At 41.4% G+C, this 144179-nt stretch overlaps 1 protein-coding gene and 2 long non-coding RNA genes across 6 annotated transcripts; 1 reads left to right on the forward strand and 2 right to left on the reverse strand.

The window, feature by feature from the left end:
• The first annotated feature begins 18367 nt into the window (after positions 1–18367).
• Positions 18368–60203, forward strand: usp25 (ubiquitin specific peptidase 25). 4 transcript variants are annotated; one of them, XM_035433948.1, is made up of 26 exons: positions 18368–18608; positions 22415–22492; positions 22934–23078; positions 25696–25819; positions 26089–26251; positions 29398–29484; positions 30614–30751; positions 31214–31287; positions 31620–31693; positions 32168–32316; positions 32953–33080; positions 33473–33568; positions 34914–35078; positions 35280–35488; positions 46960–47030; positions 47258–47486; positions 48122–48343; positions 48623–48765; positions 50141–50338; positions 50915–51010; positions 52459–52637; positions 53969–54047; positions 55313–55392; positions 56648–56771; positions 57746–57941; positions 59992–60164. In XM_035433948.1, exons 1-26 carry the CDS (start codon positions 18567–18569, stop codon positions 60162–60164), a joined length of 3462 nt encoding a protein of 1153 aa, XP_035289839.1. In that variant the 5' UTR covers positions 18368–18566. The 4 variants fall into 4 exon arrangements, with proteins under 4 accessions (XP_035289839.1, XP_035289838.1, XP_035289840.1 ...); XM_035433947.1 differs by having other exon boundaries at positions 18369–18608; positions 31211–31287; positions 59992–60203; XM_035433949.1 differs by lacking the exon at positions 50915–51010 and having other exon boundaries at positions 18369–18608; positions 31211–31287; positions 59992–60203.
• Positions 60204–98873: 38670 nt separating this feature from the next.
• LOC118235879 lies at positions 98874–100868 on the reverse strand. The gene is made up of 2 exons (XR_004766932.1): positions 100057–100868; positions 98874–99130 (listed from the first exon to the last, which is right to left on the reverse strand). It is a non-coding gene; the product is annotated as an uncharacterized LOC118235879 (long non-coding RNA).
• A 32629-nt stretch (positions 100869–133497) lies between these two features.
• On the reverse strand, positions 133498–136230 carry LOC118235880. Its single transcript, XR_004766933.1, has 3 exons — positions 135890–136230; positions 134055–134160; positions 133498–133614 (listed from the first exon to the last, which is right to left on the reverse strand). It is a non-coding gene; the product is annotated as an uncharacterized LOC118235880 (long non-coding RNA).
• Positions 136231–144179: the final 7949 nt, after the last annotated feature.

The raw sequence follows: 144179 nt of genomic DNA on the forward strand, positions 1-144179 counted from the left end.
ATGATACTTGAAACTTAAACGGTGCTAATTCGATACAGTACCTAACGATACTGTAATTACCTTAATAGATCAGAAACGTAATGTCCACAAGGGTTGACCTCATTTTCTAATTCATGGTTTATTAACAACCTTTAAGTTGAAGCCTCTTCAACATATTAATATGCATAGGCCTATAGTGTTACAACACTGAACAATAGAAAAACATGTTAAATATATTTCAAAAATTAAACAGTTGTAAACTAAATAATCTTTAAAACAGGTCTTTCACCTTTAAATAGATTTAAAAACAGCATATTTTAATAACAATACAGCATCTATCTATAATAAAATATTTCCAAATTGGAACACCTATTGCTACTGAAGTGAACTGAGTCAAAGCTTGCGCTGAATCAAAGAGCTGAGTGCACAAGCACAAGTCACCTCACTTGGCAACCTTAGTTGCTACTGCCATCTAGCGAAGATTCTGACAAATTACACTTTTCATCCTCTCAATCAGTAATGCGGGAGACAATTTTCTGTGGCTTTTACATTTAACTCAAAACTACCGAACGTCGGAATATTCTAATACCGAACCGTTTATTTTTAATTTTTTTGAAATGTTTTTAAGTACCGAGAAAGTGCTGAAGTTTTGGTATACCGTGCAATACTACGTCAGACACATATTCCAATCCATTGCTCAGCTTAGCAGAGAATGCACATTTCAGAGCGCCACAGAGACAGATAGAATAATAACACATGAATGCACATTTCAAATAATAAATACGACATTGAGAAAAAACGGAAGAAAGACTGAATATAAACTCGCGAATTGCGTGCTGCGGGCAAAGAAGCCTACCGTTTTATTTATGTAGACATTGGCAGATGAGAAAATTTTCGGTTACGCTGACCTATAAAACGCTATTTCAAAAGCTAAATCAGACATGTTATACATCGTTAGAAAGCTTATAATCTCACCTACTGAATAAATGAATTGTCAATCAAGCCAAAGCAACAGGTGTGGTATTACGCACAGCTATTTTTGAAGGTAGCCTACCCAGTGATCAAAAATGCGCGTATATTTCGCCAACGGATTGTTCAAGACAATATATGACCTCTCATTCGCAAAAAGGACATCTCTACGCGTAAAACCGATGGTAAGATTGTATATTTATTAAATGTTTAGTCCCATATATTGACTTTAGAATGACATAGTATAAGGGAAAAAAACAAAATTGTCTCGTTTATTTCGTTATTCAGTGAGCAGCGTTTTCACTGCTGTATTGGCATATTTTAGGGCTAATGTCGGGTTTATCTTGTTGCTACGGAATATTGCATTACATTACATTACAGGCATTTGGCAGACGCTCTTATCCAGAGCGACGTACAACAAAGTGTATAACCATAACCAGGAATAAGTGTGCCGAAAACCCTAGAGAGAAATACCGCTCCAAGTGCAGGGAACAACCGCATAGTTCAACTTGGACCCAGTAGGTAAAACTGATTAACGCTAACACAAACAAGAACAGCAACAACGCAGTCTATGAAAACATTCAGGCAATAGTTAAGACGAGTTAAGACTAAGTCACCTACGGAACAACTACCTAGTTACAACCCTAAGTTTACAGTCAATGTAGAGATTAAATTGAGAATACGATTTCTCTCAGCACAATGACGGATTTAAAGACTAAACGAACTCACCCGATATTGTCTTCAAATGGACCGTATTATTTATTTAGACACTGGCAGACTACAGCATAAATTGCGTCTTTTGTTTACATTCAATATTAGTAATTGCAGCGAGAAACTGCAGCTGTAGGTCGTTATGTTATGGTAGCAACGGAACGAAGCGGACTATATATGTATTACCGTCATTGTTTTATTATACCACAACCCTAAGCTTACAGTCGATTTAGAGATTAAATTGAGGATACGATTTACAGCATGAATTGCGTCTTTTGTTTATATTCAATATTAGTAAATGCAGCGAGAAACTGCAGCTGTATGTCGTTATGTTAGCAACGGAACGAAGCGGACTATATATGTATTACCGTCATTGTTTTATTATACCACAACCCTAAGCTTACAGTCGATTTAGAGATTAAATTGAGGATACGATTTACAGCATGAATTGCGTCTTTTGTTTATATTCAATATTAGTAAATGCAGCGAGAAACTGCAGCTGTGGGTCGTTATGTTATGGTAGCAACGGAACGAAGCGGACTATGAGGCTACCGTCATTGTTGCATTATACCAGCGTGTTTTCGCGCGTTTGCACAGAAACTCAGAACCTATCAATAAAATGGTTTAGCTATTTCTCAGCATAATGACAGATTTAAAAATTAAACGAACTCTCCCGACCCTGTCTTCCAATGCTTCCCGACGGTCAGACCGTCACCTCACTGATAAAAACTAGACCCTACGGCAATATTTAAGACAAGTTAAGTCATCTACGAAACAACTACGTAGTTACAACCCTAAGCTTACAGTCGATTTAGAGATTAAATTGAGAGCACGATTTACAGCATAAATTGCGTCTTTTGTTTATATTCAATATTAGTAAATCCAGCGAGAAACTGCAGCTGTAGGTCATTATGTTATGGTAGCAACGGAACGAAGCGGACAAAATATGTATTAGGCTACCGTCATTGTTTCATTAGACCAGCGTGTTTTCGCGCGTTTGCACAGAAACTCAGAACCTATAAATAAAATGGTTTAGCTGTTTCTCAGCATAATGACAGACTCAAAGACTTAACGAACTCACCCGATACTGTCTTCAAATGGATCCATGCCAAAGAAAAGTAATTATTCATCCTCTCAGAAAGCTTTTACTTTTGGTAGCCTATCCTAGCATGCACGCTAGGTGGCAGTGTAAGACCGCCCTTTCACTGATAAAAACTAGACCCTACGGTGTCGGATTACTTGCGTCGCCATGGTTGTCGCTTGCCATAAAGAAGTTTACTCGACGTCGTAATCGTTTGGATTTGGAGCTCCAGCTTTTCCGCACCCCACCTAATGAAAAAGTCCAAATGGTGTGCAAACCATATGGCGGACATAGGTGCTCCCAATAGGAAAGTTGTAGAGCACATTCAGATGCATCAGTCGATGAAATTTTGTGTTGATTTGACTTACGGTGTGAGAGTTATGGCCTTGTAAAGTATGACCTTCGTGTTATAGCGCCACCATCTGGCCAACATAGGTGAATTTTAGTGCCTGAGTAGTGGGGGGCCATAGGAACCCACCTGCCAAACTTGGTTGGTCTACAACTTATGGTTGCTGAGCCTCAGACATTTTAGCGGAGAAAACTGCCACGCCCCAACTAAAAAGTCTAAATGGCGGGCAAACAATATGGCGGACATAGGTGGGGCCAATGGCAAAGTTGTAGAGCACGTTCAGATACATATGTCGATGAAGTTTTGTGTTGATCTAACTTATGGTGTGGGAGTTATGGCCTTGTACGCGTTACCCTTTGTTATAGCGCCACCATCTGGCTGACATACGTGATTTTTAGTGCCTGAGTAGTGGGGGGCCATAGGAACCCACCTGCCAAATTTGGTTGCTCCAGGACTTATGGTTGCTGAGCCTCAGACACTTTTAGCGGAAAAAAATAAGAATAATTAAAGCCGCAAGCGGCGTTGGAAGGGGTCCAAGCAGTGGCAGCATCGCGCCCCCTATGGAGCGATATTAAAAAGGCTTTGTCCTCACGATCATATGCATTACATTACATTACATTACATTACAGGCATTTAGCAGACGCTCTTATCCAGAGCGACTTACACAACTTTTTACATAGCACTTTACATTGTATCCATTTATACAGCTGGATATATACTGAAGCAATGCAGGTTAAGTACCTTGCTCAAGGGTACAACGGCAGTGTCCTTACCCGGGAATCGAACCTGCGACCTTTCGGTTACAAGCGCAGTTCCTTACCCACTGTGCCACACTCCGTCCTCATTCAGTAGATATGTTGCCTTCACCCAACATATCTACTGAATATCATGATGATCGTATGATATATTGATGAGTTATGGCCAATTTTGAGCTAAGAGACGCTGTCGGATGACTTAGTTACGTCGCCATGGATGTGTCCTGGCCGCTTCCCGTCAAGGCCTTTACTATGTCGTAACACTTAGATGGCATGTCATAACACTTAGATGGTCCGGTGTGCATGCACAGCTGCAGTGTTTCTGCGCCGCAACTAAAAAAGGCGTCACACTAGTGTTGTCACGATACCGAAATTTTGACTTTGATACTGGTACCAGGTTTAGTATTACGATACTCAATACTGAAATGATACTTGAAACTTAAACGGTGCTAATTCGATACTCGGTACCTAACGATACTGAAATAACCTTAATAGATCAGAAACGTAATGTCCACAAGGGTTGACCTCATTTTCTAATTCATGGTTTATTAACAACCTTTAAGTTGTAGCCTCTTCAACATATTAATATGCATAGGCCTATAGTGTTACAACACTGAACAATAGAAAAACATGTTAAATATATTTCAAAAATTAAACAGTTGTAAACTAAATAATCTTTAAAAACAGGTCTTTCACCTTTAAATAGATTTAAAAACAGCATATTTTAATAACAATACAGCATCTATCTATAATAAAATATTTCCAAATTGGAACACCTATTGCTACTGAAGTGAACTGAGTCAAAGCTTGCGCTGAATCAAAGAGCTGAGTGCACAAGCACAAGTCACCTCACTTGGCAACCTTAGTTGCTACTGCCTTCTAGCGAAGATTCTGACAAATTACACTTTTCATCCTCTCAATCAGTAATGCGGGAGACAATTATCCGTGGCTTTTACATTTAACTCAAAACTACCGAACGTCGGAATATTCTAATACCGAACCGTTTATTTTTAATTTTTTTAAAAAAATTTTAAGTACCGAGAAAGTGCTGAAGTTTTGGTATACCGTGCAACACTACGTCAGACACATATTCCAATCCATTGCTCAGCTTAGCAGAGAATGCACATTTCAGAGCGCCACAGAGACAGATGGAATAATAACACATGAATGCACATTTCAAATAATAAATACGACATTGAGAAAAAACGGAAGAAAGACATAATATCAACTCGCGAATTGCGTGATGCGGGCAAAGAAGCCTACCGTTTTATTTATGTAGACATTGGCAGATGAGAAAGTTTTCGGTTACGCTGACCTATAAAACGCTATTTCAAAAGCTAAATCAGACATGTTATACATCGTTAGAAAGCTTATAATCTCACCTACTGAATAAATGAATTGTCAATGAAGCCAAAGCAACAGGTGTGGTATTACGCACAGCTATTTTTGAAGGTAGCCTACCCAGTGATCAAAAATGCGCGTATATTTCGCCAACGGATTGTTCAAGACAATATATGACCTCTCATTCGCAAAAAGGACATCTCTACGCGTAAAACCGATGGTAGGATTGTATATTTATTAAATGTTTAGTCCCATATATTGACTTTAGAATGACATAGTATAAGGAAAAAAACAAAATTGTCTCGTTTATTTCGTTATTCAGTGAGCAGCGTTTTCACTGCTGTATTGGCATATTTTAGGGCTAATGTCGGGTTTATCTTGTTGCAACGGAATATTGCATTACATTACAGGCATTTGGCAGACGCTCTTATCCAGAGCGACGTACAACAAAGTGTATAACCATAACCAGGAATAAGTGTGCCGAAAACCCTAGAGAGAAATACCGCTCCAAGTGCAGGGAACAACCGCATAGTTCAACTTGGACCCAGTAGGTAAAACTGATTAACGCTAACACAAACAAGAACAGCAACAACGCAGTCTATGAAAACATTCAAGCAATAGTTAAGACGAGTTAAGACTAAGTCACATACGGAACAACTACCTAGTTACAACCCTAAGCTTACAGTCAATGTAGAGATTAAATTGAGAATACGATTTCTCTCAGCACAATGACGGATTTAAAGACTAAACGAACTCACCCGATATTGTCTTCAAATGGACCGTATTATTTATTTAGACACTGGCAGACTACAGCATAAATTGCGTCTTCTGTTTATATTCAATATTAGTAATTGCAGCGAGAAACTGCAGCTGTAGGTCGTTATGTTATGGTAGCAACGGAACGAAGCGGACTATATGTATTGGACTACCGTCATTGTTTCATTATACCAGCGTGTTTTCGCGCGTTTACACAGAAACTCAGAACCTATCAATAAAATGGTTGAGCTATTTCTCAGCATAATGACTGATTTAAAAATTAAACGAACTCACCCGATACTGTCTTCAAATGGATCCATGCCAAAGAAAAGTAATTATTCATCCTCTCAGAAAGCTTTTACTGAAAAACTTTTGGTCGCCTATCCTAGCATGCACGCTAGGTGGCAGTGTCAGACCGTGCTTTCATTGATAAAAACTAGCGTCGCCATGGTTGTCGCTTGCCGTAAAGAAGTTTACTCGATGTCGTAATCGTTTGGATTTGGAGCTCCAGCTTTTCCGCACCCCACCTAATGAAAAAGTCCAAATGGTGTGCAAACCATATGGCGGACATAGATGCTCCCAATAGGAACATTGTAGAGCACATTCAGATGCATCAGTCGATTAAGTTTTGTGTTGATCTCACTTACGGTGTGGGAGTTATGACCTTTTAAAGTATGATCCTTTGTTATAGCGCCACCATCTGGCCGACATAGGTGATTTTTAGTGCCTGAGTAGCGGGGGGCCACAGGAACGCACCTACCAAATTTGCTTGGTCTACAACTTATGGTTGCTGAGCCTCAGACATTTTAGCGGAGAAAACTGCCACGCCCCAACTAAAAAGTCAAAATGGCTGGCAAACAATATGGCGGACACAAGTGGTCCCAATGGCAAAGTTATAGAGCACGTTCACATGCATATGTTGATGAAGTTTTGTGTTGATCGGACTTATGGTGTGGGAGTTATGGCCTTTTACGCAAAACCCTTTGTTATAGCGCCACCATCTGGCCGACGTACGTGATTTTTAGTGCCTGAGTAGTGGGGGCACATAGAAACCCACCTGCCAAATTTGGTCGCTCCAGGACTTATGGTTGCTGAGCCTCAGACACTTTTACCGGAGAAAAATAATAAGAATAATAATAATAATTAAAGCCGCAAGCGGCGTTGGGAGGGGTCCAAGCATTGGCAGCATCGCGCCCCCTATGGAGCGATTTTAAAATGGCTGTGTCCTCATGGTCATACGCCTTCACCCAACATATGTACTGAATATTGTGATGATCGTATAAAAAATTGATGACTTGTGGCCAATTTTGTGCTGAGACGCTGGCTGATGACTTAGTTGCGTCGCCATGGATGTGTCCTGACAGCTTCACGTCAAGGCCTTGACTATGTCGTAACATTTAGATGGCATGGCGTAACACTTAGATGGCCGAGCGTGTATGTACAGCTGCAGCGCTTCCCTGCCGCAACTAAAAAAAGCGCCACACTAGTGTTGTCATGATAGAATAGAATAATAATTAGAAAAACAAATTCATGGTTTATGAACAACCTGGTTCATGAACAACCTTTAAGTTGAAGCCTCTGCAACATATGAATATGCAGAGGCCTATAGTGTTACAACACTGAACAATGGAGAAATATGTTAAATATATTTCTGAAATTGAACAGTTGTAAAGTAAATAATCTTTAAAACAGGTCTTTCACCTTTAAATAGATTTAAAAACAGCATATTGTAATAACAATACAGCATCTATCTATAATAAAATATTTCCAAATTGGAACACCTATTGCTACTGAAGTGAACTGAGTCAAAGCTTGCGCTGAATCAAAGAGCTGAGTGCACAAGCACAAGTCACCTCACTTGCCAACCTTAGTTGCTACTGCCTTCTAGCGAAGATTCTGACAAACTACACTTTTCATCCTCTAAATCAGTAATGCGGGAGACAATTTTCCCTGGCTTTTATATTTGACTCAAAACTACCGAACGTCGGAATATTCTAATACCGAACCGTTAATTTTTTTTCTTTTCTTTTTTTTTAAGTGCCGAGAAAGTGCTGAAGTTTTGGTATACTGTGCAACACTACGTCAGACACATATTCCAATCCATTGCTCAGTTTAGCAGAGAATGCACATTTCAGAGCGCCACAGAGACAGATAGAATAATAACACATGAATGCACATTTCAAATAATAACTACGACATTGAGAAAAAACGGAAAAAAGACCTTATATCAACTCGCGAATTGCGTGGTCCGCGCGAAGTAGACTACCGTTTTATTTATTTAGACATTGGCAAATAAGAAACGTTTTAGTTGCGTTGACCTATAAAACGCTATTCCAAAAGCAAAGTCAGACATGTTATACATCGTTAGAAAGCTTATAATCTCACCTACTGAATACATGAATTGTCAATCAAGCCAAATTGGACTAAGAAGAACGACAACGCCGTACGCAACAGGTGTGGTATTACGCACAGCTATTTTTGAAAAAATCCGACATTTCACAAACGGATTATCCAAGACAATATATGGCCACTCATTCGCAAAAGGGACATCTCTACGCGTAAAACCAATGGTATGATTGTATATTTATTCAATGTGTAGTCCCAGATATTGACTGTAGAATGACGTGGTAATTTTTTAAAAAAAAGTTAGTCTCGCTTATTTCGTCATTCAGTTAGCAGCGTTTTCACTGCTGTATTGGCATATTTTAGGGCTAATGTCGGGTTCATCTTGTTGCTACGGAATATTGCATTACATTACAGGCATTTGGCAGACGCTCTTATCCAGAGCGATGTACAACAAAATGTATAACCATAACCAGGAACAAGTGTGTCGAAAACCCTAGAGGGCAGTAGCCTACCGTTCTAAGTGCAGGGAACAACCGCATTGTTCAATTTAAACCCTGTAGGTTACACTGATTAACACTAACACAGACAAGAACAGCAACAACGCAGTCTATGAAAAAATTCAAGCAATAGTTAAGACGAGTTAAAACTAAGTCACCTACGAAACAACTACCTAGTTACAACCCTAAGCTTACAGTCAATTTAGAGATTAAATTGAGAATACGATTTCTCTCAGCATAATGACGGATTTAAAGACTAAACGAACTCACTCGATATTGTCTTCAAATTGACCGTATTATTTATTTTGACATTGGCAGACTACAGCATAAATTGCGTCTTTTGTTTATATTCAATATTAGTAATTGCAGCGAGAAACTGCAACTCTAGGTCGTTATGTGATGGTAGCAACGGAACGAAGCGGACTATATATGTATTAGGCTACCGTTATTATTTCATTATACCAGCGTGTTTTCGCGCGTTTGCACAGAAACTCAGAACCCATAAATAAAATGGTTTAGCTGTTTCTCAGCATAATGACGGATTTAAAGAGTAAACGAACTCACCTGTTATTGTCTTCAAATGGATCCATGTCAAAGAAAAGTAATGATTCATTCTCTCAAAGCTTTACCGTAGCGTATTATTTATGTAGACATTGGCAGAGTACAGTATAAACTGCGTCAGTTGTGAATATTCAATGTTAGAAATTGCAGCGAGAAACTGCAGCTGTAGACACAAGATAGTCTGTTATGTTATGGTAGCAACGGAACGAAGCGGACTATGTATGTATTACCGTCATTGTTTTATTATACCAGCGTGTTTTCGCGCGTGTGCACAGAAACTCAGAACCTATCAATAAAATGGTTTAACTATTTCTCAGCATAATGACAGATTCAAAGACTAAACGAACTCACCCGATACTGTCTTCAAATGGATCCATGCCAAAGAAAAGTAATTATTCATCCTCTCAGAAAGCTTTTACTGAAAAACTTTTGGTCGCCTATCCTAGCATGCACGCTAGGTGGCAGTGTCAGACCGTGCTTTCACTGATAAAAACTAGCGTCGCCATGGTTGTCGCTTGCCGTAAAGAAGTTTACTCGATGTCGTAATCGTTTGGATTTGGAGCTCCAGCTTTTCCGCACCCCACCTACTGAAAAAGTCCAAATGGTGTGCAAACCATATGGCGGACATAGGTGCTCCCAATAGGAAAGTTGTAGAGCACATTCAGATGCATCAGTCGATGAAGTTTTGTGTTGATCTGACTTACGGTGTGGGAGTTATGACCTTTTAAACTATGATCCTTTGTCATAGCGCCACCATCTGGCCGACATAGGTGATTTTTAGTGCCTGAGTAGTGGGGGGCCATAGGAACCCACCTACCAAAGTTGGTTGGTCTACAACTTATGGCTGCTGAGCCTCAGACATTTTAGCTGAGAAAACTGCCACGCCCCAACTAAAAAGTCTAAATGGCGGGCAAACAATATGGCGGACATAGGTGGGGCCAATGGCAAAGTTGTAGAGCACGTTCAGATGCATAGGTCGATGAAGTTTTGTGTTGATCTGACTTATGGTGTGGGAGTTATGGCCTTTTACGCAAAACCCTTTGTTATAGCGCCACCATCTGGCCGACGTACGTGGTTTTTAGTGCCTGAGTAGTGGGGGGCCATAGGAACCCACCTGCCAAATTTGGTTGCTCCAGGACTTATGGTTGCTGAGCCTCAGACACTTTTAGCGGAGAAAAATAAGAATAATAATCCTAACAGATACAATAGGGTTCCACCAGCTTCGCTGCTTGGACCCCTAATAATTAAAGCCGCAAGCGGCGTTGGAAGGGGTCCAAGCATTGGCAGCATCGCGCCCCCTATGGAGCGATTTTAAAATGGCTTTGTCCTCATGATCATACGCCTTCACCAAACATATCTACTGAATATCATGATGATTGTATAAAATATTGATGACTTGCGGCCAATAGTGTGCTAAGAGATGCTGTCGGATCACTTAGTTACGTCGCCATGGATGTGTCCGGGCCGCTTCCCGTCAAGGCCTTTACTATGTCGTAACACTTAGATGGCATGTCGTAACACTTTGATGGTCCGGCGTGTATGCACAGCTGCAGCGTTTCTGCGTCGCAACTAAAAAAGGTGTCACACTAGTGTTGTCACGATACCAAAATTTTGACTTTGATAGTGATACCAGGTTTAGTATTACGATACTCAATACTGAAATGATATTTGAAACTTAAACGATGCTAATTAGATACTCGGTACCGAACGATACTGAAATTACCTTAATAGATCAGAAACATAATGTCCACAAGGGTTGACCTCATTTTCGAATTCATGGTTTATGAACAACCTGGTTCATTAACAACCTTTAAGTTGAAGCCTCTTCAACATATTAATATGCATAGGCCTATAGTGTTACAACACTGAACAATAGAAAAATGTTAAAAATATTTCAAAAATTAAACAGTTGTAAAGTAAATAATTTTTAAAACAGGTCTTTCACCTTTAAATAGATTGAAAAACAGCATATTTTAATAACAATACAGCATCTATCTATAATAAAATATTTCCAAATTGGAACACCTATTGCTACTGAAGTGAACTGAGTCAAAGCTTGCGCTGTATCAGGGAAGTGAATGCACAAGCGCAGGTCACCTCACTTGACAACCTTAGTTGCTACTGCCATCTAGCGATTCTGACAAACTACACTTTTCATCCTCTAAATCAGTAATGCGGGAGACACATTTCCCTGGCTTTTACATTTGACACAGAACTACCGAACATCGGGAAATTCAAATACGAAACCGTTTTTTTTTTTCTGTTTTTTTTTTTTTTAAGTACCCAGAAAGTGCTGAAGTTTTGGCATACCGTGCAACACTACGTCAGACACATATTCCAATCCATTGCTCAGTTTAGCAGAGAATGCACATTTCAGAGCGCCACAGAGACAGATAGAATAATGACACTAAATGCACATTTCAAATAATAAAGACGACATTGAGAAAAAACTAAAAAAAAAGGACTTAATATCAACTCGCGACCCGCGTGCTGACCGCAGAGCAGCCTACCGGTTTATTTATGTAGACATTGGCAGATCAGAAAATTTTCGGTTAAGCTGACCTATAAAACGCTATTCCAAAAGCCAAATCAGACATGTTATACATCGTTAGAAAGCTTATACTCTCACCTACTGAATAAATGAATTGTCAATCAAGCCAAATTGGACTAAGAAGAACGACAACGCCGTAAGCAACAGGTGTGGTATTACGCACAGCTATTTTTGAAAATATCCGACATTTCACAAACGGATTATCCAAGACAATATATAACCACTCATTCGCAAAAGGGACATCTCTACGCGTAAAACCGATGGTAAGATTGTATATTTATTAAATGTTTAGTCACAGATATTGACTGTAGAATGACATGGTATAATTTTTTTTTTAATTGTCTCGTTTATTTCGTTATTCAGTGAGCAGCGTTTTAACTGCTGTATTGGCATATTTTAGGGCTAATGTCGGGTTTATCTTGTTGCTACGGAATATTGCATTACATTACATTACATTACATTACAGGCATTTGGCAGACGCTCTTATCCAGAGCGACGTACAACAAAATGTATAACCATAACCAGGAATTAGTGTGCCGAAAACCCTAGAGAGAAATACCGTTCCAAGTGCAGGAAACATCCGCATAGTTCAACTTAGACCCAGTAAGTTAAACTGATTAACGCTAACACAAACAAGAACAGCAACAACGCAGTCTATGAGAACATTCAAGCAATAGTTAAGACGAGTTAAGACTAAGTCACCTACGGAACAACTACCTAGTTACAACCCTAAGCTTACAGTCAATTTAGAAATTAAATTGAGAATACGATTTCTCAGCACAATGACGGATTTAAAGACTAAACGAACTCACCCGATGTTGTCTTCAAATGGACCGTATTATTTTAGGCATTGGCAGACTACAGCGTAAAATGCGTCTTTTGTTTATATTCAATATTAGTCATTGCAGCGAGAAACTGCAGCTGTAGGTCGTTATGTTATGGTAGCAACGGAACGAAGCGTACCATATATGTATTAGGCTACCGTCATTGTTTCATTATACCAGCGTGTTTTCGCGCGTTTGCACAGAAACTCGGAACCTATCAATGAAATGGTTTAGCTATTTCTCAGCATAATGACAGATTTAAAGACTTAACGAACTCACCCGATACTGTCTTCAAATGGAGCCATGCCAAAGAAAAGTAATTATTCATCCTGTCAAAGCTTTACCGGAGCGTATTATTTATTTAGACATTGGCAAAGTACAGCATAAATTGCGTCTTTTGTGAATATTCAATGTTTGAAATTGCAGTGAGAAACTGCAGCTGTAGACACAAGATAGTCTGTTATGTTATGGTAGCAACGGAACGAAGCGGACTATATATGTATTAGGCTACCGTCATTGTTTCATTATACCAGCGTGTTTTCGCGCGTGTGCACAGAAACTCAAAACCTATCAATACAATGGTTTAGCTATTTCTCACGATAATGACAGATTTAAATACTGAACGAACTCATCCGATATTGTCTTCAAATGGATCCATGCCAAAGAAAAATAATGATTCATCCTCTCAAAGCTTTACCGTAGCGTATTATTTATTTAGACATTGGCAAAGTACAGCATAAATTGCGTCTTTTGTGAATATTCAATGTTTGAAATTGCAGCGAGAACTGCAGCTGTAGACATAAGATAGTCTGTTATGTTATGGTAGCAACGGAACGAAGCGGACTATATATGTATTACCGTCATTGTTTTATTATACCAGCGTGTTTTCGCGCGTGTGCACAGAAACTCAGAACCTATCAATAAAATGGTTTAACTATTTCTCAGCATAATGACAGATTCAAAGACTAAACGAACTCACCCGATACTGTCTTCAAATGGATCCATGCCAAAGAAAAGTAATTATTCATCCTCTCAGAAAGCTTTTACTGAAAAACTTTTGGTCGCCTATCCTAGCATGCACGCTAGGTGGCAGTGTCAGACCGTGCTTTCACTGAGAAAAACTAGCGTCGCCATGGTTGTCGCTTGCCGTAAAGAAGTTTACTCGATGTCGTAATCGTTTGGATTTGGAGCTCCAGTTTTTCCGCACCCCACCTAATGAAAAAGTCCAAATGGTGTGCAAACCATATGGCGGACGTAGGTTCTCCCAATAGGAAAGTTGTAGAGCACATTCAGATGCATCAGTTGATGAAGTTTTGTGTCGATCAGACTTACGGTGTGGGAGTTATGGCCTTTTAAACTATGATCCTTTGTTATAGCGCCACCATCTGGCCGACATAGGTGATTTTTAGTGCCTGAGTACTGTGGGGCCATAGGAACCCACCTACCAAATTTGGTTGGTCTACAACTTATGGTTGCTGAGCCTCAGACATTTTAGCCGAGAAAACTGCCACGCCCCAACTAAAAAGTCTAAATGGCGGGCAAACAATATGGCGGACATAGGTGGGGCCAATGGCAAAGTTGTAGAGCACGTTCAGATGCATAGGTCGATGAAGTTTTGTGTTGATCTGACTTATGGTGTGACAGTTATGGCCTTTTATGCAAAACGCTTTGTTATAGCGCCACCATCTGGTCCACGTACGTGGTTTTTAGTGCCTGAGTAGTGGGGGCCCATAGGAACCCACGTGCCAAATTTGGTTGCTCCAGGACTTATGGTTGCTGAGCCTCAGACACTTTTACCGGAGAAAAATAAGAATAATAATAATAATAATAATAATAATAATCCTAACAGATACAATAGGGTTCCACCAGCTTCGCTGCTTGGACCCCTAATAATAATAATCCTAACAGATACAATAGGGTTCCACCAGCTTCGCTGCTTGGACCCCTAATAATCCTAACAGATACAATAGGGTTCCACCAGCTTCGCTGCTTGGACCCCTAATAATGGATACATTTACATAGCAGAGCCACCGATAATTTCAGAGACTTTTCTCCATGCTGCGTTCCTCTTATCGGTGTCTCTGTAGGAGATCGTATAAAGTTTGGAAACCCAATAAAGGCAATTACGAGTGAGTCTTCCATTGTGGAACTATAGAATGTGCAACTCAAATTTGAAAAAAATTGGGACAATTTACTTGACGGATCATTAGATCAAATCTGATTGGTTACCGCAATGCAGCGTTGTCTTGTCTGGGGGGTCAAAGTTGAACCCCACCGCCTTGCCCAGCGCCACCTGCAATCCCAACATGCCTTGCGGGGGTGTGCCACCACCTCTCATTCAAAATTAATGGAGGCGGTGTAGCCGCCAGGCGGAGCCGACGTACAGTGTGGCTTCACCGTTAATTTCCCATCACTCGCCCTCCCATAACTGTGTAAGTCATTATTAGAGACTGAAATCGTTCACATCTGACAGTCTATTCCCTGTGTTTGGACAGGTGGTATAAAACATGTCTCTGGCACATACTGTTTCTTCAAGTTGCCAAATAATCTGGAGCAGACAGTTGCAGTGGTGATTTATAAGTGAATTATTTCTGATCACCCTGATTGGCTGGAGTTTAATGTGCCACATTCATTTAGAGTGTATAACAAGTGATCTGACAGACCAGTTTTAAGGGTAATCAGTCAGTTGTTTTCAGGCACCCTTAGCAATAAAGGATGGATGCCATGCATAATGCAATACAGAAGAGTGGTCAGATTGCGCATCACTGCTATAGCAAAACCTTTTCTTAACATTCTGTGGATTCTGCTCCAAACAGTTATTTTAATGAGTCTTTTCAATCTTTGGCCAGTTCATGTGAAGCTGTGGTTGACCAGTGCTGTCCTCAGTTAAGTCCTTATGACTACATAGTTAAACTATTCTGTCTCCTGCAGAAATATGTAGTAGTCGCAGTTGATGCAGAGATGGCTGCTGTGCTCTGGTATCTCTGACTCTCTGCTTACTTTTTTATTCAGAGCTCAGATACCCCTGCTTCTAGACAGAAATGTACCTCACAGGTTAAAAGACACAGAATAGAAGCCCACTGGGTGGTCTGACTGAGTGGTTCAGTGCATATCATAGGTTCCAATATCCTTTAGCACGAGCCATGTTATGGCTCAAAGTTTTTAACGCATTTTCATATTTACATATCTTCATGTCATCATTGCACATATGTGCATATTCACACACACACACACACACACACACACACACACACACGCACAGCATCCTTAAAGCACCTCTGAAATCCCACTAATGGGAATGACTGTTATAGCAGCTACTTTATTGCAAAATCTTGATAACACACTGCACAACCCTCCATCTAATATATTTCTCTGTATCCCTCAGTCCACAGTACAACTATTCCACACATGACCTCCCTCCTACACACAAGGTTGCACCACCACTGTAAGCTGCTAGTTATTACACCACTCATTCCTGCCCACGCTATAACCCTACTCTGTGTGCCTCCACATTCCCGAAGCTCGCCTTCTGGGGAATAAAAAACATGGCTGATGCTAAACTGCACTCATCTTCTATGAGAACCACCTCTGTTATCATCTGTTCTCCCTTCTACCTTTCAGTATGGCCGGCTCAACCCTTTCCTGCTCACTGATAAACTTGGCTCCTCTGAAAAACAGTGCTCCAGGACTGGGAGCAAAGGGTAGTCTGACTAAATCTTTTTTCTGTCTTGTCTTTTTTATAGGATTTTTTTTCTACAAACCTTTAGTATATTGTGCCTGTTGAATATCAAAACAGTACAAAGCTAATGTGGCAGTGTCCACAAGGCACACACACACAAACTTGTGCTGTACCACATTCAAACAAATGTACGTATGCATTCACAGACTCGTTTTCTTAAAACTATGTAACACTTTTAAAACGTCTTCCAGTACGTATCGTATTTTTAACACCAAAAATGTTATATAATTTCTGACCCTGGATATTAAAATGAAAACAGTTGCTCATAGGAAGCACTGGAGTGAGATACCTAAAAAAATTTTGGTAATGGTTAAGTCCTATCATATTGGCTGTAAGTTGTAATTGGCAGCACTCATGAGTCTTAGAAGTCGAAATTTCACATACGCCAATCTACAGGGTGAGACCCCCCTCCCAATAATAATAATAAAAATATAGGTTATGTATAGATCATACTTTTTTACCAGTTGACAAAATTTTAAAAAATAACCACTTCAGTATGTGTCTAGAGTGAGCCAATGCATAGAATGCAAACCTATCTTTCATCTGGCTGGATGGACAGAATTTGTAGAACTTTGTTTGTGAACAATGTTTTATTTCTGCACCTCGCTGTACTCAGGTTTTAAATATCATTCAACATACACACAATTCATACAACCAGAGAGATATAGACTCACCTGTTCTACAAACCCCCAGGACCCAACGGTGCCATAGCAAGGAGTGAAGACTTACCAGTAACTTTAGCTGCAATCACACCAGCTAACCAGATCCGCTTCTGATGCTGACAGAAATCAAGGTCTGAATTCAATATCAACACCCTACAAGAGAGAGGAACATTCCTCTTTAACTTTAGAGTCTGGGAAACCCATTTCCAGAACATCAAAACCTTAGAACACTCCCAGATCATATGCAAAAAACTGCCTATATTGTCGCCCTGGCAGGGAGTACACACCAGATTAGGGGAAATCTTCATATTGTAGCACCTACGAGGAGTAAGATACACCCTTTGAAAAAAATTTAGACAAATTTAGGATTTTTGGATATTATGCCAAATCTCAATCCATGGAATGTCATCATCTTTTGTATTTAAGCCTCTATTCCAAATAGATATTGTTAAACGTTTGTAAGAGGTCTGTAGAATAAAAATGTTAATTAAAGATGCTAATCCTTTTGATTTATGCTTAACAAAAAACAAATTATCCATTGGATGCAAGGGTAAACTCTTTCCCTAGGGGACACCGCAGGCCCGCAGAGCTAAGTCTCAAGTATAAAAAGAAAGAGGAGCCTGGAAGATTGTGCTGTAATTGCAGGTCCTGGAACGTAATAAACATCTGATAAAACGTGAATGCCCTTGCCTGTTCCATTGTAAGGAGGTAAACGGGCGATTATCAGTAAGAAACCTATGGTTATGAAAAATAGGCGAGTGTGCATGCCATGTTAATTAGGATTTTGTACATCTTTCTACTAATCGCCAAACTGAAATTCATTGACTTATTATGGGGCCAAAGTGTAATTTGCAATATCTAAGAAGAATACCCGTGTAAATCAGGTCATTAAACCTATAAGATGAAAACATGCTGTCTTCTAATTTCTGCTAAGATACAGGAGCGTTAGATTCAGCCAGAGAATCTGTAGAACTTTTTAATTTCATCAGGATGCACAAACGATCAGTTCTGGCCACCGACTGCACCAAGAAGAGAACTGTATATTCCGAAGAATATATTCAAAAGAATATATTCAATGGAATGCGTAAAACCATTAATGATTTTGTCGCTGCAGGATGAGTGAAACCTTCAGACGTTTACTTTGAGGTTCCTGAACGACGCTTGAGATTTCGGGATGCCACATATAGTTTGTTAGGTCACGTCATGTTTGAGGGTTAGACCCATGACGTAAATGCAGTCTACCCAGGCTCGACTAATGGAATACAGAAAAACAATCGTGTTGATAGATACATGCATTTTTCCTTCCTTGCCTGCATTTCCCATGGCGCCTGTTATTGCGCTGATTAAAAGGGGGACATCTTAACTGATTTTTAAATTCTCTTGGTTTTAGCAACGTATTTTACTCTTGTTTGTATTTTTAAATTTTATTTCCTTCTCAACCGGCCATGACCGTGGAGCAGAATGTCCTCCAGCAACATTCTCAGAAGGTAAGCTTGTATTTGGAGGTGCTGCTAGCGTAATGCAGGCTAGAGACTCAGTAGTAATGGCTAAAGGAGGGATAAGATCCTCGGTACCTCTTACAATTGAGTGCGAGGATCCACGTTTTTTCAGGAACATCACTAAGAAGCTAGCTAGTAATGAAAATGTGCGATAGTTAGCTAAGTACTGTATTTGACATTGCCGGATTACGCTTACTAAGATCATGTTTTGATAGGTTGCTAGCTAGCCTGCTATCCAAGTTAGCAGAACGAAATTGTATTAGCCAGGAGTTAGCGGCTACGTTATGTAGTTGTCCCTTATTCTTTTCAGTTGATTGACTGACTATTTGTCGTAACGAAACCTACTACGATCGTCGGGACATATTCCCCAATTATGACTATGTAGCTATCTAACTTCTTAGTAATAGTGTTCGGTCGCGAAACAATGTTTTGTGAGCTTGTTTATATAGCTAGCATGCTAGCTGGCTAACTTGGTTTAAAGGCGTGACAGTAGCTAGCATCATTCCCGAGCTAGCTAGGCTCTAGCACGCGATTAAGTGGAACACCTTGCTTAACTCACATTAGCTAGCTGGCATATGATTATTCGCTAGTTATACTATTTGCAAGTGAACATGTTGACAAACATAGTCGGCTAGCTATGTGGTTAACGTCTTGTGATATTGATACATTTGATAACGTTATGTTGTAATCGATGGTTTGCGAACATTTTAGCCGAACAGACACCCTAGAACTTGGGTGAAGATAGCTAATGCGAGCTAGCTTGCACTTCAGTGCAGAAACCAACTGCGCGCCGTGTGCTTGGATAAGTTAGCTACGCCAGCAATCTAGCTAGCTGCTTAAATTACACTTATGAAATATTTGTTTACATACAGGGTTGCCAGCGTAAGTTAAAGCCTGACCCTAGTATTTTGGACGTGGTCCACGGTCTGAATCATAGTGGTGTCAGTGTGGACATATTTCTTAAGGTGCTGCAAACAAGTTGGGTTATAGCTTGCTAACTAATATTACTGTATGCGCAATCATCTTGACGTTTTGTTAGGACATGGATGATACAGTGTAAATCAGTTATTTTGTTACGCTTTGTGTTACATACCAATACTGAAATGTAAGTGCGCAATCACTGCATGTTGAGCATTTGCCTTTGCAGCCGGTTGGATACGGTTACTTCCATACTGCTAGCTACATATAGTTTTTTTACTGTGCGTTATCAGCCAAATTCTCATTTTGCATAAATACATGTGGAAGGAACGCTACGAAATACCTTAACCTATCCATCTAAAGGTCCCTAGAGCCTTGAACCTACCCACATTTCTGTCTTTGGCTTGTAAATCACATAATTGGTTACATAACTGGACTGATACTGTTTAATAGCGTTTACAGTGCTGCCTTTATGTCTAAAGGCACAATTTTATGGTAAAGCACGGGACATGTTTTTATTTATGTTTTTGTACGAATGGATGCAAACACAATCTTACAAAACGAACTGTGAAGGAAATAAAATGTATGTTTAGTGTAACACACTGCCAAACTGCAGTTCAAAGAAATGGAAATACACTGGCAGTGTGAATTTTTTTTCACATAATCAATGCATAATCGAGTGAATAGATGCATGCCAATATTTGAAACCACAAATATTGCAAGTGTTTTCAATCCCATATGTATATACGTTTTCAAATTGGGAATTTTTTTAAATCCCCAAGCCAGCTACTTTTTCAGAAACATCTAATGATGATATTGAAATGAGGGATAAATATCCACTGAGGGCATCATATTCACTAGTAGTTTTGAAAGAAAAGTATTATTTAGTAGTGTGCACAAAGTTTTGAACTGAGTCCTGGGGTCACTTAAAATAATTTTATTTAATTTTACTGATGGTAAGGGAGATTGAATCTGTTATAGGAGCACAGTTTCTTGCGTGATGTGTTTGGTTGTGCACACTAGAACTGTGATGGACAGTGCTGTAACTAGTGACTGGCTGATGCCCACACTGTGTTCTTGGCTCTGTATCAGCTTGTTAGTGTGGTAGTGTTAATTCACTTGTACAGGTCACCTGGTAAATAGAGACAGCCTGGGCAGCAGTCAGCCACTGGGGATGCAGTGTGCATCGGGGGTTTGTGTCAGCCTTGTGAGGCAAGTCACCCGGTCCGTGCACAGGCAATAATGCCTGAGATATTACTCATCTGTGTTCTTGACTTGCATTTCATACCAGACTGGGATATAGGTATGTGTGTACGAGCTCTGTCCGCAGCATTCAGCAATTTCCCTGTGTTTTTCTGTTCATTTGAAGGCCAGTGGTCAGATAGACTCAGGGTTCTACTGAGGCATGGTGTCTTTACAGCACAGGATGTCACTCCTGTAATTATAGAACAACAGCTACATATTGCTCTGTCTGAACAAGGTGAACAGAAAGTGGTGGTGCATTATTTATAGCACTTAGATTTGATGCGTGTGTTGTTCCCCACTCAACTTTTTTGAGAAGCAAAAGGTGGCCCTTCTTGCTGAAGTGGCCACAAAGAGGTCCTGACACTAAGTGGAAATGGCCTGTGCTCTGCAGTTGAACTTGCAGTGCCTGTTGCCTTGGATACCACCACAGCTGTATTTGACAACAATGTGGAGGGGAAAATGCAGCCTGCGTCGTACTAGTGCTTACATTATTTTAAGTTTGTCGCCATGCCTAAATGTGTGTGGTTTAGACAAGTATAAGCAGGCCCAAATGATGTCAAGGCTTTAGGTCTGTTGCCTGAAAGACATGCAGCCAAGTTTGCTGTGTGTGAATCTTGGTGCATTTATTTGCACAAAAGTATTGCCCTGATCACTTTTGGGCTGAAAGTAATTCTCTTTGTCCAGTTTAAATTTAAATTATATAAAGCGCTAATTTTAATTAGGCTATTTAATCAAATGTGAGTTTACTGCACCTCTGTACTGATTATCTGTTAATGGCTCTCACTACAGTAATGTCCTTGGTCATACCAGCATTTGATCATAAATTTTGTTGCAACTATCTTCTTGTAGAAGTAAAAAGTGGGTCCATAAATCTGTTGTGGTAAATCCCATTGGTTTAAATTGTGATAAAGCAGTAGAAAAACATTTTTGAACCGAATAAAGAAAATTAAAAACAACATTTTCCTCAACACCAATCTAATTATTGGAAAATTAAGACTGGATTTGATTAAAATGGAATATGAAAAAGGAGTAAAGACGATAAAAACCATCACCAGATAACTAAACTGTGTTTTAGACGATACACTGGCTAATAGTCACTTCGTTAAATACATTGACAATAATTATTTGATCAATTTTAGTAGATGATGAATTTGCTGTTTTCTTGACTGTGTACCTAGCCATACTTGATCTTCACAGATGCAGTCTTGGTTATGCAAATGATCATGATCCAATACATCTATGTTAAGAAAATAAACCACGTGTTTCTTGTTTGGTAGTGTATATTGAATTCTTGCATTTGCTGAATGTGGTACAAACCTGCTGGATTTCACTGATCCTCCACATGCCAGCCCCACCCCCCACCCCCCCCCCCCCCCCCAAAAAAAAAAAAATCACCATTTCAATGCAAAGAAAATTGAAAGTGCACCACGTAGCACTCACCTATTTATTTCTAATATTAGGAAGACCGTGATCCTTAATTTCAGAATGAGGCCTATTAACACCAACGACAATGGGCAGTTTACATAGCGGTGAGTCCTGTACTGTCATTTTCCCCAGTGTGTCTGGGTGCATTGTAAGTGTGTTAACGGTATGTTGAACAGCCTTGTCTGTCTGTGCATTTATCCTGGCAGCACCAACAGACACTACTGAACCAGCTGAGAGAAGTCACTGGAACCACAGATGTCCAGCTCCTGCAACAGGCCCTGCAGGTACGGCAGTGTCGTGTACACCAAAGATGTGCATTGCTGTAATATGTTGACGCCTTCCTCGTTCCCTGTCTTGATGTTTCCTAAATTTGTAGCATACGTGTGAAATTAATTTATAATATCCAAATATTAAAGAATGGCTTTTGTGGAAAATGTGAATGAATTTCAATAAAATAATCCAGTCTTGACCTCACATAAACTATTAAAGTATCACAATTTTTTTTCCTTTATTCATGCAAAGAAAACCATACGGACAACCACAAGGGGCAATACATATTTAAAAAAAAAAAGAAAGCGTGTGACTCTTAAAATAACAGCTGCTGCATCAAAAACAGCTTCAAGATGTGTGTGATAATGTGGTTCGGTATGTTCGAACTCTGGACGATGATAGCGGGCGATGTTTATCTTCACTCTTCGCTCTGTTTTTGTTGCGTCTCGTTAAAGGTCAGCAACGGTGACCTCGCGGAGGCTGTGGCCTTTCTGACCGAGAAGAACGCTAAGGTCCCCCAGCAGGATGAAACCACATACTACCAGACAGCCCAGGTCGGGAATGACCGATACATCAGTGTGGGCAGCCAGGCTGATACAAGTAGGTGTTGCTTCATCGTCGACCAAGTAGCCTGCTCTGTTGCGATGCGAGATTTCTAAGTATTTGTAAAAAAAAAAAAAAAAAAAATTGTCATCAAAGTCCCAGAGTGTAATTAGATCTCCTCCAGTCAAAAACGTAATCATAAATCACAGTCCCTTAATAATCTAGCCAAAAATGATCAAATTGGCTCCAGATAAAGCAATCTCAAACCTCCTTTTTTTAATAACCACTTTTTCTATTTTTTGGTATGTGCACCACCAGTTAATCAATAGTGACACAAAGCGCCGTGCGCCTGGTTGTTTTATTGCCCCTCTCATATTTCTGAACGTATCCTTAAATCATAGAGAGTGCGTCATATTCGAGTAAGACTTTGATCTTTTGTCAGCGGCTGAAATGGGAAAATAACGTAGCTTCTATCTGATTTAGGTAGTCGAGAGGTGGGATAATTTTTCTTACTTTGTGCATCTGTGTGCAAATCCAGTGCATAAACTCATTAGCAGACTATGGCCACAAGTCTGCAGCTGCTGGACACAGCTGACTTCATCCTGCCAAGGTTATGAGTCCATTAGGTTGACTGTGCCTACTTAAGGGCGTGCATTAAACCCAACAGGCTAGCGGCGTCCTCAGGGCAGTACTCCGCTTCCCTGCTGAGCACCAGCTCTCTTGTTGCACTTTGAGGACCTACAGTATGGAGAATTGCCTCGTGGATAAGTTGATTGGAGGAATACCCCAGCTTCAATGAAAGAGCTTCTTGTATGGGTGCTGGTGTCACGGTGGTGGCATGATTCATGATTTTCGGTTGCAGTCGGAGATAAAATGACGGGAAAATAAAAGCAAGATTTTTTTTCCTTTCAGGTTGTAAAAGGAATTCAGAATGATCCAATAATTCTAATGGGGTATTGGCAAGATAGAACAAGTTTTCTTCTGTAAAGCACGAGATATGTGCAGCGTGCTTGGGCTTGTAGGATTTCAAAAGAAGAAATTGCAAAAGAACTGAAGACAAATTGAAGCGTATCCAGTATTTTCTAAAAAGGATCATTCAAAGTCTGGTCTGCAAGCAGTACAATATGCCTGCCTTGCAGTGACTGGCTCTGTAACAAACAGCCTGATACTCAGGCCTAGTTACAAATAAGTCCAGAGAGCCACTGTGTCTAAAACCATGGGGGGTGAGGGCACTGCTTAATAAATCACCAACGCAGTATATAGATACCCGTGAAAACGTATTTTTTTAAAATTGTGCACTCACTATATACAACACCAAACACCATACCCTACCATATAATGCATATACATATACCCAGTTGGAACATGAAAAGTCCTTTACAAAGTCCCATATCCACAAAAGTGTTTCCACTAGATGATACGGTAAGTCTCAAGGAAAAAACAGAAAAAATATTCCAACAAAAAAGGAAAAATCGACAACAAAATGCAAAAATGCCTTAATCCAGCGGTAATGGGAAGGAGCCAATACTTTTGTATTAGTATGTGCTTGGCGTCGTTTCCTTTCAACAGTGGTAACTCTACATATCACCACACCTCTAGTTCCAGACAGGCCATTGAGAATGCATGTAGATTCATTTTACCCCAGTTTTTTTCCACAAACTTTACACTATGACAAACGCATTCAAAAAACCATAGGCCTGTCCTCCTCCTTCTGTCCTACCTTTATTACTTTACTTCATACATCCCACTTCCTAGTTGGGAGCCATTTTGGGAGGGTAACCCCCCTCCTTAAAGGGACCAATGCCTATTTAAAATTTGCCTTGTGTAGCGGTAAAATGGATCCCGTGGACACATCAGTATTGGATGCAGCCATAGCTTTCCGTGGTTCACAAGGACTCATTTACCCGTACAAAGATTATTTTTTCCAAGGGCAAAATCCACTCTAATAAAACATAAAATATTTAGATGATAACTGCGGCAGTGTCACAGCTGAATGAATGTTGAATTACAAAATGGTTTTTAGGAAGGTGTAGACTGCCTGTCTTTTTCAATTTTAACATTAGAAGTATTTCAATCTTGAGTCTAACTTCAGTCAGAAGTGTGTCAGAAGTCTATTGTTAAGCGTTGTCAGGTGTGACCTTCTGGACATGCCAAGCATTGTGTAGTTATTCAGTTCAATTTTATTTGTATAGCGCTTTTTACAGAGAACTGTCACAAAGACACTTTACAGAGTAGCAAGGCAAGAAAAGGTGCAAAAAGATCAAATGGATCAGACCTGAACCCCCAAATAGCAAGTACACACAGTAAAGAAATCACAGTGGGGAGAACCCGCAAACGGTGGCATGAAAAAACTCCCCATTGGGAAGAAATCTTGTGAGGAACCCGGCTATAGAGGGGGGACCCCATTCTCCACTGGCCAGCCTGGTGTAAAGTAGCAGTAGAATGGAATGTGGCAGAAATGCCACAAGGGATTTATCACAGCAAATAAAAATGGGTTATTATGATTTATGCATCCTTGAGTTCTGAATATAACATTTTACACAGAACGACCACTTCACAATTAGATGGCTTATATGCAGTTGAGGTAAAAAAAATAAATAAGTCTTCTGTAGCTATTAACGGTACTCATGGCTGTCTGTTGGATTTGTGAGAACATGTACCGGTTTTCTTTCAGATGTCATTGATCTGACTGGAGATGACAAGGACGACCTTCAAAGGGCCATTGCTCTCAGTCTGGAGGAGTCCAACCGGGCCTTCAGGGAGACTGGGATCACGGACGAAGAGCAAGCCATCAGCAGGTGCGAGACCAGTGGGAGTGTCTCTTGCGTTCCGGTTTGGCCGTGTTGTGAAGTATTCTGTTTGCCGTAATTGTTCCGTTGGTTTGTTTGTGACTAAAAAAAGCTGTGCTGAACGGAACGCTGATCCATTTTGAAATTGCACCAGGCCCTCAAATATAGAGCATCAGCCCACCGTAGCTGATAGATTTTGTTTAGAAATCGGTCTACAGGAAAAACTTACAGTATATTTCTTCACTATGTGTAGTAAAATTCTTGTCTGGGATTTGCAGAGTTCTGGAGGCTAGCATAGCGGAGAACAAGGCCAGCTTGAAGCGGACCCACACAGAGGTGTGGAGTGACTCGCCCAACCCCCACGAGAGAAAGCGGCTGGAGAACTGTCCCGTGGGCCTGAAAAATGTGGGGAACACGTGCTGGTTCAGCGCTGTCATCCAGGTGAGAGAACTAGGCCCTGGTGTAACTGCTCCCTAAGTTTACTTCCATTTGAGTTAATGCGACTGCGTATTCTCTTGTGTTTATCATTGAAACGCACACAGGGCACAACATTTACCTTACTCTAAAAATCCGGTGAAATACCTCAGAAAACTCATGTAGTTACTGTCCAGAGGTAACTGGGCCAAGGCTTCTGCTGTACCAACCCCTAGGCAATGACTCCACAATGATGCCAAATGGACTAAATTTAAGTCTGGCACAAAATTAGGTAAGATTCCATTGACCTCCAGATGCAGTCAATGGCTGTATTTTTCATAACACTGTGAGTGCACATGGTTTATAATGAAGTGTGTGCATAAGCATGGATGATAAAGGAGGTTGAAATGATCCTAAATAGCCTGACAGCAGGTTTGCTTCATTGTGTTCAAAATGGAAATGCGTCACATAAGATAAGATAAGATAGACTTTATTAATCCCCAGGTGGGTAAATTTGGGTGTTACAGCAGCAGATAAAACAACATATACACATATACATATAAGGGAAAGCATTCATAAAGTGCTTGTAGTAATTCGTGCTTTAAAAATAAAGAAGTGCTTTTTTTTTTTAGTGCAGCAGCAAAGTCCTTTAAAAGGCATGGCCGTATTTTTTTATTTTATTTTTAGACACTGTCATTATGCAGTCTGATGGCGGTTGGCACAAAGGAACGCCTCAGGCGCTCTGTCTTGCACCTGGGGTGGATGAGCCTATGGCTGAAGGAGCTCCCCGTCCGCCACAGCTCCTCATGTAGGAGGTGGGGGGGGTTGCTCAGGATGGCACTGATCTTCCCCTTCATCTTCCTCTCTCCTGCTACCTCCAAACCGTCCATTTCAGTGCCCACGACATACAGAAGATACAGGGCTGAACGCCGATCGGGGAGAATTGCGTGTAATTGTCGCTGCAGCTTTAACTGAGAGAGATGTTGTATGATGTAATGCATACCTAAAAGCCCTGTTTGAAAACAGTCTGCCTTGTTGAGATATGTCCAGGGAACACAAACCCAAGATATGCAGTCACATGCTGTTTGCCTAGCGGGTGTAATTCAATTCTTTAAGGGGGCAGTGCATATTTACCAGGCTGCCCGACGGCAGCTTCCTTTAACACACACGGATTTTATTTTAAGTATATTTTTGTTCGTCGACAAGAAGTTTAGAAATGTGATTTTTAACTAAGATACATCTTACATTTTTCTTGTTTTGATTGATTAAAAAAAAGAAACTAAACGTAAACTGATTGTTATGGCATGAAACATTTATGTTGCTTCTATTAAAGTGAACTTTTAGATGTTGTTTGTAGTATAGCGATATCTCCCTTTATTGACCTACATTTAGAATGTAAAGTCTTCAAAGGGACCACCATTATGCATTGAGCTGTTGGCTTAAATGAAATGCATGACAAGATAAAAATTGAAATGATTAAAATATTTATTGAAGGGTTACCAGAATTTTGGGGGGGGGGGGGGGGGGGGGGGGTAAATATAGCCTACAGCTACAGTGACACATTGTAAGGGGGTCATTCTAGAGGATTAGTAGTATTTGGAATTGCAGTGTCTTTAAATGAATTTAATGTTTGTCACTCAAAACTTAAAAAAAGGCTACAATATTAATCAACCTTTAAACTTGATGAATCCATGCACATGCTTGCACAATCCTTTTCTTGACTGCTGTTACTTGTAGGCTCTCTTAAACAACATTACTGGCTTTTCAGAGTCATATTTCTGTTCAGTCTGCACATATAGTTAAAACGGTGTAGGTTAATATTACTGCAGAATCCACTTGATTTCATAATGGATTATCGCATAATTTGGGTATTTGCACTGAATTTCCAAATCCTGAACCATTTCCCATTCATTCCATTGTAAAGAGATTGCATATTTGCATAAACCATTAAATTTTGGATATGAATTATGTGCAATTACATCCAATAATGATGGCATGTGCAGGATAAATAAACGGACAATTGCCCTATAAAATTTTCGAAGGTAGATGGTTTCTGTTGAAAATCACGTTGATTGCGGATGCCTGAGTGAGACTCTATTGTCTCATTCTTTCATGCAGTTAAGTGGATTTTATTGTTATTTAGTGTTTCTAAGGTTGCACGTAAACTTGAAAGCAGTCAAAACTTACTAACTTATAGTTTGTGACCAAATTGTGCCAAAAAAAACCTGTAAAACAATTAGAAATGGTCCCTGCATTTAGCAGGGACCATTTCTAATTGTTTTACAGGTTTTTTTTTTTTTTTTTTTTTTTTTTTTTTTTTTTGCACGATTTCACCTATAGGTGGCTCGAATAAACACCTAGTCGCCCTGCTTAAGACATTTCAATGCAGTTACAAACCCTGCAATCACGATAACACGAAAAGTCGTAAAGGGGTCAGATTGCGTTACAGTGTGGCGTATTTGTGGACGCCGTGAGAAAGGGGAGCCGGCGCTCCATAATGCCAGAGGCAGCCGAGCCGAGCCAGCCCTGTTAAAGCCCGGGTCTTGGGCGGGGCTGGCGCCTTGGTACGTGCTCACCTGCTAATGACAGGGGGAGCAGAATGAAGCTGCGGTGCTGTTTGACTCACAGTGTCAGGGGTCCCAGTGCTGGAGCTCCTTTATGTCTGGGCTCATTAGGCAGCTCTTCCCCCCCCCCCCCCCCCAGCCCGGGGCTGCCATGAGCCAGAATGGACCCTCAGAGAGCTCTGTCAACACTGACCTCTGTGATGAAGGAGCATGTATGCTTGCACATATGTACACAGTGTCTCACTCACACACACACACTCTCTCACACACACACACACTCACACACCCACACACACACACACACACACACACACACACGTGGGCACGCACATTTCTCCCCAGCACTGAGAAATGTATTGCAGCTGTTATTTTATCCCCTTATTTAGATTGGTGTTGGTACCATCAATCTGTTCAGATACATCCTGCTATCCTGAAATTTGCATGACATAGTCATCAATATCTCGTGTTTGCTTTATTTTTCACAGTTTACACCATCTAGTAATGGTGCAAATCTAGTCTTGGATGGGGAGCCTTGTGCTGTTCAGTCTAGTTTTCCCTTGTGCTGGGGTGCTTAAGGTCAGCATGTGATTTCTACCCATCTCTTTGCAGTCCCTCTTTAACCTGCTGGAGTTCCAGAGGCTGGTGCTGCACTACTCTCCCCCAGCACGTGTCCAGGACCTGCCACGAAACCAGAAGGTAAGCCTCCGCCTATCCATCCTCCTTATTGGCTGCAGAACAGCGGGAGCGCCGCCCTCTCGCGCTGAGCCTTAACGACTTCAGCGCTGCGTGACGGCCTAGAGGTCTACGGGTTCACGTTCTTCCGAAAGCTTGGGACCCTGGGAAAAGGGGATTTGTGTGGAGCTGCAGCTTCAGGGTTGAGCTGCGCAGCTGTCCTCTTGAAGTCCCTCTGAAATAATTTCACGGTGTGGAGTCCGGCTAGTTCCATGGCCTCCTCCCTACAGCCGTGCGGTAATGAGTGAGGTGCGCGTAATCTGCTGTGAGCAGAATCGGTGTGGCCGCCCAGACTGCCCCGGAACGCACAGGTTTCTGCCCGGGGCCGTCTCGTGTCACCGACGTTCCGCGCTGGGGCGGAATTAACAGGTCTGTCGCGAGCAAAGGTGGGTTCACCTTTCCGCAGGATCCGTGGCTCTGAGCCACCTGGCTCATTTCTCAGCCCGGGGTAGCAGTCTTGGCGGCACGGCCATTTCGCTGCTTCTTAACGCACCAGAGGATGCTCAGCGCTCTCCCGCGGATCTGAGCTTAGCTGCTTCCATGGGCACAGAACCCAGTATCTGGTACACACACTGAAGGTGTGAGGTCATGGCCTTCAGGGAAACATCTCGCTCTTTCCCAGAAAGTCGCTAGGCAAGCCTATAGGTTTCAGCTCCAAAACTATTACCAAGAACCCAAAACATCGAGCAATGCATGTATTCTGTCAGTTGTTACACACCAAGAGCCAGGCAGCTTTAACCTCGACTGCACAGAATACCAATTAGCTTCACAATCTGCATGGCGACGTGTAATCATCTTTGGTCACAATATGTGGTAGCGCTGCATGAACTGATTTTAAATTAAGCTCTCAAACTGATACACGGAGTTTGCCGCTTAGAAGGGGAGGAGTGGGGCAATAATTGCTCAGCTCCTTTACTCAAAGCCAGTCATTTAATATTTGATTTGAATTTACGACTTGTTAAGAACAAATTTTTGATTTGAATACAGGGCAATGATACAGATGGAACAGTCAGTGAATATACAGTTGAATCTAGGTTGTGGTTTGTTGAAGAGGTATTAACATGTTTGGTTGCCTGTTTTTTTGCACCTGCAGGAACACAGGAACCTGCCCTTCATGCAGGAGCTAAGGCACCTTTTCTCCCTGATGGTGGGGTCCAAGCGGAAGTATGTGGACCCCTCCAGGGCAGTGGAGATCCTCAAAGACGCCTTTAAGTCCAGCGAGTCTCAGCAGGTAGGCCGCTTGCCCCTCACCGTTGTCTGTTTCCAGGGCCCCAGCCTCTCCCCCGGGGTGGCATTGCTGAAGTGACAGGACAGCTCTGACCTTGTGAGCCGAAGTTCAGCCATGTTCCCCCCCCGGCCCTTTCCGTCTCAAACCGCTCCTGTCTGTGATATTGTGTGACAGCGTTGGGCGGTGGCACCATGGTTAAAATTACTGATGAAATTAAATGCGACTGAGAACTTAAATTGTGTATTCTGTAATAATTTATGTTTTGATAATTTGCATGGAATATTTTCTTCCTTAAAAAAACAGTAAGGCTAAAAGTCAAGGCTTTGGTCACACTGGGATAGAAAAAGCGTGTTCTTGTCTATATATACCTGTTCGTGTGCCTTTGCCTTGTGCTGAGAATGTGGTTTTGTAGCAAGTGAACGGACTCTATTATACTCACCGGCTCCTCTCTGTGTTCCACAGCAGGACGTGAGTGAGTTCACGCACAAACTGCTGGACTGGCTGGAGGACGCTTTTCAGATGAAGGCCGAAGAGGACAGGCGAGTGAACAACCATCATTTGCTGAAACAGGGTTTTAAATAATTGTCTTAAAATGTCATTTGAGCAAATGGTAGTTTTATGGTTTCGCCGGTTATTGCAGTATTGGGTTCCATTTGACAGTGACTCCACCCTTTTAGCTAATCTTGCCATTTTCCACTGGTTACCATTTGTTTATGCTGCACAAATTCTTTTTCAACTGAACATGCCTTTACAAGAGTAACTGTTTTCTGTGCAGGTAAAAAGCTGCATTTTAAATGCACATTCTGAACATAGTCACACAGGGCCAACAGAAAAGGCATTTCTCTCAACTGTATTATATATTTTTCTGCAGGGAGGGAGAGAAGCCAAAGAATCCAATGGTGGAGCTGTTCTATGGTCGTTTCCTGGCTGTGGGTGTCCTTGAAGGTGAGGAAGGGATGGAGGGATTGCACTTAACTATTCTTTCCATGTAACTGCTGGAATATCTTTGCCCCAGGTAATGAAAGTGACCTTGGATTAATGAGATGGTGCAACTCTAAAGGACTGGGCTTCTTTGTTGATCTATGAGAACCTTGATGTCTGATTGGCACTACTTATAATGCCACACAATGCTGTCTCAGAGCCATGACAGTCGGCGAATCCGTAAGACTGCAGCCAGGCATTCATTTTATGGAACCTCTGTGTCACTGATGGACAACTGTAATATTTTGCTCTGGTGGGAACATGTTCATCCAGCTAGAATGGTGGTTCCAGTTAGGAAGTCTCCAGCCAACTCATTTTTTCTTCCCTCTGACCCTTGCTCCTTCTGAGTATATTTGTGTTTAGCCTGCCAGCTGTATCTAGAAATAAAGGTTCAAGAGTAAAGGAAGTGTTTGTGTGTGTGTCTGTGTGTCTTTTCAGGAAAAAAGTTTGAGAACTCGGAAATGTTTGGTCAGTACCCCCTCCAAGTAAATGGCTTTAAGGATCTCCACGAGTGCCTGGAGGCGGCCATGATCGAGGGCGAGATCGAGTCCCTACACTCGGAGAACTCTGCAAAGTCTGGACAAGAGGTCAGCGTCCAGTCCAGAGGGAATGCACGCGCACACACACCCCCACACCATGTGCCCGTGCTGATATTATACCCTACGTGAATGAGTGTAAAGCAGTTTCACATATGAGTAGCTGTATTTTAAAAGGAATTTGTACAGTATGTAGGCAATTTGAGAACACATATGGGTATCCAATATGGTTCCATGCTCTATTACGTTAGTGGCAATAACAACTTCCTATTTCAGGGGCTAGTGGTCAGGGAGTCGGTCCTGGCCTCTGCAGGCTGCAGATAGTCCGGCCTGGGCTGTGAGCCACCAGCGGTTTCCTGCTAATAGCTGCGCTACTGTACACATGGAAGCAAGGGCTCCGGGCGGTAGGCCCCGCCCCTGCAGCCAGGGGCAGCGTGATGATGTAATGATGTAGTGATGTCACAGAACTGTGCATTCTGTGCAGATGGGGCTGAAGCAGGCTCCCTTTATACAGATAAATGCTCGTCGGCTAAGGTGCTGCTTTCAGACATGGCCGGGCCTTGAAGGAGAGGACGGGAGCAGAGATTGTAAAACTGGTGCCGGTGCTCTGTTATGGTTTAGATCTGAAACGTGTTACACGCAAGTATGCTGTCCCGTTTGTCACATTTTGTCCGTTTTTCCTTTCAGCACTGGTTCACCGAGCTTCCGCCCGTTCTGACCTTTGAGCTGTCCAGATTTGAATTCAATCAGGCGTTGGGCCGACCGGAGAAGATCCACAACAAGCTGGAGTTTCCCTCCATGCTCTACATGGACAGGTCAGTCTGCACAGCCCAGGACCGGCGAGAGACCCCTCTGTGAGAAAACAAACGCTGAAGAAGCTTTGTTTGTGTGGACGTCCTAAGCTTCGGTTTTTCCTTTCTTATAAAGGCCACTGGCCTGGTGTGCCTTCAAGTGCGTTCAGGGGTTTGTCCACAGGGGGTTAATTTTTCGGTTGACTCATTGTCTTGTCACAGAAAATTTGGAACAAATTTCCCATTTAGAGTTAAACGTCATACGATGATTGAAGGGTGAGCTACAGACATTCCAGAAGGGCCGCGTGAACACGTACACGCTGTGGGTTCTCTGTGTGCGATGAGTCGTGCTGGTATGTGAAACGTGGAATAACGCGAAGTGCGTTTCCTGTGCTGGCCCCCATTATGGTTTTCAGGTACATGGACAGGAACAGGGACATCACCCGCATTAAACGTGAGGAGATCCGGAGGCTGAAGGAACACCTGACACTGCTCCAGCAGCGTCTGGAGAGGTCAGTCCGCTCGCACCGCCATCGCACTTCACATTACATTTATTTGGCAGACGCTTTTATGGTAAATGGTAAATGGACTGCATTTATATAGCGCTTTTATCCAAAGCGCTTTACAATTGATGCCTCTCATTCGCCAGAGCAGTTAGGGGTTAGGGGTTAGGTGTCTTGCTCAAGGACACTTCGACACGCCCAGGGCGGGGTTTGAACCGGCAACCCTCCGACTGCCAGACAATCGGTCTTACCTCCTGAGCTATGTCGCCCCTGCAACATTTTATCCAAAGCGACGTACAAAAAGTGGATTTCATGGTCATAGACATAGGCACTGAAATTAAATCTCCAGCTGGAGATGGAAAAATGTTGTACACCCTGTAGTTACATTAGCCGCTTTTGCCACCTGACCACATAATGGGTGGACCCTTATGTGAGGATGAGAAGCAGAAAATGGGTCATCGTTCGAAGTGTTTTTAAACGGTCAAACTGAGAGTCTGTAGTTATGTCCAGCAGGGTAGTAGAGGAAGAGTTAGGGCGCGGTCACACGTGTGCGAATGCAGGCGAATGACCATCGCCTGCCGAGGCAAAATTTGTATCTTGTCGTGCTGAATGTGGGCAGTGCAGGATGTGACGCACACGGGAATCAGTTTGCTGGTTTGTAGTCCGTTTGCGTGGTTGTGGTTGTTGATCACACATGAGCGGTTCACTAAGAAAACTACAGCCAAGTGGGGTCAACCACACACACTTCTTTGCTATTGGTTGAGGATGCGAATTCACCGGTCAGAGTTCACCAAAGTTGAACTCCACGCGAAGCGAAGATGCGAATTTGCTTCGCCACATCAAGCGAATGTTTTATTCACCCCATCGCTCGCATAGAATTGAAGTGAACGGGAGCCGAATATTTGCCAATGTTAATTTTGTATGTGTGTGACCGCGCCCTTAGGCTTTTTTTTGATTCCTCACAATGGGTGGAACTTTTTTTCTGCAGTCAGCCACTGATAATGCGAACCACAGTGCAAATGCAAACGCTACGTAGAAAAACGAAACAAAAAAGAAATCCGCTTCATCTGCCGCCTTCCATTTCTGCTCTTAAATCAGTTCGAGCTGCTAAATGCATAGTGATCCAGATTTGACTGCACTTCTCTGCTGCAAGGCTGAACAAAGTGGATTGTTATGAATTTGTTTAACACTACCACAGCTGACATAAGATCAGCCCCTTATAACTGGCTTACTACGTGAGATTCATATTCAGTTAATTTATGTCCTCTGGATTTCCTTTATTTTAGTCTCTGAAAAATGACATTTCCTGAGCAAACTGTCTGCTGAGTCTCACTTTCTCCCGTTCCCTCCCCAGATATCTGAGTTATGGGTCGGGCCCCAAGAGGTTCCCCCTGGCAGACGTGCTGCAGTATGCCATGGAGTTTGCCTCCAGTAAGCCTGTGTGCACCTCACCTGTGGAGGACATCGATACTGCAGCACCACCCGGTGGCACTACAGCGCAACTGCAGCCGGCACCAAGGCATGCTCCTTTACTTTTCCACCACACGTGCTCCTTTTTTTTCTCCTTTTAGATCAAGCATCTAGAGGCCTGATGCACAGAGCTAATTAAAGTGCAATGAATAATTCATATTTCTTTCCTTTGCCTTGGCTTGTCTGAAAACATGTCACTGTTTTCATGGGGTATGTTTTTCTAAAATTTGGTTGACTCTTGGCCCCACAGCACAGCAGACCAAGGCCCGTCGAGTTTGCCCGAGACCCCTGCCAGCGGGCCCCAGCTGCGGGTGTCCATCCACAAGCCCTTCACGCAGTCACGGCTCCCGCCCGACCTGCCCATGCACCCGGCGCCCCGCCACATCACGGAAGAGGAGCTGCGGGTGCTGGAGGGCTGCCTCCACCGCTGGAGGAGTGAGGTGGAGACCGACACGCGGGGTACGAGTCCCGCCTTGCGCCACTTCCCTCTGTGGGATCATTCTCCTCCCACACACAGTCTCTCCTGTGAGCTCATTCTCCTCCCACACACAGTCTCTCCTGTGAGCTCATTCTCCTCCCACACACAGTCTCTCCTGTGTGCTCATTCTCCTCCTCCCACATACAGTCTCTCCTGTGAGCTCATTCTCCTCCCACACACAGTCTCTCCTGTGTGCTCATTCTCCTCCTCCTACACACAGTCTCTCCTGTGAGCTCATTCTCCTCCCACACACAGTCTCTCCTGTGAGCTCATTCTCCTCCTCCCACACACAGTCTCTCCTGTGAGCTCATTCTCCTCCCACACACAGTCTCTCCTGTGGGCTCATTCTCCTCCTCCCACACACAGTCTCTCCTGTGTGCTCATTCTCCTCCTCCCACACACAGTCTCTCCTGTGAGCTCATTCTCCTCCTCCCACACACAGTCTCTCCTGTGAGCTCATTCTCCTCCTCCCACACACAGTCTCTCCTGTGTGCTCATTCTCCTCCTCCCACATACAGTCTCTCCTGTGTGCTCATTCTCCTCCTCCCACACACAGTCTCTCCTGTGAGTGTGAGCTCATTCTCCTCCTCCCACACACAGTCTCTCCTGTGTGTTCATTCTTCTCCCACACACAGTCTCTCCTGTGAGTGTGAGCTCATTCTCTTCCTCCCACACACAGTGTCTCCTGTGTGCTCATTCTCCTCCTCCCACACACAGTCTCTACTGTGAGCTCTTTCTCTTCTTCCCACACACAGTCTCTCCTGTGTGCTCATTCTTCTCCCACACAGTCTCTCCTGTGAGCTCATTCTCCTCCTCCCACACACAGTCTCTCCTGTGAGCTCATTCTCCTCCCACACAGTCTCTCCTGTGAGCTCATTCTCCTCCTCCCACACACAGTCTCTCCTGTGAGCTCATTCTCCTCCTCCCACACACAGTCTCTCCTGTGAGCTCATTCTCCTCCTCCCACATACAGTCTCTCCTGTGAGCTCATTCTCCTCCTCCCACATACAGTCTCTCCTGTGAGCTCATTCTCTTCCTCCCACACACAGTCTCTCCTGTGTGTTCATTCTTCTCCCACACACAGTCTCTCCTGTGAGTGTGAGCTCATTCTCCTCCTCCCACACACAGTCTCTCCTGTGTGTTCATTCTTCTCCCACACACAGTCTCTCCTGTGAGTGTGAGCTCATTCTCTTCCTCCCACACACAGTCTCTCCTGTGAGCTCATTCTCCTCCTCCCACACACAGTCTCTACTGTGAGCTCATTCTCTTTTTCCCACACACAGTCTCTACTGTGAGCTCATTCTCCTCCTCCCACACACAGTCTCTCCTGTGAGCTCATTCTCCTCCTCCCACACACAGTCTCTACTGTGAGCTCATTCTCTTTTTCCCACACACAGTCTCTCCTGTGTGCTCATTCTTCTCCCACACAGTCTCTCCTGTGTGCTCATTCTCCTCCTCCCACACACAGTCTCTCCTGTGTGCTCATTCTCCTCCTCCCACACACAGTCTCTCCTGTGAGCTCATTCTCCTCCCACACACAGTCTCTCCTGTGTGCTCATTATCCTCCTCCCACACACAGTCTCTCCTGTGAGCTCATTCTCCTCCTCCCACATACAGTCTCTCCTGTGAGCTAATTCTCTTCCTCCCACACACAGTCTCTCCTGTGAGCTCATTCTCCTCCTCCCACACACAGTCTCTCCTGTGAGCTCGTTCTCCTCCCACACAGTCTCTCCTGTGTGCTCATTCTCCTCCTCCCACACACAGTCTCTCCTGTGAGCTCATTCTCCTCCCACACACAGTCTCTCCTGTGAGCTCATTCTCCTCCTCCCACACACAGTCTCTCCTGTGAGCTCATTCTCCTCCTCCCACATACAGTCTCTCCTGTGAGCTCATTCTCCTCCTCCCACACACAGTCTCTCCTGTGAGTGTGAGCTCATTCTCCTCCTCCCACACACAGTCTCTCCTGTGAGTGTGAGCTCATTCTCCTCCTCCCACACACAGTCTCTCCTGTGAGCTCATTCTCCTCCCACACAGTCTCTCCTGTGAGCTCATTCTTTTCCTCCCACACACAGTCTCTCCTATGAGCTCATTCTCCTCCTCCCACATACAGTCTCTCCTGTGAGCTCATTCTCCTCCTCCCACATACAGTCTCTCCTGTGAGCTCATTCTCCTCCTCCCACATACAGTCTCTCCTGTGAGCTCATTCTCCTCCTCCCACACACAGTCTCTCCTGTGAGTGTGAGCTCATTCTCCTCCTCCCACACACAGTCTCTCCTGTGTGTTCATTCTTCTCCTCCCACACACAGTCTCTCCTGTGAGTGTGAGCTCATTCTCTTCCTCCCACACACAGTGTCCCCTGTGTGCTCATTCTCCTCCTCCCACACACAGTCTCTCCTGTGAGCTCATTCTCCTCCTACCACACACAGTCTCTCCTGTGTGCTAATTCTCCTCCTCCCACACACAGTCTCTCCTGTGAGCTCATTCTCCTCCTCCCACACTGTTACGTCCCCGTTGTGGTCTAGGGGTACAGGGGAGTAACAAAATGACTGATTATTAAAGATTAAAGTTTATTTACACAATTATCTATACAGTGAACAAACGGGAGGGGAAACACTGGGCGGTACCAAACAGAAATATAAGCTATTAACAATTCTAGAAATAAAAGAAACTAACTAACTGAAACCCGAAAATCTTCCGAACCTAACTAACTACTCTAACTATTCTAAACTGAACAAAAACATACAAGGGTGGTACACGCCCGTATCTATATATATACACAAGTGAAACTAACAGTGACAGTGAAGAAAACAAACACCTACTTAAATCCCACTCCCAATATATATATACAAAACCAGCAACCAAACCAAAGTCTTTTCAGAAATTCGATCGTTTACAAAAGTCAAAAAATAGCACTAAGTCACACGAGTATACAGAAGTGAACGAACATTCAAATCCAAGACACACTGAGGTGTAACTGACAGTGTTAGGTTTTTATAGGTGTGGGTCTGTTCCTCATTGGCCGCCAGGCAGGTCCGCAGAAGAGGATTGGGGGGAAACGGCGCACTCTTCCTTCTTCTTCTCCAATGGCGGAGTGACCCGTAACAGACCTCACGGGATAATGAGTCCGACAGAAAAAACACAAACCTGGCACGTAACACACACACAGTCTCTACTGTGAGCTCATTCTTTTCTTCCCACACATATTCTCTCCTGTGTGCTCATTCTTCTCCCACACAGTCTCTCCTGTGAGCTCATTCTCCTCCTCCCACACACAGTCTTTCCTGTGTGCTCATTCTCCTCCTCCCACACACAGTCTCTCCTGTGAGTGTGAGCTCATTCTCTTCCTCCCACACACAGTCTCTCCTGTGAGCTCATTCTCCTCCTCCCACACACAGTCTGTCCTGTGTGCTCATTCTCCTCCTCCCACACACAGTCTTTCCTGTGTGCTCATTCTCCTCCTCCCACACACAGTCTCTCCTGTGAGTGTGAGCTCATTCTCTTCTTCCCACACATAGTCTCTCCTGTGAGCTCATTCTCCTCCTCCCACACACAGTCTCTCCTGTGTGCTCATTCTCCTCCTCCCACACACAGTCTCTCCTGTGAGCTCATTCTCCTCCTCCCACACACAGTCTCTCCTGTGAGCTCATTCTCCTCCTCCCACACACAGTCTCTCCTGTGAGCTCATTCTCCTCCTCCCACACAGTCTCTCCTGTGAGCTCATTCTCCTCCCACACACAGTCTCTCCTGTGTGCTCATTCTCCTCCCACTCAGTCTCTCCTGTGAGCTCATTCTCCTCCTCCCACACACAGTCTCTCCTGTGAGCTCATTCTCCTCCTCCCACACACAGTCTCTCCTGTGAGCTCATTCTCCTCCTCCCACATACAGTCTCTCCTGTGAGCTCATTCTCCTCCTCCCACACACAGTCTCTCCTGTGAGCTCATTCTCCTCCTCCCACATATAGTCTCTCCTGTGAGCTCATTCTCCTACTCCCACACACAGTCTCTCCTGTGAGTGTGAGCTCATTCTCCTCCTCCCACACACAGTCTCTCCTGTGTGTTCATTCTTCTCCCACACACAGTCTCTCCTGTGAGTGTGAGCTCATTCTCTTCCTCCCACACACAGTGTCTCCTGTGTGCTCATTCTCCTCCTCCCACACACAGTCTCTCCTGTGAGCTCATTCTCCTCCTCCCACACACTGTCTCTCCTGTGTGCTCATTCTCCTCCTCCCACACACAGTCTCTCCTGTGAGTGTGAGCTCATTCTCTTCCTCCCACACACAGTGTCTCCTGTGTGCTCATTCTCCTCCTACCACACACAGTCTCTCCTGTGTGCTAATTCTCCTCCTCCCACACACAGTCTGTCCTGTGAGTGTGAGCTCATTCTCTTCCTCCCACACACAGTGTCTCCTGTGAGCTCATTCTCCTCCTCCCACACACAGTCTCTCCTGTGAGCTCATTCTCCTCCTCCCACACACAGTCTCTCCTGTGAGCTCATTCTCCTCCTCCCACACTGTTACGTCCCCGTTGTGGTCTAGGGGTACAGGGGAGTAACAAAATGACTGATTATTAAAGATTAAAGTTTATTTACACAATTATCTATACAGTGAACAAACGGGAGGGGAAACACTGGGCGGTACCAAACAAAAGAAGATAACAAACAGAAATATAAGCTATTAACAATTCTAGAAATAAAAGAAACTAACTAACTGAAACCCGAAAATCTTCCGAACCTAACTAACTACTCTAACTATTCTAAACTGAACAAAAACATACAAGGGTGGTACACGCCCGTATCTATATATATACACAAGTGAAACTAACAGTGACAGTGAAGAAAACAAACACCTACTTAAATCCCACTCCCAATATATATATACAAAACCAGCAACCAAACCAAAGACGCAAATCCAAACTCAAAGTCTTTTCAGAAATTTGATCGTTTACACAAGTCAAAAAATAGCACTAAGTCACACGAGTATACAGAAGTGAACGAACATTCAAATCCAAGACACACTGAGGTGTAACTGACAGTGTTAGGTTTTTATAGGTGTGGGTCTGTTCCTCATTGGCCGCCAGGCAGGTCCGCAGAAGAGGATTGGGGGGAAACGGCGCACTCTTCCTTCTTCTTCGCCAATGGCGGAGTGACCCGTAACAGACCTCACGGGATAATGAGTCCGACAGAAAAAACACAAACCTGGCACGTAACACACACACAGTCTCTACTGTGAGCTCATTCTTTTCTTCCCACACACAGTCTCTCCTGTGAGCTCATTCTCCTCCTCCCACACACAGTCTCTCCTGTGAGCTCATTCTCCTCCTCCCACACACAGTCTCTCCTGTGAGCTCATTCTCCTCCTCCCACACACAGTCTCTCCTGTGAGCTCATTCTCCTCCTCCCACACACAGTCTCTCCTGTGAGCTCATTCTCCTCCCACACACAGTCTCTCCTGTGTGCTCATTTTCCTCCTCCCATACAGTCTCTCCTGTGAGCTCATTCTCCTCCCACACACAGTCTCTCCTGTGCGCTCATTCTCATCCTCCCACACACAGTCTCTCCTGTGAGCTCATTCTCCTCCTCCCACACACAGTCTCTCCTGTGAGCTCATTCTCCTCCTCCCACACACAGTCTCTCCTGTGAGCTCATTCTCCTCCTCCCACACACAGTCTCTCCTGTGAGCTCATTCTCCTCCTCCCACACACAGTCTCTCCTGTGTGCTCATTCTCCTCCCACACACAGTCTCTCCTGTGTGCTCATTCTCCTCCCACTCAGTCTCTCCTGTGAGCTCATTCTCCTCCTCCCACACACAGTCTCTCCTGTGAGCTCATTCTCCTCCTCCCACACACAGTCTCTCCTGTGAGCTCATTCTCCTCCTCCCACATACAGTCTCTCCTGTGAGCTCATTCTCCTCCTCCCACAAACAGTCTCTCCTGTGAGCTCATTCTCCTCCTCCCACATACAGTCTCTCCTGTGAGCTCATTCTCCTCCTCCCACACACAGTCTCTCCTGTGAGTGTGAGCTCATTCTCCTCCTCCCACACACAGTCTCTCCTGTGTGTTCATTCTTCTCCCACACACAGTCTCTCCTGTGAGTGTGAGCTCATTCTCTTCCTCCCACACACAGTCTCTCCTGTGTGCTCATTCTCCTCCTCCCACACCCAGTCTCTCCTGTGAGCTCATTCTCCTCCTCCCACACACTGTCTCTCCTGTGTGCTCATTCTCCTCCTCCCACACACAGTCTCTCCTCTGAGTGTGAGCTCATTCTCTTCCTCCCACACACAGTGTCTCCTGTGTGCTCATTCTCCTCCTCCCACACACAGTCTCTCCTGTGAGCTCATTCTCCTCCTACCACACACAGTCTCTCCTGTGTGCTAATTCTCCTCCTCCCACACACAGTCTGTCCTGTGAGTGTGAGCTCATTCTCTTCCTCCCACACACAGTGTCTCCTGTGAGCTCATTCTCCTCCTCCCACACACAGTCTCTCCTGTGAGCTCATTCTCCTCCTCCCACACTGTTACGTCCCCGTTGTGGTCTAGGGGTACAGGGGAGTAACAAAATGACTGATTATTAAAGATTAAAGTTTATTTACACAATTATCTATACAGTGAACAAACGGGAGGGGAAACACTGGGCGGTACCAAACAGAAATATAAGCTATTAACAATTCTAGAAATAAAAGAAACTAACTAACTGAAACCCGAAAATCTTCCGAACCTAACTAACTACTCTAACTATTCTAAACTGAACAAAAACATACAAGGGTGGTACACACCCGTATCTATATATATACACAAGTGAAACTAACAGTGACAGTGAAGAAAACAAACACCTACTTAAATCCCACTCCCAATATATATATACAAAACCAGCAACCAAACCAAAGTCTTTTCAGAAATTCGATCGTTTACACAAGTCAAAAAATAGCACTAAGTCACACGAGTATACAGAAGTGAACGAACATTCAAATCCAAGACACACTGAGGTGTAACTGACAGTGTTAGGTTTTTATAGGTGTGGGTCTGTTCCTCATTGGCCGCCAGGCAGGTCCGCAGAAGAGGATTGGGGGGAAACGGCGCACTCTTCCTTCTTCTTCGCCAATGGCGGAGTGACCCGTAACAGACCTCACGGGATAATGAGTCCGACAGAAAAAACACAAACCTGGCACGTAACACACACACAGTCTCTACTGTGAGTGTGAGCTCATTCTCTTCCTCCCACACACAGTCTCTCCTGTGAGCTCATTCTTTTCTTCCCACACATATTCTCTCCTGTGTGCTCATTCTTCTCCCACACAGTCTCTCCTGTGAGCTCATTCTCCTCCTCCCACACACAGTCTCTCCTGTGAGCTCATTCTCCTCCTCCCACACACAGTCTCTCCTGTGCGCTCATTCTCCTCCTCCCACACACAGTCTCTCCTGTGAGCTCATTCTCCTCCTCCCACACAGTCTCTCCTGTGAGCTCATTCTCCTTCTCCCACACACAGTCTCTCCTGTGAGCTCATTCTCCTCCTCCCACACAGTCTCTCCTGTGAGCTCATTCTCCTCCCACACACAGTCTCTCCTGTGCGCTCATTCTCCTCCTCCCACACACAGTCTCTCCTGTGAGCTCATTCTCCTCCTCCCACACGCAGTCTCTCCTGTGAGCTCATTCTCCTCCTCCCACACACAGTCTCTCCTGTGAGCTCATTCTCCTCCCACACACAGTCTCTCCTGTGTGCTCATTCTCCTCCCACACACAGTCTCTCCTGTGTGCTCATTCTCCTCCCACTCAGTCTCTCCTGTGAGCTCATTCTCCTCCTCCCACATACAGTCTCTCCTGTGAGCTCATTCTCCTCCTCCCACATACAGTCTCTCCTGTGAGCTCATTCTCCTCCTCCCACATACAGTCTCTCCTGTGAGCTCATTCTCCTCCTCCCACACACAGTCTCTCCTGTCTCCTGTGTGCTCATTCTCCTCCTCCCACACACAGTCTCTCCTGTGTGTTCATTCTTCTCCCACACACAGTGTCTCCTGTGAGTGTGAGCTCATTCTCTTCCTCCCACACACAGTGTCTCCTGTGTGCTCATTCTCCTCCTCCCACACACAGTCTCTCCTGTGTGCTCATTCTCCTCCTCTCACACACAGTCTCTCTTGTGAGCTCATTCTCCTCCTCCCACACACTGTCTCTCCTGTGTGCTCATTCTCCTCCTCCCACACACTGTCTCTCCTGTGTGCTCATTCTCCTCCTCCCACACACAGTCTCTCCTGTGAGTGTGAGCTCATTCTCCTCCTCCCACACACAGTCTCTCCTGTGTGCTCATTCTCCTCCCACACACAGTCTCTCCTGTGTGCTCATTCTCCTCCCACTCAGTCTCTCCTGTGTGCTCATTCTCCTCCTCCCACACACAGTCTCTCCTGTGAGCTCATTCTCCTCCTACCACACACAGTCTCTCCTGTGTGCTCATTCTCCTCCCACACACAGTCTCTCCTGTGTGCTCATTCTCCTCCCACTCAGTCTCTCCTGTGTGCTCATTCTCCTCCTCCCACACACAGTCTCTCCTGTGAGCTCATTCTCCTCCTACCACACACAGTCTCTCCTGTGTGCTAATTCTCCTCCTCCCACACACAGTCTGTCCTGTGAGTGTGAGCTCATTCTCTTCCTCCCACACACAGTGTCTCCTGTGAGCTCATTCTCCTCCTCCCACACACAGTCTCTCCTGTGAGCTCATTCTCCTCCTCCCACACTGTTACGTCCCCGTTGTGGTCTAGGGGTACAGGGGAGTAACAAAATGACTGATTATTAATGATTAAAGTTTATTTACACAATTATCTATACAGTGAACAAACGGGAGGGGAAACACTGGGCGGTACCAAACAAAAGAAGATAACAAACAGAAATATAAGCTATTAACAATTCTAGAAATAAAAGAAACTAACTAACTGAAACCCGAAAATCTTCCGAACCTAACTAACTACTCTAACTATTCTAAACTGAACAAAAACATACAAGGGTGGTACACGCCCGTATCTATATATATATACACAAGTGAAACTAACAGTGACAGTGAAGAAAACAAACACCTACTTAAATCCCACTCCCAATATATATATACAAAACCAGCAACCAAACCAAAGACGCAAATCCAAACTCAAAGTCTTTTCAGAAATTCGATCGTTTACACAAGTCAAAAAATAGCACTAAGTCACACGAGTATACAGAAGTGAACGAACATTCAAATCCAAGACACACTGAGGTGTAACTGACAGTGTTAGGTTTTTATAGGTGTGGGTCTGTTCCTCATTGGCCGCCAGGCAGGTCCGCAGAAGAGGATTGGGGGGAAACGGCGCACTCTTCCTTCTTCTTCGCCAATGGCGGAGTGACCCGTAACAGACCTCACGGGATAATGAGTCCGACAGAAAAAACACAAACCTGGCACGTAACACACACACAGTCTCTACTGTGAGCTCATTCTTTTCTTCCCACACATATTCTCTCCTGTGTGCTCATTCTTCTCCCACACAGTCTCTCCTGTGAGCTCATTCTCCTCCTCCCACACACAGTCTTTCCTGTGTGCTCATTCTCCTCCTCCCACACACAGTCTCTCCTGTGAGTGTGAGCTCATTCTCCTCCTCCCACACACAGTCTCTCCTGTGAGCTCATTCTCCTCCTCCTACATACAGTCTCTCCTGTGAGCTCATTCTCCTCCTCCCACATACAGTCTGTCCTGTGAGCTCATTCTCCTCCTCCCACACACAGTCTCTCCTGTGAGTGTGAGCTCATTCTCCTTCTCCCACACACAGTCTCTCCTGTGAGTGTGAGCTCATTCTCTTCCTCCCACACACAGTGTCTCCTGTGTGCTCATTCTCCTCCTCCCACACACAGTCTCTCCTGTGAGCTCATTCTCCTCCTCCCACACACTGTCTCTCCTGTGTGCTCATTCTCCTCCTCCCACACACAGTCTCTCCTGTGAGTGTGAGCTCATTCTCTTCCTCCCACACACAGTGTCTCCTGTGTGCTCATTCTCCTCCTCCCACACACAGTCTCTCCTGTGAGCTCATTCTCCTCCTACCACACACAGTCTCTCCTGTGTGCTAATTCTCCTCCTCCCACACACAGTCTGTCCTGTGAGTGTGAGCTCATTCTCTTCCTCCCACACACAGTGTCTCCTGTGAGCTCATTCTCCTCCTCCCACACACAGTCTCTCCTGTGAGCTCATTCTCCTCCTCCCACACACAGTCTTTCCTGTGTGCTCATTCTCCTCCTCCCACACACAGTCTCTCCTGTGAGCTCATTCTCCTCCCACACACAGTCTCTCCTGTGAGCTCATTCTCCTCCTCCCACACACAGTCTTTCCTGTGTGCTCATTCTCCTCCTCCCACACACTGTCTCTCCTGTGAGTGTGAGCTCATTCTCTTCCTCCCACACACAGTGTCTCCTGTGTGCTCATTCTCCTCCTCCCACACACAGTCTCTCCTGTGAGCTCACTCTCCTCCTCCCACACACAGTGTCTCCTGTGAGCTCATTCCCCTCCTCCCACACACAGTCTCTCCTGTGAGCTCATTCTCCTCCCACACACAGTCTCTCCTGTGTGCTCATTCTCCTCCTCCCATACAGTCTCTCCTGTGAGCTCATTCTCCTCCTCCCACACACAGTCTCTCCTGTGCGCTCATTCTCCTCCTCCCACACACAGTCTCTCCTGTGAGCTCATTCTCCTCCTCCCACACAGTCTCTCCTGTGAGCTCATTCTCCTTCTCCCACACACAGTCTCTCCTGTGAGCTCATTCTCCTCCTCCCACACACAGTCTCTCCTGTGTGCTCATTCTCCTCCTCCCACACACAGTCTCTCCTGTGTGCTCATTCTCCTCCCACTCAGTCTCTCCTGTGAGCTCATTCTCCTCCTCCCACACACTGTCTCTCCTGTGAGCTCATTCTCCTCCTCCCACACACAGTCTCTCCTGTGAGCTCATTCTCCTCCTCCCACATACAGTCTCTCCTATGAGCTCATTCTCCTCCTCCCACATACAGTCTCTCCTATGAGCTCATTCTCCTCCTCCCACATAGTCTCTACTGTGAGCTCATTCTCTTCCTCCCACACACAGTCTCTCCTGTGAGTGTGAGCTCATTCTCCTCCTCCCACACACAGTCTCTCCTGTGTGTTCATTCTTCTCCCACACAGTCTCTCCTGTGAGCTCATTCTCTTCTTCCCACACACAGTCTCTCCTGTGTGCTCATTCTTCTCCCACACAGTCTCTCCTGTGAGCTCATTCTCCTCCTCCCACACACAGTCTCTCCTGTGAGCTCATTCTCCTCCTCCCACACACAGTCTCTCCTGTGAGCTCATTCTCCTCCCACACACAGTCTCTCCTGTGTGTTCATTCTCCTCCTCCCGGAGGCAGACTTTCCTCTGCGCTCATTCTTCTCCTCCCACAGTCTCTCCTGTGAGCTTATTTTATTTCTCTTGCTGTCTTCACTTCCAGACCTGCAGGCAAGCATCTCCAGAATTCACAGGACCATTGAGCTCATGTACTCTGACAAGACAATGATGCAGGTGAGTTAAAAATCCACATATAAATGGGTTGTATATTTTCTTCTATCAAATGTACAAGTCCTTTCACTGCATTGTTGAGACAACAAATATCAGCTAAATACATAAATTATTTGTAATATTAAAATATATATTGATGCATTAATAGTAACATGTTTTGTGTACGTAGTTGTCAGTATCTTTGCGAGGCCTGAGCAAGCCTGCTGGGCTTGGCTGTGCTGCTTTTTCAGGTCCCATACCGGCTGCACGCGGTCTTGGTCCACGAGGGCCAGGCCAATGCCGGACACTACTGGGCCTACATCTACAACCCACACCACCGTCGCTGGATGAAGTACAACGATATCGCCGTCACCAAGTCGTCATGGGAGGAGCTGATGCGCGACTCTTTTGGGGGCTACAGGAATGCTAGTGCCTACTGCCTCATGTACATCAATGACAAAAAGCCCTTCTTAATAGAAGGTGAGGTGTCACACCCCCTGAGCCCTAGCAAGAGTGGAAAATTGGCTGACTTAGCATTAGCAATTGTAATGCTAATGCAAAGCGTTAACATTGCTATTGTTGTTAATGATATTAACAGTTGCGACTATCCTACTGCAGCCATGCCACCCTGTACCCTTCTCATGTCCAAACTAAGTTTCTGCTGGAAGAGGTGTTGATGGGCCAGTAGTTGCCACTGTTCTTCTCTCTGGACCTCTCAGGATTTGTTTGGGTCAGAGGGAAGATTTTCAGTTGAGGTCCTGACTCAGCTGTAGACCCCATGGCACTTTTCAGTAGGAATGGTAATCACAATTGCAATTGTATTATAGCATCACAATTGCAGTGAACTAATTTTACACTGATGTTGTATTGCTCTTACTAACTGCTAACATCACTGTCAGTTACAGCACTGTTATAAGGGTTGTTCTATTTGTTTTTGCTCTGGCAAGATCATTAGGTGAGATTAAAAATGACTTGACCAAGGCCCAAATGGATCAAAATGTTTGTTCTCACAAGCTTATGTTAGTACTAAAACCAGAAGGGGTTAGGGTCAGTGAGGTTAGGCAAAAAGAGCTGGCAGCAGAGCTTCAATGCATTTTGTGGCCGTGTGTGTCCAGAGGAATTCGACAAGGAGACGGGGCAAATGCTGAGCGGTCTGGACAAGCTCCCTCCGGACCTGAAGGAGTACGTGAAGGAGGACAACCAGCTGTTTGAGAAGGAGCTGGAGGAGTGGGACGCCCTGCAGGCCCGCAAGGCTCAGCACGAGAAGCTTCCGGCCACAGCCGCAGCGTCATCCTGTCAGCCAATGAGCACTGAGCCCGCCCCCCAAGAGAGCACAGGTCAGTCATAGTACAATTTTTACCCTTGTATTTTTCCACAGCTGTCATCTTAGAGAGTTCTGTTTATGATATGTTTTTATATTTTGGCTCTGGAAAGCACACATTTATTTAGTGCTTTGTGATTGTTTAATTGTAAAATTGGGCATTTACTGTATTTTGGTGATTTTATGCGTGCATGCGCGAGGGAATGTCACAGGCAGTGTGTGTATGTGCGTGTGTGGTTGACTGTGTACATGTGCTTGTGTGTAGAGTAAACTGCTCCATCTCTGCCCCTCCCAGCCCCTCAGCAGGAGCCGGAGTACATGGAGCAGCCCTCCCCCACCGACGACTCCAAACACCTGAAGGAGGACATGGAGAGGGCCATCTCCAAGGCTGCAGCCGAGCAGGAGGAGGAGAGGAGCCCGGAGGCCCTGCTAGCCGCGGTAAGAGCAGTGCCTTTCCGCAGCCACTCTCTCCTCTTCAGGAGGGAGAACCCGCTCGTACATGCACACTTTTCCCATGAAAGGGTGTCGATCTCAGGCCTCAGGTTTGGGGGGGGGGGGGGGTGGGGAGCGCATGTATCCCCTGTTTCCTGATATCACACGTGCAAGCCTCTAACACTATTTATTTATTCATTTATTTAGGAAAATTCCTGAAAAGTGTCTGGTGTGTCAGGATTATGCTCATGTACCTGTATGTTTGTTTTTGGAAAAGGTCACATTTCTGCTGTAACATCGCCTCCCATTTCATTGGCTTTCAGACTCATTTAACTCCTCATAGTAGGACCGCCGATCCTCAATTCACTGCAATAGGTTGAGTGAGGATCCCTGAATAAACAGACCAAGCCCATAAGACAAGAAACCACTTGCTTTGCAAACACGAGTGGGAAAACTGGTACTGCCGAGCCCTGGCTACGTTGTATGAAAGCAAAGTCAGCCAAGGTTCCTGGTGAAAACATTTGGTATTTTTTGCTTGTTTGTCTAAAATGTCTGCAGCCTATGATGAACACTCTGCAGAAATTTTACTCAGATTCACATTTTATTCCAAATCCCACAAGTTTCAAATACCACATGGTGCACTGCACCAACTTTAACTTTAAACCAGGTGTTTATACTGAATCGATAGATTCATCAATCAGTTCAATTCATGAATTAATACGGGATTGATATTTAAACTGTATATTTTGAAAACGGAATGCACCTGCTGTATACAACTGCTAACAAGCCAATTGAAAGGCAACAGTGGTCTGAGTTTTCAGGAGGGCAGACACTTTAGCTTGTTCCATCAGTTTAATTTGTTTTCTTCATTTGATCTGACAGAATTCCCATCCTTTACAATCGTCATGAAATGCAGCCTCCTGCCACAAATGCTGCAGATATTGATGACAGTGCAGTACTTTTTAAATTTCTTTAACTGCAAAACCTAAAGGGAAAACCTCTGCCCCTGGTTCTGTATGGTGGTTAAATAAAATCCTTAGCCTAAGGAAAAACTCCACCTAAAACAATCATGTCTTTTTAATGTGTCATTTCCAATACTATTGACGTTTGATTCCAAATGATCTACAATGCTTGCCAGAAGTGAATCTTATCTTTTTATCATATTATTCAGTGCAAAAGTGCGTGCAAATGGGGCTCATTATTAAATCGAAGACTACTTTCTAATTTCCAGGATAGACCTGTTTTGCACAGTTCCTGTGAAAGGGTGATAGTTGTACTTAACGTTCAGCTTGTTTCCATTTCTTTCTCATACCCTCCTGCCTTAAGTTCACCCATTTTCCTGCTCCGCCCCCTCTCCTTGTCTGTGTGTCTCTTTCTACAGCCCGCTTGCGATGGCACACCCACATCCTCTTCCCCTGACCCCACAGGCGTGTCAAACCCTCGCCAAACCCCTCCCCCTGATCACCAGGCAGAGGCGGCCACTCCCCCGCCCCCCTCTGCTCACCGCATGGTTGAGGTGGCCATCCCCCATGTTGGCACCTTCATCATAGAGACAGAGGAGGGGGGGTACGATGACGAGGTAGTGTGCCGGTCTGGTGGAGGGTACTGAGAACCCCATTCCCCCCCCAACCCTCGCTCAGGGATTTGATTACTGTATGAAGGGGAATGTGGGTGCCCACTTTTGGTGACCCGTTCGGTTTTCTGAGCTTTTCTCTACTCCTGAAAGTGAAAACTCGTAAAACTTCTTAATTCATTTGTTGAAATAAACCTGATTTATTTCCCAACTGCCTTGTCCTGAGGGCTGAACTCTGATGTGAAGCGTGTTGTGTAATCGCAGTCAAGTTTAAGACCTTGATGTTGTGCATTTGAACACAACTCGTAGGCTGAGTCTTGCATGTCATCAGTATTCAGATGTAAGCAAAGCTCTGGGCTAGGGAACAGGCCGTTCCTTTTTGGGTTTCCTGTTGCGCTCGTCCCAGGAGACGAGCCCCTGGCCTGTTCCTCAGGCCAAGGGAGCCGCCACAGCACGGCGTGTCACTGCGTGAGTCTGTCGTCGGTTGCTAGCACAAGAAGGGCTTGAACGGCCTTTTCATTAGAGCACAGGACAGGAAGTGAACTCCCAGTGATGTAGTAACTGGCTTCCCTCTCTGGGCAGGCAATGCTGACCCCAAACATGCAGGGTATTATACTGGCCATTGGCAAAGCCGGGAGTGTGTACGAAAAGAGTGGCCCCGAGGCGGCCTTCTTCAAGGTACATCCCCTCGCACTCCTCCCTCCTGCCCCATCCATTTTTTTTTATATCCTCTGCATGCTTCCCGTTCATCTTCCCATGTTCCTACTTATGCATGCCTCCTGCTTCTCAGCTCATCGTTTTATCTTCTTTGTTGTTCTCCCTTCTTCCCGTTTTCCTTTAAAATCCAGTATTGGGAAGAGAAGGGAAAAGAACTATCTCTGACATCTTCCAACCACTGTCTGATACAGTCTGATGTAGGATTGTGAAGGTTCAAAGTTGACACTTGGATGTGCTAATACTGTATGGTGCATCCTTGTATTTGGTTTGGAGAGAAGAATGAAGAAATTGATCAATCAGTCCTTTTAACACAGAAACTGTGTTCAAGGCTCTGCGTTGGTTGTCTGAAGTTATTAGTTCGTATCTGCAATACAGATAATGTTGGCAGGCTTTGTGTGACACTGCATGTTTATATTTTTGGCTGGTTTTTTGTAGTGTTTTCCTGAAATTAATGTCACTGTAGTTGCTAAATTGTTGTATATTTTCTGTTGAAAATATTTTGTGTTTAAAAGTTGATGAATGTATTTTGATATACAAGTGGTGGAAGAACCTCGCAATATTGACTCTCGCCAATACGCTAGGAAAGTTAGCATTTCTAAGACAACTTACAGTGTGAAAGCCATTCATTTACAGTGAGATGCAAACTTTCCCTCCTCAGATTTAATTAGTTGCATTCAACATGAAGCAACCCCGTATTAGCCAATTCATCATTTTCTCTTTTTGTAAAAAAAAAAATAATAATAATTCAGCACTTCTGCTTCTTCACACTTTTATATTACTTTTCTCTAGCCTTTCAGTTCCTCTCTGGCCTCATGGGAAACACTTGGGGTTCATGGACAGAAAGTAAAAGCCAGTTAGTTGGTAGTGTGTTCGCAAGACAATTTTAGATCACACACTGAGAGCAGTGTGGTGGCAGCTACTAGATTCTTTTCTGGCTCTCGGCAACTCTGCTACACCATGTTTAAAAAAAGTTTTATAGTTCCTGGTTGTTCCTAAACAAGACCAGGTCAAAACCTAGTATATGGCTGGACCTAACACACGTGATCCGGCCGACCAATGGTGTAACTTCATCACTCACTCAGTCACTCACTCAGTCACAGACATTCGCGTTTGTAGGGCTGGCCCCGCTGTTGCGGTCCAGCCAAAAAATTACAACTGTAAAAAAAACGATGGTGTAGATGGAGGCCTGAATGTAAAGCGATGTGCATGTACTACAGGGAAGATAAACGTGCATCAACCCCGCTGACCATGGCGATTCTCATTGGGGCGTGCTTGAATGCATCTTGTGGTTTCCTCTAACCCGCCACGGGCATGAAGCGTGCCTGCCCTCTGCAGACTACTGCCCCCTTCTGGGGCGGATGAGGCACAGGCCTGCCGGCTGACAGTGTGCCTCCCCCTTCTTTCCACAGGCTATCAAGGTGGAGTACGCTCGCCTGCTGCGATTCGCTCAGGAGGACACTGCCCCTGAGAATGACCACCGGCTGCAGCATGTGATCGTCTACTTCATCCAGAACCAGGCTCCCAAGAAGATCCTGGAGAGGACTCTGCTCATGCAGTTTGCCGATCGCAACCTGGGCTTTGATGAACGGTACGGACGATGAGCGTGTGTTTCTGTGACCGCAGCTAACATTTTTGTATTCAAGTAACACTTCCATCCCTTTCCATGAGACTCTCTAGTTTTCACTTGTGCATGTCTTAAATTTCCTTTGTCTTTGTCAGAAGCCACTATCCCTGCAAGCTTCTGTCATACATTGTAAAATATTTGTGTAAACCCCCTTACTTGCTCAGCACTGTGACGGCTGGCGTCACTGTTGTTGCAGGGAATTTGAACTGAAATTGTGCTTTGCCATGTTTCAAGGCTGAAGCAAACCCATACAGTTGTCATGAAATGAGTCAACTTGAAAACATGATGAGAATACAGTGGATTTCCAGTGTGTAGTGCTCATTTCTGGTCAGCATCACCATTAGTCTAGATTTAGCTGGTATAGAAATCAGCTTATGGCAGCAAAATTCCCAACAGAAGACACAAATCCATAGACTCCCTATTATGCTTCTAGAAGCTGTCTTAGCCTGACCATAGGCATCGTCGAGCTAAGCAGTTTCAGTACTAAATTGAGTATGAGACTTAATGCCCATTACAGGTTGTGGATTATCCTTTAAATGCTGACACTCATTGGAAAAGTTGGTCATTTTCTGTTTCTGTTTTTTGTTTGTTTGCTCTTTCTCTTTTCCCTGCACATCACCAAGGCTTCAGTCATGTTTACTACATTGTATAAATACAAGTGGGTGCCTGGTGTGAGGCAATGCAAATGTGTAATCGCTTCCCGTTACGTCTTGAGGTCTGCGGTTAAGTCACTGATGTTTCAGCAGTAACCCCTCTCTTCTTCAACGCGTCTTTCTTCCATTGCGCTTCTGTTCCGAGCTTCCTGATCCTAGTGCTCCCATTGGCTGAACAATGGGGTCCCCCCTGACCACCCCCCCCCCCCCCCCACACACACACACACACACACACACACACACACACACTTTTTCGCACTGTTCAGTTGCAAATCTCATGATCTCCGGAGAGAAAATGCATACACGTTTTTGCCTTTCTAGCTAACAAAAAGAAAACCCTGCCTCACCCAGACAGAGTGGGACAAGCAGGTGGGCTGTAATCGTAATCCATATTCATAAGTGTATTCATTCCTATCCTTTCTATTTTTAGGAACATAATTAGATTTATGTGCCAGTGTGGCCTAAATTGGAACTTCCGCAGAACTGGTTTCGTTTTCCTTTTAGTGATTAAGGATAACTTGTTGCCCGAGGTCAAAGCTTACTCCTCGGCACACTGCTCAAGCTTACCGCACTAGCAGTTTCTCCCTCTTTCATTTCGTCTTTCTGTCACCAAATGCCTGTCCTAATGCCTTTTTCTTGCAGATGTAAGAACATCATGAAAGTTGCACGTGCGAAACTAGACCTTATAAAGCCAGATGAAGTGAACATGGAAGAATATGAGGTCAGCACTTCCTCTTTCCTACTGTTCCCAAGAGCAATACATTGTTTCAGTACTTAGATGTTTTTTTTTTTAATATTTTAAATATGGATATGTTCGTTTACTTGCTTACCCTCTGCGGCAAAGATGTGAGAATTTAGAAGGAAACCACGGAACTAAGTCTTCATACTACAGACCTATGACCATGTTCATCAGAGTAGTTCGTTTGTGGAATGTAGGTTGAAGCAGCACTCAATACATTTGCTGCATCCAAGTTGTATTTTGTTTAATCATAGGTATTGTTTCACTGAATCCATTTAAATGTTTTTAGCAACACTTCAGATTGTGAGTCATGCCCATCATTATCCTGGATGGTGGCAACATTTAGGTTTAATTTCTCCAAGAATACCGTTTACAGTTGCATTGTGATTTAATTATTTTTAATTAATTGTATTTTAAGCTTTATTTAACCATGTTATTCTCATTGAGTTTAGAAATCTTTTTCAAGAGAGACCTGGCCAAGTAAACAGGAATAGATTACAAGCACTACAGCAGTACATTTAACATAAGAACAGACAATGTTTAACATTTGGTTACGCGTGAGCAGTCTACGCCTTTGAGACACACATTCAGCACAAATACTTTTTTATTTTTATCATCATAAATCCATTCTTAAGGTACATCCATTTTTAACACAGGGAAGTGCTGAGAAGCTAATACATGTTTTTATTATGAGCAGACTTGACTACTGTAATGCCCTTTTTTCTGGTTTGTCATTATCTATTATCAATCACTTGCATTAGTCCCAAACTATGTTGCTTGTTTATTGACTAAAACCAAAACAAGAGCACGCACAACTCCTGTTTTAAAAGCGCTTCATTGGCTACCTATTCGTTTTAGGATTGATAAAAAAAATTCTTCTTATAGTTTAGAAGTCTCTTCATGGCCTAGCACCCACCCCCCTACCTGTCTGACTTGGTTTTGGGGTATGTGCCTAACAGGGCCCTCAGATCCTCTGGCAGTAACCCATTAGTCACAGCTAGACTCAGACCTTTGGCAGGGCATCATTTAATCTATTGCCCAGCCTTTGAAACTGTCTGCCAGAGGGCCTGAGGGCTGTTCAGTCCTTGGATGGTTTTAAAAACAAACTCATTCAATTCATTGTGGAGCACTTTGTGTTTCACAATGGTGTATGAAATGTGCTATTTAAATATGAAGTATGATTGATTGATCGTTTTACTTATTGCGGTATAGACTGATGTTTTCATTTATACGTCTTGCTGTCCTAGATGTGGCACCAGGAATACCGGAATTTCCGGGAGACGACCATCTTCCTGATGATTGGCCTGGAACTTTTTCAAAAGAGGAGGTGAGAGCTCTCAGCAGGCTGCCAGAAGCACATCTACAGCTGTTGAAGTAAAATGGTTCACCAGAACCGACCTGTCCAGGGTATATTCCTGCCTCTCGGCCAATGCACGCTGGGATAGGCTCCAGTACCCCCTGCGACCCTGACCAGGATAAGCAAGTATAGATAATGGATGGATGGTTCACCAGAACTATTTTGCATGGGTCAGTTGTCACATTCCACATTTTTCTCAAATTAAATTTACAGCATCGTTTGTTCTGCCAAACTGTAATCCCCTCATCTGGCGACAGAGGGCAGCACATACTTTAAAATGGCTCTGATTCCATTTGTTTCAGGTCATCTCAGTGCATGAGAGATTTTGGCCCGAGTGGGGATTTTCATAATGGGCTGTACTGGGTGGTCTGATTTTCTCAAACATCTTGGAAAAACATTCTATTCCCTCATGGAAAGCTGCAGTTGGTATTCAGGGTCTTCACAAATTGTTTTTATTTATTTATTTTATTTTTTATTTTTTACAATGTATCGTCATAAATGCCTGCATGCTTTTTTTACTCTGAATAAGCAGGAAAGTAACAGTCCGCTGCCATCTTCAGGCTTGGAAGACTCACTGCAGAATTTCTGTGCTTTCAAATTTCAATTGCACTGGAAAAACCTATGTTCTGTTGTTCTTCTAACCTGTGTCTTTGACAGTTTACTTTTTATGTGTTGAATTTGCTGTGCTGTGTTGATTCATAATTAACAGTTACTGCCTGCAACGTTCTTATTAGGATTGCTGCTTGTGCTGAATTAAATGTGACACTGGAGAGAGGAAGCATGTTTTATCCACCCTATATTCCCAGTTTTGAGTTTAAAAAAATAATTGGTCAAGGCTACGGATCAATAGCTGTCATCTTCAGTGCCCTTATATCCTCCTCCCTTGAGAAGCACTGTAAGAATTATTTGGTGTGAAGGCCTTGATCAGTTTCCCCCAGCAGTCAGTTCTACCAAGATCCGTTCCTCTTGTCCATTTTTGTCACCCTTTGCCTTGTAGATTTCTCCTTTCTGAACGCTGGATCTGTTTGTGTGCATTGGAAAGGCCTTCTCTTATTTTCCTTTTTGGGGAATGTTGATTATGGCACTTGTGTGTCATTACAAGAGAAAGGAGCCCTGGTCTTTTTTTTTTTTAAGGGCTGAGAGTTTAATGAAAGAATATACACATTTTAGGCGCTGTTTGATTAATGTCTGTTCCTCCCTCTCTCCTCCCCCCCCCGCCCCCCAGCTATGTGGAAGCTTTGATGTACCTGATCTACTCCTATCAGTACAACAGAGAGCTGCTCTCCAAAGGCCCTTACCGTGGCCATGACGAGGAGCTGATAGGCCATTACAGGAGAGAGTGCCTGTTGGTGAGTGGCGCACTCCAGCCCATCGACTCGCAGCGTACCGCATTCAGAGGAGCGGGGCCAATCCCATTTTGTCAAGCCACAATGGACTTCCTGTCACCTGTTCTGTAGCCATTAACAAAACATCGGTGACAAAGACCCACAAGAAATTTGTAGACGTTTTCCTATCACATCTGATTGATGCAACCCATTTTACACACTGCAATGCATAGGAAACGGTACTACATACGTGACATAATTTAGGGGAAGCATGTAAATATTTGCATTGTTTTTTTCTTTCATTGTTCTGATTTTGTGCATTAAGGTACTTCAGCCCACAATAGTATGCCTGCCTTCGAGACTTTGGCACAGTTGTTTGAAAACATTAAGAAACTAATCCTCCGTTGTCAAGTACAGAGCCTCGCTCACGTAGTACCTGCTGGCAGGACATTTTAAAACCACTCCCACACTGGAAAAGGACACAGGCCCAGCTGCACTTCAAATCTTTTTAAAATCTACGGCTGTGCTGAAATCCCTGGTCTTTTAGCTCGCGCTCATGCACTCAGTCACCCCGTGCTGGCAGCGTGCTCGTACTGTAATCACCAGACTTGGAGTAGGAAACAGGCAGTGCCGTAAGTGTAAACACATTATTGAGAAAGCTTTCGCTGTCCTGGCTCGACCTTGGCTCGAGGTTCCAGGCAGTCCCTTTACATCTTCAGCAGGCACTTTGACTTCTTTTTAAGCCACAGTATTTACTTTTTGGTCTGTTTTAATGGAACGTATCAATAACACTTACACTTTTAATGCGTGAGGAACTTTCTTCCCTTCCGAACATCGTTCCCAAAAATCCACTGAAGGTTAGCTAAGGTGCTGCATGCACGGGGCTTCACCTAATAAAGATCTCCTCCATAATGAAGACAGTAAATTTAAGATAAGGGCACCGCATGGCTGGTTTTCCATTAAGCATTAGGGTTGGTGCTGCTCTTTGTCCCCTGCAGAAACTGAACGAGCATGCGACGGCCTTGTTTGAGTCCGGGGAGGAGCCGGAGGTGAACAGCGGTCTGAACATCATGAATGAGCTGGTGGTGCCCTGCATCCCCCTGCTTCTGGTGGACGAATCGGAGGAGAAGGACTTGGTGGCAGTGGAGGACATGAGGAACCGCTGGTGCTCCTACCTGGGGCAGGAGATGGAGCGTAAGTACCAGTCGGGAGTGAGCAGAGAGCTACCGCTAACTAGCGGTGGGAGAGTGAGACATAAAAATCAGTGAAGCTGCTGTATGCTTTTAGTGATCAAGTGATTAGAACCAAACATGGTGTAGAGAGCATGGGCTCTTAATTGGTTATAAGGCACAAATTGACAGCTCATTATGGCTCCACCCATTATGAAGTTTGATACTTTCACTTTCTTATCACTTCGTAATACCTTCATTTGGTGTCTTTGTGGCTTTATTGGTACTTAAATCATTCTTAGTCGCATTATAAATGGAAAGGAACCTGCACGTAGAATGTAGCTATGACGAACTGAGATGGAACAAAAGAAAAATGTGCGAACCTATGCTCAAACATACAGGTTTTACAAAAACCTGAATGTCCAAAAACACCAGGTGGAAGGTCACCACACCCGATCCAACTTCACATTGTTTCTAGGAGCTCTATCCTATTCGGCATTTTGAACCCATAGTCTAATCATTCCATCATTAAATGGAACTCCACCAAAAACATTTTTTTCCCATGTCTGCCACAGACTGTTTGAAGTAACGACATTCCTGGGAAAAGATACTTTTTCCTCTTCCTGTTGAAGTGAATTGAGGTGTTTATTTTAAGTGGAAGGTAAAAGTTGCCAGCAGCCGTGCCACCATGTGCCCTTCCCGTGCTGACTAGCTGAAGCTAAGCAGGTGTGTGCTTGGTTAGTACTTGGATGGGAGAACTCCTGGGGGAACTGAGTTGCTGCTGAAAGCAGTGTTGGTGGGCCAGTAGGGGGCGATCTTCCCTGTGGTCAGATAAACCCCAATGTCCCAGTGCACTGATGGAGACACCGTGCTGTAGGCGATGCTGCGTATCAGAAGAGATGCTGAACTCTGTGGTCATTAAAGATCCTACAACGCTTATTGTAAAGAGTAGAGTGTTCCTGGCATCCTGGCTAAATTCCCAGCCTAGCTCTCTCAACCTGCACCTAATCATACCCAGGTGGATGCTAACACATTGGTGGAGGTTGAGAAGAGTTTCCCACTCATTCCAGTAAAGTTCTTTGATTGTGAGAGCACAAAATATAAATCTAAGCCACTTTTATTAGTTATGTTTTTGTATTTCAGGTTTACAATCACAACGTTTAAAAAACTTTTGTCTTTTGTTTCAGCTTTGACTAAATTTTGTGAATCCATTCTCAGTAGTGGCAGAAAGGGGGGAGGCATTGTACCTTGATGATGTCATAGTTTGGGATGGTCACTTTGTTTGTTGGCAAAACTCTTGTAACTGTCATACACTTTACAAATTAAATTCATATGAAGATCAAATTACATAATGATTTTTGGAGTTCCCCTTCAAGTGAAATTTGATTATTTAATATAGTTTTTCCAAGTAATTATTACCCTATGACCGTGACCTGTTTGGTTCAGTGATGCATATTGGTGGATATGGTGGGCAGTGATCACCTTCAGAGTCCGCGTGCGTTACTGGTTGTGCTGGAATGGGCTGAATGTCGGATCCTTTAGTAATTTTCTGTGCGCGCGTTGCTGCTGGTTGGAGGCCCTTTGATTTTGGTTGCTTGTCAGCAAACTTAACATTAGCCCACTCGGAAAAATTACGTAGGGATAACGTTTGGCCCACTATCAGAAATGTACTTTCATAAATCCCCACCCCCCAAAAAAAGAAATGTGTGTAGTCCCTGTGAGTTTCAAGTTAATATCTTTATTATTATTTATCGTCATTTCAAACTTATGATTGATTTTTTAAGGCTGTACTCTCCCTTGAGCATGTAGTACACATGGAAGTATGTTTCTCTTAAAAACCGCAGCTAGGTACTTTTTTACAGCTGTGTTTTTTATTTTAGGATTGTGTTTCAGAATGGTACATAAATACTGCAATTGGTTGTTCTGTACTGACGTTCCTGTGTCATATGTATTTAATACATTGAGCCACAGTAGTTTTGTTGATCGCTCTGGATAAGAATGCCTGACGCAAATAAGTGCGCGACCACAATGAACAGAACTCCTCACATAGCGTCTATTGTGCCCTCCCCCCGCAGCCCACCTCCAGGAGAAGCTGACTGACTTCCTTCCCAAGCTGCTTGACTGCTCGACCGAGATCAAAAGCTTCCATGACCCGCCCAAGCTGCCCTCGTATTCAACCCTGGAACTGTGCGAGCGCTTCAGCCGTGTCATGACCTCCCTGAGCCGGACACCTGCTGACGGGAGATGAGCTGTGCGCCAACCCAACCCCTCACCACCCACCCCCCGCCCCCCGCCCCAACCCAACGCCATACCCCATCACCTGGGCGTTCATCTACAGAATCAATTTTAACCCATGCCTTCCTTAAACCAGGGGTTGCTATATCTCTGTTACTGGTTTTTTTTTTTTTTTTGTGTGTTACTTTGCTGCTATAGGTTTTACTATTATGATGTTATTCCACTTTCAGTTATGTTTTAAAAGCAACTGCAACAGAGGGACGGGACTGGACAGGGGCAACAAAAAAAAAAAAGAAAAAGAAAATCAAAATGGCAACTGCAGTGATTTGAAGTTCGGCGCATGCTGCTCCAGCTTTGTTTAACCGAGGTTGAAGTTTTTTCCCCATTTGGTTGGTTGTTTGTTTGGTTTAACCCCACCTCCACCACCACACCCACCATCACCAACAACCCCCCCCCCCCCCTCCCCCGCACCAACACACCCCCCTTTCCTAGTGAAAGGATTCCACTGCTGCTCAGCCTCTCACCTGTTACAGTATTATCATGTTTTTCTTTCCTTAAGGACGAGAAGAAATAAAACCTTGAGATTCATCAATGGCTTTAAGTATATAGAGTGGGTCTATACCAGACCTGAGGACTGCAACTGAATGAGAAATTTCAAGTGCTGTGGTAGGCCACAGCTCCTTGTGGCTTGTTAATATACTGAGAGAATAAAGTTTTATTTATGGCCCTTTTAGGCCAAATAATTACATTCTTTGCTCTTATGTTTGTCTCCTTTTTTGGACACTGAATTACCAGCATAACATTTATGATATATAACTACCTCATGGATGGATGTGCTGCTCCCATACCTTCATACCTCCTCAAGCAATCATTTATTCAAGGCAAAATGCACTGGGAAGCTCCCCACGGCCAAAGTGTTATGCTCTATGCGCTTTCTTACCTTGAGTTCTGTTGTCCTTTCAAGCTCTGTAGTGTCGATGTGAACATTGATTATTCCTTTTCTGCGTCTGGAGAGGAGCTGCTCGCTCCTTGCCAATTAAAAGGGTAGTCATACAGAGACGGTCACGCCTGATATTTTGGTTTCAGTCATTTGGAAAACTTTGAGGGAAGCACAATATCCATTCCAATTCTCCTCCAGCATGTGGTGTTTATTAGGCTGTGACCCAAAAAACATGATGAGGGACTACGGAAAGGCCGAAAAGACTAATCTGAAAGGAATAGTCTACCTTTCAGTTAGGTTCCCTTAAAGAACATACTCTGCTAAGCATCAGTCTTGTCTCAGTTATAGGTATACATATGAAGAAAATGTGTGTGGATGAGACTTTTTATCATCAAAATTTGTCATTGTTTATATCCATATTGTGTGTGACTTAGGCAACGCTTCCCTAGTTAAATTTGTGAAACTGATTCAGCTCATAAAGTAAAATTTTTATTTTCTGTAGTTCATAACAATCGGATTATCAGGATTCCTTCAAATGCATTAGAAAAGCAAAAGCTTTCAGTGGTTTGGGAATTTCAGCTAAACACACACTAACTTAATATTTTCCTCCACAAACTTTGAATGTGAATGTATGATGGATATAAGCCGATTAGGTCTCTTATATCCAGGTTTTCTCAACATTGATTGAACGCCGTGGTCTCAACCACGGATTACTGAACAGGCTAGTTCAATTGTTCTCTTGGCCAAGAAATCAATTATTTTGAAAGACAAATATGAAAATGTACAGACAGTGTATGGCAATGCACTTAGTGGTGCATGACATGACATTTACCCATACAGTGTTACATATGAAATGGAGAGGGTGGAAGGGGCGAGGAGCTGAAGCCATATTAACTTTATTATACCTCCTTTGTGGCTAAAGCACAGGATAATACCTGAAACATTCTCTATCGTGCATTCTGACAGCAAGGGTGGCCTACTGCTGCCCTTTGAAACAAGCTACTTTGACAGCAAATCAACAGCAAACCCAACAGTTTCGCAAACTTTTTCTTTTTTCTCATTGGTCCAGCAGTTTTGGGGAAAATGTACAATTTTATTTCTATTTATTATATCTTGCCTGATCAAGTGAGTGGCCTGTTGCGCCTTGCCTTATGCAGAAGCCTCTTAGGCAGTTATTGTAGACTACGTTTTATAGTTGAATTCAATGGATTGGCAAATTGCTGAACAATTGCTTCCTACATTGATTTACTAGCTTAACCATCATATTGGTCAAACCCTGAGGTCCGACCAAGAACCGCGAATGTCTCTTACCGAGGGGCTGGAAGACTCGCTGCGTCACTGACTCCCTATTGGCAGTGTAGAGATCGAAATGTGACGTCACTTCTACTTCAGTTCGAAGGTCAGTGCTGGAATAGTTTGAAATAGTGGAACAGTTTGAAATGTTTGAACATGAACATGCTGTCATAATGTGTCTCCCTTAGGCCACACACGGAAGCATTAGAGCTACTGCTATAGCTATTTATAAGAATGTAACTAAAAAATGAAAGGGTGGGTGTGTTTAGCTGGAGTGGTTCCGCTTACTGCACAAATGTAATTAGTTTTTCTTGCTTTTGCTTATTTGGGATGATAGTAGACCTAATGCACCTAGTCATTGCAACCATTGCAACTTGCAACCAAGTTACGCCTTGGTGGAGCGGCATGCTCCATACCTATACAGCACCGAGCGCTTGGCACTTTTCAGGGATACCCATGGAAATAACTACAACAGCCACAGACACTCAGCCCTTAAAAACATTAATTTCGGTACATTCTGATTCCATTTCAACGGACAACTTAAAAAGTTACACAGGCTGACCACTGTGGTGTTTCTTCTAGCTACATTTCTTCACTTGGCTACTGTAGGAAACATTCATATCAGCAAACGCCACATTTCTACATTCATGTTACCTCGCCCTGTTCTCTATGTACCCACATACAAACAATTACTACGCATGAACTGTCCGCAACACCCCATTAAAACATTACATTTTAAAACATGACTCAATCATAATTATAACTACTAGTGCTGAATACCTACAGAATGCATATTCCTCCAGAAAACATATCTTTATATTTGGTTGTCAAGTAAACTTTACTAAATGTACTAGTTTATATATTGTATATTTGCTATTTACAATAAATACTGCATGTAAAATAAATATTGTACATACATTCATACAATACTTCATTATCCCCATGGGGACATTTCCCTCGCAGCATGTAACATTCACATTTGCGAACATTTATACCAAGAAACATACAATCATCCACACAGCAGAAAGGCTAGGCAGCTAAATACATACCGATACAAATTCCACATATTCAGGCCTATTCAATCAATATTGACTCTTACAAACCCATCCACATATACACTCACCAGCCACTTCATTAGGTACACCTGTTCAACTGCTCATTAGGTACACCTGTTCAACTGCTCGTTAACGCAAATATCTAATCAGCCAATCACGTGGCAGCAACTCAATGCATTTAGGCATGTAGACATGGTCAAGATGATCTGCTGAAGTTCAACCAGAATGGGGAAGAAAGGTGATTTAAGTGACATTGAACATGGCATGGTTGTTGGTGCCAGACGGGCTGGTTTGAGTAGGCTATTTCAGAAACTGCTGGGATTTTCACGCACAACCATCTCTAGGGTTTACAGAGAATGGTGCGAAAAAGAGAAAATATCCAGTGAGCGGCAGTTCTCTGGGTGAAAATGCCTTGTTGATGGCAGAGGGCAGAGGTCAGAGGAGAATGGCCAGACTGGTTCGAGCTGATAGAAAGGCAGTAAGCAGTAACTCAAATAACCACTCGTTGCAACCGAGGTATGCAGAAGAGCATCTCTGAACGCACAGCACATCAAACCTTGAAGCAGATGGGCTACAGCAGCAAAAGACCACAGCCGGTACTAGCAGGTACCTAATGAAGTGACCGGTGAGTGTATATTTGGCCTGTTCATGTTCTATATGCTTATACACACAGGGCCAAGTGACTTGACACAATTTAGAAAACATTTGGTAGCATTGCTTTGGAATACAGGTTCTTTAAGTTTGGTGAGGCAAGATACCCTATATAGTTTGTAGTACAGTAACTTGGCGTCATTTTGATATCAATACTTTCAAGGCCTAGATGTAGCTAGTCTGAATGAATGAGCTATAGACAGTGCTTTGTATGTGTGAGTAACTTGGAATTTTTGTATGTTGAAAAGGTGTTTTTTTATGAGATCGAGATATACTGGCTAACGTTACGGAACGATACAAACATTCAGTGGCAATCGTACGGTGGCTCTGAAGTGCAAAACACAAAAACAAAAAGAAAATGCAAAAACAAAAACTTCCGGCCCTGAGGTGCAGATGCAACATACAAAAACAAAAAGGCGTGGTCCTGAGGTGCAGATGCAACATACAAAAACAAAAACATGCAGCCCTGAAGTGCAAAACACTTCAATGATATGACTGAAGAATTCTGTTATCGTCTAATGACACACTGTGATCCCTTAAATCCTTGTGGTCTGAACTATTGTAGCTCATTATTATATTTGATTTTAGAATTGGTACATTCCCTGACATGCACAGATTGCTATATGGCTATGCTGCTGTAGCTGAAACCATGTTATCCATCTAAACCATATAGGTATAAACCAAACAAACTATCTGAATGATAAATAATGTCTAAAGAACTAGGATTCTTGAAATTATATTGCTTTTAGAGGCTGTCTCATAAGTCTGCTTATATGCATTTTAACTTTGCAAATGTGACTTTAAAGATGATACAAGCCAGCTGTTGGACAGGTATATTGTAAATATTTTCTTTGCTATGTTGATTTATAAAATATTGGTGCTACAGTGGTGTGTGTATAGATGCTGCCTCAGCTTATTTAATATATATTTTTGAGTAAATCACTTAATTTATTTTGCATTTGGACTGAAGCAACCTTTTCAGTACCATATGTTAAAACCTTTAAATTACTACTGTGCTGTACATTTGTAGCAATCCACACCACAAAATAGTTGATCCAGTTTCCCTCCAACATACTCAAGTCATGGATTTAAAAAACGTAAATGCCCCAAATAAAATATATAGTCATATTACCAAAGTGCAATTTGCTGGTGAAGAAGTTGGGAGGTTTTGATTTTCAAACATTTAGATTGAGATTCTCTCAAACCCGCATTCTCTTCAGCTGCATCAAAATACTGTTGTTCTGCCCCAATTGTCTCTTTGGTCTTGGCTCACCTCCTGTAAGGAGAAAGGGAAGCTCATTTTTTTATTTTTTATCTATTGCTTTGGAAAGACAGTGACTACCACCCACTGGCTAACTGTATTGTTACATTTGTACTGCATTATTACATGTTACACTATGTACTCAACTTACTTAAAACATAATAAATTAAAATTCCAGAAGGATATATCAAAACTTGAACAGGACCGTTATTTACCCACACACTGCACATCCTCAGCCCCTTATATTTAATCCCACTTCCCAAATTTAATCGCAGTTTTGTCATGGAGACAACACAAATACTTGACTTCATATCTGTCAGGTTGTCACAGGTACAATATCCAAACAATGTAACAAAAATGAGACCTTCAATTCAAGTCAGTGACATGAAATGAATGTTTAAAATATAGTTAGTATACCGATCTTTGCTAACATAGTTAATACATGTGCACTGTTGAAAGTGGTTTCTATGAATTGTAACCCAACAACAGAAGATATACTGAATGCACAGTAAATGATTAGTCGATTGTTATAATATTGTTTAAAATGGGGGGGGGAAATATATATATATATATATATAATACATTTTAAATGTCACAGCTACTGGTAACATGCTACCCCAAATATCACGTTTTAACACAAAGGAACGAGGAACCAGAATGGAATTTAATACAGCAAATTTTTTTGCTGTATTCCATTCCATTGTTTTATACACAATCCTTGACTGGCAGGATATACTTTGCTAATATGAATTGGGAGACAGTGTTAAAAAAAGGAACAAACGGTTCCTACATTGTGATTTAATGCTGTTTTTGGTCTTTTTTTTATTGGTTAGCCATTTAAGTGCAGACAGAGTGTATCTTTGTAACATGGCTTCCTTCAATTGTAGTCTGCCACACTCCACTGATAAGAGCCAGACGTTTCCATAGCAATCATTCATTGTCTGATTGTCTAGACATCCTGTGACACCTGACACGACATTTCTCAAAGCCAGAGAAGATCCCTTAGGTCTTAAACTTAAATCAATGACCAAGCTTTGATTTTGATTTGGTGAGCATTGCCTTAGGATTTGCGTGTGGAGATATAAAATGTCCATCGTTATTTATAGTCTACCAAATTCAAATGATAATGGTTACCTGATGGTCCTGCCAATTTAATGGAAGTCACCATTGTTTCATGAATAGCTAATGAATAATGCACTATAGGAATCTACACCAAGTTTTTTCCCATTTTTGGTTATTAGTATTGTAGGGTCACCCCAAAGCACACTGCAGTTATATCTCCTATTAATGACGGTAAGATAATGTGTCATTGAAACAGGGCTGTATTTTGTTGTGGAGAGATTTGAGGGGTGTCATTCTGCATTGGATATTAAACTGACTGGAACTAGACACAGCCTACATGTTTTTACAGTAGTAGATGAAGCTGCAAAGCAATTGTGCGCCGTTTTTTTAATTTGCATCAATGGTGAAACTTCTGAGGAGGAGGGATGCATTTCATTTTCAAGCTTTGTTAATAACTGTTTTCTGCTCAGGAATGTTTAATAAATAATATTCATTAGCTGTACCGTTTTTTTTTTATATCTGAAAAATACAGCTGAGTGCATAGGTGGGCATGTTTACTACAAAATGTCATTGTTCACTTTTGCCCAGCATTAATAGCCGTCCATGTGATCTACGGTTATTTTTTGCCATACAAGCTTGGGGGCGGCATTTGCACATAATGAAAGTGGTGACACTTTTTTGTTGCGCGTCTGTAATTCAGCCGACAATATTAAGTGGGAACTCAGACAGCAATTCTACAGCATTGTTCAATGACTGTGCTTTTTGAATGAACAGTAAACAGGCTTAGGTCTGACAACATAGTATGGCTGGTGCACCTATTGTGTCATTGCTACAGTGAGGTGCACAGCGATTGGCCACTGGGCACGGCACACAATAGCAGCCGGTTATAAAGTAGACGGCTGAAGAAAGCCTGTAGGTGCTCCATTGTCTGGTAAAGTTGATGTGACTGCTTTCCACTATTATATGGGGTCAGGCTGCTGAACTGTGAAAGATATTCTGATTTATTGTTATTATTTAATTAAATTAATTAAATTTTTTTTTGCTGATGTACCACACCCATTTCATTTTGTAAAGGTATACAAGAGGGTTAATTATAATCCCCTGAAATATTAACAGGGCGGAAACAATGGGGCTGAGGTTAAGGCATTTGTCAGTAAGCAGAATATTTTTGGGTAGTACCATTTGGTTCTATGCCACAGCTATCCACCGAAAGCACTAAAAAGGAAAGCAATGAAGGAGTTTTTTTTCAAAGCTATACAAAGAGGATATTTTTGATCAAGAGCGCCTTTTTTCCTAATTATACATCAGTCAACAGACGGGTCTTTAATTGGTTGAAGCTTGAGAAAAGGGAGAAAGAAAGAAAAAAAAACCAGCTATAGCACAAATTGTTGTCAGTTGACTTAACGCTTAATGATGGTTTTTAACAGCCTTTCTAGTTGGGCTTCGCTTTATAGTCGGATGAAAGTTGCGCGGAGAGAAAAATGCCATCTGGGCTCCGTGCCAGAGTCTGGTGTTTTCACGGCAGCCACTGCCTCGCACCGGGGAGTGCTGGGAAACCGGGGGGGAGTGCCTCTCAAGGTGCCACTTCCATGGAGACGCAGCTGGGCTGAACAAGATTCCCTTCAGTCGACAAACAAGAGGCAAGCTGGTGTCTGACTCTGCCGCTGCCCGGCCAGACCGTTACCAGGAGCCTCGTCAGCCAATCCAGCCCCGGTGCACTGTTCGAACAAGCAGCTCCTCTTCCCAGCCAATCAGTGACTTCATTGGTGAGGAACTCATTTGCATCGTGCGGTAATGAATTTTGTTCAACATATTGCTTTTCTCACAGAGATTAGCTCCATCCATTAATTATTTTGCTGGCGAAATTAGAATAGCTATGCAAACTGTGCTGAGCCCTTTCTCTCTCCCCCTGTGTTTCTTTCTCTCTCTCTCTCTCTCTCTGTTCCTCTCCTCTCACTGTTGCTTTCTCTGTTGCATTTGGATTAGCTCTAATCTCACGGCAGAGCATTGTGTATTTTTCGGTCTGTTATCCTTCTTTTCCGCACACACTGCTGTAGAAATTTTTGTTGTGTCGTGCTCGTTTTTAGAACTACGCTTTTCTCGAACACATGAGCCTGGGACAGCATTGCCTGGCTGGGCGAGATTTTTGCGATTTTCATTTCGAGATGACATTTTACTAATGAATTGCGCTGAGGTCATTTCTAACCTTAAATGAGTTCCAGTGCAACCCCTGGCCCCTCCCAACTCCCACCCCCCCCTCGCTCCATCTACACTCTCTGCGCACACAATATCTGATTTGCATCCATTTGCTGGAATGGTGCAGTCTGAGAGCTTGCCAGGAAAGAACTGACAGTGACACTCCATCTTGTGCACCGTTACGCTCCGCACAAAAATAGATGAACACCGTACGCAAGATAAGGGATCCGACGTCCCAGCTGCTCATGCAATTTCCAGAAATTTGGAACTTTGAACAGTTTCATTGTGCATCTGATGGCAATTTCCATAAAGATCACAGAGTTTGTATTTTCATACACGCACCTCTACTTTCTACTTTGCTGCAGTTTCTGGATTTTACCCCTCCAGTTTAGCGACAGAAAGCGAGTCTTACACTCATCAAACTGGAAAAAGGAAAAAAAGGAAAGAGCTGGTTGTTTTTACTTTTCATCTTCAGCTGAATACGACAAAAAAGAAAGAAACCTGCATCACATTCCATGACTGGCTCATCAATATTCTGCCCAAGGCTTTGCTGATTTAGTGTTGAGTTTGCTTCCTGCAGGTTCAGTAATTTGAATCATCTGTAATAATATGTTACCCCTCAGGGGCACTCCCGCAGTGCACAGAGGGCCCATACATTTTGCTCTAGAGGACAGATTGGATCCGTACCTACATTTAGGTATTACTCACTTGGGTAAATCTTATTTTTAGGAATAACATCTGCTAGTTTGTCCAGATTGTTCGTGCAAAAAGTTGCCTGTTACACTCACTCTCAAATGAATGATTTCAGAAAACTTACTAATTTTGAGTAAAAGGCTCCCTTTGAGCAAATGAAACAAACAATTTCACAATATTTGCAGCTCAGCATGTGTCACCATTATTGCTGCAATCTGTTCCCTTTAAGACTAAACAATACCTCAAGTGACATTTCCTATTGGAATCATTTCTGGACATGTCTGTAGATAAAAGATTTCATGCTACTGTATAAATGCATATATACTTTTGAGTGGTCATAAATTAAGAAATTGAATTAATGCACTTGTGCCAAGATATGTTTTGCACTTGAAGTTTCCTTATAATAATACAATATGGTATCTCATATAGGGTATTTCATTTTTGTATTAAGTCTCAGTACATTAGTAGTTAAAAAGATTTGAACACTGCTAATCATGTGAAAAAACTAATAGCTGATCAACATCATTGATAAAAAAAAATTTACAAAGTGAAAGTTTGGCACTAGTTAGAACCATAACATTGGTTATTTGCATCACATGATAAGGTGGTTTCGTTGCCTGTATGGTTTAGTTAATATGAGCTTTTGTTTATTTTTATTTACAAATGTATACTATATCTTGAAGCATGTATCTGGTCCTTCCATTTTATGAGGTTACATTTATCTAATTTATTAATTTATTTGATGTGTCTAATGCTAGTCCATATATGTGTTAAACGGGAGTTAAATAAGAAGTTAATTTCTAATTGCAAATTTTTTCTAAAAAGTAGGAATTGTTGCAAGTTTGGAGATGCATACTTACTACAATATTATTACAGTGTTTGTGAAAAAATGGCCCCTATCCTGACTTCCTCTATTATTACAAATTTTGTCACACAGAATGATTTCAGATCTTTAGACAAAAGAAAATGGAAAACTGACTAAACACAAAACATTTTTTTAAATTATAATTTCATTTATTCAATTAAAAATTATCAAAGACCCATATTACCCATATGAAAAAGTAATTGCCCCCTTAGTTCAATCAACCAATTCACCAAATTTAATTGATCATTAGATTCAGCTGATGACGTAGTGACATTTAGGAAGTTCCAGAATATCCCAGAAGAGCATTCAAAGAACTGCAGGCCTCTTTAGGCTCAGCTAAAGGCAGAGTTCATAACTGCAGAATTAGATAGAGATTGGACAAAAATGGGATTCGTGCGAGAGTAGCAAGGCAGATACCACTGCTTACCAAGAGAAACATCAATACTCATCTCTCATTTACAAAAAAAAAGCACTTAGATGATCACCAAGCCTTTTTAGGATAATGTTCTATGGACAGATTAGTCAAAAGTTGATGGAACTTTTTGGATGACACGGGTCACATTATGTCTGGTGTAGAGCAAACACCGCATTTCACAGTAAGAAAATCATACCAACGGTTAAACACAGTGGTGGTAGTGATGGTGTGCGGATGCTTTGCTGGGACCTGGATGACTTGCCATTATTGAAGGAACCATGAATTCTGCTCTGTACATACAAACGCGAATGTCTGTGACTGACTGAGTGAGTGATGAAGTTACGCCATTGGTCGGCCGAGTTATGAAGTCACACCATTGGTCGGACGGATCACGTGTTAGGTCCAGCCATATACTAGGTTTTAATCTGGTCTTGTTTAAGGAGAATGTCCGGTCATCTGTCTATGAGCTGAAGCTGAAGCGTAACTGGCTTATGCAGCAAGACAATAATCCAAAATAAAAGCAAGTACACATTTTAATGGCTGAAATTAAACAAAATTAAAGTTTGGAAGTGGCTTAGTCAAAGTCATGACTGGAACCCAATAGAGATGCTGTGCCAGGACCTGCTTAAAAACCTACTAACTTATCTGAATTAAAGCAGTTCTGCAAAGTGTGGGCACAGTGATGTGAAAGACATATCAAATTAAAGGAAGTGTTTGGTTTCAGTTATTGCTGCTAAAGGAGGTACAACCAATTATTAGGTTTAAGCATTGATAACTTTTTCAAATAGATGAGTTGGGTGTTTGATAACTTTTTCCATGAAATGAATGAAATAATCATTTTAAAAATGAGTTTTGTATTTACTCAGGTTCCATTTGTCTAATATAACATTTTGTCTAAAGATTCATTCACGTTCAGTGTGACAAATATGCAATAATAGATTGGAAATCGGCAGATACAGTACTTTTTACTACACTGTATAAATCTGGAAATCCAGGTAGTCTGCAATGGCAGTGTTGTATTGGGGCACACAGTTCCAACAATGACAAGGTCATTGACACCATCTAAAATTCTCTTCTGTGGGGTTGAAAGGGGTTGCAGCGGTTGACAATGTTTTTATCAACCCTTTTTTTCAGTTGAACACCCTTGTGTACACCTAGCCAACTACACTGAAATTGTATGGTAATAGGTAAGGGGTCTTAGCTGTCCACCTGTAATGCAAGAAATCCTAAGTGTCACATAAAATTGATAATGAAACATTTGTATCTTACCGCTTATCTGTCATTGGCAGCAATGCAAATATGGACATTGGGCAATGTCCATATTTGTGGGGCAACATAGCTCCGGAGGTAAGAGCGGTTGTCTGGCAGTCGGAGGGTTGCCGGTTCGATCCCCTGCCCTGGGCGTGTCGAAGTGTTCCTGAGCAATTGTAAAGTGCTTTGGATAAAAGTGCTATATAAATGCAGTCCATTTACAATGTTAAGTGGTGAATTTCTTTTTCAAACACTTGGGAAAGTTTTGTTCACAAAACAAGCTGAGTCCTGCATAGATAGAGGTCAGTCACAATGTTCAAAGCTTGCAGAAGCAGGATTTCTACGTACAGGGCAATGGAATTTTAGCAGAATTCTGGAAAGGTAAGACTCAGAGTAATTGATATATGTGAAACTGAATTTTTTAGTTAAGGGCTGTGGGTTTTTTTTTTTTTTTTACCATCACCAGGATTGCTGGAATGTACAGGTCAGAAGCAACTGTCAACACGTGGAGCAGTATTTCTAAGTAGAAATACCTTGGTCCTTGGCATTCTGAGCAGGTACGAGGTGCAAAGAATATGGGAGTAAAATGACAAAGTGGAGGGCAGTAGTTTGACATTGGCAGGGTTTTGGGAAAGAAAGCTTAACGGTACGAGGCTCTTGACGTGCAGCTTTGCAGATTAGACATTGGACAAGCAGCAGGAAAACCACTGCAGAAGCCGTTTGTAGCATGAGGAGAAGCAGGGGTCAAGAGCTTGGCTGAAAAAAGAAGGGATTCAAAAAGGGAGTACATATGAGGGAAGAAACTGAGAATTCAGGGAGTGAAACGTCAGATCATTTTAAGATGATTAGGGAGTTATCCGGGAGGTGACTAGTATGAGGAGAGCTTAGGAAAAGTTCATTCTGACCATTAAACATTCTAACAAAACTAAAAATGCACACAAATTTGTCCCCATTTGGAATGCCCAATAATATATCAGCACTCATAACTGGAGCTCTATCGCTTTGCGAGAGCATGCAGACAAACATGTGCTCTTCTCCAAAGCATGTCATGCCAAGCGTCACTTTATGTCACACTGCAGCTTGAAAATCAGGCTTGCACGGAGTTGTGTCGGGAGCAAGACACCGTGTACAGCTTAACAGGTGGACTTGCAGCCACCTAATCGACCAGCAAGGATCCTTGTAGAACAAGCAAATACGGATCGCTGCCAACTGAACACTCCCTAACCTTGTATGACACGTTGGCCAATTATGTGCTAATGGCCTCAGTCGACACTGGCACAGTCAGGATCCCATCCTGGACTGGGAGGCTCAACCATGCACAAGAAGGAGAATGATGCCTTAACTGCATGAACCACCCAGCAACCCCAAACGCTGTTTTTAGCTTGAAGCTGAGGACAAAGTTGTTTTTCTTCTATATAATGCATATGCATATAGTTCAGAATAAGCTTATAGAACAGAAATTTCCAATACCATTCAAATGCTACATTAACTGCATACACAGTGAGAGATATTGTTTTTCTTGCCTGCTCATTTGGTGGATCTCAGCCATACTGTCGTTTACCCTGCTCCTGCTGACTGGCTGGTTGTGTGCTTGGTTAGTCCTTGGATGGGAGACCTCCTGGGAGAACTGAGTTACTACTGTGTGGTCATTAAAGATCCTAGAACACCTTTGTCATCACAAACAGTAGGATGTTCCCTGGCGTTCTATCTAAATTCCCAATCTGGCTCTCTCAACCTTCGACCAGTCATCCCCAAGTTAAATTAGATTTGGAAAATTGTCCCTATTACATAATAACTGAACGCACCACCTTTAGCAGCGATAACTGCAACCATATGCTTCCTATAATTTGATGCCAGTTTTTCACATCGCAGTGGAGGAATTTAAGCCCACCCTTCTTTGCAGAACTGCTTTAATCCAAACAGATTGGAAGGGTTTCGAGCATGAACTGCTCGTTTCATGTCCTGCCACAGCGTCTCTATTCGGTTCAAGTCAGGACTTTGACTAGGCCACTCCATAACTTTTATTTTATTTCTTTTCAGACGTTCAGATGTGGACCTGCTTTTGTGTTTTGGATCATTGCCTTTCTGCCGAACCCAATTTACGCTTCAGCTTCAATTTTGTTAATGAGATGATTGAGTAACTAAAGGGGGAATTTTTCACATGGGTGATATGGGTGTTTGATAATGCTTTTCATTAAATCAAATAAGTTAAGAGATTTCCCTTGGTCTGACATAACATTTAAATTTGTTTTAAATATAAACCTTTTCATGTGAAAAATATGTAGTAATAGGAGAAATCAGAAAGGGGGCAAATACTTTTTCATGGCACTGTATGTTTAACAGGTTAATCCTACATCTGTTATACTATATTAAAAATTGGATTGTGCTGTACTGGACAGAGTAAATCCCTGGGGTTGACCCTGAGCGGATATGCCACTTGCTAGTCTTGAGTTATTTGTACAGAGTAGTATGCATTAAACAAGGCCTACAGTTTCTCAGGAAAAATATTAACTTTAAACGCAGGACTTTCCAGTAACTTCACTCACTTTTTTTGCCTTTCAAAATGCAATGTTGACTCGTGTAATTGCATGTTTTTTCTTCATTCCCTTTGATCTTTTCTAGATCGACTGACAGTATAGCTTTATTGTTTTGTTATAAAGCAGTGAGTTGGGGACCTGCTGGGTGGTTTATCCCATAAGTCACAAGTGACTGGGTTTCATGGTCACCCAGACTGGGAGAAAAACTAAGATTAGGGATTTATATATCAGTGAAACTATGTCACCTTGTGGAAATATTTTTGGTATTCGTGCATTAGCTAGCTATTGGCATTTCATTGTTTTTAAATAGCAAAAAATGATATGCATTCAATGCAGATGCTAATTCCAACCCACTAGTGCTGATTTTACTGCTAGAGTTCCCTATTTTGTCCATAAAATCTTTGATCCTGTGTAAACAATTACTTAATTGAGTCACTCTATTAACATTAAACATTTTTTGAACATCACAAGGTGCCTAGACATATACCCTGCTGACATATCTAGTAATACATACTGTAACTTATGTTGCTTTAACCCAAATTTTAAAATTAACTAGCCATAATATTTGAGTCTTTAATTTGTTAAAGAAACTGCAATAAAAATGGTATAGAAAAAGACAAGTTGTAGTCCTGTTAGTTGAACAAGAGGTGCTGTGACATCAGCAATAGGATGCCAATAATTTCATAATTTCAGTTTGACAATAGTTTTGACTAGTAAGAAAGGTATGTATGTAAGATCACACACATATGTACATGTGTGTGTTCTTAGAAAATTGGCATTGTTTCATAGAAAGCAAAGCAGTGTTTATTTCCAAATGTGTGCTTCTCATGTGCTAATGAAACAATTAATAAACACCTGATCTGTTTAATGACATCGTAGACGGCAGACTCATATCTGTTAAACGTATATAAACTCAGACCCGTTGTGATTTCTGTCCTCTCTATTACTTTTCATGTCCTCTCCCCCATTTTGTCCCATCTCCATCCTCCTCCTCCTAATTTTTTCTCTCGTACTCTCTCTCTGTGCTGTGCACTCTTTAAGGAGGACTGCTTTCCCTTGCCTAAACGCACGCGGCGCACACACACACACACACACACACACACTTGCTGCGTCTGACCCCGGGTCGCGGTGAAGTGACTCAGAGCCTTGTCTGGCTGGGCCTCTCGTAGCCCTGCCTTTGCATTCCAGCCCTCTGAGAAGGGGGCAGCGGAGCTTATTAGGAGCGGAGAGGGAGGAAGTTCTCGCGGGCCCGGGGATTACCGCGCAGTTTCCTCGTCCAGGAGCTTTGCCGTGCTCCCCTCCCGCCCCCCTCTCTCTCTCCGAGGCAGCAGATTCCACGAACCGAAGGGGAAAGATTGAAGAAAAAAAAAAAAAATCTGCTCCTCTAGGCTGCCGAGGACCCCCCCCCCCCCCCCCCCCGAGCCATGCTAATATCCTTCCTTTTTTTCTCTCTCTCTCTCTCTCTCTCTCGTTCTTTCTCTCTTTCTCTCCACGCATTTGTTTACTTCAAGGAGAGAACTTTTTGGGTTGCCGTTGCGCTGGGCTGAAATGGATTTGGGGCTCCGACTGGAGGCAGGGAACACTGGAACTGCCCAGCTGCACTCCGCAGAAGCCGGCATACGGTCTGACAGGCAGTTAAAATCCCTCTCAGGGGGGGCCAGGGGGCTCAATTTAGCAGTTCCAAGTTTCTGCTCGGGTCTACAGGGGAGCTTTGTGGGAACACTGCAATGGAATAGATCAGGGGAGGAAAAAAAGGAGCCTTTTTACACTTTTGGAGGCTGCAACTCTTTGTGGTGAGTGTACCTCTCCCTCTTTCTGCCACATGGTTTTGCCTGAATTTATGTCTATGATTTATATATATATATATATATATATATTTATATATACAGTGATATATAAAGTTGCACGCATGCAACTAGGCTGGCATGCACAGATAGATTTCCTTGAAGACAGATGCTCTTTAATCCTCACTTCTAACTTACTGTGCGTAGGTCTGAAAAATGTCTAATAGTGTGGACAACTTGTTGGGATTGGGTGGTTTCTGCTTTTTATACCAAAGAAGAGTCTCTTCATGTACCTTATCTTTGTGATTGAGTCGTGGGGGTACAGTGAAAAGACGGCTTTGTGCTTTTTAATTTCGGGAGAGCTAGAGGGTTCATGGCCTGTGGGGTGATTATGTATCTGTACATACCAAGCACAGGATCCCATCTGATAAAAAGTAATGCAACTCTTGTGGTGCTTTTCCAGTTGTGGCTTTTTGAAAAACCTTGCATTTGGTTTTACTGTTTCATTTCTTGAAACACGTGAACCTCCTGAATTTTGTAATGCTATTCTGTTTTTTAACACCTGCAGAGGCAGGAGTTTTTATTAACTTTTGCTGATTTTTTGCACAAGCAAGGCTTGATCCAATATTACTCTGTTGTGACAAAATATATTGTTGGCCTGGAAAGTCTTTCTAAAGTCTGTCTGTCCTTCTAAGAATAATTTAAAAAAATCTTTGAACATGGAAAGATAATACTGTTGCTGTACTTCACAAATGTATAACCTATATATGAAGATTTATAAACCCAACAAATCTTATCTGTGGATAATGGATATGATAGTTTGGGGACCTCTGATATGTATATTATTGTAACTGGAGAACTGTGCGTTCAAATCTTTGCAGTATTTTTTAACTTGTGTGGACCTGTATACTTATTTTAGAAACTTTTTTCCATGTTTCATGGTTCAAAATTAAAAGATGAATTATTAATTATGACTATGATCGTCCTATTGCTTGCTGTAGTAAATGTAAATATATTATTTGCGTAATTGGTATTCCTTGAGTGCCTGTCCTGAAATGTCGTACTATTCCATTTTGAAACCTTGCAATAGAGAGCGCCTGCTGTGCAGCACAGTCCAGTCATTGTTTCATTTGCTCAGCATCTTGTGATCTTCGGAAAAAAAAGTTGGTGGATCCATACGCATTTCAAAACTTATTTTGATAGTGCTGTGAAAGCGCAAACATTACAGAAAACAAGAGAGACTGAAAAACCTGCTGCATTTAATAATATTAGTTAGGTGACATTTACAAGATATGTTAAATGAATGTTGTCAATTTGAGTATTTGGTGTTCAATATAGTATTTCATTTTTGTTTATTAGAGTACAAGCAGATAAACAAAAATTATGCTGGTAGTTGAATTATACTCGCATGTAAGAAGAATGTAAGAATAATATTGATTTGGAGAATATAGGAATTGTGTTATAGAATATACTGTATATTGTGTTTTTAGAATGCAGGTTGAAGTATCTTTTTGGAGTTACACCATAATGGACTCCTCTTTTTCTTCTTTCTTTACTTTCAATGGGTTACGCTCACCCTGAATATGCAGAAATATGGCATTATTCGATGACATAGAGTTTAAATTTAGTTTACATATTAGGAGGTGTACATTTTTTGCAGAAAATTGCAATGCAATGCAGTGGAGTTAGACAACCACTGAAATATTACGAGTGATAATAGTTCATTAAGACATGCCCAGCTTTTGTTAGCTTAACAGAGGCCTGGAATATTTATGTAATGGTATGTGGTACATTACTGCTTACCTGTTGAAAATCATCCCACCCTCAGCGTTCTTGATCTGATTTCCATTTAGCTGCAGTAGAATTCACTGGCCATTGTAAACCCCATTTTAATAAGTAAACCACTTCAGAAGATGCTTTTTAAAACAGGTGATGATCCTGTTTGTTCATAACACCTTTGACTGTGTAGATTCCAAGTGGGCTTATGGGTCAGTGTTTCCAATAGTCAAAGGAGCAAATAAACCTTACATTAGAATGAAATCTAGAACCTTAAACCAGCCTGTAAGCCATTAATTGTTAACTGAGTACGCAGCAGAAGGAGCATAACATATACTACAGTGTGTTTGTACATGCTGTTCTGTTTATGGGGGCTTGTTGCCTTTCTGGATTACTTGTAAAGTTTTTGTATGAATCTTTACTGCAGTACCTGTATCTGGTTATAGATAAATATGAACATTCCAAATTGATCCCTTCCTATGTAAGAATTCAACACAAGGGTAGACAACATATAAAACTCATTTTGACAATGTACTATTAACACTTACAGTATACTTGTTCAATAACTTCTGGTTTTGACTTTTTGCATTGTGTTTATTTTTTATATTTTTTATTCTTTCAGTGATGGAATCTTGACACATTGGCATGTAAGTTCAAAGCACCCAATGTCCCTGCTGGATGCAAATATATAATGTGCAGGAAAATTGTAATAACACGAAAGGACTTAATTTGCACAAAGCAACAACAGATAGCCAGCAAGCTTGTGTTGTGAGGAGCCATAACTCCAACTTCACTATCTGTAGCAGGTCTGAAGGGCTCATACATCTAAACGATGTTTTGGGAAAGACATTATCCAGGAACCATTTAATTTACACAGCTACCCTATTTTAGATAAGATAGCTGGCTAATTATCTTGATTGGCTTTGATTGCTGGCTAACTACTGCTTACAACATGTGATTAATGATCAGGATAGGATTTTCTTGAAAAAGCAGTATTTTTCTGAAATATTATCAGTGCTATTCTGTTATAGCAATAACTATACATTTTACTAGTCAGAGATGCTTTTGCTAAGACAACTTATTTTCCTTGACAGTGCTAGGTCAGCCATATGATAGGCTGACACGCATAATAATTGAAAGAAATTTTACTTTCAGTGAACCCAAGCAATGGTGCCAGCTTATGATGGATCAAGGATGAAACGGTTGCTGTTCAATCAAAAAATAAAAAACCTGGAACCCTATCACACTGCAAATTTTATACCATTTAATCTTCTTAATTTGGCTTCTTTTATCTGTCAAGAAAAGTCATTTTCAAACTAATTTGACTCTGATTGTGAAATAACCATGACCTTTCCTGACCTGTTGTTGTTGAGTTTGTCAGTGTACTGTTTTATCAGCTGATAGAGGATGGTGAAGCAACAACTATATTGTGAAACATGACAGACATCAAAGAATTTACTATGAAAAACTAGGATTTTTACTGTAATATTCCTTGGCTGCTAAAATGTTAGTGGATGTCTTCATTTAATAAGATTGAATTTCTGTTTACTGTCAGGTTACGAGTTTCATAGCATGCTACTGCAAATGGATGGCACTTGAACATTCATCCGAGCTCCGATTTACTTTGTATGTATTTTTTATTTAAATGTAATTTCATGGTTGCAATAAATAAATGAATGAAATGACAATGAAATGGCATTTGAATAAAAAAATAAATGCTAAATCACATACCAAATCAAATTTTGTGGCAGACGGTGCTGGCCAACAATTGTCAGAGTTTGTATTTGAGGTTATCCAGGTGTTACCTGGGATAAGTAGTCCATAATTGCAGTTTCTTTTCAGTCGACTGTCCATTTTTTCAACCAGCAGCCTGTTTCTCAGGTGGCCTCAATCAAGCCTTGTCTGTAGCTGAGCAGCATGTCTGAGCTTCTTGTGGCATGTGAAATCACATATTTTGATGTTAATATTGGCCTTTGAGTACATGGATCCTGACCAGGAGAAAATCTTGAGTGCATATTTTCTCCACATTGCCTCAGAATTAAGTTTGAGTTATTCTTTTCCTGAAGACAGAGCATGCTGTTTTAACAGTGAATTGGCTTCAACAGTCAAAGCTGTTTTAAAAATACACACATAGAGAATGTCTAACTCTCTATTTATGGCATATGGGTCACTCTCTCCTGAAATGCCCTGACAGCACTCTTTCATTCTGTAGGCCAATTACGTCTCTGGAATATGCACCATTGCAGATGCATGGTGAATGTCCATTTATGGCTGAACTGGGCTATATTTGTGCATTGTTAATTTCTGAGCTGTTTTTGGTACTCTCTTGCTTCCTAAGTGCCAAAATAACATCATCTCCACACACCTGTAAAATATTTGAAATAATATGCTTTTCAGAAAGGACCTAGGGGGCCACAACTGTCCGGTAAATAAACTGGTACAATTTTCCACATTATCGAGCTTAAACGGAGGAAGAAAGTGAACACAATTGCAGCATATATTTGGAATGTGTGCTTTTGCGGTCTAAAGATCTATGGGTTCGGTCAGTTTGTTCAGTGTGAATTTCTCCAGTTATCCAAGCATAATGTTAGGCCTTCCTGTGGCTTTCCGCCTGTACATTTATCTGGGCGGCAGTGTAGCACAGTGGGTAAGGGACTGGACTTGTGACCGAAAGGTTATAGGTTCGATTCCTGGGTAGGACACTGCCGTTGTACCGTTGAGCAAGGTACTTAACCTGAATTGCTTCAGTATATATCCAACTGTATAAATGGATACAATGTAAATGCTATGTAAAAGGTTGTGTAAGTAGCTCAGGATAAGAGTGTCTGCTAAATGCCTGCAATGTAATGTAATCTTATTAGCCTTTTCAGAACAGGGACAGAACACCACAACTAGCTTTGGTAGTTTATGGACTAGTTTATGGAACCAGCCCATGAGACATTTTTTAGTTAGCAGAAAATCATTGGAAATGCACACATTCAAAATGTCTCTCTGCAGGCGCTGGATTGAGGATGAATCACATGAAAATGCCCGCAGCTTCGTACACTGTTAAAGGCTCCCAAGAAGAAATAAATTCAATAAGAACTCATGACAAAAAAACAGGACAGCATTTCGATCCCACAATGCAGGAGTGCATGTATATATACATATCTTATGAATGTCTTTTAAAGAATGTTTTCTGTATGTTTTTTCTTTCTATGTTGTCACATGGTGTAGCACTCTTGTTTTGTCATAAGCATGCCTATATACACAGGTAAGACAGCAGTTACCTGCTACCTACCTACCTAATTTGGGTATTTTTTAATTTAACTTGGGCAACATTTTTGGATTAAAGGTGCATTTTTTTTTTCCTTTTTGCTAGTCGTGTTCTGAACGTGCCAAAATTCTGCATTCCTCCTTGCCTATAAAAAGATGGTCGTAGATGTAACTGTGTGGTACTGCTGTGCTGCTTTGTGGCAGCTGAATAGTGACAGAGGCCAGTCCTGCCAGGAACCCCACTTAGGTGGTTGACAAGGCAACTGGAGCTCCCTTTTTATTGACAATGCCTGCTTGGATTGGTACAAGGTGCGAGTATCAATAGAAAATGACAAAAGTCCCTTTCAACCATCCCAGCCAAGCGTGGATCCTTATTTTGGAGACATGGGTTACCATTTTGTCAGAGCTGGTTGTGACTTCCCCATAAGCACCTGCGCTCTGTTTGCTGAAGCAGGGCTGTTGGTGTTGTGCCCTCATGATTGACCACATGACCTTACAGAATGACACCCTGGGACATAACCCTATGTTAGGTGCCCATCCACCCATTATGTGAACAGACTTGTTGTGGGATCTTATCTCTGCTTCTCCCTGGTAACAGTGTGAAGATGGAGAACGCCCAGCCGGTTGTCCACACGCCTTACAGTAAAACATTGTGAGAGCGCACTACAACTGTATTCCATTCCAAAATGTGGACTTTGTGGAGGTTCTTACATTGGACAGTGTGTATTAGTCGTTTCTTAGGGGCTGAGGCCCCTACCAGGTCCCACAGAGGGTAATCCTTCTGTCTGGTTCACCTCCATCCTGAAAACGCATGCGTGAGCTCCAGGGTTTTGGCACTTTACAATGGGCTCATTTGAGGCACATGCTGTAGCTGCAGACTCCTTTCATCATTGTTCATATCACAGGTTGTTCTTCTCTGACTCACCCCTAAATTACTCTGCTAAAAGTATGGCTAACTTAGCACTTTTCTCTAGCTTGCCTTTCTGGTAGACATCTCATGTCAATATGTTGGGTCAGTTGTGTGGCTTTAACTATGGTCTGCTAAGCGGAGGATGCTGCCACCACTGGCTTCTAGTATCTGTCATTGGGGTGATCCACTGTGGACCATTGTATCAGCCATATCTTCAGCTCATTAGCTGGTTTGTTATCTGGTTGAGCTGACTGTAGGCATTGTAGCTCAGGATGTTCAGGGTATGTACCTTGACAGTGACACAGTTGTGTTCCCTTCTGGGTATCCCTGCTTGTTCCTCACTGAGATCCAGAGATGATCGGTAGTAGTAGGCATCAGACGCTATCTTTTTAGGAGAAATGTCTTTACGAACGCTTTCCACTGGACACTGTAGCTAAAAGTTCAATTTTTGCTTGCATCACTTTAGCTTCGCAGGATATGTGATAGTTTTTTTTTTGTTTTGTTTGATTGACACTAACCGACTGAAAATGTGATCACACACTAATCTTTGTGTTGTCGATTGAGGATGTTTTACCAATACATTTTTATTAGTTTCAAGCCCCAAATAAATTTGTGTGCATGAACAATTAGGTTAAGTATCCCTTTTTAAGTAAACAAAGTTAGATCCCACTTGAAGAATGTGGACCAGTAGTATTTTTTTTTTAATTATAAGATATATTGATTTTTAGTAAAAGAGAAGTGCAAAGGAGGAGTTTGTATTTCATAGTCATTTACCAGTGTGAATTTGGTTCTTGTTTTGTGTTTCTAGTTGTTGTTCGTCATCTGTATTTGTTGTATTTGTATCTTTGCGTATATGGTTTTTTAATGTAAAAATATAAAGATGAAAAGTAATTGAGAATGTCAGTTCAAAATAAAAAATAGCAATAATCTACTGAATGAAAAAAAACTTTTTAATTTAAATTTTTCACAGATAATGAAAACAATTTCACATGCCCTCCTTATCACAAAAGAATGGCACTTTCATTGTTAAATGTGATCCAGCAGAGGTAAATGGCAGCCACTAATCAAATATAGTATATATCGTTTAGAACTGAGATAAAGATGATGTGTACTGAGTATCTTTGCATATATTTAAAATCCCTTTAAAATCCCACCAATGTCCTGGGTATATCTGACCCAGGCTAACAGTTTCACACATGCTAATAAGTAAACAGAACACAAGGGTTAAGAAGGGCCATTCTAGTTCAAATTACAACCTTGCTGCTCATGTTTTTAGCACATTATGACAGTAATCTATAAAGTACTGTTTACTGTTGTTTTGTGTTACATTGCTTCATATAGACTTTGTATAATCTTCTTCTGTCTTATTTTTGACTTAAGCAATTGCAAACTTTGCGGACGTATGTTCTCAGGCTAAAACGCATTTAGAGTTCTATTGGCGTGAAATAATGCCAAATGAGTGCACAGTCAGCAGTCTTTCAAAGAGGAAGGATGTCACACTTATGACCGACTGAATGTCCTCTTGAAGTGATGCAGGCTTTCACATTGCTCATTTATCCCAATAAGGCTTCCCTTGCACATGCACTTAAAGTGCTTTAGAGTCCACCTTTCACAAAACATTTGTTACTCGGTACATGTTCCCACACCGAGGAGTTACTCTCACAGTTGACTTAACTGACTTCATATCGAGCAAGTAGTAAAGAAAATTTTATTGCTTTTTGCTGCATAATGAAAGTTACAAGTAGGTTTTATTTTTTTGCTGTGGCCAGGAAGGCAATATGGTGGTTCTGTGAAAGCAATCTGTATTGCAAATCTTTTCGTTTTCTCAGTTAACTTATTTTTAGGCTGAGAAATTTAACAAATCAGCGAAAACGAGAATTTCCACCGACTGGGCTATGGCATAAAAATCTATTCTTGATTATGTTGGCAGCCATTGTTCTGAGCCTTAAAACCTCTACTATGATTGTTGTGTCCTTCAGTTGAAGTGTATTTTGAATGCGCAGCATCCTTACTCTGTCAGTAAAGTATAAGCATTCTTCAGTAGTAAAAAGCATGTGTGTGTGAATTTAAAACAGACAAAAATCTGGGTTTTGATCACACTGATTGGTGTTTTACTCTATATCCCCAAGAAATTATGTGTATAATCTATGGATGTAAACACTGGCCCACTTTCAATCCATCCCAGATGATTAACTTCATCATATTAAGAACAAATAAGTAAGATGAACAGAAATGCACAAGATCTTTGCTATTTTTTACTCTTGTTTAACTACACTGATCCATCTGGAAAGAAAGGTGTTGTGGTTGAGTCCAGAACACTCAAGACTGGGAACAGTATCCATGTGAGATGTGTTTGGTGTACCAGTCCCTCTTGTATATGTTTTCTCTTGTTTTACGAGGATTGCCTGGCAATTTTCCCTTGTTACGTTGGACCTGGAAAGTTAATGAATGTTGCAGCTGTGTAAGTGATGTGCAGTGTGTTTTAAGCTCCGTTTATGCCTCTGGAGACTTCATGCAGCTACATCCATGTAAATTTAGGGTTATGTTAAATCTATAGTAAAACAACACAGTATGAGGTACTGTGACACAATATTTCATGTCACTGTTCAAGGAAAAGCAATAACAAGCCACAAGGATGCTGTATATCTTAAATCCTTGGGATATTTGGAAGGAAAGTAATCCCTCCTTCTTTATATGTGTCTTTTTAGACGTGGTTATGGTAAATTATTTACATATAACTTGCTTTGCTCTGTAAATGCCCCAAACCCCAGCCCCCCACCCCCCCCCCACCCCCCCAAATAAGGGGATCTATTCCATGAATACATTAATAAGTGCATAAATCTGATATTGAGCTCCTGCACTGATTGACAGCCTTTCGCAGTGGCCGCAGTGTGACCGCGCATCTCGCCCAGCGCTGTGCTGCCTAAAGATGCCAATCACCCTGAGATCACTTCCTCCTTATTAGCAGTCTCACAGCAGGGGTCCCGGTCCCCTTGTTCTTGAGCTGCAGGACGTTTGTCTGAACCACTTAAAAACACTGGGCCCCTTTTAACTACCTTAGTGTTGTCCGTCTGATGGCTATGCAGGGGGCCAAGTGGTCAGCGGTGGTTTTTTTTTTTAAAGAGTGCGTATGTGTGCTTTTAAGAAACCTGAGTGTCGGGGCTTCTAATGGTGTGCGAGGACGTGTAGGTTGGCGGATACAATGGGCTAAGGCAAATATTTAGTTTGAGACAAAGCCCACTCAAAAGCAGTTCACCGCGGGGTTAACTTCCCATTACACACAAGGAATGGGCTTAATTTGGGAAATCTTTAACCTGGAGCAAATTAGAGAATCAGCCCCACTGATCCGTCGTGCTCTGAACCGCCGTAGTCACATGCTGACTTTGTGAACGCTGCAGAGGTCTTACACTGCTGCTCAAAGTTAGGTTACGCGGAATTAGAGTTGTTAAATTCCACTCTTTTCTGTAAATGTTCATTATGTAATATTTATCTCTCGTTGTCCTAAGCAGTTACATTTTAATGGCTCATCTTTAATGGCTCTAAATATCAAAATAATGCCATCTTTTTTATTTCATTTTTTCGCATGCACATATTATGGCCTTTTGACCAACCACAATGTAGTTTGGCTTTCAAAACTGATGATTAGCTAATCCAACAACTAAGAGCTGTATGTTATTCATTCATTCGTGTATATAAAACCTTTTAAGATATAATGAACTAATATCTATGACTTATTGTAAAGTCATTTGTTTTTGGTTGTATTACATAGGTTCATTTCTTTGAATATATTTTTATTTTGTGAGCACTTGACTAATTGCAGATAAATAGGATTGCTGCAATGACATTTCTTGGAACATTCAAAACAGTATATAATTAATTTCTTATGTGTGCTATACACAAATCTGAGCAATACATGCATTGTCATACCTCTAGCTGCTTTTGACCTCTTAGTTTTTCATGTTCATATTATTTTAACCATTATTAAATTCTCTTGCATCAAAAAGATCTAATCATTTAATTATATATATATATATATATATATACTGTATATATTTTATATTTATTTAATTTTATCTTGTTATAATATTTGATGGTGAATGTTATTCAGTTGAAATGTTGACAAATTTCTCAATTTAACAAAATATTTTGTGGTGCAATATAATTAAACTATTCCATAGTATTTAATCATTTTGAATCCTAAAATGTCATTAGATTTTTGGAATAATAAATTATGGTATAGTGTCCAGAAACTGATATAATGAATAAAATAGTTGTACTATATATATCAAATTCAGGGTTAATACATTTCACATTATGAAAAGAATAGTCTCTTAGTAAAGTACATTTTTTTAGTAATGAACTTATTTACATTATTTTATAAAAAAAAATAATTTGTATTTCTAATTCTTATCAATTACTAGTGCAGCTCTTGTTTAATTCAAATATACTGTTCAGTCATTTTGCAGAGGCAAATCTATTCCTTCAGTGGTAGTTTAAAAGTACATTGCATCAGGATTGTACATCATTAAAATAGTAAGTCATTGGTGTCTGTTTCACATAACCTTAATGTTGAAAATTGGCTCATAAATTTCTGCATTATCTCTTGCAGTCCTTACACAAACATTTTTATTATACTCACTGCCTGACAAATATGCGTGGTGTAAGTGCTGAAGGAAACATTTGCTTAAATTCATTACGCAAACCTTGGGCAAAGTGCGCTATGCTTGGATTAAATAACATGCACTTCCTTCACAGCAAATGCATAGGATTACACTTACATGTCATGCTGCAAAGCACACTAATAGGAAACGTACTTGAAACTGCATAACCAACACAATTTGTCTGAGAACACTTTGACAATTAAACTGCATTTAGCATGAACAATGCTAACTGGGAATGAGAAGTGGATTATTCATGTATTTTCTCTTTTATTGGAATAATCTATAATGTTTACAAAAACTCAAATCACATAGAATACTACATTATTATCTCTGCTGTTTTATTATTGGGTGACCACATGTTTCTGTAAATGTTGTTTATCATATTGAGTGAATGCAACAATTTACAGTTAGATATAATGCCATTCTATATCATGTGTGTAAGCAAACTCAAGTAAAAAAAAAACAGAGGTTAATTATTTGTAACTCAGTGCCTGCAGGAGCTGTGGTCAGTTGTGGGCCACTGGTTTCCAGTAGGGTTAATGAAGCAGACTAAACTGTGATAATCCGCATAAGATCATATCACAAATGCTCAATTTAAATTGTGGGTCGGTTACAAGTAGAGGTAACTATCCACAACAAAAAAATATCCACAACACATCTTTCGTTCAAAATCCAGGATCCAAATGCGGGACTCGGTATACAATGAAGGGTACGAAACACTTTGTCGAATCGTACTAAAATGGCACTTTTTTCGAAAACAAATACGCTTCCAAAATCGATTACAAAAATAAGCTGAAGAACAAATTAACAGCAAGCCATCCCCGTCTAACTTGAAGGGGGTGTATTGTGCTGCCCGGTCTGCGCGGTGAGTGAGACGTATCATGTTTGAAACTGAAGAGAATCTGCCTTTTAAGAGATAAGGCCGGCTAATGCGCGGCGAGCCCCATTGTCCTGCCGGCGTGGGGCGAGAGCGCTCCGCGCGGGGCGTGCTGGGTTCACGGGGTCTTGAGAGACAGGTTAGGAAGGGATACAGCGGGAGGTGGGGTGTTGGGGGGGTGGGGGAGGGGGGCGGCGGGGGCCGAGGAGAGGAAACTTAATATCGCCCGGCTGCTGCTATTGTGCACGTCAAGTCTACAGCTGCTGCAGATTGCGGCGTGTGAAGTAATTAGTTGTCTGGTTTCATATTGACCAGTCTGGGGCAGTGTCCATGGGACCCATTAAATTTGCCATTGAAAGTGAGAGCGTAATGCGCCCAAAATAAATGAAATGGAAGGAAATGAAATGATGAAGAGAAAACGAAGTCGGTCTGTCGGTGTCTCGCAAAATGGATGGCTTTCTCAGCCGTGTTCCTGCAGAATGCGCTTTGTGATTTTGTTGTGTTGTTTAAAAAAAAAATGTAATATGAGATGGTAGCTATAGCTTAGCTTTTCGCTGGTAGTGTGCTGCCTCTTCAGATACAATCTTGCTGTCATTCTTTAAAAAATGAAATTTAAAATTGCTTATTGAATTTGATTTCATTCAGAAATCTTGTTTTATTAATGCAGATGAAAAAATTCTGTTTTCCTTTCTTCGGGAACCTTTTCAATGTTTAATTTTGTGGCGTAAGCCTGTTATACTTAGTCTGCATTACACCGCCAGATTTAACGGCCTTCAGAATCATTAGTTCTGGACACTGTCGAAAGCAATAAGAAACCCTCTTCCATTGCAAATATATTCCTTTTTTTTTTTTGGACAGCTAGACAAAAAAACTTAATCAAGTACGCGTGGATTTGCATCGTGTATATAAAGTGCTCATCTCCTTGAGGAGCGTAACATCGCATTACCATGCTTTCATGATATATCCCATTAAATATGAAAGCTTTTTTTTTTCTGCGCCGCTCGCGTAGTCCAGTGAGATCATCTCACGGATGGTCCCGAGGGGATAAGATCTGTGCCTCTGTTTACTGGCGGCGTGATTGGTTTCGCTTACAGCGCACAGTGAAGCGATGTGTGTGTGTGTGTGTGCGTGTGTGTGTGCGTGTGTGTGTGTGTGTGTGTGTATTCGCAGCGGGGGGCGGGCGGCAGCAGTTCCACTGCGGGCCCTGCCGGTGAGGATGGCTCCCTGGTCAGGCTCACGGCGGCAGAGGGAGCCCGGGCTTCCCAGCATCGTCTGTTCCCCCACCGCATGTAACCAAACGGTGCCTTGGGGTTAGAAGTCCCAGACCACACTGAAACACGAGCCCTTAATGATGGTCCGGTCCTGTTTAAGCTAAGCCCCCCCCAAAAAAAAGAAACCCAGGCATAATGCAGAGCTAAGATTTCAGGTGCGCAAGACCTCATTGGGCTGGGAGCTGAATTTGAACTATAATCCTTGAATAGGTCGTGGGCATGACAGAACGCTGATGTCATACTCTCATTCGGTGTTTGTCTAGCTGGTAGAAGTACCCTCCTCCATTCCCTTGCCCCCCTGCTCAGGGGCCAGTGTATTACTGAATAAGGACGGTGGGCTTTTCAGTGAAAGGGAACATGGCGAAGAATAGGTGAACACCAGAATAAAATATACCCCAGACTTCTTTATTTCAGTCTCTGCATGAGTCCACATTCCCTGCTATTGTTTGCCTTAGTATTTTAAAAAAAAGACTGTGTGTGTGTGTGTCTTTGAACATTAATGTTAAGTGTGCCTATATCTGTAGTTTTAATGTGCCTTGGTTTACTCGTCAGGTTCAATAGAATTGCACTGTAGATTGCACTGTGTTGCTTCTGCGCAAGCAGCATGTAGAGGGGACTGCTATCAACCTTTAGGGATTCTGTCTATGTACGTTTTTCTTTTATTTCTCTTAGCATGAATAAAATACATGCCGAAGCACTGAATCTATTATTTTCAACAAAGAGAAAAAAGGATCTGCCCTTTTCCTGGCATCACAACAGAAAGCATGTTAACTGTTAACACGCACAACTCAATCTAAAAGAAATAACTGCTTAAAGATCCAAAACCAGGGAGGGGAAAAGAAAGAAAGAAAAGTTTTTGACGGGTTCACGGTAGGGCATACTGCATTACCATTCTGTACGGATCATTAATGAATGTCTGCTGCGTTTGCGTCAGTGTTTTGTATAGTCAGACCCCAGCCAGTGGAGGGCTTTGCTTGTAGATGATTTGCTTTCTCCCAGTGGGAAACGTTCCAAGCAGCACATTCATGCCAAAAGTACACACTGACAATATTTTTTAAAGAAAAAAAAATCTCCTAGCCATATGCTTTTAATGCCAACCTTGTCTTGAGTAAATGTGGACAATAATGATAACTAAGCATTTATGAGGCAGTGCAGTAGGTCCAAGTGTTTTTTTTTGTTAAGGATCTAGCATGTGCTCTTATACAAATAATTGTTTTTATTCTTTAAATGCTAAGCTTTTCATTGGCTGTGCTGCACAGTGCACTGCTTTTCTCCCTCCATCTTTGTAAGTAAACAGTCTGCTAAGCACACTGATTTCCTATGGCATTGCAGTGGTCAAAAAAATATGTTCTTTCACAGAAGACTCACTGTGCCCAATAAGTACTTTACTATAAGTAAATATCCTGTGCGCAGCTGGAATGTACTAGAATGGACAATGCACACACACATGCGCGCACACACACACACACACACACATATTCAGTATATACACACAAATGTTGCTATCTGTCTGGGTTGAGCTGCAGCTTTGATTTTCCTACCAGTCTCTGTGTGGCTGCCTTTATGAATACATCTCACGTGCACATGGGCATAGGTCCTCGTGGTTCTTTTTTTGGGGGGGAACAACCGCCTTTTCCTGACCTGAGCTGTATTTTCCGGGGTGTGATACGGGGTCAGCAGCACCCTCAGGTCTGCGGAACGAATCGAGCGCGCTGCAGCGGTCATGAAGCACGCCGCCGCCGCCTCCTCCGTCCCGTGGAGAGGTGCGGGAAACGCACTGCTCCTCCCTCCCCGACCCGGCCCGGCCCGGCCCGGCCCGGCCCGGCCCCGGTCCCGCCGCCAACCCCTCGCCTCCATTTCCTCTTCCTCCTTTCCCCCTGCCTCTTTTTTTTTTTTTTCTTCTCTCGTTTCTCTTTTAAATGGATCGCCTCACCTCTCGGTACCCACCTTAAAGGGCAAGGCAGGAAGTGCAGTGTTGTTCTTTCCCTGCGCGGCGGCCCTGAGACCAGCGGCTGATAAGACTGCGGCGGAGTAGGGCGGGGACCCTGGGAGAGGGGCGGGGGGGGCGGGGGGCGTGGGGGTTGAGGGGGTGGGGGGGTGTGGGGGACGCCAGCAGCGAGCAGCGAGGTCAGGAGCCACACATGCGCCACGCCCACTGCAAGGTCGCCGCACAGGCCTGCCGGTCCGTCAGGGTATGCCTGCTCTTTTGCTCTGACTGTTTTTCTTCTCCGATCTGTCCGTCGGTGCCGTTTTCCCTGGGGCTCTCCCGGCCGCCGCTGCGATGGGGCTAAAAAGAGGAAGCGGGGTTTCGAAAAATAAGAGCGCATCCCGAACGTCATGGCACAGGCCCTCCCGAAGAGTCGTGCTCTTTCCGTTTGAGCTGCAGCCTGAATCAGGGACTATGGGATGCTGTTGCTGAGGTGCTGTGGTGCAGCCTTCCTGGAATTATCATTGTGTGTGTGTGTGTGTGTGTGTGTGTGCGCTGCGCAGCGTGTGTAAATGCGTATGCGTATAAGCTCATGTATGCGTGTGAGAGGGCAGACGCATACTTGGGCATGCATGCGCGTATGTGTGCATGCCTGCGCGTTTATGCTTATTTGTGTGTGTCTGGGCGAGAAGGTGACGTTTGTATATGCGATTGAATGCATGCTCATGTTTGCAAGGGAGCGGGCAGGGGCGCGTGTATGTTTTTGTGTGTGTGTGTGTGTGTGTGTGTGTGAGAGAGTGTGTGTGCCTTCATTGGTTCACAAGCTGCTGGGCTGACAGTGAGCCTTGACCTGTGGGTATATGCATTGAAAGCAGGAGTTCACAGGAGGGGGTTGGTGAAGCAAAGTTATATGTGTGTAATTAAGGATGAGCACATCAGCAGGGCCAGAGATGGGTTTTTTTCAGTGGTGTTGGTGGGGGTGGGTAGGAGAGGTGCAACAGCTAAATCCATTCAACAAGAAAGAAACCACAAAAGATAAAGCATTTTTTTTTTTTTTTTTATCTAAGCAAACTTTCTCTGCATGACTTCCCTGCATATGGGATCCTGCACTTTCGGGCCGAGGGTTTTTATTAACAATTCATATGGTAATTGAGGGCAAAGGAGGAGCAGATTCTCACATAAACTTGATCTGTCCATGAATGCGGCTCTGTGTCTGCCCTGACCCTGTGTGGCTTAAGACACTGGCAGCGAGGGTCTCGCGTCGCAGAGACAAATGAAAAGCAAGCACATTCCTCCGCTGCTTCCTTCTCCCCGAGAGACCCTTCTCTCCCTTGTTCTTTTTCCTCTGCACTCTCTACTTTCTCTCTTTCCCCGTGTCACTTGCTTCAGGAAAAAATCCTCCGTCACATTTCCATTTCGGGATGAAATGATTCATCGGTTCGTCCGTTCGTTCGCTTGTCCGTGCTGCTTCCTCGTGTCTCTGTTTAAAATCATTAAAATGTTTTAGTATTTTTAGCAAAGGAAATTGCTGTTGCCATTACAAACACACACATATATATACACACACACAAACACACACATGCTTTAACTTTGTATATGTATACATATGTCCTTATGCAGAGTGAACCAAAAAAGAACCAAATAAGATAAAAAACTGTCTTGTATAAAGCATAATTATTGAGTCACTCTGCGGATGTTTTGATACTCTTGTATGTAATAATATTATCCTGGTCCTCACTTTTCATTGTGTAAATGGATTAAATATCCTCCTGAGACCCAGAAGAAGAAAAAAAATAATATTTAAATAAGTATTTTAATTTTTTGACATAATACAAGTGTCTCAGATGAAAATCAGTTTCAGTGAAAATATTTTCTAAAAATATTATTTTATTTTTATTGAGTCTTCCTTGTAGTGTAGGTTTTGGCATAGTAGAAAAAATTGTTCTTGAGACTAAAACCGGAGACTCATGTATCCTACAGGGGACAAAAATTAATTTCCAGATCTTAGAGGATATAGGTGAATACTACATCATATTTTGATTAGTAGCTGAACGCCTACAGAGTAAGAGTGATATGCAATCTAACGATAACAGTGGGCTTTTACAGTGGGCCTAACTATCTTATTATTTTATGAGTGCTTAAACATTGTAATTAGATCGTCACTGACATGTGCCCCCAAACAATCCTGTTGTATTAAAAAATACATAACACTTACTTAAATTTGTTACTGCCATAGAGGTTAAATTCCCTGCTTGAGTGTAGAAATTGGCTTCGTGTTGCAGCCTGGTGCTGGAGTATCCTCCTGGAGCAGGCGTTCAGGGCGGCGCTGTAAATGAGATCTGTCTCAGTGCATGTATGGCGCACAGAGTTCTTGTTTCTGTGGGATTAAATTATTCGTCCTGATCATATGTTAATCACCATACCAGCCCTTCCCAAGCCATCCTTTCACTGTCTGCCAGCAGAGCTAGACCACTATATTCATTGTACCCTACATGATTTATCAGCCACTTCTATCTAAAAAATATCTACATAAGAGTGCATGCTCTGTGACATGTTGATAACACCAACAACAAAAAACAGTATTTCACATTGGTTTTTTTCGCAGAAATTATTTTTGTTCATGCTGCTCATGCCTTTTGGTGGTAATCTTGATTTTCTGTATTTAAACGTTGATCGTGGCTCCTAGATAGCTTATCTATCGTCATAGATATCATTTTTAATAACATGGTTGATTGAAATGTTTGGCCATGTGTAAGACTCATTGTGATCTACTAGTTATGTTGATTGAGCCCCTCATTGTTTCATATTCAGTTTTCTGTATTTTGTGGGTGTGCTTTTGATTTTATTAGAGGAGCAATAATACATTATTAACATGTACATATTTAAAAACTTCAGTTCAGTATTATTATTTGTCATAGTATTTTTGCTACTTTGTTATGAAAAGCAGTTGTTAGAATTATGGGAATTTCTTGGTAGCTAAGCAGCCTGAATAAGCCTACAATGAATTAAGAACAAAGTGAGAGCAATCCTTGAAATTGATGAACTACTCTGTATGTATACCATTATTAATATTCAGTAAGTTGCTGTTTAATTTCACTTTCAGTATCCGCATCGGTATTAATGCCTTCCAAAGGATTCTGTTTATTGTTTTTGGATAGCAAAAGGCAAACAATTTGTCTTGAGAACATCAGTAAAGATATTGCCATGTTACAGTTCACTTGCTGTGTTATGGCTGCACCTGCTTCTCATGCAAACATAGCATGCATCCTTAGCTCGAACATAATTTGCTCAGTATCTCCTCATCGTAATTTCAAATACTGCTGTAATTGTGAAATAAATGTTGTTTACACAACAGCGGCTTCAACGGCAGGGGCTATTTTGCATCTGAGTCAGCTAATTTAAAAAACAATTAGCTGGAAAGGCAGATGGGAGACTGGTTAATACGAGGTAATTTGTGAGCCTGGCTGTCTTAGTTGGAGGGGCACCTTCTCCACGACGATCAGCATCTTTTGTTGAAAGACTTGTGGGGAAAACACTTCACAACCAGCGGTGTCCTGTCATGTAAATAGAGGGCATTTACTTATCTTCAGTTAATTAAACGCTTCTTTGTGCTGGAGTGAGAGAAGCGTCCTTTTGTCCCGGAAACACAAAACACAAGCTGATCAAGAGAGGTTGTCCGAGGTTGCTGTGGATGCGTTCTAATGATTTGTTAAGGGTCCTGCCTTACAGTTAGATTGGTTGTTTTCCAAAAGATGCCAAATTAGATTTAGAATAGGCTTTAGATTTCATTTTATTGATGGTCATTTCAATGATAATTATTGTCGTGGTGGTTTTCAGTATCTAGTTAAAAGAACTTGATATTAGGCAAAACATCGGGTACATTTTTAATGACGAATTGTTTCATGCAGTTTAAAGTTTTACATCTAGATAATCATGACACATTATAAAAGGACCGATTTAGATCTCATAAAACACAGTAACCTCGGCTGTATTTAGCTTTTTTAAATTTGTATCTTTTTAAAATACTTTTGCAACGGGAAGCATGTAACTGTAGTAGACGAACACCCTGTTCATTTCTCATTGGTAGTAGTCAAATTTTTAAATTATTTCTGCCCACAATAAGAAAATATCAGCTATAATAAACATGTATGATTGTTTTTTTCTGTTTAAAATTAATTTGAGTTTTCTTGTTATGACCATCGTTCGTGAAAACGTTTGGGTGGCCTTGTCACTACATTGCTTTTTATGTCTCGACCTTTTTAAGGGAATATCGGCATATTGCTTTAATTAAAACAAACTTTAGGTTGCATCCCATGCTATATTTACAGTTTATTATTCATTATCTAAAGAGAGACAGACAGCACGGAGTCAGACATACACAGCGTAACCGTGGCCCAATCCGCATTCCAGGACGATGTCCTTCACACTATTTCTGCCATGATGTGTTTGGTCGGGGAAAAGAGTTCAGCTGAACCATTATGGAGTTGCTGTCTGGCCTGTTGTGGTGTGGGTGTGTGTGTGTGTGTGTGTGAGGGGAGTAAAGGCCGGGCTTTCAATCTAAAAACAAAGGACGAAGCGTGGTAATGGTCAGATTGGGCCCCCCACCCTGGGTGCATTATAGGGGTAGAGGCTTCCGCGATGGGTGCTTTGTGCGTGTGTTAATGTGCGTTTGACTTGGAGGTGGGACGCGTTGTGAACGCGAGAGAGGCGGCGATCGGGCAGCGCCGGGCGGGCCGTACGGTCACAGGCGGCTGAAGGCCGGCGCGCTTTAGGATTGGACAGGGATCCCGAGACAGTGCCCACTTTCGGTCTCTCGTCGCGAAATTTCATCCTCCAGCTCGTAAGGAAATTGCCGTCTGTCCGAGGGCTTTATTGTACATTTTTTCACTATCTGAGCACGCCAGTAACATCAAACAGTGAGTCAGTGAAAAAAGGGGAAATTGCCTAAGGGTGGGGACAAAAAAAACAATAAATAACCAGGGTGCAGGACTTAATGCTGTGAGCTGGATTTTTCTTCTTCCTGAAGAGTCTTTCTCCCAAAGTGTTGCTGTGTTGTCACTGCATATCCTTCTCAGAATCTCTCTGAGGGAACCCTCAGCCGCCGCCTTGGCTTCGCCCGCCTGTTTTGGGCCCCCGGCTCGCGAGGTCCGTGTTGGTGCCGGCGGGCGGCCCGCGCTCGGCCTGCGCCTTACGCTTGCCGGTCACGGCCCGGGACGCGGCCGGAGAGAGAGAGAGGCGGCTACCGAGTTTGGAAATGCGAAGCTGTCTCCCGTTACCTCTCATCGATCGCGTTCTGCTGTCATTCAATTAAGACACAAATGTGATGGATAGTCCCTGTACAAATTCCGGTGCCCCGCTCTGCATCTCGCGATAAAAAAAAAAAAAGCTTTTATCCCCTCCGTCTTTTTGTAAGTGATCAGGGCTGAACGGACCGTTATTCGTGTGTTTGGCCTAATTGCATGTATCAAAATTTAGAGCAACTGAACTTATTATGACGCAAGTTTATTTTCAAACATTTTATCTACTTTACAATAGGATTTTAAGATCATTTTTAAACTGCATAATCTTCAGGGCAAACATCATTTGTGGATAATTTTGATGTTTCAGGTCAGTTACAACAGATATTGTTGTTAAACTAAAGTTTATGAGATCACAGATAAAATAAATTCCCCTATTTGGCCTTTGAAACACTCATATACCTGAATTCAATGTATCTTTTTGTTGGAGAAACTATTTCTGTTGCTCATTTGAGATAACAGACCCATTTAAAGTTTGAATTCACTGTTTATGAGACTGATGAAGCGAAATGAATTTGCTGATTATCAGGGTGATTCGTTTAAAGCGTCCTTTGTGTGGCATTTGTTAACTTTCTTCAGTGGTACTTGTTCAGATGAGATGAGCCTGTGATGAACGAGGATAATGGATTTGTCTCTTCAAAGGGAGAGCTGCCGAAACCCTGAGCTCTCGTATCACAGAACACAAAAGACAGGCGTGGATTCTCATGCAACGGAATTTTCTTTGTACTATTTGTAATTGCAAATTGCATGTTTAATGAAAAACTGAGTCACAGTAATGCAGTAATATATATTTATTGTAATTATATATGTGTGTGCGTGTGTCTGTGTGTGTGTGTGTGTGTGTGTGTGTATAATTACAATAATTACATATTATAGCTCTCATGTCTGAAATGTTGGAGATTATTCATGATTGTGTCTGATTTGTCGTTTTGTATGTGTTTTTAATGCACCTCGTGTTTTGGATAAAGCAAGCGTTTCGACCGGTTAGCTGCGTTAGCTAGTTAACGCATGTGCGCACGGCAGAACGTATGTACCTATTCGTCCATTGCGTCGACAGGGCCAACAGGGTATCACCAGCGTGTATGGCGAAGCAATTCACTGGAAGGGCTTAGACATTGAGCTTGCACGGTCCCTGACTCCATTTTCAGCCCGCGTCCCCACCCGGGTGGCCCTCTGTGTGTGGTGCGCCCCTCGTTCCCCTGCCGTCCTGCTGCAGACCGTTCCCCCTCTCTCCCGTCCCAGCCCCCTCACGGTGTCATCCGAACCCCCCCCCAATGCCCGTCAAACTCTCCTGCCTCCCAGATTCTGTTCAGCAAGCAAAAACATATTTTGTTTTTGAAAAATATGGAGTCATGGAGTTGCTTTTTTTTTTTCTCTAAGTATTTTGCAGCAAACAAGATCCCGATCATTATACGAATTGCCGCTGAGTTAAATTCAACCCGCTTGCATTTCCCCCTGCAGCCTAAGTACAGGACATTGATCTATTCAAATGTTTTGCAAGAATAGGGAATGAAAAGAAATCATCTGTTTGAAAGTGACATTTTTTCAGAAATTTCACGTGAAATTTCACATGACTTTAAATATAATTATTATGGCATGGCTGCATGGTATTTTAGTGGCTTATTTAAATTGCATTTGTGCATTATTTTCAGTGGTTTGAAAATTATTTTTTATATATTCGATTTTTTATTTGTATTTATATGGAATCATGAGGCCAAATATTCATTCATATTTATGTAAAGAATTATATATTATTTAAGATGCATTTTACATTTAATTTTACATACATGTTGTTATAACATTTATAACACCTTTAAGATATATTTACAAAACAGAAGATACATCATTTATATCTTTGCTTGTTTATAGTGGTTAAAATCTCATCCTGGGTGTTGTGTATATGAATGCAAATTTGGATTTACTGAACCTAACAGGCAGAACTGTTTTTACTGTGTTTTGAGATGAACAAGGTCAAAATTAATTTACATACATTTTATATTGATTTTCCAAGATGCATAAATTGTTTTTTTTATTTTTTATTTGTGAAGGTACTTTTTTAAAACATACACATTTTTAACAAGTTATATTAATATTGTCAACATGTCTCTGAAGTTATTCAGTTTTTTAGCAGAAAGCAATGCCAAACTTGGTAACAAAAGGAGGAATCCTAACTGTTTCTGTCGTGGATAATGATAGGTCAATTTTAAAAAATAAAAATAAAAAAAGGTTTTTAATAAAAAATAAAATAGGAGTTTGTTTGATTCAGTTCTTATTTGTAGCACAAAAAATAAAGACGAAGCTTGGAAGCATTCATCAAAAAAAATGAGTCTTTTTAAATGAACGCCACAGTTTTTTTTTCCACATATATTTTCCTCCTCCAGTGCTGTCTGTGCACTTTCATTTAGCATACATGCCGTAGTGTTATTAAATATGAGTTAGGTGTTCATTTGGGCCCATCAGTTTATTGTTTTCATTGCTTTTGAACTTCTGATCTTTTAAGAATACAATTGTTAAAAACAATTTAAAAAAGTAATCTAGCCAAAAGCATCTGTGATTAGGAAAACACAGCCCAATATCGAAACCAAATTCTTAGCTGCCGTGTTTTACTTTTCTTATTGGGCAAGTTTGCCATGCTTGGCAGTCTTAAAATTGTTTTGATTTATCTAAGCTTGTAACTTCAGTCCTTGGGCAGTTTTTTTTTTTTTTTTTTTAGCTAAAACAGTTATTCAATCCTATTTTTGAATGCGTTGTCTCCTGTGTGCCTTACTTCTGATTCTGACTACGAAACCATAATTCTCAAGTTTTAGTGCATTGTCCAGGCAGTCCGCTTAGTTTTTTTTTTCTTCATCTCGGGAACAATGAATTGTCTTTTCACTCCAGTGATTCCTTTCCTTCCTATGCCTTTCAGTTGTTCTTGATTTTTCTCTCGTCTTGTCTTACTTCTTCGCTTCTTTCAATGCGTCAGTTGGAGAATGGCCATCTCTCTGCCTTTTCATTATGCTCTTAATGCAAGATACACAGATGAGGTCAATGTTTTTATTTCATTTCTAATAAATGTGCTAACAAAAGAGAGTTCAGAAGTTTAATTTGCACAAATTCATCCAGTACAGATCATTTCTGTGTGTTAAAATAGTTGGTTCTGATGACAAAATTCCAAACGGTAAAAAAAAGCAAGGTGCAGGAATGGCATAAAATACCTTTTACTCATTGAACTGTCCATTTTTATAAATATAGATCATTTAAAATGTTAAGAAAGCCACAAGAGAATACCATGACACGTGATTACAACACCCGTTCAAAATACTGAATATTTAGTGCTCCCTTCCGAACCTCTGATAACTCCTAGAAAAAGAGTTGATACCAGAGTCATCTACCTAGGGGATAATAAATAAGGGAAAAGAGCCCCAAATTGATCTATTTTCATTTCAGAGTGGGTGAGGGAGGAGGTGGGGGGGGGGGGGTCAACCCAAATTATGCTTCATTTCACTTGGCTGCATCTTTCTTTTCTTGTGGAAATAATAATGAAATAAATGCGAACATTTTGGGAGCTGAAATGTTGTGCTGGTGAGAGATATGTGTACACAGTCCTAATGGAGCAGTGCTAAATTGTTTACATTGATTACTTTTCGCTGTGTTGATGTTTGTGGTGCATCTCATAACTGCCAGCCTATGACACAAGAGTTAAGTATTGCTGAAAGCATGAGGATAAATATAATTTTGTTAAGCGCTTGAGCTGTTAACTTCATATAACACTAGTTGTTCTCTGATAGTATTCCACACTGAATAGTGATTCACATATCGTAGGTTACTGTCTATAAACATGCAGTGATAAATATAACAAACTATCCTTTTTTAAAAAAAGTATTTAAATACAAAAAGCATATGCCCTTGTACATATGTTAATATATAGTATGTAATTTTCACTCACCTTCAGAATTAGAATTCCTTGAAAATGCAAAGTCATTGAATTTGAATAGTTTGGAAAAATAAAAAGCTGTACAGTATTTTTCAACATGTGTCATATTTTGCAATACTGTCCTATTTTGATTAAACAAATCATGCTCTCTTTGAAATCATTTGAAAATATAAACAGAAAAGTTAATTGAGAAAGAAACATTTTTCACATGAATTTGTTTTTTGTACATATTTCAGTTTTTTATGATAAAATTACTATATTAATTTTATTCTTTGAAGGTTTTGTGTTTTTAGTCATTCAGCCTAAATTATGGCTGGTCATTGATGGTCATTTTTAACTAGAGTACGATTTGTTTTGTTAGTGTCATTATACACAAAAAGTGAAAAAAAAAATGAACAGCAAGAAAAAAGAAAAAAAAAACATCAGGAAGCAAATATAATATCCACAGGCCAGATTATGATATATGTTGCCCCTTCAAAGTCTTCAGAGTTTGCATATGATAAATAAATAAGTCCCAAACAAAAGTTTTTTAAAAGATTTTTTTTTTTTTAAATAATCATTAAAATTAGTTTAATGTCATCAAATATTTAAAAAAAGACTATTAAAGAGGAAAAAATAAGGAGATGAGGCGAAAGACGTTTGGCCCACAGCACAGGTCTGAACAGAAAAAAAAATGCTGGCTAAGCTATCTGTTTCACACATGCACCGACAGAAGGTTCGATATTCATTCGATCGATGAGTGAAAAGGCACAATGGCAAAATCGGACGGGCTTCTTTTCAAATACGGATCTCCGATGTCCCCCCCCCCCCTGCAGTCTGCAGTCGCGCGGCTGGTGGCGTGGCGAAGCGAAGGGGAGCAGGGGTTACATCAAGGCTGCTCCGTGGACCGTGCAAACAAGTCTAGACCGGTGACCTGCTGAATGGCTCCCTTTGAAGACGAGGCAAGTTCGGTCACGACGAAGAGAAATCGAGGCGTACCCTCTTTTCAATGGGGAGCAGCCCGTGGCCGCTGGGAGGTAAGGAGGGCAGGGAGAGGAGGCATCTGCTTCCATGGCTACGGGCCGGGTATGAAGACCTCGCTATTGAAGAGGCTCTGTTCTCATGCTCTCGCTCGCTGAGGTGGTGTCACGCATTTCGAGCGAACGCAGGCAGAGATGATATCCACATCGGCAGAACCGTTCATTGAGATTGAAATAAAAAACGGGAGCACATGGCTGTTTGCAGGGTAGAGGGAAAAAAGAGGAGGGAGACGAAGGCACGCATCACATGATCACTGTGAAAATGAGCTCTTTTTTCCAGAACAAAAGTTTTTTTTTGTATTCTTGAAATGCTCTTAAATTTTTATTTATTTTTTTAAAACTGTTTTCGCTTTAGGTGTCCTTAATTTTGCGTTTGGTCTTTTTTTTGTAACTTCTTTTCATTGCATTTTAAATGACCGAGGGTCAGAGTTTACGTAGGAAGGCCAAAAAACCACTATTGTTAAATGTGCTTTGGTGAGAATGCCTTTTTAATTAGGATTCGGCCTGGCTTTCAGCCTCGGAGTCTTATTATAAGTTTGACAGAGCATGAAAGTAATGTGTTTCCGGCTGCATGACTGCTTTCTGTGCTCTTTCTCTTTTCTGTCTGATTTTTTTTTTGTAAGATTCCTCTGCTCAGACTGCAGGCTTGCGATCAAAATGGCAAACAGACAGAAAAAAGACTGTGCTGTGTTTTGTGTTCCATTTTGGAATCTTCGACTTAAGAATGTCACTCCAACGTAAATAGCTTAAGTTTTACAATAGCTCGAGTTCTGTTCTTCTAAAGAAGCATTTTTGTTGATAATTCAAGCAAAGAGAAATGTTTTTTTTTCTGACAGATACGTTACTTCAGCATGACTGATTGTATATTCATGTTATTTTCATTAACGCATGAAATATTAATTTTTTATGTTATAATTTTGTTTTCTTAATTTAAATGTGGATTTTGAAAATCACTGGTGTTATTGTATGGCATAGCAATAGAATGTTTTTTGACCCTTAGAAAATGGGGGTTTGTTTTTGCTTATGTTTAGACTTTCTTAAAGGGTTCAGCATTTTTTATATTTATGAAGAGAAAAGGCTAAATGTATTATTCATTAATTAAATGTACAATAGCAGTCATAACGTCGGTGAACCATCTTGCAGTTTATCTAATGTTTTATTGTGAATTCGAGTTTATTATGAAGTAATTGTTTTCATAACCTGACAACAATAACTGTAGAGAAAAGGAGGAACATCCATTCGGATTCTGTGGCTGTGGTTAAGGCTGTATTTGCTTACTGATATGAGGTCGATGTCCTTGTCGTTATAAACTTGCTTTGCTGGAATGACTGTGTTATTAAAATGTTTTAAGGGTTACACATATTGCCACATTTATGGGCCTGCTTTCATGAGATTATCTATTTGAACAGGTCATTTATTTGGTACATTTTAAATTAGGTAAGATAATATGTGTTGCCATTGTGGTAGGCCTATAGTATTTTTTAAAAATGTGAGTTATTAAAAATGAGATGAGGTAATATTTGTTTTAAAATGAGTACTTTATTAAGAATAAGGTGTGATATTTGTTTCATTTGTGGTAGTCATTATTTGGTGAGATTATCCTTTTTTAAACAGCTCAGTTATGCAAATAGGAGGGTAATATTTGTTGCTGTTGTGGTAGGCCCATTTTGATGAGCATTTCTTATTTTTATTTTTAATCATTTTGTTTGGGAGTCATTACATTTGTGGTAATAGCCCTTGTCATAGTAATAGCTAATTGTAATTTTTTTATACGGTTGTTAAAAATTAGACAGGTAATATTATTGTGGTAGGCCTGTTTTTGTGACGGTATTTTTAACCAGTCTAGTTATTTGAAATAAGGCAATATTTTTCCAGTTTGTCTTAGAGTATTTTTCTTAAATGGGAAATTTAAAATGAATTATTAATTGAGGTAAGGGACTATGTATTGCCATTCTGGTCATCCTGTTTTGGTGAGAGTATAATTTTAAATAGATAACCGTGTGAGATTATATATAATCTCTTTGTGTTTTGCCTGCTTTGGTTAGAGTATTTCATATAAGTGAATGAGTTATTAGAGTAAGGTCACGTAATATTGCCATTGCCATTGTGTGACTTGTTTTGGTGAATAGTTTTTGTGTTGTAACATAGAGTGTGTCCCTGCGGCCAGCGCCTGTCCTCCCAGAATCAAAATAAGGCAAACAGATGGCTGCCTTCTAGGAAAGGCTCGGGGCAGTGGATTTGCTCTGGGATCGTGGGAAAGTCTTTGGCTGATTTCACCTGCTCATGGGCTGAGACCAGATTAAGACAAACAGAAAAAATGAACTATAACATAATGAATGAAGAGGGGGGAAAAAAACTTGCCAGTGTGCAACTTGGAATTGTGAATCTGTCCCATCTGTTGGCAGAGACTCTGCTTTTTATGTGGGGGGGGGATGTATTTTGAAACTTTTATGTATTGCAATTTAAATTTTATGGATTAGCTGTATATTTTTTTAGCTGCCTTGTTTTTTCTTTCGACTTCAAGGCTTTACAAGTCGGCTTCATTGAATGTTCATTGAGTATTCTGATTGGTAATATTTGATATAGGGATTTTCTGTGTACACCTAGATCCAAGAATCACACAGTGGTTTCTTTAAAAGGGAAATTATGCAGGACTTCTGTCACATTTAATTATCTTTGATTGTATGATATTACAAATTGTAGGCTCCTCTACAAAAGGAACAACTGTGTAATATTTTATCTCAGTGGTGTTCCTGGTAATACACAGCTTAAAACTAATGAAAAATATCTCTGAAAATAAAATATGGATTGGCACTGATTGAAAATGTACTGAAATAAATTCCACAGGGATGCTTAATCTGTTATTTCTTTATTTAAAGAAAACCTGTTTTGTTCGGCCAACAATACACATATAAATGTAGAGAAAATATGTTATTATGTATTTTGCCAGGGCTTTTAAAAATGATTTATTTGTTTATTTATGTTGGTTTTTTTTTTTAACAGAATGGGTTGAAATGTGCGTGAATAGGTGAGACTCAAGAAAATGTTGACTGTGTGAGTTCCAGTGGAATCATTAATAGTGTTTTAAGTATGCAGGCAGTTATTGATAGCAATTTTCAGACACTGGGGGATCTCAGACACTAACTATGTGGTTAGGGGAGAAGCAGTGGGGACCTGGCTTTAATTGTCAGGAAAACAAATGGCCCACAGAAGGGTTTGACTACCCATAGTAATAGCATTACTTGACTGGTCCTGCCTATTAAAAATCAATAGTGGAATACAGTACGTGCAAGAACAGTGCCGGCCTTAATTGGATACGGAAGAGAATCAGAATTTTTGTGCGTACAGAGGCTGGCAGCGATTCTGTAATACCTGGTGGACCTTCAGTACTACACATTCAAATGAAAAATGTAAGAAAAATCACTAGCCTATTCAATTGTGCATTTATCATTATTGGCCTCCTACGCCATCCTCCGTCCCCGGCACCGGGGGTCTCGTGGCCCGGCCCGGCCCGGCCCGGCCCGGCCCGGGGCTGCTGAGAGTGACAGGAGTCGCATTCCCACCGAAGTGGGTCCACCTACACGTGGATACGGCCAGTGGCGTAGGTTTCATTTGAACGTTGGGGGGGACACATTAAGCGGGGGGGGGGGGGGGGGGGGGATCTGGGAGTCCTCCCCCAGGAAATTTTTCTTCATTTTCTGCATTCCGGTGCATAAACTTTCTTTATGCATCAATTTATGGTGGAAATGCTTCTTTCATGTTTTTATTGGGGGGGGGGACAAATGCACTTGTTCTAAATATTGAGGGGGACGTATCCTCTGCGTCCCCCCCCGAAATCTATGGCTATGGATACGGCCCTCTCCGACGGGAGTGTTTACATTTACCTCGGGTGCGACACGGCCACACATCATGGCGGCAGGCCTAGTACTGTCCGTGGGCAGTGAGCACTCCTTAGGAGGGCTCCTCCGTGTTATCATGTTGGCCTATGTCGGTTCGCAAAGGACGTTTATATGAATGTCGTTTCATCAATGACTCTTATTTTAATGATGAATTCTTCTTCATTTGCGCTAGCTATGCTTTGCTTATTTTAATCAGCAAATTCAATGTAAATGAGCAACTATTTCACAAGCTTATTTAATCAGTTATCGCTGGAACGTTTCCTCCTTTCACTATTAATGAATGACTTTTAAAGTATCATTATTGAAAATATAACTGAAGCTGAAGGGCTGAGATGTCCTTTTTAATCATTGGGAGACAAACAAGGGGGGGCAGAGTTCTTAAATAACATTAAGGAATTATATGCAATATGAAAACATGTCATAATTTGATCAGATATGACTAAAAGCAATGACCTACTGGTTTTAGGTGTGTTTCAGAAGCAGTGATTAATTTGCTGATAGGCTAAAGAGTCCACACATCATGACCTCAAGGATTCAATTGGCTGTTAAATTAAAGTAAACCACAGGTACCTGCAGTCATTGTGGCCTTCCAGGACTGCAGTTTGACACCCGCTTTAGAGTTTTACTGTACCGACCGATATAGGTAGGTCTTCTCTGGAACCCATTGTTGACAATTGTGTGTCTTTCTGGGATGGTCTTTCACACTGTTTCGCATCTTGCTCTCATAGACGTTGGTCATCTGGGACACGTGAACAGAGTTTGGCTGGTTTAGGAAGCACCAGCCGTGCGTTCCTACCGTCTTGCGGTGACCCTGATTGAGAGGATTTGGGCGTGTGGCTCCAGGTGCACTTTCTCTTTGAGGCTGGCACTGGTATAGCCTGAATGTGGTGCTTAGTAGAGATGTGAAGCAGAGGACAGATAGGACCTCATTGGTGATGGATTATGTTTATGTTTATGCCCTTATGTTTAATAGAGGCCACAGACATTAGAATCCATTCAGAATTTCCATTAGAATTTCTTGGCCAAGATTCAGTCAACATCTGTGTTGAAGTTTTGTCAGGATTAAATCAACATTTTCTGTTTGACTAAAAACAAATTCAAAATAAATGCAATTTATTTTTATGTTCTTTCTGAAAAAAAAAAACTTGGCAGTCTAATTTTGCTGATTACTTAGCTTGCCAAAATTGTGAAGAAAAAAACCAAGGATAAGCTTTTAGAATTAAGGAGTTAAGGGTAAATATTTGAATCCAACCCTTTGTCTCATTATGACGTGCAAGTGCTCCCTTTTCTTGACAAATACAGTTTGGTCAGATCAAATCTAACACGCCAAGCTTACATTTTATTGCAAGTCAAACATAAGGACAAATGGATGAAATCAGGCCATGGATTTATGCTGTAAAAATGCTACGTCCGAGCAGCTGACTGTCCCCCAAAGATGAGGCCAAAACAAATCTGTGCTTAAACCTGGCCTGTAATACGGTCTCATTTCCATCCAATCTGTCCTGCGGATCTAGGACTTCATCATGACTTATACATTTTTTTGTCTTGACTGAACAAAGTAAGAAATATCAAAGCTGTCTCAAGATCAAGATCTGTTTCAAGGTATACCTGCTACGGAAACAAACTTAGGGCTACCTTAAATGACATAAAATGACAAAAATTTGTGGAAGAAAATAAAAGCTCCACATCGGCCACCGCTATGTGCAAATCCCTGCAGGCCAGACTAGCCGAGATGTTTGCACACCGATGCAAATGCAGAGATTGCTTGAGTTGGTCTAGAATATCACATGGGTGGAGCATCTCACCATCCTGGCTCTTTAGTCGCTTTTCCACCGCATGGTACCGGCTCAACTCGACTCAACTCTACTCAACTTTTTTGGTTTTCCATCGGGCAAAAAGTTGTGGATAGTACCTGGTACCTGGTACTCTTTTTGGTATCACCTCCATCGAGGTTCCAAGAGAGCTGAGGCAATACCAAAAGGTGACGTGAAAACACTGCAGACCACTGATTGGTTAGCTTACCCTCTTGCGTCGCCTTTGAGCAACCAGAGACGTCTCGTCGTCTGAGCAGTGGAAAACGTAGTACCTGGTACCAAAAGCGAGTAGAGTCGAGTAGAGTCGAGTCGAGTTGAGCTGATACCATGCGGTGGAAAAGCGGATTTTGTCTCTCTGATGAGTGGACGAACATACCATCTTCTCTTTCATCTTTTCTTTTTTGCAGCGCTAATTCAACTAAAGCGACATTGTAATCCTTTTCTGTCTGTCCAGTTGAAGTTTATCCTCTTTCACCCCAGCCACATTGTGACTTCCCTGTTTCTCAGTCGCAGAATCTGAATCTGTGTCCCTCGCTGGCATGGAGTGTCATTAAGGAGCAATTGAAAGATGCAATGAGTATACAGACGTGCTTGGCTGTGGTTCGGTTTTGGCCAAGTTCGCCTTCTTATCAAGTATATCAAGTATGCCACCTCAACGTTTATCTCTTTTTTATTATTGTTGTAGGTCCTGCAACATTTCTTGCCCTTCCATTTCTTGATGAAGATCAGCAGTCTTTGCCTGGTTGAACCAGACAAGTTTCATGGATTCAGAAGAGCATGGATTGTGGAGCTTGTGTGCATAATGTTCACTTGCGTAATGTTAGTTTTGACAGCTTGGCAGTGTGACTGCAACTCGAGCCTGACAATGGTGCCAGTCAGCATCTATAGAGACACAAGTTGAGTGTGCCAGTCTGGTATACACACAAGCTGAGTATGGCAATCTGGTATACACACAAGCTGAGTGTGTCAGTCTGGTGTACACACAAGCTGAAGGTGTCAGTATGGTATACACACAAGCAGAGTGTGTCAGTTTGGTATACACACGAGCAGAGTGTGTCAGTCTGGTGTACACACAAGCAGATTATGGCAGTCTGGTATACACACAAGCTGAAGGTGTCAGTCTGGAGGGTGTCAGTTTGGTACACACTGAAGGTGAAGTGCAGCTCTACCTGTTGCCAAGGAACTGCTTTTACTGTAGAGATAGATACTCTTTACTGGGATCAAGGAAGCAATAGTTACAATACTTGGTACAAACGTGTGTGTGTGTGTGTCTCTGTATATGTTTGTGTGAGTGATAATTCAGATTCAGATCCGTTAGTGGGTTCAATTCCTATTTGCAAACAATTAAAACAATTAAATTTGCTTAATGTGTTTCATACACATCCAAAGGTAGTTAATTGTGTTTTGAAAAATATACTTGTCACAGCAGACATATCATCTATCTAATGTAGACTAATGCTGTTACCTTTTCTAAATCCACAAATCGTTAGAAATATAAAGACATAAATTGTATAATTTTATTCCTTTTTTGTTGTAGCAGTCACATTTTCAGAAAATCAATGAAAACAGGTTTTTCTCACTAGTTGGCTATGTTAGTTGCTCTGTAAGGAAAGTATCTAGTCAGTTCTGTCCCCATTGGGCTCATTGCTCTTTCTTGTAAGAGCTTATTTTTGTTGAGTACAGCTCCAGTGCTACTGTACAAATATGCTCGATATTACAAAGTTAACTCGTCTCCTGTTTTCTCATTTTTTCTTTCTCTTAGTGAGGCATTATGTCCAGGCTTTCAGTCTAATTTAAAGTAATGTGTGCATTGTTTCACCACATGCGTTTTTTTTTTGTTGTCACACACTGTTCCTATTTTTCAGTTAACCAATAAAAAAAATTACACCACCATTATCAGCATATCCTTACATATATCTTACATACATATATTAATTTTACACACACACACACACGCGTGCACACACACATGTGCGCACGCACACACACACGCACACACACATTTCTTACTGTAGCTGTACAGGCCTCTTTGTATTATCCGCTGTTTTACCAGGTAATTGCTGTTCTTCCCGTGCTGTCATTCCACAGGCTCAGATCATTAATCACCGTGGGCATTGCTCCAGTAATCACAGCAGCCCTTTGTTTATCCTCCACGCCGTGCGGCTCCAGGCTCTGCGGCGCGCTGCCCCGTGTCACCTGTGAAAGTCACGCCTTCCCCGTGACTGTGCGCCGTGCGGTGAAGGGTACTTTTAACGACAGAAGTGAGGTTGATCGAGTATTCGTCACCGCTTTCAGGGGTAGTAATCTTTCGAACTTCGTCTGTCTTTAAATCCGAGACATCATTACATTACATTACATTACAGGCATTTAGCAGACGCTCTTATCCAGAGCGACTTACACAACTTTTACATAGCATTTTTACATTGTATCCATTTATACAGCTGGATATATACTGAAGCAATTTTGGTTAAGTACCTTGCTCAAGGGTACAACGGCAGTATCCTACCCGGGAATCGAACTGCAGGTGCAAGCCCAGTTCCTTACCCACTGTGCTACACTCCGTCCTATGGCAGGTGGATATATGTTCAAATTTTTATTTTTATTTTTTTTGTGCCAAGATTGATATTTGCAGTGGTCCCCTATTTTGTGGGTAGTTGAACGTTTGCACTTTTTTTTTTGAGCTTGAGTACTAGAATAAGCAACTATACAAACCCGAATGGGGGGGGAGGATCAGAGGCAAGGAAGTGCTACTAGTATCTAACCCCGTTAAGACCTTTGTTCCAAACAAAAGCGCAGTCACAACACCCCCGGGGTCTGTGACACTCCACTCAATGGCCTCTTCTGTGGGATTTAACGGGTTAATGGCAGACAAAAGAATCCAAGAACATGTAACACAGCAGGGGGGTTACGTTGGAAACACCGGGCAGCAGTAATCTCAACCGTCCTGGTTCCTGTTTGTTTTGCTTATAAGCCCGAGCAGAATTCGACATCAGCGTGTAGCATTTTTGCTCAGGGTTGAGGAGCCCTGGGTTTAAGGAGAAACACACTTTATTGCGCACAAATTCATTCAGACAACGAAGCAATTGTGTACCTTCTGAACAGTGGGGCCTTTGAGGTACTAACGGTAGACAAATGTTTGAGTTTGGATCCAGTGAAAGCTCCTTTTGGACTCCAGCATAGGGAAAGTTCAGAGTAATTACAGCCCTTGAACCAAAAGTTTACCGTACCCCGTCAACTGAAATGAATGCTAGCGTCAGAGGAATGTCAAACACCTCAGCAAAAAAAGCCTTTCATCTCCTACTCTGGTCTTTATTAGTGCTTTACTTTTTTGTTCTGTCATACTTGATTTATGTACATTATTTTATAATTTTGTGGCCAAGACTCCTGAATATTTTAGTACAACATATCCAAGGAAATGAATGTACTGTTGTTTAAATGGTTAGTTTCTAATTTATTGATTAGTATTCAATGTGTGCATGTTTAGCACTTCACATGCAATGACTGCTTGAATTTGTGACCCATAGACATTACCAAGTACAAAGTATCTTCCTGCTCTGCCAGGCCAGTACTGCAGCCACCTTCAGCTCCTGGTTGTTTCAGGGCTAGTTGCCTTAAGCTTTCTCTTCAGCTTATGAAATGCCAATGAAATGTCCAATAGGATTCAGATCGGGAGAATCACTTGAATTTTCCAGTTTTTGCTTCTTCGAAAATTGTAACCTGTTTTTGTGGCTAGTAGCTTGCATCTTGCATTGTAGCCTCTGTAGTTCTGACTTGTGAAGTTTTCTGTGAACAGTAGTCACTGACACATCCATGTCTACCTCCTGAAGAGTATTTCTGATCTTTCGGACAGATGTCTGGGGTTTTTCTTCATTATGGTGAGAATTCTTTGGTCATCAACTGTAGAGGCCAAATTAAAAAGGAAGATTTTCAGCTGCTTTTTAAAATTGCCAAATGCCAAATGAGTCTGCTGTTCTAATGTTTTGTGGGAGAGTGTTCCAGAGTTTTGGTGCATAATAGCAGAAAGCACTTTCACCACTTTTATTCTGTTTAACCACAGGTACATTAAGTAAGCCTGCTGAGGGCTTACTTAATGCCTAAAGGAAGCATGTTGTACAAGGAGAATAAAAGCGGTCCAAGAATGTTCCCCTGCGCTATGCCACAGTTTGCATCTACAAGCTTAGAGGCATTGTCACCAAATTTTTCACGAAAAAACTTTCTATCCGTTACATAGGTGCCATTTTAGCACATCTCCAGAGAGACCGACCCACTGCTCAAGGCGGTGAATTAAAATGCTATGGTCTACAGTATCGAAAGCGGCACTCAAATCAAGCAGGACAAGAACTGAAACATTGTTACCGTCAACACTTAGCCGTAAATCATTCACTACTTTCACTAAAGTCGTTTTAGTGCTATAATTAGCATGGAAACCTGACTGGAAATTTTCAAGAATATTGTTTTGGACGAAATAGGAATTAATTTGTTTAAAAACTACTTTTTCTATAATTTTGCTCACAAACGGCAGGTTTGATATAGGTCTGTAATGGTTCAGAGGGGAAGTATCCAGATGAGATTTCTTGAGTAGTGGTTTTACCAGAGCAGTCTTAAAAATATCTGGGGAAAATACCCATCATTAACGATGAATTTACAATCTGTAGAGTATCTCGAGATAGGCAGTCAAAAAAAAAAGAGAGAGGCAGTCAAATGCATCTTTAAATAATTCGGTCGGAATGGGATCTATAGAGCATGTGAATGGTTTCATTTTTGAGACAATATCCCGAAGCATCATTTCACTTATCTCAGTGAAGGTACTGAGGCATGCAGTGGGCGGATTAGTTGGAAGGTCCAGTGTAGGACTTCCACTGGGACTCGCACAGATTTTAATATTCTTGTCTCTAAAAAAGTATGCAAATTCTTCACAATTTTCGGAGGAATATTGGCTATTAATATGGGCAGTGGATGTGGGATTCAACAAAGTATAAATAGTTGAGAACAGTACTCTAGGTTTATTGGTATTATTAGAGATGATCTTAGAGAAGTGGGTTTGTCTCTCTTTCTGCATAACTTTATTGTAAGCAGCAACGCGCTCCTTAAAAATATCATGGTGCACCTGCAGTTTAGTTTTGCGCCATGGTCGCTCAGCTTGGTGGCAGTTTCTTTTCAGCTGAAAGGTAGTACTGTTTGTCCACGGTGTAATTTGGCTACGAGAGCGTTTTTTTATTTTCATTGGAGCTACAGAGTCTATGGCCTTTCTTAATTTTTCATTGAAATTGCTAGCGAGATCATGAACCGACGAATTTGAAGTGGACAGAGCTGAACAGCATATCAGAGTGGAGAAACGTGCAGTTACTGTGGCATCGATGTGACGCTTCTTTACGATACAATCTGAAACATTTTTGGCAGTGGTTTCCAGATTGACGTTAAAAAGAATGCAGCAGTGATCCGAGACAATTATATCGAGAATGGAAGAAATATCGACATCTATACCCTTCGAGATAACTAGGTTTTCAGACCCCTAGATATCATAGACCCCTTATATTGATGTTAAGACTCCGACTTGAAAATGATGAAAAGATTCATGAGTTGATTCAAAACAGTTGATTTGTAGAGAAATATATGATTATTTTATGATTTACTGTAACACACAATTTTGACATTTTGACACTAAGGGACACCTGGGTACACTGCTTACTTTTTGATTCATGGATCTTTAGTAGTTTAGCATATCACCCTCAGATTTTGCATACTTGTGGACAAGGACTTTGTGATCTGGGATCTGTATAGATTTATATGTTTTGTATATGTATTTCATATCAAACTAAATGAGAAGCACTTCATTTTTGATATTATTTTTTGGCACTTTATTTCTACCTAAATTATTAATATAAAAAAATATAAGTTTGTGTTGTAAATGTTACTGTACAAGTGTCTTGCTTCATTTAAGTGATTTTTCAAGTCTCTGTGATGCTCATATGTGGAGTTATAAAGCCTTAAATAAAACACCCCCTAAATGGGTGAGGATTGGCCAGATTTGGCAGCTGTGCAGAGGGGTTAACGTTTTAAACCCGCATTGATTTGGGACAAATGTTTCAAAGGCCTGAGCTAAGGATATATTGAGTTGTTCAGAGAAAGTGTAATTGGCCAGATTTCTAGATTAATGGTAGTTACTGTACAATGTACCCGTTTAATGCCAAAGTGTGGCATAGTGCCTTACTGTGAGGGATTTAAGTACACTTGCAATACACAGCAAGGTACTGTCACCCACATAATATGGACTGGATTTGAATAGAGACTTTTTACTGTTGAAAGTAAAAGCACACTGTTTCAACTAATAATTGGAGACAGATTTTTACTAAATGATATGCAGTGCACAGTTGTAGTTGTTCTGAAGGCTTTAGATGAGAAAAATACAGTTTTTCAGGGACTTCTGCCTTATGCTTTTTATTGTGTATACATACTTGAGTAAACTATGTCAAAGAACAACACATTTTATCTAAGACCAGTACAGAATTACATCATGGAATATTAATGAGTATAGTACTCACTGTTTCAGCCTGACTCCGCCTACTACACAATAAAATAAAAAAAATGCTTTCTGGGGTGGGTGGAGAAGGCATGTCCATCTCATTTGCATAAAACATTCTAAATGCACATTTTATTGCTTAGCTGCACCCGGTTGATGAAACTTGTCAAACTAGACATTCTGGATCAAATTTAAACAGATTCAGCAAACACGTGGCCTATTTCTAACCTGAAATGTTTTCTGAAACATATTCTATTTTAGTGGACAATTTAGGTGGAATATGAGAAAGTTTATGAACAGGACGCCATGTTTGTCTGGTTTGAAAAATGTTGGGCTGAAACCAATCTAGCCAAACAGGTACCGACAGTGTTCCATCGTATTAAAAAGTAAACAGATGAATTTGTGGCCAGCTGGATACCTTGATTGAGATCTACATGACATAGGAATACCTCCAACAAGATACTTTCATATTACAATTGGGACTGGGCCTGTGTGAAATGCAGAAAGAATTTTTCAAATGTTAGAGGGCAGCACCAATATATTTTTTTATTATCAGTTTTTCTGGCAAATTATATTATTTCAAAAATGCTAAAATAACAGCATGGATTAAAATGTTTCATTATAAAGTAGGCATACAAACATGTTTACAGAAGAAGAAAAAAGGTGACATGTAATTACCCTTTAACAAAATGTGTACACACTGAGTTTTGAATTATATGTTTTCCAGTCTAGGCAGGACAGACTTTCAATATTTAAGTGATCCAATAACAATATTTGGCTTCCTTGGGAGCCTGTTAATTTTTATAAGAGTTCTAGTTTTCGTTTATTTTAGCTATTATGCTGGGTTAAAGGGTAAGGAAATAGTATTTTTAATTGCCTGGGATGTTAATTAATAGTCACACTCAATTTATGCAGAGGATTGCATGTCTGTCTTTTATTTGTACTTTACTTTTTCAATGGCACAAGTTTCATTTAGTGTTATTCAGACTGATCATTTTCCAGATGCTTTCTGCAAGGATTGCCCATTGTGCTCTCCCTAGGCTCTGCAATGATCTTAAATTAAGTTGGCACTTGCTAATCAAACTGTAGTGCTGGAATTAATTTTATATGCTCAGGTCAATTAACATGAGACATTCCATAGGCCTGTGCAATTCCATATGTATTGATCGAATGAAAGGATACTTTATGCAGTCACATTGAGGTTGCATTTGTTCTTTCAAAGATTAATAATTTGAAATTCATAATGTATTGATCTCTTGTAATGCTAAACATGAATTGTCTTATGCTGTCCTTTCCAGATGCTATTTGACAAAAATAGACAATTCATGCTGTTCAAAACCAGCTGTAGTCACTGTTTCATTGTGTGATTAAAAATGTGCAATTATCAGGACACATAGCAATCCTTAAGATCTTTTTTCTGGCGTGCAGTTGTAACTCAATCATGGTTTACGTATGTTCTGAATGAGCATGGGAAAGCTAGACCCTTTAAGCATAGTAGGTCCAGGGCTATCAATGAATGCAAAATATAGGAAATGGTTGGAAATTAATGAGAGGCCCACAACACATCTGCCAATCAGACACAATCCCCACTCAGTGATTTACCCTCTTAAGTGCCTGTTACTGTAGTTCTAGAAAGTTAAATTACTGTTTGATGGTGGATTGATATTACCATCAACAGATTGGTTATATGTTTACCTTTGTCATTAATCCAGTTTTCTATTAGAAATTGAAAATGTTCCGGTGAAGAAATAACAGTTGTGAACTTCGTGAAGATTTGTTCCACACGCAAGATTCATTCATGTTTTATGAAGTCATTTCAATTCTTGTCAATGTAATTTCTTAACTGCAGGAACCTGTTTCCTCATGAGCTTCACCTGTCATGTGTTACTGTTTATGTAACAAAGAAGAAAAAAAAACTGACGACAGATGAAATATTTTCATGACATTAGCATTGTTTCAAATGCAAAACCTAGGCACTGTGATTTCATTTGGCATCATGACTGGCCTTTTTTTTATTTTTTTATAACAGGATACCAATATTTTCCTGTTTCCATCCTTTGTTCCCAGTTCCACCATTTTATGCTTTCATTGGATTTGGTGAATGTATGATATTTGAAACCTCAAGTAAATTAGAGGGTTAACCTTGTGAATATATCCCTTTGGAGTGTTAGCTGTTTTTCTGCCGGATAATATACCTTTCAGATACACCCATAGGTGAAAGACTGATGGACTGGATTATTAACCCAGTGGTAATAATGATTGCTGCAGGTTTATGTGAGTGGTCTTGAAATGACTTGCACATCTACTGTAATTCTTACATTATACAAGCAGTTGTTAAAAAATAAAAAAAAATCTGTGTTGCTCGAAGTGTTGAGGGATTAAAGTGTGATTCCTTAGTGTGGGAAGATGCTCAATGTTGCTCAAGCAGTGCAGCAGGCCTTCTTAAAATTGATGGCGATTGATTGAGGCTGGTCTGGGTTCACAGTGACTGTGTCCCTTGACTCCGCCATCTCCCCCCCCCCCCCCTCACATCGCTGTCACCCTGCCCCCATCCCCTCCCCTCCCCTCCCCTCCCTGCTCTCTAGCCACAGAGCCAGCAGCTGCAGCCAATGAGTCTTGCTGAAACAGTGTCAGTGTTTAGTCTGGCACCAGGTTGCAGGATTGAATGGCAGCCGGGTCAAGCAAAGTCATTCAGTTGGCTTGTATCCCAGCTAGCTCAGGGCAAGGCCCCTCTTGGCAGGGGTAACTTCACCTCGGGCTATTTACTCCCATTGTTTTTAAGTCCCTTTGAATCTTCAATAATATAGAACTCTCCTACTCAACATACCAATGGGAGAAGGCAGCTAAGTTAAAGCTGTTAAAGAGGAACATTTTTAAAAGTGTTTGGACATTCATAAAAACAATATAATTGTTGATTTGCTGAGGGATACTCGTTTACCACTACTGAAAAAGATAACCAGTTCCAAATTGGATAAATTGTGTATAGCTGGGCTGCCCAACCCCGTTCCTGGAGAACTACCATCACGTAAGCTTTCACTCCAAGCCTAAAAAGCACACCTCATTGGTGAGCTGCTAATTAGTAGAAACGGGTGTGCCAAATTATGGTTGAAATGAAACCATTCGGGATGGCACTTCTCCAGGAACAGGGCTGGGCGGTCTTTGTCAATAGTATCAGTACATTCCTTTTTCACTGCCACCCTCTTTTATTTACGACAGTTCTCTGCAGTTAGGTGCCCCTCAAAACAATCATAGATAACAATACCGCTAAAGTATATAGGCCCTTGCTGTGAGGAGTTATTATTCACTCAGTGTTGCAAGAATACAAAAAAAATGCCGGTATACTTGAAATGAAAATCATCAATAACATAAATTGCTTAGGGTTTATGATGACTAGATATGATTGAATATTGTCTGATGTTGGTGATGTGTTCTGTGCCCAGTACGTTAGTTTAGAGGCAAGTCCAGCATCACACCCTGCATGCATATCTTCTGAGTAAAGATACTGCCTTAAAAATGCATTTTCTCTCCAGAGCAGTAGAATTAAGCCTTCATTTCGGTAATGCTTTGAAGGACATCCATTCACAGTTACACATTCAGGATATGCCATTGCCAGCATGGTTGTTCTTTCATTAAAGCAAGACATTTTGGAAGTTATCTTGTTTCTTCAGTTAATGCAAAATTACTTGACAATGTTGAACTGTAATCAAATCACTTTGACCAACAGCACGAAGCCGAAACTCTCTCACAGCATACATATCTTTTTTTTGGTTTATCTCACCAAACATAACAAAACATAACCAAATCTCAACTGTTTCACATTGCAGGGGATGTCTAATTTGTCTCAGTCTGTCTCATTTTCTCCCCTGTCTGGCTTGCAATGGTATATTCTGTCCCAGGGGAAACTTTTTTTCCTAGCCTCAGTTGAACTCTGACCTCTGCCTGCTGCCTCTCCGGATATAAAATTACCCCTCCTTGAGGCTCAGAGGGTAGTTTGAAACACACTGTCTTAATAAATTCAATTCAATCATGAGTGATGCAGCAGACACAGCCTTGGGCGCTTCAAATTACTTTGAATGGTATTCTATTATCATCACAAGTCATCTGTGGCAGGACACTGGGAGAATCCACAAAACAGTCTTGTGTTGACACTCATATTAGAGGCCCAAACAAAGGTTTGTGGGCCCATTACAATTACCATGTGTTTCTTTCTGGGTTTTTTTTTTTAAACTGTTGACCATTGTGTCAGCAATGCTGTGTTATTCTTGTCTCACTCCTTCATGGTTTTTATGTGTGCTGTTGTCCATGCTATTTTATGGCGTGGAACTGTAAGTGTTCTAGTTTCCTGTGAGTTTCCCATCCAGTCATAAAATCATAATTTTGTGGTAAAGAATGAATAGAGAGGACTTGAAATGTGCAGCCTGTTAAATGCATTCTCTTTCAAAAACATTCTGGGTTTACACTGTCAGTAAAAGGCACTTGCATTTTTTGAATTAGTGTTGGGGCTTGGATGGAAACTGGCAAACAATGTTCAGTTTTGGCTTCAAAGACATCTAAATTAGTTTAAATTATTGGGGGTGGGAGGGGGTGAGGGGGGGTGGTGACAGAGGAGAAGCATATGTCAGGAAACCGTTCATAACTCAAACTTAATTTTTCCACAGTAACTGCAGTACTCTTAGGGAATCATGAGGCTTGTCATTTGTTTGAGGAATGGCTGTGAACTCACTGACTCCAGTACAGCATGCGTTTGGCAGGGCCACATTCAAACAGCAAGCAGGAACTTTCATTCTCTCTCCTGGTTTATTTAACTGTTGCACAAACAGCGATGTAGCGCGCACACATCTGCGTGTTTTTGACTCTTACAAGAGAGCCATTTAGATTTTTGGATTCCCTTCAAAAAAGAAAACACATGTATGAATTAACGCCACTGAGATTTCATTATTTTATTGTGCCGGAATATAACAAAGTTTGTGTTATCAAATTGATACATGCAGGTAACATTTGTCGCATAAGTTGTTTGATAAGCTATCCCGCTTCTGCAAATGCCATGACATATCCATTCTGTTGCACAAAATCCTTCCATCATCATTTCAATCTTGTTTGTTATTGTGTTCCCTATGTATTCTGGTAATCTGCATCATTGGTTGGTAAATATGGGTACAGTACACAGTTGTACAGCTTTGCATGGCTGAACATTTACTGGGAGAGCGAGTTATGCCATTTTAAAATTGTTGCTGGTTAAATGGTGCTCTGCATATTTCAGTGCATCAGTCACTCCGATGCATGTGGTTACACATTTTAACACCAGACAAACTCGTAGTCACAGTGAGTGTTTAAGGAAGTGATAATAATAAGAGCAAACTGCATGTGTGAGGATGTTTGTGTAATTTGCAAGTTTTGCGTGCTACAGGACTAATAGGTGCGTGAGAATTTTCAGTTGTTCCCAGGATTCAGCATTCCCTAAGGCAAACAAGGCCTCTGTCTTTAACAAATGGCATGGGACCTTCTTGAATGCAAAGGCACACAAAATCACATTACTTTTTCTGGCAGGACAATGTGACACTGTGGAATGTGACTGGGTGACTGGTCTAAAACTCAAAACGAGACCAATCCAGTAGTTCTTAGGAGAAGGGACCTTTTTTCTGTGTTGTCTATAGGTTAGTGGTGCAGAAATATAAGTGTCTACAGGGATAATGTTTTTAACTTGTAATGGCAGCAACGAAGGCAGAAAGGCAGTGCACTCGCTGTACGGTAATTGATTCCACACACACACATGTTCTACATTGAGCTTCATAATGGCCAGTATTGGTCTGTTCTCCTCTTTGGAGTGTGTGTTTGACTATTTGTACTGAAATCATTCATGGTACAGAAGTACAGATGTGTCAAGTAGCCAATAGTATTTTGATAGTTATAATAATGTGTCTCTGCTGATAGTCAAAGTGCCTGTCATCTCAGAATGTATTGTAGCTAAAGCATTGAGTCTATACTGAAACCTTTTTACAGTAGATTAAAGAAATATACAAAGATGTTTTTTCTTAAATTGAATTCCTCAATTTTAGCTCTGTAATAAAACAATTCACTCGTGGTTAAAGTGCAGATTCTCAGCTTTTATTAATTAATTTAAAAAAAAAATATATATATATATATTGTTTTCACCATATAGAAATAACAACTCTTTTTTTTACATTGCCCCTCATTTCAGGGCACCATAATGCTTGGGACAAATGGCTTCACAGATGTTTCTGATTAGTTAGGTATGTTGAATTGCTTAGTGCAGGTATAAGAGAGCTGTCAGCATCTAGTCTTGATTCCAGCTTTTGGTTGCCTTTGGAGTTGGTTATTGGCATTTGTCAACTTGAGGTCCAGAGTTGTGCCAGTGAAAGTCAAGGAAGCCATTGCGAGGCTGAGAAATAAGAAAAAAAAACAGTCATAGATAGGCCAAACCTTAGGCTTACCAAGATCTGCAGTTTGGAACATCATTACAAAGAAAGAGAGCACTGGTGAGATCAGCGATCACAAAGGGCCTGGTAGGCCAAGGAAGACCTTTACAGTTGATGACTGCAAAATCATCTCCATAACAAAGAAAAAACCTCAAACACCTGCCCAACAGATCAGAAACACTCTTCAGGAGGCAGGCGTGGATCTTTGAGTGACTGCTGTCCGCAGAAGACTTCACAAACAGAACTACAGAGGCTGCACTGCAAACCACTAATGGAGGCCAAAATGAAACTCCCAAGATCCAAAGCCTTCCCCTCATCTGTAAAGCATGGTGATGGGTGTATTATGGTTTGGGCATATATGGCTGACACATGTACTGGCTCACTTGTCTTTAGTGATGATGTAACTGCTGGCGGCAGCAGCAGAATGATTTCTTAAGTATACAGGAGCATCATATCTGCTCACGTTCAAGCAATTGCCTCCAAACTCATTGAACAGTGTTCCACTGTACTGCAAGGCAATGATCCCAAACATACTGCTAAAGCACCCTGGAGATTTACAGAGCCAAAAACAGGAAAATTCTTGACTGCCCTAGTCATTCAAGTGATCTGAATTCCAATTGAACATGCAATTCATATCCTGAAGAGAAAATTTCAGGCAACTAGCCCCCAAAATGAGCAGGACCTGAAGATGGCTGCAGTACAGGCCTGGCAGAGCATCACCAGAAAAGATACTCAGCACCTGGTGATGTCTATGGGTCGCAGACGTCAAGCAGTCATTGCACTAAACATGACTACTTTCATTTGTATACCATTAATATGCCCCAAACATGATGATGCCCTAAAAAGGGAGGGGGGGGGGGGGTGTATAAAAAGTGCTGTAATTTCTACACAGTGAAACCAAAATGTAAATGAAATAATAAAGCTTTAATAAAAATAAACTAAAAGTTTTTTAAAGCTGTGAATGTGCACTTTAACCACATTTGATTTTAAAAAATTGTGGAGTACGTAGAAAAATCAATATATATCTAAAATATATCTTTATCCAAAACATTATGGAGCTCACTGTACCTGGATAGGCATCCCATATATTCCAAACATATTCCTTCACATTACCCAGCCTTCTTATTTGATGTTACAGTGCCCATCCATCTTTTCCAAAGTCTGCATCTTGCTTTTATGAAATACGTTTTAATCCAGACTTGTGGACAAGGGTCGGGCAGTTTCGAGAGAGCTTTAAAGTAACGTGCAAGAGTGCTGTTTCCTGTGTGGGATGGGGTAACCCATTAAAACCATATAATGTTCTTCCTGTTCAGCTGTACTCTGTATCTAATATAAACTGCCAAGTCACACTTGTGAGAATGTTTAGTGTTGACAGAAGAACTTATCTTCTCACTCTGATTTTGTTTGTTTTGCATCAGTGGTAAATATTTTTTTTCATTGACATTTTGTACTTTATTTCACTGTGGTGCACTGTGATAGATATTCTACTTTGACCCTTTAATCAATATGGGATATATATATTGTTTGGACTGAGGCAATGCACAGGGGCCATGTACAGAGAGCCTTCTCATGCAGGTATACTCCATGGTCCTCCTCAGTCGCTGGGCAGCTATTACTGGCCTCCAGCAGCTTTGTTCTCTCTGTTTTCATTAAAACCTTCTGTTTCTTTGGCTGTGATAAATAAACAGTAAGAATGTCAACGTGCTCTGATTTATCAGGGAATCCGAAAATGTACCCTTTTGACCCAAGAATGTAACTTAGATGGCTCTTCTGTAATTATTTACCTTAATCACAAGTCCCCCCCGTGCAACTTTCTTTTTAATTGTACCCCAGGCCTCAAGGTGTTCTCATCTGAATGGATGATAGAGGCAGTCAATTGTTCAGTTATCTCATTTTGATTTTTGAACACCTTTCAAGAATAAGGTGAAGTGTTTCCTAAAGATCAAGGTCTCTCTGCAAGGTACATTGATGAGGTGAAGCACTGCACAGCTGTGACCCATATGAAATGAATGCTGGTCCCTTTTACATCAATCAACTTATCAATCACTGTATTGCCCCTTCTCTGACTGTGTAAAGATCAGCTGCTGCTTCACCCAGAAACACTGGATTTATTCATGTCATATTTCAGCGGATATTACTTAAATATACTGATGTGCTGGACTTCCTCTATCATTAAACCATGACAGTGGATAGTGCAGTTTTAAATGAAAATAGGGTGCTGTTTTCTAATTGGTTGACCAGAATCAAGGGACTAATGTAAGCATTGTGTCACTTTCAATGTGGAACTGTGAATATGTTGCTAAGCTAAGTGTTGATTTTAAGATTTTATTCCTGTGGTTTGGAAATGTTTAGTGTCATCATAAATTATAATTTCCCAGCCCTAATTCCTTTCCAAGAGCTCCAGTGTCCAGCTTGTGAATTGTTCATTCGGGTTCTGTGTTTCTCTGTTTCCATTGAGAGGTTTACCATTTTCAAAACAGGACTGCTTGCCTCCTGGCTTGGCTACAATCAATATTTACTTGTCATTTGAGCAAACTAGTGACTTTGAATGTATGTAGCTGACATACTGCATGTGCTGTGTGCCACTCTTGCTAAGAGACATTAGGAATGTGGCTTGCTGCTGTGTTGTGAGCAAGAAAACTCATTCACCTGAATTCCTTCAGTACTTATTGTTGTCAATGTTCTGTTCTGGTGCGTTTTCGCCAGTATGCTCTTATCGAGGTGGCGGGTAATCTACGGAACTTTTTTATTCTCGACATTGAGAGTGACTGTCACTTGCAGTGAAATCGAGGCACACAACAAAAGTGTTCGGTTTACTTTGGATAGCTCTGCGCATTCCTATTCATCTCCACATTAGCCAGCGTTATTCCATCTTTTCTTGATGAGGACGGGGGAAAAGCAGGCAGCCTGCCAGGTAGACGTTGCCATGGCTCCCAATGCCACCCCCGTACCCCCCCGTGTGAAGGTGCAGAATGTTTCGCCCAGGCTGAGCTTAGGTTTTGATTTAGACAAAAGATGTCTTCACGGCATTAGCAGAATGGCTGATGGGAATCTTCTTGCCTGTTGGCATAGGACTGCTTGACCTTACGGCTGAGGCGTTGTTATGGTGCCAGGACAGAGAGGTTGAAAACTTGGAAAGCAGTGCCAGTGCAATTTTTTTTTCTTTCCCTTCCTAGCATTTGTGGAGAAAATGGCGGAACGCTGCATTGACTTTGCTCGGACTCGGTGAAAAGGAATTAAACGCTGAAATGCGACCTGGCCTTTTATTTTGGCCCCTCTTTTTTTTCCCTCTTTTGGCAGTACACCAGGATTTTGTCCGTTTCTGTGCCCGAAAAATATTGCTACTTGTCTGCAGATATTAAAGTAAGTTTAGGATGGGTATTTAATCTCTAATGCCAAATATAAAGGAGGTTCAATTAGAAATGATTGCAGCAATTTGGGTTTGCAGGCTTTCGCAATTGCTGGCATTGATGTGCGGAAACAAAACAGATTGCAGGAATGTTCCATAGCATGGGAGCACGAGCCGGCGATGCCAGCGACGGGCGTGAATGTGGTCTCACCCGCAGTACGCTGCCATCTCTCCTTGCTGTTCTTTTTATGGCGGATTGGTCACTAATTACTACCTATAAAATTAGGCTTGGCAAGGTCTGTCATTTCCTCAAATAACTCAACAGGAGAGACAGACAGTCAATATGAGCATTGATAAGCTGTTTGTAACAGTGGCTGACACTGAAGTATAGTTTTTTATAAGTTTTACCTGGTGTTTTATTGCTATAACAGTGCCAGTTTAAGTGTATCTGTGTAATTTTTAATACATAGTAGATGTGTAAACTTGTAGAGGTACATTTGTGCTAAAAACTATATACAGGTCACAAACACCAATTTTAAGGGATTAGCCACAGCACAAACAATGAAACAGTTATGTCTGTTGAATGACTTTGTACAGTGAGAACTTCTTCATAAATCAGATTACATTTCATTGATGTCTCTTAACATTTCCTTTGCAACCTGTCTCACAAAGCTGAAAAGCAAATATGTCTTTATACTGACCATTGTTAGAGATTGAAATGGTACATTATAAATAACTTAAAATGGAACAAGTACACAAAATCGTATGGCACCTTTTATCAGAAATTCTATGGCTTATCTTACAAGGCCCAGTTTTTTTCTGGTAAATTTTTGAGTTAGTGCAAACAAAATACTAATAATACTTAAATAGTGCTTAACTTCATTTACCCAGATATTCTGAGTATCATTCCTTAATTGTTTTTTTTAGAGAAAGACAAGCTGAAATGTTTTACTGCTATATATGTACATGCAAGGGTTTTTGTGCTTTCTTATGATAATCATGAAATAGATTCATTGTGTTTGGAAGACTTGTCAAATATGTTCTAGAATGCAACACTGCATTTTTTTAATCACGTGGTGGAACTGACTGGAATGATGTATTGTTAAGGTCAACAACTGAGGCATTTTTTTCAATATCTTTTTAAACTGCATTACAATAATTGACAAAACACAGATTTCCTCGGCTAATTCCAATTATGTGATTATTTTTGTTTCATCGTATTTCATTTGATTTGCTCTCTGTGTGTGCTGTATGCTTTTGAACTCAAAGACTCAGCCATTAAAAATGATTGTTACCATCATTGTTTCAGGGAGGAACGTTTTATATGATGTGTGCACAACTCAACACCACTGAAAGTCAAACTCCAAGGTAAGTTTGCTTTTAGTTTTCATTTTATGAATTTAACTGTGCACATGAATAATTTCTTAGGGAGTTGTTTCACAGAGAGTAACTTGTTCTCTTTAAGAAGTAAGTCAGTTATTAGAGAGGTGTTCATAATTCCACAAACTGTCTCACAGTTCGAAATGGCATAGCATCCTCTGATACTGCGCTGATGGTGTTTATTTATACAAGGCATATTTTACGTATGGCAGTGAAGATGGAAACAGTGCAGCACACAAGGAAAAAAAGATTCACATTTCCCCACGGAAGATTTAGCAATGTGCATACCAGAGTGTGTTTGAGAGTACAGCATGTGTTCTGAAGATGGATGTCATTTTTTATTTTACAACATATGTCTTCACCTTTGCATCTGCCCTGGTTGTACAGGTGTGCTGTACAATGCAAGTTCTTGCCACTTGTTTACCCCTTGATTTGCAGTACCATTACACATTCTGTTTTTGTTAAAAAGACAAATTGTCCAATTAAGTGCCGTCTTAGGCTGAAAAACATTTGATGCTCAAAACATTTTTCAATTAGCTGGACAACTTCTTTGCCATTGAGAAGAGTATGAACGTCTTTAAAACTCTTGAAGTATACTTATTAAAGTAATTAAACATAGTTAACAGTTAGCTTTAAGTTGTTACATTTTTTCCTTAATGCAAGGTTGTATTCAAAGGGAGTTGTTAGTAAAACTTCAATTTATTTTTATTTGTACAATAGACTCAGTAAACTCAATTTTCTAATAAATACTTTTGAATGTTTTCAGTTCTGTATGCTCATTTGACATTTTTGCTGCTTCATGTTTAAGACGAACCACTTGTCATAAACCCGTAGATCCGATCTTGTGGTACATATGACAACGCAAGCTCGCCTCTGTGGGTCTCTGTCTCTGTGGTACAAACAAACCTTTCTCCTCTGTTATTGTTTGCACTTACACCACCTCAGTGAAACAACTCATAGCTTCACTCACAAAGTGTTGTCTCATGGTTACAAGTAGGAATGTTTCAGCTACTCTGGTGTGGACTTTAGTCTGTAGTTGTACACAGATGGGAATAGAAACTTGATGTTTTCTATTATATATTCTATATTCTATATCTTTTTAATCGTGTGTAACTTCATGCTACCTGCAATTGTAAGACGTTTCATTTTTTAAATTTCCCATTCCGATTCCTGGGATATGTCAGCTATTTCTAGAATTGCTTATATGAAACATGATCTGTGAAGCACAATGTAAACTTTATTTCTTGACAGTTTAGAGGTCAGATAAAAAATACTAGACTATCCCAAATCACTCTGTTCAGTTTCTTCTGTTACCTTGGTTGGATGTGTAATGTAATTTTTTGTCATACAGTCGAAGGGTTTTGGTCAGTAGTGAAAACCTTTGTCAGCAATGACAGAAAGACATTTGATGTTTTAGGTTGAGCAGTAATACCGATGTATTGTGATTTCTACTGGGGGTTTGAAGAACTACAGGTGAATTTGATACCCAACGTATTTTGATTGGGTCCTTTTATTCTTCGGTAAAAAAACTTTTTTTACATACTCATTTTTCTATATTAAAAATACACAAATTATAAATGATATATAATTATATAAAACTATATAAACATACATAAGTAACAGGTCATCCTCCAACCAATCCCAGCACAGTCGATATTTGGCTGCAATAATAGTAGCTTCATATGTTTATTGAATTTTTGTGTTATTAACCAAATTTATGAATAACTTTTTAAAAAATACATTATGTTATAAAGTCATGCTTTTTATTGTGTCTGTCAGCTAATGTGTTTGGTAGTTTGTTAGCTGAAGTCACTACCATTTGTAGTTGCCAGGTTTGGCACTATTGATCATTTTAACCAGATGAATGTACTTATGGTTCTTTTATATGGTCATTTCTTGTGCATAAGACCATCTGCTTAATGTAGGCAGTGTAATATAGCACTATAGGTAACAATTCCTTATGTGGATAGATATTGCTGATATTTCTAAATTAATTTACTATTCGTTGGCTAATTATTTGTGATGTGATCAGTTTCCCCCTTTTCCTTGAGATCACAGAGATCACAACTTCCTAATAAATAAAAAATGCTCCATTTAATAACAATATTAATATCCCCCCAAAAGATTCTGTCCTGTAAAGAGACAGACAGTGTCAGACTAAGTGGTTGTTAATAATGCAGTCTGGTCCTGAATAACAGTTGCCTGTAGGGAAGTACATTAAGCACCCTGTGTTCCTGACAACAGGTTTTGAATATGACACTTCTGAGTCTCACATACAGTACATCAACCACATATAGGACACTGCAACTGTATGTCTGCATCTCTCTCTTGCTATATTTACTTTAAAGTCGACTGAACCAGCATTGTCGTATGCCAGTCATTTGGTGAGCAAGACATGCTGTCTGGGAATGTATGTGTTTTCCTAGTTATGTTCTACAGTATTACCAGAGCATACAATGCTAATTAATTTAAATTCTGTGCAGTTGTGAGGTTGATTTGGCCATTTTTATTTGTTTCTTAAATACATTGTAAATGTACATTTTGGTAATATGTTTTGATTTAATTTTTTTTTCAATTTAATTTATTCATTTCATATTGTCAGCCATATCTGAATGTTACCATCACAGCATTTGGAATGTAACATATGGGTAGAAATGTATGACAATTTTTACAACAATAAAAAGCCTGTGAAAAGCAAAAAATAGCAGCATGGATGACATTTCTTATTAAACGCATTAACACGTTCTGGAGGTGTGAAGAGCTGCTAAGTAACTAATTAATTTTGAGTTGTTCATTTTGTTATTGGTGGTGCTATTACTGAAATTTTTGATCCAACAATTGGACATGTAGTGCCCCCTTCATATGGCGGTCACATGACCAGGGGAAGGTTTTGGCTCGCCCAGTGGAAGACAAGAAGAGAATTCCCAGCTTCAGAATCTGTGTGCATCCGGGTTGAGGTAGTAGGTTGTATGGTTTAGAATTACACCCTGGGAGTTAACTGTACAACCTTCTAGCTTTCCTTGGAGTACACTCAAGTCATCAACCAATGGGTCTTGTTCAACTAAATGTCCCTAACAATTATTAGTATATTTGAATTCCTAAGAGAAAAAGTTGAAGCATAGTGTATTGAATGGACAGTAAAGCTACGACATATCGAGAATCTAAAATGAAGATTGATGTTTTTGTTGATCTTTTTATTACTATGCCTATATACACTTATATACACTAACCTGGCCTTATTCATGTTGTGCACCATATTTTACAAGTTTGTAATTTCATAAATATATATTCTTATATCATGAATATTTCTCCCACATTTATAAGACCTATGGTCCATACTAACACTCCATTCATCATTAGTTAAAGTCCATGCGTTACTTGAATTAAGTAACTTATTGAATTGCACACATTTGAAAATAAAATCCAGGAAATGTCTGCAGAGTAGACCAACACATTATGTTGATGGGCCTTGTTTGTGTGATTGATGAAAGTTTGTTTCTGCACATACAGTCAGTGTTTAGGCCCCGTACCCTCCCTAGGGAAATCTTAGCTGCTCTTGAACAGCTTTGATATATTTTGCTATGAAATTCTTATGTTCTAGACAGTTAAGAAAGACGGTTTTTACCTCATAAAGAAATCAGAACGTCTTTACTGCATGTCTTTCCTGTTCTGAAAATGTCTCAACCTTTGACCAGTTTTTTTTAAATCTTGTAAATCCTGGGGAGTCCAATTTCCTCTTGAAGAGGCTGGCTTTCCTGTGTAGCCAGCATGCAGAATAAAGACTGGTAGAGAGGTTTGCCTCGTCCTCCTGTCACGTTCAGGATGTTAAGTGCATCAGGGCTGTCTTGATTGCAAAGAACTCACTGGCTGAAAATGTTTCCCATTTCCAGGGACTCTTTTATCTGGCCATTTCATTAGCTGCATTAAACTTTTCTCACGGTCTTAGCTGACATAATGTATTTCTTTTCAGTGGTTGGTTCTGGAAGGAAAGCTGAGGCAGATGTAGTCAGCTTGATTTCTCATTTAGGACAAAGTTATATTTCCTCTGTTAAATGTCCCCAAGATTATTAAAACAAATTGTACTTCATTTGGAACTTTTCGGTGATGATTTATCTCTTTCATACAAACATTTTTATTTTTCAGATAGAATTGGAGGATTTTGTTTTCACGTGTGGAAAATGTCTATGATTAAGTTTAAAATACCATAACAGCAACTGCAGTGTATAATTACAGTGGAGCAGTGTGCCTAGTTTCATTTAATTCAGAAACTGATCTTTCATGATTGGCAGAGACTGTAGTTTTAGGAAATTATGCAGTCTTTTTTATTGTTCAGCTTATGAAGGCATACCAATATTTTCAAGTTGTGCTCAGCCTGTTTTTTTTTGTTGTTGTTGGGTGATCCTCCTTTCCCTTTTAGCACTTTAGTACCCTGCTTAATTTACGTAAGAAAACCCGTAAGGAGACTGTGAAATTTATGCTGCGGCAAATTCTCCGTGCCACCTGTTAACCTGTGAAGGCAGTGCGCGCCTGGCCTCTTTCATGTCTGCGAGGTACCATTAGGACTTTTTTTGTAAAATTTCGGGCACATCGGGGGTTGAAGTGCTTTGACGCAGATCCTGTTTAATGACCTTTTCCTGCCAGCAGCTCTGTAGACACTGAGCCGCAAAGGCACCGTCCCCTCAATTAGGACAATGTTGAAATTCTGTATTATTTGTGGGACTTTCTCCACACTGCAATCAGTATAGAGTCCGTAGACATGTTGTATTTAATGTGGCGTGCTGTAAAGTATCTGCGTCTTTAAGGTTGTCATGAAATAAAGTAGTTGGTTATCTGGCACTGAACACGTTTGTTTTGGAATGTTTTGGGGGGGAAAAAAACTGTTAATCTATTTTTGCTTCTGAGTAGCTGAGTAGCTATTTTCACTTGACCAAGTAGCTGAATAGCAGTCTGGAAAAAAATTGAAAGCATTTTTATAAAGGGCTGGAAAAGAGCACTCCATGGACATCCAGCTTCAAAGTGTTGGATAACTGACAGTGCTTGAAAATTAGAATTGAACTGTTAATAAACTTCGGTACAATAACATGCAGTTATTTGGTCCTCCTACCACTTGGTGTCAGTGTTGTTATATAGAAAGCATGACAGTAGGTAAATAGAATTGTTAATTTATCTGCTAATTGTGGAATACTAATCGGGGAGTGCACATGATCATTTTATATAAAATGTTTAGTGTAAGTTTTTTTATTAATGTTAATTATTAGTGTAAACAGTCGGATGAAAATTGATGTTCCATGTAAATATTAAAGGTAATATGCCTTGGGAAACACCTTGAAATGCCTCTGCATAAAGTTACATTACATGCACGAGGAAACAATTTTGCATGACCACCCTAACTGTTTTCCCAGAACACACCTCTTCTAATGCCAGCTTCCTGGCTTCTGTTTATATTGTCTCCATCAAGGTACTTTCTCAACTACATGGCCTTGACATCATCTAAAAATTACATTCCATCTGAGCCCTGAATTAGCGACCATAATAATATTTCACAGATGGTTGAATATAAACATCGGGCTTGAGCCAGAAAAGTACTATTCAAACTGGGCAGTATGGGAAAGTTTTCACTTCTAAATTGCTGTCAGATTTATTTTTTATGCACAGTTCTGCGTCTGCTGTAATAAAAGATGGCTTGTGCTCATGATTCACCGTCAATCCACAGTTTTGACTGACCCCCAGACCATGGTCATGGAAACTGAAATCTCCATTTAATATGGCCGATCTTGGCAGCCAAAGGGTTTCTTGGCTGTGGGCCATTGCTCTTAAAGTAAGTTATTTATAGCCAACGAAGAGAAAGAATATAAGGAGTCTGGACTGGACACTTTATTTTGAGTGATCAATGACCAATGAGATGAGAAATGAACGGGTTGCTACAGTAGAGCTGGTTGGGTGGTGGAGGTGTTTCCACGCTCTGTTCTTGGTCCATGTGTGATTGCTAGATCAGCTGGAAGCCTAGGGCTCTGATTTAAGTCATTGACTCTGATTTAAGTCTGTTAAATGACTTTATGACTTTGCGTTTTTTTTTTTTGTTTGTTTGTTTGTTTTTTTTTGCAGGGGTGCGTGGACAGAGGTATTGCTAAAGAAGCTACAAGGGTCTTGGACCTGCTGTTTTCACTTGAAACTGTGTGAATCCCGCAGCCCAAGCTGTATTTCACCATTGTCTTACAGGCAGTTTGAGCCTCAAAGACCACTTTTCAATGGTGAAAAAAAAAATGGTGAAAAGGAATTAGCTGCTATCCGTTAAGAATGAACAAATGCAGAATGATTTTAACGGGGATTCGATGAACAGAACAGAAGAGGTCTGTTCGTTGAATCTCGGTTGTGCTCGTTCTTTCTCATAAGACCAGCAGACTGGCAATGTGCCTTGCTTTATCCTTTAAAAGCACGTATACTGAAGTGAGTCTTTTTGTCCCAGCATTCGGTCCCTTTTAAAGGCTTCAACCCGTCTTTGTCAATCGCTTTGTGGTCAACAAGCTATTGCACCAACTGCTCTGTTTATTACAAACACAATTAAATTTTGGTTATACCACCTCCATATGACCGAAATTCAGCCTTTGCTGCACCTATAACAGTTCTGAGATCAGTCAAAGTTAATTTGTTTTGATCGAAATAAAATAGTGCTTAAATATTGTAACTACAGCAAATCTTTGGGGTCAAACTTAATTATTTAAATGTGCTTTTTTTTTGTAAGCATGAAGCAATGCTAGGTTTATCTTCACAATGCACCTGAACAGCTGTTTCTGTGACACTAGTAAAAGGTGCGGGACAACACTGTGACAAACAAAAGACCAAAAACAGCACTTTTCTCCCATCGTACGGCTGGCAGAACATGCGCCTACGAACGCAAAGACAGCTCGATGAAAAGACCCCGGCCTTGTTTACAACGAGGGCCTCCCGTGCCTTCCAGAGTTAAGTGAAAGAGCGTCACCACCGTGTCATTGCTGGAGTTTATTTTAAGAGCGTTTTTTTTCACCTCTGAACCCGAATGGCTCCTCCAGATGTACCAGAGTGAACAGTGTTGAAAATCTTGCTGCTTCAGCACAAAATCCGTCCAGCTGGCAATGCACCGGAGCTGCAAGTCATTGGTTACAGCTGCGTTTCGATTTATGCGACGGCTGAAAAAATAAATTACCGGATTAGATCAGGAGAAAAGAAGACTCTTTTGTTCAACTGCGTCGAAGACCTCTCCTACCGACGACGCTCTGAGAGTGTTTGTCGCGTTGTGTCTGTGATCTTTTTCAAAAAGACGAGGAGAGAAAGAAAAAAAAAAAAACCTTAAAGCAACATACTGCATGTCCTGGTACGTTCCCCCTGTTTTAACTTTCAGATGTGTTCAGATGGCCTTTCCTGGCCCTGGAAATGTCATGCACATCCTGTTCAGTAAATGTTAACAATGGCTTTTTTCGCTCATGGGGAACGAATGGTGATATCTTGTCCACTGGCATGATTGTTGTTGATGTGGACTTGAGTACGTATTTATTTTATCAAGGAATGAACTTTATTTTTCATTAAGTTCTTGGGCATTTTGCTCTGCCCAAATATTTTAATCAAGGATTTTTTATTTCTGCCATTAAATACCAGATAAAAATATTGTTGCGGTCTTTCATTACAAACAGGTTACAGAAGAAAGCGGACAGGAATAAGTAGCAGGAAACGTCTGAGCCTGAGGGGTGTTTACTTTGTCACGGTGCAAAATAAATTGTCCCTAGACTTCGCTGTGGATAAATCTGCGATGAAGTGATTCATTTTAGGCCCAATAAATAAGCATAATATATACATGTCAGACAGAGGTGTCATTGATCTGTCTGGAGCTGGTCCTCTGCTTGCTGCGTCAGGCACTTTTTCTGATCAATAGAGCCATGCCCTTTGACCCCAGGGAGAAATCAATTGCATTGATTGGAAAGGGCAGGGGCAAGGGCAAGATCTGCAGGCTGGGCCTTCGTCTAGTGTGACAAGATATGATGGCCATTAATACAACTCTCTCTCTCTCTCTTCTCTATATCTCTCCCCCTGTCTTCTATCCCTCTCTTCACTCTCTCTCTCTCTCTGTCTCTCACTCTCCCTCTCTGAGTGTCGTGACAAGCTATTACCAGACTCCAGGAATCACACATTGTGTGTGTTTCCATTACCATTCAATGTCTATAAATTCACAAAACATTTTGACCAATTTTCACATTTTCATGTGAATATGCTAACAATCTTAGGGTGCGTGTGTCTAACTGATATACTACTTTGCAATGCTAAATGCAAACGCATTTTTGAAAATGACTTTGTTCTTAACATTGTTCAGAGGGTTCATACTGCATATTGCTTTTATCTGTGGTCTTTTCATTTGTTTTGAAGGTATTTTCTTTTTCCTTCATTTTAGACCTTGTGAGAACATTGTAACATGCACCCTTGGGCAATAATATTGCACTTACTTACTATATGCTGCAAATTTGGCACAAAATCTCTGCAAAATAGTGATGTGCTTGCTAGGAATCCTGATGGCCCCTCTCACTTCTATCTTAGAGCATAGCAATTGTGCTCCACATTGCACCGTACCTTGACAATTCAACTATTTCAAATGAGCATACAAATGTTTTAAACTTCCTCCTGAAATCACTAGAACACGAATAGAATAACATGTTTGCTTTGACAGTTGCAGTGCAGTCATGGAATAAATCAAACATGAATGTATTCATTAGAAACAGTTTTACAAAGGGCGAAAAATACATGATTTGCAAAGACAGTGGAAATGTGTTCTCTACCAGGTTAATTAATCCAGTCATCTCAGTCTGATACAGTAGAGACTGCATAGATGTATTTCTAAATAAATAAAAAAAAGAACATACATAATGCACGATATTGTTCAAGCATTCGTTTTATTTGCTTTGATCTCAGAAAGAAATGGCAGCAAACGTACATTAAACAAGCCAGGATGTTTACATCTCTCCCGATCACATATTTGACTGTAAATTTCTTCCGTGTCTAATTAGACGGTTGGCTTTTTGAATGGATTGAAGGCAGCGAGCACACAGAAGACGAACGCTGCGGCGTTCTCCTGCAGCAGTCATTTAGAGGGGTACAGACGACCTTTTTTGCAGCAGTACGTAGAAGACCTGCATTAAAAAGAGAGACGCTCATTAAGAATGTTGTCATCAAATAGACAACTACACCAAAGAAGCTATGCATATATATATATATATATATATATATACACACATTTTTTTTTAACAAATAAAAAAACATTCAGATTTTGCCAGCAGTAAATCCAAAAACATGGGCAGCCATGGGTCAGGACGCCTTAAGCAGAGGGGCGTGATTTGAATGTCTGAGCGTAGGTGAAAGACAGGAGACGGACGGCTGTGCTGCGAGCTGCTGCAGCCCTCTGCTGCTCGCTGCGCAGAAAGGGAGCGCAGGCTCACAGGAAGAGGAAGCCAGCGACGCTCCAGACACTGCGACAGCAGTAATACAGTTGATTGATCACCATCACTAGTTAAAGGCCCCTATTGATTTATTTTGCTCTGACAAACCCCCCCCCACCCCACAGTATTGAGACCTGTCCACAGCCGCCCCCAGTGTGGCGAGCGGACTTGAACCTGGACACCTCAGGCTGATCTTGCGAGGCGGGGACCCTTCTCCCCGGTGTCCTCCGGCTTGGATCTCTGAAATGCAAGATGATAGCACAATGTTTGGTTTGATTTTTTATTTTTTTTGTGTTCATTTTGGAGATCTGTGTTGACAAAAAGCGCAGCTTTATTTGCATTAAGCACATAATCAATGTCCACAATAGAAGCCTCTCTCTCTCTCTCTCTCTCTCTCTCTCTCTGTATCTCTCACTCTGCCTCTCCCTCTCTTTCTCTTCCTCTCCCTCTCCCTCCCTGTCTTGTTTTTGTCTGATAGCCACAGTGGGGTCATGACACTAATATACCCAGGGCATTGTGGGTAATAGGTCGCAGGCTGAAAGATTATGGTGGGGCTTGAGGGGAATGAGGAGAAAAGGAAGCCACTGGCAAACAAAACGTGCGTGATTCCCTGACAATATGAGAATAATAATGTTGAGGAAACGGCATGTCTGAAGAGAAAACAGTAAAAGAAACATTATTCTTTTTTTGTGATATGAAACTATAAATTGATATACCTGAATTTCACTTTTTCAGGAGCTGAGGACAGATGCTTCACAGCAAAGCGTAATTATTTATAATTGTAACAGGTCTATAGCCCAGTGGTATCCAACCTCGGTCCTGGGGACCCCTTGTGCATGCTGCTTTCCATTTCAACCATGATGGCAATTCAGGAATTTTTATTGTTGTTTCTTTTTATTAGGTGCTTTTCATGGTTACAAATAGCTGTACATGCCATTAAGATAAAATTCCCATTTTCACATTGCGTTATAATGCAAACAACTACATAAAAAAGCAACAAAATGTTTTTTGTTTTTTTTTTAACTTGCTCAAATTCAGGACTGAGGGGAATGAATAGGCTCCTAAATTGGTTGTTAAACACGTGTTTAATTTCTTTATGTTTTTTTTGCTTTAAACTTATTAACACAATGCAGATTTGGCTCATCATTTCTCTCTTTGAATTTTGCATTATCTACCAAATGTTTTGTTTTAGTGGCCATGTGTCGACACATTCACCGGTTAGGAGCCTATTGATTCACCTCAGTCTTTAACTTCATCAGTTAAATCATTATGTAATCTTTTTTTATGCATTTGTTTGCATATGAACATGGGACTTTGATCTTAATGGCATGCATAGCTATTTATGACATAATGTGGCTTAAGAGGGTAAGTAATCCCTCTACACATGAAAAACACCTAATTAAGAAAAATTAACAGCTTGTTAAAATTCTGGGGTTGCGATTGTGGTTGGGAGAAAAACCGGCATGCGCAAGGGGTCCCCAGGACCGAGGCTGAAAACCACTGCTCTAGCCAAGGGCGGTGAGTTACAGGGACATTGGGAAAAACAAGAAGGTACACAGATGGTCTGGTTGCTGTCCCTACCAAGCAGTTTAAGCGTATTAGGACTCGATCTTTATTAGGCTAATAAACATATATTGCAAATGCTGAATATCAAGTGTCCTCCTTATGCGATTTACATTTTGGTTGAAAAAAAAGGTATATACCAAGGCAGACATTTTGAAATTGTACAGTAAACAAATACGCTCTCATGTATGCAAGTGGTGAACAGGTATGGGATTACCAGTATAATATACAGCGAGCACACATCATCACATACTAGAGAAACAGTCTGTTTATTTTTAGTTTTTACATATTAGGATTCATAAACCATAAGTTATTTTCAGACGCCGGAAACTGAGTTGTACTTAAACAAATCTTTAACGAAGATGGGGAGCGGGGGAAAGAAAGAGCATCACGGCATGAACCTAACTGTCGTTTGAGCAGTCACGAGGGGCTTCCCAATTCCTCGCTCTGGAAGATCTGCGACGCTTGTCTCCGGAGCGCCGGACAGGCGCAGTACGCGTACCCGTAGAGCACGGCGCCTAATGGCCACATCCTCCTCCCCGCGCCATGTTGACGGTCCTCGTAGCCTAGCCGCGTGCGCGGTGCTCCGAGCGCCTTTCAGGAGAGGAGGGAAGGGGACGGAATTGATCAGTAGTATAGGGGAGGCGCGCGAGGAGGCAGAGGGAGGATCGCGGAACGCGCAGCTGCTCGCGCTGCGGACTCGCTCCGGAGAGCAGACGGTGGCTTCGGAGAGGACCAGACAGGTAGAAATATGGGACTTGAAAATATGGGGGTGGGGGATGGGAGTGGGGGGGGGGACGGGGGGACGGGGGGGGACGGGGGTGCGAGACGGACCGCTTTACGTCCCCGTGTCTCGCTATCGGCCGTGCTGTCACTGCGCTTGACCTGTGGGGGGAAAGAGAGGAGTGTTGTGGGGGGGGGGGGGGGGGGCGGGGGCTAATGACCCAGTCACGCCAACGCTGGCGTCCCGGGCGGCGGTGGAGAGACACACGGTGATGGATGTTGTGATCGAGCTTATGATGAGGACAGGGGGGCGCAGAGGGGGGGGGTGGAGGAAGGGGAGAGACGGCAGCCACCCCCCGCTCTCGAAAAAAGCCCCTCCGCCACAGCCCCGGCTCTGATTCAGCAGCCCGCGCCGCTAACCGCTAACCGCTCATCCCAAGTCATTTTCCCTTAACGATGGATGACAAGGTTTCAGTCGGCGAAGAAGCCAGAGGTGTGTCTGGAGCGGCCGTGGCTCGCTCTCATTTCCGGGAGCATCGGCATTGTGTCCCCAGAGGATGAAGAAACGTCTGAGCGTCGGGGGAGGTGGGGGGGGGTGGGGAGGTGAGGGTGGGGGGTTCCTGACTTGTGGGGGAGGGCTTGTTGTCAGGGGAAGGGGTTAGGAGATGAGGAGATGGGAGCGACACGATCAAAACGTTTTCGGCTATCGACACACGATTGAAATTCACGACAGGGCAGCGCGGTTTCATTAGCAGCGGCACTAAAAGATAATTCGTTCTCAGATTCCCGTCCACTTTTTTTGCGCTGTTGTGCTGTGCTGGGACCCTGCTCTGCAGACAGACGCACGTGCGCGCATCAGGCAGCGAGTGAAGCTTGACGCGTGGCGACTAGCGGCTAGCGGCTAGCGACTGGAGCGCTCCCCGCGTCCGCTCTGTCTGCGGCAGCGGCGGCGGCAGCAGCCGCGACTCTCCCGCAGATAGAATGACAACTTATTTCTGTACTGTGCAGAACGGAGCATGCCACCGCTGGGGATGGGGAGGGGGGTGGCAGTTGGAGGGGTTGGTGGCAGGGGGAGGGGGGGGGGGGGGGGGGGGGGGGTGATGGAGGGGAGCACTGAAAGATGCTCCAAGACTAAAGCAGTAGTGCAGACAGTGCCGTTCCTTTGTTATTTTTACTCAGATACTGCCGGTCTGCTACTAGTTTCCTAATTGCAGACCAGTCAGAAATGGATGCCATGCCTTTTTCTTTTTGTTGTTGTCTATATCGAGATGATGTTCAGAAGGAAAAAAGAGACTTTGGGGGGGGGTGGGGGATTCCCCAGCGCTCTTCATATCTTCTTGTTTAGGGCAAGCGGACAGGGGACCAGCACCTCTAATGGTCAGCGTGTCTCGTGGGGGGGGGGGGGGGGGTGGGGGGGGGGGGACTCTGAGGACGTGGCGAGCTGTGGACTGGCAATCGACAGTCACTCTGAGGACAAAGAGAAAGGGCTGACCGTCTGGCTGGAGGCTTTTCCTCTGCGAACACAAAGGCTAGTTAGCGCCGAGCAGGAGGTACCGGCTTCAGGTCGTTTGATCCTCGACTCTCCGCAAAAGGACGTATTAAAAGTCTGACCGTTCGCAATGAGCCAGCCTCTGCTTCTCCTTCATTCCTTGGTATTTTTTTTTATTTTTATTTTTTTTTGCTCTCGATCATTTCCCGTTCATTTATTTTTGGAGTTGGTGGTGCTGTTGTTGTTATTGTTGTTGTCATTGTTGCCATTGTTGCGGTTTTCTGTGCAGATGTGCGTGCATTCGTTCGTCTCTGTGCATAGGTTCGGGCTATTTTCCGAGCCTTATATCAAGCTATCCGACCGCGGAGATAAGTTATCAGCAGTGAAAGGGAGAACAGTGATTTCGCCCCCCCCCCCCCCCCCCCCCAGCCCCCACCCCCCCCTTCACAGAGGGGCGAGTGTTAGCAGACAGAACCAGACAGCGCATGGCCCAGCAGCCAGCCAGAGTCAGACACTGGCTGAACAAACAGTTGCTCATTTGGAGATTGGGCAGGAGTGGAGCTCCTGGCGATGGTGCGGGGATGGTTCCGGCTTACCCGTCCTCGCTCGCTTTCTGCACGTCGGCGGACATGGCTGCTCTTCTCCTGTTCCCTGAGACCCTAACTCGTGAGCTCTTTGTATCAAAAATCACGGGTTCGGCTCTTGGGATCTGGGCGGAGGGCACGGGCGGCGCTGGACATCGGCCATCTTTGAAGGGTGGAGTCAGGACAGTGCGGCTTGCAGACTCCAAATGCAAAGAACAGAGAAATATTCATTGTGTAGTGAAGTGAAATGTCGGGAAAGATGTAGGGAAAGAAAGAAAGGCAGAAAGAAAGAAAGGAAGAAAGGAAGAAAAAAAGGAAAATGTAAAAAGAATAAAAAGAGACACAGTCAGATGTGTGCCATTATCTTTTTTAACTTGAGCCTTACCGTAAACTTCTCGTATCGGTTTCAAGAAAAAAATTCTGTGGTTGTCTCTTTCTTTCTCAGAAACATCTTACGACGAAAGCTGGAAGTGAACGTGCACGACTGCGTTCCCTCAAAAACTTCTGAGATTTTTGCGCATTGGCCCATGCCTGTTTATATAATATATATATAAATAAATTATATATAATTATAGCCTGGTCTTCATATCTGTATATAAAAATGAAGTGATTATGTTATATTTCTATTTTGATCAGATTGCCTTTGATTTGTGGCATGTGGCAACTTCCTCTCATTTATTGTAATTTAACCTTATAAAGCTCTGTAGAGATGGTTGTTTTACATGTCGTTTCAGCACCATTGCTTTCCTTAACTTGAAAATCATTCCACAAGCACAAAGACTTTAAAAAAGTATTCCTGAAGAGCAGTGTCATTTAATACGAATGTATTAGATAAATATGTATACATGAAGTATGCAGTGACAAAGCCACAGTATCTCACACTGAAAAAACATTTATATGAAAGCAGTAGTATTTGCTGATGTCCATTATTTATCGTCCAAATCATACATTCATAATATTTAAATGAGAATGAAGTTTGCCTTCATTTATTTTTTTTAAATAATATTGATGTATCTCTTTATTTCAATCTATATAGAGAATAGCCTAGAATCTATACCTTTCTGACAAAACCTCACCAATCCAGTGGCTTTTGGCCCAGGTCTCCTGGTGGTAGCTTGGAATGAAATCATTGGTGGAGCATGTCGTTGAATCTAGGTGTATGACGTCAGCAGCTGGTGCTGTGATTCAGGTTGATGAATCATGAATGGCAGAGGTCAATAGAAGTTTGTTTGATATTTAAAAAAACATAACCTCAGTCAGTCATAGACTAGAACTATACTATTTAAAACAAGACGAGGTCAAAACCTAATATATGGCAGGACCTAACACATGTGATTCGGCCGACCAATGGGGTAACTTCATAACTTGGCCGACCAATGGTGTAACTTCATCACTCAGTCACTCAGTCACAGACATTCGCGTTTGCAGGGCTGGCCCCGCTGTTGCAGTCTAGCCAAAAACACTTGTTTCAAATCCAGGGTGATCTGATGTCTGCTTCAGCTAGCAATTCCAGTCTGTGGAGTTTTGCAGCGTCTAGTGAAATAATAATAATAATAATAATAATAATAACAATAACAACAAAAATAACAATAACAATAATACATTAATTATTATTATTATTATTACTTGCTGCTATAATACCAAACGTTCTGATTATATTTGACACAATTCAATCTGCAATAGAGCCTTTATTTCCAATATCAAAGTTTTTTCTCAGCTCTCATTTTTGTAGCAGGTGTTGTAAAGTTTTCTGCACTAGTGATATCTTGCCGTTACCAAGACGCAAAAGTTTTGTTCCGATGGCGCAATGCAGTTATTTTACTCAACTTTTCCCTAAGGCTGATCGGTCCACTCAGGACACCCCAAATCTATTTTTCACGGTTTTCAATCTACTTCTGATAAATTAGCCTTTTCAAAAAATATAATGGAAACTGTCCATCTGCTTCTAATAATATTAATGGCTCAACTTAAAATATGCCAAATGAACTGTTCTTTTAAAGGGGCATGTTATTATATCTTTCAGACTTTCTCCATTCCCTTCATATTTTTAATTACTATGAAACATTTACTATATACAGCCACTTGTCAAGCAAGTTGTCCTTCCTTAAACAAGAAATACTAAAACAGCAGTTTAAATTGATCCAAGAAAATTGCTTGTGTTTAATTCCTTTTGAGTGCGCTGAATCTCCAGTTTTCTCATTAAAGTAATATAGGCCACCTGACGTGCATAAGAAAAGCAGTTTAGTGCACAGCATATACCAAGTTTTTCCCCTTTCCCAACTTTTCTGTTCTTCCAAATTAAAATAGACATAGTCTATCAAATCTCAAGGCTAACAAGTTTCAAAGCCAAAAAGTAGCTAAATCCGAAAATTCATCCTGCATGCACAGTATAATGCATTTTATCACAGTAATTTTGGTGTAAAAGACCTAATGACTGTGGGTTTCAGTTTTCTGGAGACACTGCTGTTGTACTTTTGAGCTAATTATTTTACCTCAGATGCCAGAGAAAGAATTCAGCTGCATAAATCTGGAATGCGTGTGAAGTAAAACTGTTTACATAGTGGTATTGGTTCCATGGACCATAAGCAAATAAATAATTTTAAAATTAAATACAAACTGCTGTACATACTCATATACAGTGAGCTCCATAATGTTTGGTACAAACAAAGAGTTTTTTCTTGATTTCGGTCTGTACTGTACTTCTGCAATTTTAGATTTGGAATCAAACAGTTCATTTGTGGTTGAAGTACATATTCCCCCGATTTCAGGGCAACATAATGTCTGGGACAAATGGCTTCACAGGTGTTTCTGATTAGTTTGAGTATGTTCAATTGCTTCCTTAAGGCAGTTATAAGAGAGCTCTCATTATCTAGTCTTGATTCTAGGCTTTGGTTGCCTTCGGAGTCTGTTATTAGCATTTGTCAACATGAGGAACAGAGCTGTGCCAATGAAAGTCAAGAAAGCCATTATGAAGCTGAGAAATAAGAAGAAAAATAAAAACAGTCAGAGATATAGGCCAAGTGTTAAGCTTACCAAAATGAACCATTTGGAACATCATTAAGAAGAAAGAGAGTACTGCTGAGCTCAGTAATTGCAAAGGGCCAGGTAGGCCAAGGAAGACCTTTACAGTTGATGACCAGAAAACCCCCAAACAACTGTTTAACAGATCAGAAACACTCTTAAGGAGGCAGGTGTGGATCTGTGAGTGACTACTGCCCACAGAAGATTTCACAAACAGAACTACAAAGCTTACACTGCAAGATGCAAACCACTAGTTAGCTGCAAAAAACAGGAAGGCCAGCTCACAGTCTGTTTAGAAGTACCTAAAAAGAGCCTGCAGAGTTCTGGGAAAAGGTCTTGTGGACAGATAAGACCAAGATTCACTTGTATCAGAGTGATGGCAAGAGCAAAGTGTGCAGGCCAGAATGAACTGCCGAAGAGCCAAGGCGCCCACCTTTACCTGTAATGCACGTGTTATGGTTTGGGCATGTATGGCTGCCATAGGTCCTGGCTCACTTGTCTTCATTTCTGAAGTGTACAGAAGCATTTATCTGCTCAGGTTTAGCCAAATGCCTTCAAACTCATTGGACAGCACTTAATTCTAAAGCAAAACAATTATTCCAAACATACTGACAATGTAACAGAGGAGTTTTTCAAAATCCTAAAATTGGAAAATTCTTGACTGGCTAAGTCATTCACCCAATCTGAATCCAACTGAACATGCATCTCATATACTGCAGAGAAAGCAACTAGTCCCTGAAACCAGCAGGGGCTGAAGATGACTGCAGTACAGGCCTGGCAGTGCATCACCAGAGCAGACACTCAGCACCTGGTGATGTCTATGGGTCGCAGACTTCAAACAGACATCGCGTGCATAGTATATGCGTACTAAAAATACCGACTCATTTCATTTATGTCCCAAACATTATGGTGCACTGAAATGGGGAGCTACGTATAAAAAGTGTTCTGATTTCTACATGGTGAGGTAAAAGTGTAAAAATACCCTTTAATATCAGCTGATAATGTGCAAGAAAAAATATATTTGTCCCAAACATTATGGAGCTCACTGTATATGTAAGCAAAATATAGAAAAATACAGTAAAAATAGGGCCAGTAAGTGCAAAAGTTTAATTAGGTTTTCATTATTCTGAAATATATGACCTATTCCCTGAGGAACAATGTAATAACAGGAGGAACTAGTCTTTGGTTCTGTTTTTCCTTTCATTGTATTCCTTTGTTTCCTCTGAACAAACTGTTCTTGTCTTGAAATGTCCACTGTATTCAGCAGAGTGGCATTATTGGAATAGTTATCATGCTGATTATGTGCCTTGGATAAGAGCGTCTGCTAAATGCCTGTACTGTAATGTGTGAAACTGATAAAAGAAATGCTTGGAGATATGCAGGTATTGTAGGGAGTCTGTCACAAAAATATGTTGAAGGTATCAGATCTCCGGGAAATGCATGTTAGTGTCATTAAATGACTTTACAAAATGTTGCACCTTTAAACATGAAACATTTTAAATTTTGCAGACAATTTGCTGTCAGTGATTGAGCCGAATTGAAGCGTTCAGTTCTCCTTTAATGGCTGTTTCAGTGCAAAGATTTGTATTCATAGAGTCTACTCAGCAAATTAACCTTAAAAGGAAAGTTAAGTCATCCTCTTTTCTATCTGACCTGATTTTTTCTTTTCATTTTGCTGCACCGAGGCAATTTACTTTGTGAAACATAGTTTTTTTTTTTTTTTTTTTTGCCAAATTACCCACATTAGAAATGTAGTCTCAACAAAATTGATTTATTCTCTCTCCATTTCTCTCCTCCTTGTGTTATTCTCTCCTTTTCTGTCTCTATTGGTCACCCTGTCTCTCTCTCTCTCTCTCTAATTAAGTTTTTTTCTTGTTTTGTTTTATACTGAACAATGGCTGATTCCAGCTAATCAGGCTAGGCCTGCGCCACCAGCCCCCAGCGGCAGTGGCATACTCTATGCATACCAAGCAGTCAGACACCAAGACACTTACTTAGGAGCTGTTTGCCACCAGGGGAGTCTGCTGGACAACAAGCCTCACATTTCCTTACACCACATGATTTTCCCTTAACTTCACTTTCATTGGATAATTGGACAATTATTTCCTAATCTGTATATATATATATATATATATATATATATATATATATATATGTATGTATGTATGTATGTATTTAAGATCCATTCAGCAATGTAGTGGAATCAGACATGAATTTGTAAAAGCCAAATGTTCCCAATTAATACGATTTTGACATGCACTAAGTTTATACTTTCCTCCTTTGTTTTCAGGTTGTGAAATCCAATGGCAAAGGTAATTAGCTGTTAGCAGCTGTCATTATTGAAGTTCTGTCTAGAGTCAATGTTCCAGTTAAAATTCTTCCCTGGACTGCCAACGATTCTCTGGTGAGCCATATTCAGTTTATACGTGGATCCATGGAAATTTTATTATCAATTAATTAATTAAAAGGTATCACAGTTCTGCAACCATTTTCACAGTGTAGAGTCTGCAGTCATTTTCACAGGAAAAACATTTCTTGAGTTTTGTCTTTTGCAACTATTCACAGTTGTGCCTGCAATTCTTCATTATTTATTTCAAATTATATTGCCAGATGTCAGAGTGCCCAAGTTCGTTAATGCAATGGTTATATTTCATGTAGAGGGGAAGTCACACGAAGAAGCAATAGTACTTGTACAGTATACAAGGGAAGAATGAGAGAGAAGAGAAGAATAGAGATGCAGAAAGAAAAAGAAAAATATGTCCGTTTTATCTCTACAATTCCTTAATTTTTGATACTGGAGCTACATTTGTGGTTACTTATCATGAATTTGGTCGTAACTGAAATGTGCAAAAATATGTAGTTTACAATATGTAATACTT

This window comes from Anguilla anguilla, chromosome 9, assembly GCF_013347855.1.
Source record: "Anguilla anguilla isolate fAngAng1 chromosome 9, fAngAng1.pri, whole genome shotgun sequence".
In the NCBI taxonomy this organism is placed as follows: domain Eukaryota; kingdom Metazoa; phylum Chordata; class Actinopteri; order Anguilliformes; family Anguillidae; genus Anguilla; species Anguilla anguilla.

Coding starts and splice junctions, on each gene's coding strand:
- usp25 (XM_035433947.1), top strand. CDS start 18,567: ATGACCGTGGAGCAGAATGTCCTCCAGCAACATTCTCAGAAG. Junction 32,317..32,952: donor CTGCAAAGTCTGGACAAGAG/GTCAGCGTCCAG, acceptor TTTTCCTTTCAG/CACTGGTTCACCGAGCTTCC. Junction 35,489..46,959: donor GGTGGAGACCGACACGCGGG/GTACGAGTCCCG, acceptor CTTCACTTCCAG/ACCTGCAGGCAAGCATCTCC.